This window comes from Anolis carolinensis, chromosome 1 (assembly GCF_035594765.1).
Source record: "Anolis carolinensis isolate JA03-04 chromosome 1, rAnoCar3.1.pri, whole genome shotgun sequence".
In the NCBI taxonomy this organism is placed as follows: Eukaryota; Metazoa; Chordata; class Lepidosauria; order Squamata; family Dactyloidae; genus Anolis; species Anolis carolinensis.
Window position 1 is genome coordinate 37,921,868 of NC_085841.1, and position 117,934 is coordinate 38,039,801.

Here is a 117,934-nt window from a genome sequence, read left to right on the forward strand (position 1 = left end):
GCAACATCCATTGTGGGTTAAAATTTTCAAAATAATGTACAGAAAAGCAATCTTTCTATAAGAAACAATTTGACTTGTATTTTTAAAAAAATCTCCTGATACATTGCAATTATTATTTCTATTAGCCAGTTTACACATCAAGTCAGTTTGCTTTTATTTATTATAATTCTCACATTTAGTCACTGCCACTCACACTTATTTGTAGTTCAGCTAGTACTTGTTCTTAAAGGACCATAACAGCAAACCACAACAGCAAAAATATTCGAATTTCCACAGTAATGGTACATCTCAGAGAATGCTAAAAAGGTTTTCCCCTGACATTAAATCTAGTCATGTCTGACTCTGGGGGTTGGTGTTCATCTCCATTTGTAAGCTGAAGAGCCGGCGTTGTCCGTAGAAGCCTCCAAGATTATGTGGCCGGCATGACTGCATGGAGTGCCATTACATTCCCGCCGGAGTGGTACCTATTGATCTACCCACATTTGCATGTTAACATCATAGCCTCTGATATACATTTCCGAAGTTGTGAACAAGATAGGATCTGTAGGTTTGTTCTTAAGGTGAATTTATATGTAAGTCCAGGTGCATTTTAAAATGTAACTCGGACCAAAAATATTTTCTTTAGCTTTGGATAGCATAGCAAAGGGTGTTTGTTTTGCTCTCTGTGCCCCTGTTCAGAAGATGACCCCTCATTTTCTGTCCCTGTGATAACTGGATTGTGAAAAAAAATGGCTTGTTGTGGAAACAAGGATTGGTGATAAAGCTTCAGTGGAGACACCTTTTTCCCATGAAAGCTCTTTTGGGAATGAATTCCCCTTCCGAGGGGTAGATTTCTCTCACTTACTGTTGTCTTACCCCTGTTCTTAACTGTGAGTAATTTGTAAGTTAGATGTTTGTAACTCAGGGACTGCCTGTACTCAAAACCCAGCATGATGGAAGAGATGAAAGAGTATTGTTTCCCTCTCATTTTTCCACTTTTCCTCTTTCCATTTTTTTTTTGTTCTCTTGTTCTAAGGTCGTAGGCCTAAGGAACTGAAAAGACTTTCAGTTATTTAGTCCTAAGCCTGTCCTCACTCATCCAGAAACTAACTATACCAGAGGTTCCCAAACCTATTTGGCCTGTGGGCCCTTTTTCTGTTATATCTTGCACTAGCTATGCCCGGCCACGCATTGTTGTGGCGAAGTATGGTGGTATGGGAAATAAAGTATTGAGGAATCGGTGGTAGTTAAGGTAAAGGTTTTCCCCTACATTAATTCAGTCGTGTCTGACTCTGGGGGTTGGTGTTCATCTCCATGTCTAAGCCGAATAGGTGGCATTGTCCATAGATTCCTCCAACCTCATGTGGCATGACTGCATGGAGCGCCGTTACCTTCCCGCCAGAGCAGTACCTATTCATCTACTCTCATTTGCATGTTTTTGAAGTTTAGGGTTGGCAGAAGCGGAGCCTAACAGTGGGGGCTCTCTCCGCTCCCCCTATTCAAACCTGTGACCTTTCGGTCTAGAATTTCAGCAGCTCAGTGCTTTAACACGCTGCGCTATCAGGGAATATTATTTCCTAAAGGTTGTGAATATACAATATTTTTGATATTTTTTTTGTCTGTTGGAGGCAAGTATGAATGCTGCAATTAGGGAAAATGATTAGCATGTAATGGCCTTGCAGCTTTAAAGCCTGGCTGTTTCCTCCCTGAGTGAATTTTTTGTTGGGAGGTGTTAGCTGGCCCTGATTGTTATAATTTTTATATATTCTGATTTTAGTGTTTTTGAATGCTTGGAGCCAGATTGTATTCATTTTCACGGTTCACAGTAACATAATAATAATAATAATAATAATAGTAATAATAGTAATGATAGTGATAATAATTACTTTGGTAATACACACTGCTTCACTCCCTCCTCAGCTTCCTTTCTGGAAGAATCCTTTTTGGGAGGTGTTAGCTGGCCCTGATTGTTGCCTTTGTGGAATTCCCAATTTCCCTACTTTCAGAGTGTTGCTCTTTATTTACTGTCCTGGTTTTAGAGATTATATTGTTCTGTATTATTCTACCACAGTAATTATTTCATATTACTGTAGAATCTCACTTATCCAACATTCGCTTATCCAATGTTCTGGATTATCCAATGCAGTCTGCCTTTTATTAGTCAATGTTTTTGTAGTCAGTGTTTTAAATTCATTGTGATAGTTTGGTGGTAAATTTTTAAATATGGTAATTACTAGATAGCATTACTGCACATGGAACTACTTTTTCTGTCAAATTTGTTGTATAACATGATGTTTTGGTGCTTAATTTGTATAATGATTACCTAATTTGATGTTTAATCAGCTTTTCCTGAATCCCTTCTTACTACCCAACATATTCACTTATCCAACGTTCTGCTGGCTTAGAACTGGATTATATGAGGTCCCTTCTACACAGCTGGATAAAATGCACACTGAAGTGGATTACATGGCAGTGTGGAGACAAGATAATGCAGTTCCAAGCAGATAATATAAGATTATAAATGGGTTATATAGCTGTATGGAAGGGCCTTGAGTCTACACTGCCATATAATCCAGTTCAAATCTGATAATCTGTATTTTATAGGCAGTGTGGAAGAGGCCTAAGTGAGGCCTAACTCTGCCTGTCCCCTGGGCTGAGTGGGTTGCTAGGAGACCGTGGGCGAAGCTTAGCCTTCTGGCAGCAATTGGATAAAAACAATTATTCCTCTCCCTAATATATAAAGAAAGATTTTGTGAGTTCATTTGGAAAATAAAGTAATCGCTATTACTTTAACTCATGTTACACAACAGACAAAACATGTACAAATTCATTTTCAATTTTTCTCTTCTTTATGTTCCATAGCCCCCATATTTTTTATTCAATGGCCCCCAATCGCACCCCAGGCTACTATTGCCCTCTGGGATCATCCTAGCAACTCCCCCCCCCCCCCCACACACACACTTTGGAAAGCACTGAACTATACACAATTCTCTCCCTCTCCATCGGTGCATCTATATGGTTGAATGAATGCATTTGGCCCCCTGTGGCACAGTGGGTTAAACCCTTGTGCCAGCAGGACTGATGACTTGAAGGTTAGGTTGCCGACCTGAAGGATGCTGGTTTGAATTCAACCCTTGGAGAGTGCGGATGAGCTCCCTCTATCAGCTCCAGCTCCATGTGGGGACATGAGAGAAGCCTTCCACAAGGATGGTTAAAATCATTAAAACATCTAGGGGTGCCCTGGGCAACGTCCTTGCAGATGGCAAATTCTCTCACACCAGAAGTGACTTGCAATTTCTCAAGTTGCTCCTGACATGAAAAAAAAATGAATGCAGTTTGACACCACTTTAGCTTCCATGGTTCCATGCTATAAAATCCTGGAATTTGTAGTTTAACACTCTGGCAGAGAAGGCTAAAGACCTTGTAAAACTACCACTCCCATGAGTCTGATGTAAACCAAAAATGGAGCACAGAAAAAGATACCAAGTCACATCAATTCCATAGCACTGAAACAGGACAGTCAAAGGAGTGTCAAATTGCATTTATTTTACAATGTAGATTTACCCAATGTTAAAGTTTGCTATTTTAGAATCTAAAAGAAAGTTGCTGTTTGTAATGCTGTTTAAATATTTAGTTTAACCTTTGCTTCTACAGAAGAGTCTCACTTATCCAACATAAACGGGCCGGCAGAATGTTGGATAATTGAATATGTTGGATAATAAGGAGGGATTAAGAAAAAGCCTATTAAACATCAAATTAGGTTATGATTTTACAAATTAAGCACTAAAACATCATGTTATACAACAAATTTGACAGAAAAAGTAGTTCAATACGCAGTAATGCTATGTAGTAATTACTGTATTTACAAATTTAGCACCAAAATATCACGATGAATTGAAAACATTGACTACAAAAATGCGTTGGATAATCCAAAATGTGTTGGATAATCCAGAATGTTGGATAAGCGAGACTCTACTGTATCTCTAAAGCATTTATTCAGATACAAGCTGCAACTTTAGCTTCTTTTTTCTCATCTTTTTGGATGAGATAGGTTTTTTAAAATCTTCAGGCTGTTTGGTTCAATTCAGATCAATGCTTAATTAAATACAAATATGCCAATACAGTCTTTTCCCCCCAATTTAACCATCTCACCCAGCAACAAAGAGTGGTAATACCATATATGCAACAAAGCTGCAACATGTGACTTTTCTGAATAAATGTATTTGTAATTGTGGTATATAAGTATTCCGATGCCTTTTGTTTGCTTATGAATGTTGATCAGCACAATAATGGCTTCCACTGGGATCCTTCCAGCAATACTTTTTGTTAAGGTACTTCTCATGTAATGTGAAGCGTAGACAGCTGTTTCCTACTTCATCTTACTTCTTTCCACAAAGGAGCCACTCGGAGTCTTCTTTGTGGAGAGAAAAAGCGGGGTATAAATAAATAAAACCAACATAATACACATCATCATGACCATCATGTTCATGTTCTTAGAATGGAAGCAAGTTAGTGCAATAACGGAGCGCCTGGTGGTGCAGTGGGTTAAACCTTTGTGCTGCAGGACTGCTGACCAATAGGTCAGTGGTTTGAATCTGGAGAGAGCAGGTGAGCTCCCTCCGTCAGCTCCAGCTCCCCATGAGGGGACATGAGAGAAGCCCCCCACAAGGAGGGTAAAACATCAACATCTGGGCATCCCTATGGCAACATCTGGGCGTCCCCCTTGCAGACAGCCAATTCTCTCACACCAGAAGTGACTTGCGGTTTCTCATGTCGCTCCTGACATGGAAAAAAGTGCATTTACTAGGCAGGGCTCTTTTAGCATGTATCCGTGAAAGGCATACAGGCCTTGCAAAAAGTATATTCTCCATTTATGTGGGGACCCATGAGATCTTTCTATTACACAGAACAAAGAGGCTACTCTAAAGAAAAGGCTATGGACAACGTCCAAGGGCAAGGAGTTGTTTATTTCCAGGGAGTAAGAGAAAACACTTTTTTCCCCTTTCTGTACCAAAATGACATGTCTGCCTTCGGCAACTATGTACCTTGCCAAGCAGTGAGGTGACATTTCATATTCTGCTCATAATAAATTTCCTTATCATTTCCTGTCTCAACTTGTAAGCGAGCTACTTCCTGGGTTTATTTGTAAATTCCAAACTCTTTTGTTTAGTTTGGCATTCATTTCTCAGATTTGATTTGATTTTTCTGTTTTTGTTCCTGTAATGTAGTTTTAGAAGGCTTGTTTTAAACTCCACGTGTCTGCAGGATGAATGGTGTTTTGAATGAACAAAGGAAACTCATTTGTGCTGTGCTGGGCATTTGCCCATTGCATTGCCATAGCATCTGTGCAACAGAATATTTCTGACGTTGTCTTGGAACAGCTGCTGTGAAACTGCTGCCTAGGAATCGTGTCCTGTAGCCAATAAACTGTAATGCTTAGGAACAAATAATAAAAACAAATGTATTTTAACAAATCAATTTGCTATACAATGTTGTAGACTATTCATCTGTGTTCTGTGTATTCATATTATCGCATCAGAACAGAATGTTTTTCATAGATTCTCCACAAATCATCTGCTGTTTTTCCCCCATCCATATTTATATGGATTATAAATATTCAGGTGTTGGAGGAAATGTAACACAATACTTTATAAATGATAACAACTTTTTTCTTCTTCAAAGGCTTATTGTTTTGCAATCTTTTAATAGTCTATCTAAAATGCTTCAATATTTTCAAGAGAAAAGGACACTCAAATATAAAATGACAAGCATGCCAAGTAATGCAAGTGTATTCAGCAATTGAAGCCAACTGTAATTTCCAATAGTTTTTCTCAACTTACTGAAACTTGGTTAATATGCTGTGCTTAATATCATTAACAGAATTGCTTCCAAGAAGTCTTTTCAGGCAAGTTCATTACTGTAATTTTTTTCAGCTTTGTGGCTCACTTGAAATATACAACATCCACATAAGGCAAAAAAAAGGTTTTCTGAAAATAAAATTTCCCAATGTGACATGAAAAATTTGATTATTTGAGTACATGCTATACGAGTGTTTTTAAAAAGTTTTAAGAGAAAGGGATTGGAATGGGATTGGATTAGTTGTGAGGTCTGTTGGAAACTAGGGAAGAGGGGTTTATATACCTGTGGAATGTTCAGGGTGGGAGAAAGAACTCTTGTCTGCCTGAGGCAGGTGTGAATGGTGCAATTGGCTACCTTGATTACCACTGAATAGCCTTTCAGCTTCAAGGTCTGGCTGCTTAATGCCTGGGGGAATCCTTTGTTGAGGTGTTAGATTGCCCTGATTGATTCCTGTCTGGAATTCCTTTGTTTTCTGAGTGTTTTTCTTTATTTACTCTTCTGATTTTAGAGATTTTTTTAAAATATTGGTAGCCAGATTTTGTTCATTTTTATGGTTTCCTCCTTTCTGTTGAAATTGTCCACATATTTGTGGATTTTTCTGTGTCATCTGACATGGTGGTTGTTAGAGTGGTCCAGCATTTTGGTATTCTCAAATAATATAGGTTGGGTCATCAAGTGCTCTGCTATGCTGGCTTCTCTGGTTGAGCTAGTCTGCAGTGCCTTTCTTGTTCCTTGGTTGTGTTTGGGCAATGCCGCTGTGTTTGGTGGTCCCTATGAAGACTTGTCCACAGCTGCATGGTATACGGCAGACTCCTGCAGACATAAGAGGATCCCTCTTGTCCTTTGCTGAGCGTGGCACTTGTTGGGTTTTCTTAATGGGTCTGTAGATATGTTGTCGAAGGCTTTCATGGCCGGGATCACAGGGTTGTTGTATGTTTTCCGGGCTGTATGGCCATGTTTCAGAAGTATTCTCTCCTGACATTTCACCCACATCTATGGCAGGCATTCTCTGAGGTTCTGTAGATAGTTTGTAGGTTGTATTCCTTCATCAGCTTCCCTATGCAGTCAGTTTGATGTCTGGTAAGAACACTTTTCCTCTAGATGGATCTTTGTCTTGTTCTTGGCCTTGTAGCTCTTCTGATGTCCGTGGTGGAGTATCTGGGGTTTCCTTTTGCCTGCTTTGGTAGGAGTTTGTCTGGTGGGTTTTTCCGGTGTGACTGCAGACTCAGAACTTGAGGTGCATCTATACCAGGCATGGGCCAACTTGGGCCCTCCAGGTGTTTTGGATTTCAACTCGGTTAGGAAGGCTGTTAAGAATGGTGGGATTTGAAGTCCAAAACACTTGGAGGGCCCATGTTGGCCCATGCCTGGTCTATACACTGACCAGTTTGAAATTGGATGGAGCTGTATGGGGTGGGGCATGGGAATGAGACATAGAGATAGATGGAGATGGAGACAGAGAGGGAGAGAGATGGAGAGAGGGAGGAAGGGAGAGAGAGATGGAGGTAGAGAAGTAGAGAGGGAGAGAGGGAGGGAGAGAGGTAAAGAGGGAGAGAGAGAGGGAGGTGGAGAGAGAGAAGGAGATAGAGAAGGAGGAAGAGAGAGAGAGTAAGAGAGGGAGGGAGAGAGGGAAATGGAGATAAAGAGGGAGCTAGAGAGGGAGGGAGATGGAGATGGAAATAGGGAGGGAGAGAGGGAGACTGAGAGGAAGTCTCCACTCGGGGATCCTGTCAGAGCTTTGTGTGTCTTCTTTTGCGGGTCCTGCCCAAGTCGCCCAAGTCGGAGGCGAAGCGTGAGGAAGGCGGGCGGCGCCAGTCCCCAACCTCTCCTCCTTCTCCTCTCCTTCCTCCTGCTTTCCCCTGCTCTTTGGTGAGTCTGGAAGAGTGAACTGCGAGCTGGGGAGACGCGCCTCGCTCCTCCCAGCCTTGGAAGCGGCAGCAGCAACAGGAGCCGCAAGTGGATGGCTGGGCTCCGCTTTCTCGCGGGCGGCGAAGGCGGCTCTCTGCTTCCCGCTCCCGGAGTCGAGGAGGGTCTCCTGCCTCTTCGCTTCCGAAGCGCTTAAGAGCCCAAGAGGCAGAAGCAGGCAAAGGCGAGGATGGAGAGAGGCGGGGGCGCGCCGCTTCCCGGCTGAGGAGGCGCTTGGTGTTGGTGTCCCCTTGGAGATGGGAGCGCGACTCCGGAGACGCCGCGTTTGAGGCTGGGCTCGGGCACTCCGGGGGCGCCTTGGACCAGCCTTTGCTCCTCGGAGCGCTTTGGCTTCCCCCCAAAGTTGGAGAGGCCCTTCCTTTCCCTTGGGCTCAGGTCTCCTGTCCCAGCACCAATGGCCCCTTGGAAGCGTTGAAAGCCAACGAGGAACCACCGCGCGGCTGGAGGGATGCTGCCGGACGCGTGGCGCGGGGTTCGGAGGTGACTTGGGGAGGGCGACGCGGGGGAACTTCGGGGGCGCCTTCGGGGCCCTTCTCCGGCCATGGCCTTCACCTTCGCCGCCTTCTGCTACATGCTCTCCCTGGTGCTCTGCGCCGCCCTCATCTTCTTCGCCATTTGGCACGTGAGTAGCTACAGAGGCTCTTCCTCGAGGCTTCCGCCAACTTTCCGCCGCCCTCCAGCCCTCTTCCTTGGCGGCCGGTTCTGGGCCCCACAACCCACGAAGGGTCTCGACATGGGAGAGGAGGGCCACCCCGTTTTGAGTGGAGATGTTGAGCACACATGGAGGCAAGAGTGGTCCCTGAAAACTAGTTTCAAAGCTATGGGGCTTTAGACATTTTGGACTTCAACTTGAATTTTAATGGTTTCGTGGCTTTTAACTATGGCCCCATCTGCACTGCCATACAATGCCCTTTTAGAATGCATTGAACTGTCAGTGTGGACCAGACATGAGTATGAAATTGGATCCATTTAGCTCTGAGAAGTGGAGTCTGAAATGGGAGCCAGGTTTAACAATTTAATAGATGTCGCATTGAGGAGGTGGCTGGGCTTGTTTTCAGCTGCTCTAGAGAGCAATGGGTTCAAACTGCAGGAAAAGAGATTCTTCCTAAACATTAGAAAGAACTTCTTGATGGTAAGAGCCATTTGGCAGTGGAATATTCTACTTCAGAGTTTTAAAGGAGAGGCTAGTTGGCCATCTGTTGGGAGTGCTTTGAATGTATTTTCCTGCATGGCAGAGGGTTAGACTGGATGGCCCTTGTGGTCTCTTCCAACTCTGGTTCTAGGATCCTGCTTGCCTGTCCCTTTTTCTAGAAATGATGGCTGAAGCATGTGGTGAAAATCAAAGACCACATCAATCCATCATCAGATACAGACTCCAGGTCCCATGTTCCCATTGCCTGGAAGGCTTCAGCAGGGCTGTTTGCACATTCACTTGCCAGCCATTGGGGGCCTGCAGGGCCAACCCCACCATTAAGCAAAGAATTGAGCATCTTTCAGTGACCTAACTGTGCAGCAAATTGTTCATTGGGTTGCTGTGAGTTTTCTGGGCTGTATGACCATGTTCCAGAAGCATTTTCTCCTGATGTTTTGCCCACATCTATGGCAGGCATCCTCAGAGGTTGTGAGGATGCCTGCAGTAGATGTGGGTGAAACATCAGGAGACAGTGCTTCTGGAACATGATCATACAGCCCAGAAAACTCACAGCAACCCAGTGATTCTGGCCATGAAAGCCTTCGACAACACAAGTTGTTTTGTTGTATTTTTATTGATAGATATGGGGAGAGATGGTAGTGAGAGTTTCAGTCTTAAAGAGTTGAAAATGACTGCATGGGTCATCTAGTTTATTGATGCCATGACTATAATTCTCAACTTTAATACTCCTGAACAATAGCATTCCAGTCACTGTTTAAAGATCTCCAAATGTGAGAACACCACCTGCTGATGCTTAATGTTTAGGTGGGATTTCTTGACATGTGCCCTGATAACTTGTTTTGTCTTGTGTTATCTCCCTCAGGCAGCAAAATGTCTTGGTCTGGTCCAGGACCACATCTCCAGGACCAGCTCAAACACATTTCTTGTGTTGAAGGAAAGTGTGGGAGCTGGGTAGTAGGGTCACCTATACATTTGGACAGCATAAGTCTGAAGGGGCCATGGGTATAGACTAGGCATGGGCAAACTTGGGCCCTCCAGGTGTTTTGGACTTCAACTCCCACAATTCCTAACAGCCTCAGGCCCTTTCCTCCCCCCCCCACACTTAGCGGCTGAGGGGGAAAAGGAAAGGGCCTGAGGTTGTAAGGAATTGTGGGAGTTGAAGTCCAAAACACCTGGAGGACTCAAGTTTGCCCATGCCTGATATAGACAAATGCCCAGACTGCTTCTCCCCATGGAAGTGAATCCTGGACAGTTATGGTTCATTAGGAAGATGTTTCCATTCCTATACAGGCAGTCCCCAAATTACAAACATCCAACTTACAAATGACTCATAGTTAAGAACAGGGGTGAGACGACAAGAAGTGAGAGAAATCTACCCCTCAGAAGGGAAATTCATTCTTGAAAGAGTTATAATGGGAAAAAGATATTTCAACTGAACCTTTCACAACAAGCCATTTGTAAATAAATAAATAAAATCAAATTATCACAGGGACAGAAAGTGAAGTAAAATCTTCAGAACAGGGGCACAGAGATCAACACAAACACCACAGCAGTGTTAACCCTCCCCTAGGCTATCCCCGAGTTGCTGAACTTGCTGACTGAAAGGTCGGCAGTTCGAATCCAGGGAGTAGGGTGAGCTCCCGCTGTTAGCCCCAGCTTCTGCCAACCTAGGAGTTCGAAAACATGCAAATGTGAGTAGATCAATAGGTGCCGCTCCAGTGGGAAGGTAATGGTGTTCCATGCAGTCATGCCGGTCACAAGACCTTGGAGATGTCTACAGACAATGCTGGTTCTTTGACTTAGAAATGGAGATGAGCACCAACCCCCAGAGTTGGACATGACTAGACTTAATGTCAGGGGAAAACCTTTAGCTTTACCATAGGCTATCCAAAACCTGGGGTATATATATTTGCTGGAGTTACACTTAAAAATGTATCTGCTCAGCCTTGCATATAAATTCAACTTAAGACCAAACCTACAGAATCTTGTTCATAACTTGGGGACTGCCTGCATCTGGTTGTAAGGCTTCTTCACACTGGCCCTAAAAGTGTGGTGGCCAGTGTGTATGTTGCCACAACAGAGGTATGATTATTGGGTGTAATTCTATGATCCCACCCCCAATATTAAAGGAGTATGTATGTTTGTGAGGAGGTAATTCTGAGCTCCCTTATCATGTACCAAAATCAAGTGTAGAGAAAGGAGTGCACTTATGGAACAGAATGTTTCTTCCAGTTGTTGCCTCACTAGTTTGTCTTTTTCCAATAGCTGGCTATATTATTAGGTGAGTTATTTCATTAAGTGGTAGCAAGGCATCATCTGTAAAATATGATGCATATTTGAAAAGGATGGGTGGGAAGATGCGGGCCACTTAAGCCATTGTCTGAATGGTGAGCTTTCAGGTGATGAAGTCTGGAATGTACTGAATCATAGAATCATAGAGTTGGAAGAGACCTCATGGGCCATCCAGTCCAACCCCCTGCCAAGAAGCAGGAAAATTACATTCAAAGCACCCCCAACAGCTGTCCATCCAGCCTCTGCTTAAAAGCTTCCAAGTAAGGAGCCTCCACCACTGTTTGTGGCAGATTTCCAGTGCCGAACAGCTCTCACAGTGAGGAACTTCTTCCTAATATTCAGGTGGAATCTCCTTTACTGTAGTTTGATGCCATTGTTCCATTGCGCCCTAGTCTCCAGGGCAGCAGAAAACAAGCTTGCTTCCTCCTCCCTATGACTTCTCTTCATATATTTATACATGGCTATTATGTCTCATCTCAGCCTTCTCTTCTGCAAGCTAAACATGCCCAGCTCTTTAAGTCACTCCTCATAGGGCTTGTTCTCCAGACCCTTAATAATTTTAGTTGCCCTCCTCTGGACACTTTCCAACTTGGCAACATCTCCCTTCAACTGTGGTGTCCAGAATTGGACACAGTATTCTAGGTGTGGTCTGGCCAAGGCAGAATAGAGGGGTAGTATGACCTCCTTTTGATGCAGGCCAAAATCCCATTGACTTTTTTTGCCACCGTATCACATTGTAGGCTCATGTTAAACTTGTTGTCCACCAAGACTCCAAGATCTTTTTCACATGTACTGCTGTCGAGTCAGGCGTGTATGTCTCAGGCATGTATGGGAGATGTGTATGTCTGGTTCAAATTGCTCTTGAGTTGAATTAGGCACTGCAGTTCAATGTACTGTAACCTACTTTTTGAGAGGGAAAAGATCATTTGGTGGGAGGAGAGAGAATCATTACACTGTCTGTCCTGTAATCCTTGGAGGAAGCGAAGACATAAATCTAGCAACTAAAAAAGCTGTGCTTGAAATTGGATAACAATTTCAGCTTTTTCCTCATATATCTGATTCAGACAAACTAGACATAATTTAGACAAAGATATTTAACAGGTAACAAGAAGAACAAAAATGCAAGGTGTGTTTTATATGGGCTGATTTTTTTTTACATATTAGCTTTTTAACGTGATAAATTCATGAGAACTTAAATTTGATGTTTTATTTAAAAATGTAATCTCTGCAAGTCAGATTTCCCTGAAAAGACATCTTCTAAAACACATGAATAGAAAAAGTATTTTTTTGTGAGCACAAGCATCCACATTTATTGTAGTGCTAGTTTCGAAAGGTGGCCAACAGGCTTTCCTGTCCTTGATGATGTCATATCAATATCTTGCTGTGGCGCAAGCTGGAGAGCAGCCAGCTGAGACCAATCACTCTGACCAAGAGGTCATGAGTTCGAGGCCAGCTCGGAGCCTGCATTTGTCTTGTCTTTGTTCTATGTCAAGGCATTGAATGTTTGCCTATATGTGTAATGTGATCCGCCCTGAGTCCCCTTCAGGGTGAGAAGGGTGGAATATAAATGCTGTAAATAAAATAATAAATAAAATAAATCTTGTTCATCTGATTCACTTTCCTGGAAATGTGGAAAGATAGGGGCCAATATTTGATGGCCAAGACACCAGAAGCTTCAGAAGGACATGCTAAATAAGTAATTGGAAATCCATAATTGGGTCTTCTGTCTCTTTTAAATTATTTTAGCATCAGCAGCATTGAATGAAATGGCTGTATGTGTGTGAGAGAAATTAGATCATTCAAATGATGGGTGGGTGGGCTTCTGCCCTGACTATTTTCAAAATAAATGAAAAAAACATGGGAGACCCAGCCACGGACTTCCACCCTCTTGCCTAGCATAGCTCTGAGTTTCTTATTACCTTGAAGACATTGCATCAGCATTTGATGGGGTGTTCTTTTGGGCAGCCCAATTAGCCTCCAGAAAGTCTTGCCTGTTGGACTCTCTTATAGAAATAGTAATCAAAATATGATGAAATGCTGTTTTTGACAGCCTGCCTCTCAAAATATTTTTCTATTACACTTTGAAAGTCAGCACACTGAAATGTAAATGCAAATGTAACATTTCAGTTGACCCAAGTTGCCTCTGAAATGCCTGAATTACCATGTCCAGCAAACCTGGTGACAGCCGCATTTGCCTTTGTCCACATATGTTGCCAAAACATGTGGCTGTCAGTATTCTGCTAGGAGCCTAGATGGTGGCCAGAAGCTTGTTGGTTTGGTTGCTGCATGCCTTGGTAGTGTTTCGCCAAACACATTTTTTTAGCCTCTTTGAACATCTTTTTTGAGGGAAAAAAGTTCATACTGTTCTATAAATGTCATTATAAACAAAGAGATAACATAATCTGCTCCTCCCAAGATAGAGGAAGGGAATAGGACTGCCATTGCTTCCAGAAGCAATTCATGTCTCCTCTCCATTCCCTTTGTTGGTGTGGAAAGAGGTTTGAACTCACCCTGCTTGCAAGTGGCTGCATTGTATGTGTGATGGCAAAGATGGCAAATGGAAATAGATGAAATCTTTCTTTCTGGGTACTCAACACACACATATCACTTGAAGTACTAAATGTGTCGCAGGAAAACCAACCATTATCCATCATGTCAGACTCCAAAACATAGAAAGGATTCCCTGAAATGCACAGGCAAGAGGCCACTACAGCTAGAAATGTAAACCAAAGATATGCACTATACAACAGTAATTAAACCAAAATATAATCCATTTGTTACCAACACATATACATTCATAGAAAGTAAAACTCTATATTCAGAGAAAGTAAAACTCTATATTCAGAGTTTGTGAGTCCAATGCCCACCAGAGTTCATATTCCACATGGAGGACTGTATAACATAGACATCTTCAGATCATATACTCTTTGGTCTAAATTGTGATACCATTGAGACCTTAATATTCTATCCATCAATAAACTTAAAACTAAACAGTTTTGTGTTCTCGCTATGCTATGTCATTTAGAAGCCCTTACGTTTCCTCATTGGGATGGGATCATCTAGGTCAGCCTTACCCAAATTAGTGTGTTGGAGTATTAATAGCAACATCCCCAGCCATCATGGCCAATGGCCATTTCGCTTGGGGATGTCAATTTAGCATATCAAATTGATGAAGATTGACACAACTCCTGACCTTAAACTTGGGAGGAGTTCCTTATTTTGACAGCAGATGAAGCTGGTGACTGTCATAGGAGAGGATGAACATGCATCTGTCTTTTCTCTGTTCTGATGTTCTTCTACATCATGGCAATTTTTGAAAGTATTTTTTTAACTTATTACAACACAAAATACTGCTTTACATGGTCTGATTTGACACTGCACTTCAGACTTATTTTGCTCACATTTATTAAGTGTATTGAGAGCAGATTTCAAAATTTGGAAATTTCAGCATTTTGAAAATAGCTAACAAAATGGTTAATAAAGTAGAAATATTCCTGGATTCCTCGTTTAACTGAAAATTTAGTAATAAAGCAAAAATGACACGAAAATAACTATAGATTTGTTCATTCACCACAAGAAAGTTGTCATTCATCATGTTTCAGCAGACTTTTGTTCAAAACTAACAATATGTATAATGTGAAATGAACTAACCAGTTCAAGTAAGTAAACTCCAAACGTTTTGAACTTTTTGGAGACAATTTGATGGCTTATTCCAAAAGGCATGAATGACCTTTTCTCATACTAACCATCAGTTTCTCTATTAGGGTTGTTGTATGTTTTTCGGGCTGTATGGCCATGTTCCAGAAGTATTCTCTCCTGACGTTTCGCCCACATCTATGGCAGGCATCCTCAGAGGCTGTATTCTCTGTTTCTCTATTACAGTAGAGTCTCACTTATCCAACATAAACTGGCTGGCAGAATGTTGGATAAGCGAATATGTTGGATAATAAGGAGAGATTAAGAAAAAGCCTATTAAACATCAAAATAGGTTATGATTTTACAAATTAAGCACCAAAACATCATGTTATACAACAAATTTGACAGAAAAAGTAGTTCATTACACATTAATGCTATGCAGTAATTACTGCATTTACAAATTTAGCACCAAAATATCACAATGCATTGAAAACATTGACTACAAAAATGTGTTGGATAATCCAGAACATTGGATAAGTGTAGACAGAGCTTTACTCAGAAGGGTTTTTTTGGGCATAATTTGTTCAGAGGAGGTTTGCCTTAGCTGCCCTCCGAGGCTGAGGGAGTGTGACTTCCCAGTGGGTTTCTGTGACTGAACAGGGGATTCAAACCATGGTCTCCCAGTAGCCCAGCATTCAAACCACCACACCATCTTGGCTCTCTGGCCAAACATGTAGATTCAAATTTTTTTAACATGATGTGGGAGCAGGTGGGGCAAACTTATCTACTTTGCCCCTTTTCTCCATTTTGCTGTTCATGTGTGCTCATGAAGGCAGTTGCTCCTTACTTTGCATGTATTTGCAGTTCAGCACGCTCAATTGGAATTGCTGTTATTTATTCATTTTTTTCAATCATTTTGCAGCTGTCCTTCATCCATAAAGATAACAAAGCAGTGTGCAACCTCTTTTGGTGCCTTTCAGTTGTATTTCATTTCAGCTCACATCACTCCTAGCCAGCATATCCAAGATTAAGGATGGTTAATAAAACCAAGGGGTATATTGACAAAAATCTTCCGCTGATGGTTGCTATACCATCCTTGCCATTAGGTAGAATGAAATAAATGCCCCAGACTGGATATGTGGGGCACTGTTAAAGAGCAACAACTTGCCATTTTAAAAGTGTGGTTTCTGTTAGCTTGTCTGACTGTCTGTTTGGGTGCAGTTTCAGGCTCTGAAATCTACTTGGCTTAGTGCCAAAGAAGCAAAGTTGTCACAAGAAGGGAAGTGAAATTTGTTGAAAAGTTACGAAGTGGGCAGGGGATTTAATAAAGGCTTTTAATGTAGGAAGGGGTTTTAAAAAGTCTTAAATCCCACAGTATCAAAGGAGTAAATGACATGTTTGGGCTCCACTCTTTGCCCTTTAGGTACTTTTCCTTTAGTGGATGTGGTATGAGGACACACATATACTCCCACTCCTTTTTTATTTTGGTGCCTGCCAAAGCAGCTCAGAGAATTTGAAGGGCAAGAGAGCTCCGACTTCCTCAGCCACTGAATTCTTGCAATTAAGTCAGTAACTATAACAACTAACTGCTTGAAAATGCCACCACAACAGTATCTGTGGTGATGAAAGTAGGAAGCAAAGGAAAGAAGAGGCACTCAGCACCACAGAGATAGACATTGTGGGTGGATAAGATGTAAAGAACGAAATGATAATGTTACTGCTGAAGGCTGTGTTCTTAGAGATAGGACACTCCACAGCCTGGAGAGATACTCACTTGATTTCTGCTTTGGTTCACTCTCACTATTGGGGAAAACACACAGAGAGACACACACAGATAGTGAAAAGCATATTAACTTCTTTAGAACACTAATTTGAATGACCTTTTTGAATCCTTTTTTTCTGTACAACTTTTCTCAGAGCCGATGCCTTTCAGATGTCTTAGACTACTACTCCCATCACTGTGCTAACTTACTTAATTACTTAGGCGATCCCTCGTAGTTCGAGGAGGATTGTCTTCCATCTCTGGTGTCTTGGGGGTGGGTTCTTAGGTGGCTGAAGAGACCTATTCTTGATCTGCATGTTCTCCCGCAGTGAGGACATCGGTTTCCAGGTGGAAGGCGGTCCCGGTCAGGGTTGGCTTGATGCTCCTTCCTCTTGGCACACTTCTCCCTTAAGCCCTCCATTTGTGCCTCTTCAAACTCCGCAGCACTGCTGGTCACAGTTGACCTCTAATTAGAGCATTCAAGGGCCAGGGCTTCCCAGTTCTCAGTGTCTATGCCACAGTTTTTAAGGTTGGCTTTAAGCCCATCTTTAAATCTCTTTTCCTGCCCACCAACATTACGTTTCCCGTTCTTGAGTTCGGAGTAGAGCAACTGCTTTGGGAGACGGTGATCGGGCATTCAGACAACGTGGCCAGTCCAGCGGAGTTGATGGCGTAGGAGCATCGCTTCAATGCTGGTGGTCTTTGCTTCTTCCAGCACGCTGACATTTGTCTGCCTGTCTTCCCAAGAGAGTTGCAGGATTTTTCTGAGGCAACGCTGATGGAAACGCTTCAGGAGTTTGGTGTGATGTCTGTAGACTGTCCACGTTTCGCAGGCGTAGAGCAGAGTTGGGAGGACAGTGGCTTTATAAACAAGCACCTTGGTATCTCTATGGATGTCCCGATCATCAAACACTCTCTGCTTCATTCTGAAAAATGCTGCGCTCGCAGAGCTCAGGCGGGGTTGTATTTCAGTGTCAATGTTGATTTTTGTGGAGAGGTGGCTGCCAAGGTAGTGGAAATGGTCAATGTTTTCTAATGTTACACCATTAAGCTGTATTCCTGGCATTGCAGAGGGTTTAGCTGGTGCCTGTTGGCATATTGGAGTTCTATAACAGATGTTGTGGTGACCTTGGTTTTGGCTCTCAGTCTGCTTGCCATCTGTCCAATAGATGATTTCCACCCCGGTGGGAAGCTTCCCATTAACAAGGTGAAGTATCATAGCGATGAAGATGGAAAATAAGGTAGGGGCAATAACACATCCCTGCTTGACACCTGATTCCACCTTAAATGGGTCACTTTGGGAGCCGTTGCTGTCCAAGACTGTTGCCATCATGTCATCATGGAGGAACCGCAGGATGTTCACAAATTTGTCAGGGCACCGGATTTTTTGGAGGATGGTCCAGAGAGTGCTGCGATTAACTGTGTCGAATGCCTTTGCAAGGTCAATGAATGCCATGTACAGAGGTTGGTTTTGTTCCCTGCATTTTTCTTGGAGCTGTCATGCAGTGAAGATCATGTGCACTGTTCCTCTGGAGGGACGGAAGCCATTCTGGGATTCTGGGGGGGGGGGGTGTCTTCTGAGACAGGGAGAAGGCGGTTTGCAAGGATTCTTGCAAGGATTTTCCCAGCGGAGGTTAGAAGGGAGATACCGCGATAGTTCCTGCAGTCTGTTCTATCTCCTTTCTTGAAAAGGGTGATGATGGTGGCATCCTTGAAGTCTGCTGGGATTTTCTTGGTCACCCACACCTTTTCAATGAGCTGGTGGAGTTGTTGTATCAGCCCAGGTCCACCCGCTTTGAAGATTTCAGCAGGGATCCCATCAGGTCTGTTGGCTTTGTTGTTTTTTTGTTGGCTGATGGCATTGCTAACTTTTTCCAAACTAGGCAGTGCTGCAAGCTCATCCCTGGTTTGTTGTTGCGGGATTTGTTGTTCGGCCACATTGGAGCTGCGATTCAGCAGGTTCTGGTAGTGCTCTTTCCAACGTAGTGCAATTAATGTTTTGTCCTTCAGAATTTTGGTTCCATCTGATGAGCGTAGCGGCTGTATGCCATGGTTTCTTGGTCCGTAAATGATCTTTGTGGCTTTGAAAAATCCCTGAGCATCATGGGAATCTGCAAAGTGTTGGATTTCTTCAGCCTTCTTTGTCCACCAGATGTTCTTGAGTTCTCTGGTCCTTCTTTGGACCTCAGCTTTTGCACTGGCATAGATCTTTTTCTTGGCAGCACAGTTGGTGTCTCTCTGCCATGTTTGGAAGGCTTTCCTTTTGTTATCAATTAGCTGTTAGATCTCTTTGTCATTATCATCAAACCAGTCTTGATGTTTCTTAGTTTGGTATCCAATGGTTTCTTTGCAGACTGTGATGATGGAGGTCTTCAGTTTGTTCCAATTTTCCTCAACATTTTTGGGGTGTTCTGTGGGTAGATGATCTTTAAGTGTTGTTTGTAGAAGGGCTCGTTTGGAGGGCTCCTGAAGGGCTTGGGTATTCATTTTGCACCTTATTTTTCTTCCTTGGAGTCTGCGTTTGGGGGTGATCTTGATAGCCATTGTGGATCGGATTAACCTGTGGTCTGTCCAGCAGTCATCAGCACCTGTCATGGCTCTTGTGAAAAGCATATCACGGCAGTCTCTGGCACGTGTAATTACATAGTCCAAGAGGTGCCAATGCTTTGACCGGGGATGCTTCCATGATGTCTTGAGCTTGTTTTTCTGGCGGAAGAGCATGTTGGTGATGACAAGGTTGTGCTCTCTGCATTTGGTGAGAAGCAAGATGCCATTCGAGTTGCTTTTTCCGACCCCGTCTTTTCCCATGATCCCTGGCCACAGGTCGGAGTCCCGTCCGACTCTGGCATTAAAGTCCCCCAGGAGGATGATTTTGTCCTTCTTAGGTATCTCCGATAGGATGGTGTCCAGCTGACAATAAATTTTTTCCTTGATGTCTTCATCAGCATCTAGAGTTGGTGCATAGGCACATATGATGGTTGCCTGTTGGTTTTTGGCAAGGTTAATTCAGAGGGTTGAGAGTCGTTCATTGATGCCAGTGGGTGCTTCAGTCAGGTGCTTCACCAGGTCATTTCTGATAGCAAAGCCAACTCTGTGTATTCTTCGCTCTTCTTCAGGCAGTCCCTTCCAGAAGAAGTGTCCAGAGGAGGGTGACTAAAATGATTAAGGGTCTGGAGAACAAGCCCTATGAGGAGCAGCTTAAGCAGGCCAAAATCCCATTGGTTTTTTTTGATGCCACATCGTATTCTTGGCTCATGTTCAACTTGTTCCCCACGAGGACTCCAAGATCTTTTTCACACGTACTGCTGTCGAGCCAGGTGTCCCCCATTCTGTATCTTTGCATTTCATTTTTCTGCTTAAGTGGAGTATCGTGCATTTGTCCTTGTTAAACTTCATTTTGTTAGTTTTGGCCCATCTCTCTAATCAGTTAAGATAGTTTTGAATTCTGCTCCTGTCTCCTGGAGTATTTGCTATCCCTCCTAATTTGGTGTTGTCTGCAAACTTGATGATCCCCATAGAGCCTCATATCCTCCAGATATCCTGGACCCAAACCATATAGGGCTTTATATGTCATAAGCAGCAATCTGAATTGTTCCCAGAATAAGATTGGAGGGCAGTGGAACTGTTGCAACAAGGGAGTTGTATGCTCCCCATTTGCCCCAGTTAGTAATCTAGTTGAAGTTCTTTGTGCCAGCTGAAGTGTCTGTGTACATTTCAAATGCCAACCCATACAGAAAATAGTAATGCAAACTGGAAGTGGGGAAGTCATGTGTCATTCTGATCAGATCAGAGATATGTAGAGAGTATATTCTTGTTGCAGAAAATAATTTAAGGTGAAATGATAGCTTTTGTTTTGTTCTGGTGTCAGCAGTGAATGTTCTGAAAATAAATTTAATTCCTTTTCCTGTGAGTGTATAATTATAGATATAACACTTGTATAAGTAAACAGTGTAACACAGCTCTTCAAAAAGGGTTGAGAGAGCCTGTTTTCCTAGAAAAAAGGCACCAACTAACATTTAACAAGGTTTCTCTTAATGTGTTCAGCATCTAGTGTTCTCATAAGACAATAATTTTGGCATTTTCTAGCTCTTGAAAATATGAATGTGCAAAGCAGTGACGTACAAATGTCATGTAGATGTTTATATATAATAGCTTTCTCTGTAAAAGTCTAAGCTTCAGAACTGAATAATTGCTGTTGCCAATATAGAATATGAGAAATATGTTACTTGGAATTAGGGAGCAGGGAGTCACACTGGTAGAGGGAAAGAGTTCGGTAGTTCAGGCATGAGCCAGAGCATGAGTAAAAGGAGCAGTGCTTCTAGGATAGTTTGTTGTTATGTTTGCCATCAAGTTGGCTTCGACTTACTGTGACCCTATGAATATGACGCCTCCATGAGCCCCAGTTATCAACTACCCTTCCCTGCCTTTCTTAATTGAATAAACCCACCCATAATGAGGTCTCCTTTTTCTATTGCCTTCTAGTTTGCCATTATTGTCATTTTCAGTGAGTCATATCATCTCATATATCCAAAACATGATAGTCATTTTGTTTTTTAGTAAGAGATGAAATCACTAACAAAGGCATTTTTCACCTTCTTTGAAGCAGAGATACTCCTCCTGCCCTGTCTCCTTGGCCCTAAAGAAAGCCCTCTCTATGAAACTAGTATTTGCTCTGGGAGAGAAAAACCCTACTTGTTGATGTTTACTTAAAAAAAGAAACAAGGAAATTATTTGTCTTGTTTTCAAAACAAGTTGTTTCAGGGTTGATCTTCTGAGTGGGACTTGTTAAAAGGTTGTTTAACCTTTAAATATTTTTTTTTCTGATTATTACCTGCACATGTTAGACTCCTGTGGAAATAAATGAACAGTCATCAATGCAAGGAAATGGGATCAACATGGCAATATTTATTTATTTTTAATAATAGTTTTTATTTTGCTTTTATCTATTATTACAGTGAAAGCGAGGAAAACAGTTGTGTGTAGACAGTGGGGTGAAAGTAGAGACCAGAGACCAAAAAAGCAAAAGAAGATAACACCAGCAAAGGAAAGATAAATAAATAATAAACTTAAAAAAATAGGTGTAAAAAAAAATTTAAAAAGAGAGAAAAAATAATAAAAACAAAAAAAAAAAACAAAAAATGTGGATGACTTCCCATTGACCTAAAGAATGCCACACTAAAGAATGTAAAACTACTGGAATTAGAGGGCCATGACCTGCGCTCAGGATGGCACAATTATTTATGGTACAACAAAAGGAAAACTGAGAAAAATTTCGGTAATCATTATATTCGAGCATCTCTAATAAGGGTGTGGGGAAAATATAAAGACAGACTGTACGCAAGAACTCCATGTTGGATATCCCCAATAGAAGCCAAACACAAAAGAGAATTAGCGACAGAAAATTGGCTAACATACAAACAAATTTTGAGAAAATCAAACAACCAAAACTTTAATATAAAGACACATGATGAACTTAAAAAAGAATTTCCAAAAATAACATGGTTTCAATACTATCAAATAAAACAGTGCTATAAAGAGGATACAGAAAAGGGATTTTCACAAAATCAAGGCCCTTGGGAAACTATAATGCAAAAAGGAAAAAAAATTATTAGGATATTATACCAGATGTTATTAGAATGGTCAACAGAGGAGGAACAAATTAAACACTGTCAGGTAAAGTGGGCCCAAGATATAGGCCACAGCATAAACATAAACCAGTGGGAGGAAATCTGGAATAAAAAAAATAAAATACACCATAGCCACAGAAATCCAAGAAAATTGGTATAAGATGTTTTTTAGATGGTACCTCACCCCTGTCAAACTAGCAAATTTTAACAAACACAATACGAATAAATGCTGGAAATGTAACAAAGAAGTAGGAACCTTCTTACACCAATGGTGGAAATGTAAGAAAATCAAAGAATACTGGAAAAAAGTCCACAAGGCATCACAATCAATACTAGGACTCAAGTTCCCTCTATCACCAGAGACTTATCTATTAGGAATATCAAATGTAAAAACAAGCAAGAATCAAGACAAATTACTATTTCTTATTGGAACCGCAGCAAGACTAGTTGTAGCCAGAATATGGAAGCAAAAGGAGGTACCGTCCATCAACGATTGGATTCTAAAATTGTTTGATATAATACAAATGGATATGTTAACTCAAAGACTAAGAGAAGTCAAAGAAAAAACAGACTGGCTGGGCTTCAGAGACTTCATTCAGAAAGAAGGATATAATTTAACAATAGACTTATTTGGTATGTGATATACACCAAAACTACAAGACTGTTAATACCTGAGATGAAAACAGACTACAAGATTTTGAAACCCTCAAGAGGTCTATTTATTTATTTATTTACAGCATTTATATTCCGCCCTTCTCACCCCAAAGGGGACTCAGGGCGGATCACATTACACATATAGGCAAACATTCAATGCCTTTTAACATAGAACAAAGACAAGACAAACATGGCTCCGAGCAGGCCTCGAACTCATGACCTCCTGGTCAGAGTGATTCATTGCAGTGATTCATTGCAGCTGCTCTCCAGCCTGCGTCACAGCCCGAGCCTAATAGAAAAATATGAAGCAACTTCTAAGACTTAAAAATATGACATTGGAAAATGTTTATTTATTTATTATTATTATTATTATTATTATTATTATTATTATTATTTTATTTACCACATTTGTACCCCATCCTTCTCAACCCTGAGTGTTCTTGCTGTTTCCAATTTTAATTTTTTATTTTAATTCTACAAGAACCAAACATCCTCTGTTTGTGCTTCACAATGTCTTTGCAATGGTATCTTCTGAACAATAATAAAAAAGCTCACTGTACCAAAATCATCTCATTTCATTTTGCTGTTCCTAAATGGCTCTGACTGTCTCTTTGGCAGACAAGCCTCTGGCTTTATATTCTCCCCTCCATTGACAGAGGTAAACTTGGTCAGATATGCTCTGGTTTGCCATACTCTTCTCCTTACAATTACTAGGCAATGTTCTAGACCAGGCGTGGGCAAACTTTCTAACTTGGGGGCCACACGGCAGGCCAGAGTGGGGTGGGTGGGCCGGGAGGGTGTTATCTCCCTCCTCTTTCTCCAACTCCTCTGCAGCCACTGCCTTCCTCAAGGGTATATTCTCCCTTGAAAAGAAGAAGAGCAGGAGCAGGAGGGAAGGGAAGGAGAGCCTGCAGGACATGTCAAATCCTCCTCTTGGCAAGCAACTGCCCAGGGCTCTCCTTTTTCCCTTCCCTCCTGCTCCTTCTTTGGCCAACAACATGGGCCGCCTCCTGAAGGCCCCCTCCTTGGGGCTAGTGCATCTTCCCAGAGCAACTTTCCAAGGGGGAACTTGTCCTTGAGGAAGGTGGCAGAGGAAGAAGAGGAGGCGGAGGAGGAGCCATCCTCCTCATCACCGGGGGCAGAGGCTGGGAAGAAGGGGAGCGTGTTAGCAAGGAGCAGCAGGCCAGGAAGGCCAGGAAGAGGTTCTGCTTGAGGCTGGTGCTGAGGCAACATGTGACTGCCCCGGTCCTCCTCTCAGCATGAGGATGCAGTGGGCCCCAGTGTTCTCATGCTGATGGGACAGTGAGAGAGGAGGGCCTGAGAAAAGAGCTCAAAGGGCTGCTTCCGGCCCCTGGGCCTGGGTTTGCTCATACCTGTTCCAGACTCTAGTAGTAGGACTGATTGTGCTTCTTCCTAGAGGCTCCATTTAGGCACATTGAAATTTTTTTTTGCACTCACTAGCTCTGTGGCTAAAAGAAATGTTTAAAAATTTATTTAAAATCTTGTTGATTTAAAATCTTGTTGATCCAGAAGATAGAACTGCTTGCCTGGAATAAGTTCACATTAGAGCCCAAGAACTACTCCTAGAAATGGTGTTTTAAGGGCAGAAGGGCAAAGCAAGTGATAGGTTAGATCAGGCATGGGCAAACTTCAGCCCTCCAGGTGTTTTGGACTTCAACTCCCACAATTCCTAACAGCTGGTAGGAACACCTGGAGGACCGAAGTTTGTCCATGCCTGGGTTAGAGGCTGTTCTGTTAGGTGCCCTTTCGACAGGAAAAACTGTTGACTGCAGTCAGTCAGATTAGTTGTCAACAACCAAGATGAGAATTCAGAATGGAAAATATATCATTGTATATATTGAGACCAGATTAATCCTTCATTTGATTGGATTTTGCTCATTCTCACTAATTCACAAAATTAATTTTCAAATTTGATTTTTAAAAATTCACATTAGTGTCAATGTCAGAATTCTTTAGTTAGTTCAATGAAACTCTTAAGAACTGCTTGGCTTTATGTCAGATGGTAGTTTGCAATCTCTCTTACTTTTCTTTGCTTGTTCCTTGGATATTATATGGCATGTGTTGCTATGCAACTGTTTTCACTAGTGCTTTTCAGAGGGAGTTCGAGTTACTCCTCATTGTAGAAATCATTTAGAATGTCTATGTTCTTTGAGTTTCATTGAGTTAGATTAGTTGTGCACTGAAGCTTTAAAAAGAAGGAGAAGGATCTCTTCAACCAGAAATCATGTATTTTAAGAAGATCTGGAGAAGAAGATGTGTCATGCAGAACATAAATGATATATCTGAAAGAAGGAAATTAAAGCTAAATTGCACATATTGTTAACTAATTGTGGAAGAGCCAGATGCATTCTTTCTCTGTTTTCTTAAGTGGTGAAGAAATGATGAAGCAGTATAATTAAGCCTCCGTTTTCTAGACAGCTTAACATTTTAAAAGCTGGTGAGCATTAGCAAAGATTAGATATATTAATATCAATACTAGTTTTTGATACTTCCGGAGTTGGTATAGTTAAGGAAGGAGATACAAAATACAAAGTTTCTAATTCAAACTTTGCCCCCCCCCCCCAAATGAACTTTCTAAGCAGTCTTACATAAGTAATCCCTCACAAGGTCCTCTCTGCAATATGGCTTTGTAAATATTGCAATGAGACAATATGTAAAAAGTACTGTGAACACTTGTAAATACTCTGCAGGTAGTCAATATTATGGCAGACTGGAAATGTTGTATGCTTGAATTACAACTCCCAGAGTTATTAGGGAATTGGCGTGGTGGTGGTTCTAGAATCTGCAACCCCCAAAAGTGATCTTTTCATGTTCTCAGTAATATGATTAAGCACACTTATTTTTAGGTGGACACACAAGAAGTTTTAAGCATATCTATACACATAGTAAAAGTGAAAATATGTATATATATGTGTGGCTGGGTTTTCCACTTACACAGCCAAGCTTCAATTTCCACAAAGAGCTATTACTCCCATGGCTCAGGAGACACCAATGGCCCTCCCTCCAATGACATTGCAGGTTATAGCGAGCACTGTAAACATGTCCAAGAGCGCTGTCAATGTCTTCCACGAACACCATACTGACCATTGCCAAAGTGAAGGCTTTCATACGGGGACAATTTCATCCTAGATTTTCTGTTTTTCCTCCACCACAGGCACCCCAGTGTTTCTTACTCTCTCTATTGGTGTGGAATTTGCATGCCCCCGCCCACTGCGTCTCCCATAACCCTTTCCTATTATTTTTTATGGCACACAGCAAACAGAGGAATTGATCAGCAACTGCGCATACTAGAGAGGTTTGGGGAGAATTCATTATTTATAGGAGTTGTAGGTACTGGGATTCATAGCTCATCTGCAATCTAAGAGCACTCTGAACTCCACCAATGATGGACCTGGAACTAACTTGGCACACAGAACCTCCATGACCAATAAAGAGATTTTTGGGGCAAATTAATCTTGATTTGAGGAAGTTGTAGTTCACCTACAACCAGAGAGCACTGCAAACCCAAACACCAATGGATCTGGACCAAACATGACACACATACCAGGCATACCAAAATTTGATTACTGGAGGGGTTTGGGGGGAACTGGCCTTCCTTTCTGGGAATTGTAGTTCACCCACAACTAGAGAAACTGTGACCCCCATCGATAATGGACGTAGTGTAAACTTGGCTCACAGAACCCCTCAATCTACTAAACTGACTAACTCAACCTACTGGAGTGGTTTGAGGGGACTGACTCACCATAGTGGGAGTTGTAGTTTACCCTACAGCCAGAGAGCACAATGAACCCTACCAATGATGCATCTAGAGCAAACTTGCCCAGCATAACAAACTTTAAGTACTGATGGGGTTTCTTCGGGTTAACCTGGCATGATATCAGTTGTGGTTAATCCACAACTTTATTCATTTTGTACAACTAAAACATGGACTTTTTTCAAATAACTCAGGCAACACCGGGTACCCAAGCTTGTATATATATAAATGGAAACCAGCAAATAAGGAGGTCCTCCTCCCAAGGAGGTGTACTGAGCTACAGTTCCTTGTACAGGATAACATGCAGTCAGTGGCACAATGATTTGGGACAAAGTCCCATTACGGTATTCGAGATTTGCTTCTAGGTTCTTCAGTATTGTGGTAATAAAGCTGATCACTTGCGATGACTCAGAATATTCACAAAGAGTTGAGCTTCTTTGGAAACTTTTCAGCAGTCCAGCTGCTGTGAAATAGTGAAACAATAGCTGGCATTAGAATCTTTGATCAATCCTAAGGAACATGCTGATGTAGAAGATATTAAGGAGACAAGAAAACTATGTTGTAGGCAGTCTAGAAGAGTGACGTAAAGATTCCTGGCAGATGGTGAACATTGCAGGAATAGCAGCCTGAAAGATGGATAACTACAGGAGGAAAATAAAACATAAGGGAAAAGGTTGGGACGAGAGTAAGAGGGTACTAACTGGAGAGGTAGCCCTGATGCTGAAGGACAGTAAGGGTGGTATGCTATAGGGCAGGGATGGGGAACCTCCAGTTTGGAGTCACTTGTGGATCACAGGTTGTTTCCCTCTGTTTTAGAAGTTCTTGACACTTTTTTTTTTGGTTGTCCACACTTTCTTTGGCAGATCAGACTTAAGTGAGGAAGGGGTCGACTTGTCAGTAACATATTATAAGCACGTTAAGTTAATTAAAAAACCTACTTTAAAAAACATAGAGCTTCAATCTTTATGCTATTACATTCAACACTGTTAGTCTTAAATACTATTAAAATGCACTTGTATTTGAATAAACATAAGACATTCATGTATTAAAAAGTGTGGCCAGGGCTGAGGATCTAGCACAGGTCCAATTAAAAGAAAAAGAAGTTCAGAACCATTCTTGTGTTGTGCTGCCTCAACAACCTAGAGGATTCACGGTCAGTTACTGGTATGTACATGAGTTAACATATATGTGCATGGCTTCTGATGTGTAGCATGTAACTAATACTTAGTACCTGTTCTATCATGTTATCTTCTTCAGTCCCCTGTTTTAATGATGTTATGGGACAAGTGCTTATTTAATGTTATGCTACCAGTGCTGACTAGCTGTCAGCAGTCTTTTCAGCATTTGAACAACAATTTCAATAAGCACGACTCTTTTCATAATATGGAATGAATGGAGGTCATATTGCAAGCCATTAATTGCTTGTCATTTTAGACCAGTTATTGCAGTTCAGCAGCTACAAAGAATCTGGTGAAGTAACCCCGGCTCTAAGTGAGCCTTCACTTTCCGGCAATAATGCAAGAGTATAGAGCTTATGAGAATAACAACCATTAAAATCGCTGGTGGTTAATTGTATTCTATTAAGTGGAAGAATACCAACGTATATCACTCCCACACACCTTTCCGCTGCCTTTAATAATTGCAAAGTGGGAGAGAAAAATGCTAGTCCTTAAAAACCTGTATTTTTACAACCAGAAAATAAATTCATAGTTAATCGGATTCATAATGTGCTCTCCCACCTGTTGTGCCTAGACAATGTGGGTGCATTGAGAAAAACAGTGATCACATCTGTATAACATATACTGCAGTATCTACTGGTATGAGAATCAGAGCAACTTTGAAGATTGTGCATTCTCCAGTCTGTTAAGGTCATGTTAAACCTTAATTCTATTTTTTGAGCTATTAGGTACCACTCCCCATTACGTGTCATTTACAAATTTGATAAGCATCACTTCTGTTTCTTCATCTAATTCATCTATAAAGATAAATATAATACTGGGCCAAGGACATTTCTCTCCAGGATGATGGGGACTCACCTATAAGCACTCTTTGAATTTGGTTTGTAAAACAGCTAAATATCACATAACAGTAGAATCATCTAGCTAAGTGCTATTGACAATAATGATCCATAGACTGATGCCTGTTCCTAAGCCATTGGTTGGGTACTGCTAGCAAGTTTCCAGGAAAGGAAGAAACAGTTGTAACCAATGGACAGAAATATGGTGCCAACCCCTAGTGCATTGCAGGAAAAGGGAATGCTGGTCCCCATTATCAAATAGCTTGAGATGTACTGATTTAGTCTACATTTTACTATCAAATCTGGAATGATTATATACAATGGCTTGCCTCATATTTGTACATTATATGTACAATATTCTTTGGTTGACCAAGTTCAAAACTCTTGTAAAGGGAATGTAAAGGGAGAGAGATTAGTGTGGAATGATTTGCGTTTGTGGTACTCATGCTGGCTCCTAGTAATCACAACATTCTTTTCTAAGTACTCTATAGACCTTATCCCACACTAAATTCCCCCCGTTTTCTGACTGTCTTCTCATGCTGGTGTAATAGAGTCCCTCAGAGGTCTTCCCATGATGCATAGCCACTTCTGGTGGCTGTGCGTTGAAATCCGTCTGCATGCGAAGATGATCTCTGGAGTCCATTTTCAGGACTTGGGTGTTCCCGCCGACTCCTGTGACCTTATCTTATGGGCAGGAAGGAAGGGGGGAAGCAGAGGAAAGTGGGGGGAAGTGTCCTTAATAGTGAGAACACGACCTACCCCAGCAAGATCTGTCTTCGGGGATGGTCAGCCATCCCATGACATTTCCCTGTTTTCCTCCTCCACTTCCACACATTGGCTTCTATCAGGAGTTAGGGAAACACCTGACTCCTGAAAATAGACTACAAAAACTGTCTTCGCACGCTGGCGAAGTGGCTGTGCGTTGTGGGAAGGCCTCCAAGGGACTCTGTTATGCCAGCGTGAGAAGATGGTCAGAAATGGAGGAAATTTAGTGTGGAATAAGGTCCCTGATAGAAGACAGTTTGCAGAAGTGGAGGAAAGTGGGGAAATATCATGGGATGGCTGTTAGGGTAGGTCGCATCCCCACTATTAAGGATCCTTCCCCCCTCCCTCCTGCCTGTGGAATAAGATCGATCGACTATTCAACAATCTGTTTAAAAACCTTTCCTGTTATTGTTGTGAAGCTGAAGGTTGATGATTGCCTAGATCTCTCTCTCCCTTGGCCCCATTTTGGATATGGGACCATATCTTCAATGTATGCCTTCATTTCACTTGCAAATAGTTAGGATTAGCTATAGCTGAGAATGAGGATTGAAGCCATAATCCTGTACTTGCCCAGGAGCTAGTCCCACTGAACTCAATGGGATTTATTTTTGAATATACATACACAAAAATGGGCTATAAGGAGTTACACTGCTAAATAGTTATTTCCATCATTGGTTGGCCACCAAGGTAATGGAAAAATGCTGGAATATTAAGATTTCACTTCTCCCTCTGCAGCCCTCCCTAAATCTACTTCAGAGAGTTAAGTGATCTTCCAGAACAGATTTGGGAGGCACATGGGGGAGGGAGTGGTAGAAGGGATGATAGCAAAGAGGAGTGATATTGTACTGAATAATTACAGGGAATAAAAGGAAAATAATGCTTAAATGTGAGGTGTCACTAGGTTCTGACCTTTATTATATTGCATTTTGTAGATACATGTGACCTGGGATTCCTTGTACCTTATAAAAACAGGAGAATAATTACAGTAGACTAACTCAAAAATCTCTGTGGGAAGGAAAGAAAGAAGAGAATATAGAAGGTATGAGCAGTTACCTCACTGGCAAGGCAAATCCACAAGTTATAGGAAATATATCCTATTATGGAAGCATTTACATAAGTTCATGCATTAATCTCACCAACTATTGACTCTTTCCCTCTGCCATAGACACTTGTTACACCCAACCTTATGCAGTCGCTGTTTTGTCATAATATCGGAATTTCAGTGTCAAATGGATTCAGTTCAGATTTCTTTGGCATCTCTAAGCTTTAACAAAAGAAAGTCATTATTATCAGCTTGCAAATAGTTCCAAATGTTCCAAATGTCATTGAATCTTCAACAGCATGAATTTTCCTTCAGAGTCTAATCTGTTCTTTTATTGAACAGAACTCTTATAATGTGATTTGAACATGAGCCAAGATGTTTTCCTGATTTTTTGTTGTTGTCTTGACAGCCACACTGTTAGAATATTTACACTTAAAAGTTTACTCTAAAAAAAGAGTAATGTATTTAAATTAATGGTAGATTTAACCCCAAATTCAAAACAATAATATCAATCTGGTGTTTCAACTAGTAGGCTTGCATATCTATTTGCAGATAATTCCCATTTCCAATGATTATGTCTCTCAGTTATTGTTGTATTTTTATTTTTGGTGTGCATTACAAAAGGCAGCACTGGGAGCAAAACAACCCCCAGAATTCAATACGCAAACATGTTAGAAGCAGGAGAGTAATGAATGAAATTGTTGCACTAGAGCCCTGAAACACCTTTTCACCACAAACCACACTCTGTCCAGATAATTCAGTAAATAAAAGTTAATTTAGAGAAGAGTATATAAAAATAAGTAAATCTAAAAAAGAGAATAAAAGTTCTAAAAATTATTTCCAAGATAGTCAAGAGTCCAAAATCTTTTCAAAGACAGTCTCAAGAGTCAATAAACAGATATATCCATAAACATGATAGCAGGAATCCAAAGCCGGCAATCTATGCCACACATGAACTAGAAATAGAAACAAACTAGAAATTTGAATATGTGAATTCCAAAAACATAGGACCAAGAGCTGAAAGCTCTTCACCTGAATACAATGTTACTCTCACAAAGGATTGTACCAGCAGAAACCACTTTAAAAAGCCTCAATCTTTCCCATGACATAATTCCTCATACACCTGCTTTTCCTCTCCTTATTTCTAAGGACGCTTCCAGACAGGCATTTATCCCAGAAACATTCGTGTTTAAAAAACGCAAATGTACCTGGCTGCCTGTCCATATGTGTCCAGATGTTCTCCTGAAACTTTCTGGGAGAACACCCGGACACTGTCACCTCTCCCCAAAAGCCCCCAAACCGCTTTTAAAAGTAAGAAAAAACTTACCTTGCCTCCATTAGTGTCCGACAGCTCTCCTGGTTCGTAGCAATGGAGAGTGGGGGGTGGGTGGGAGCGATTTTCCTCCTCTCTCTCTCTCTCCCCCCCCCCCCCCCGCCTCTCCTAGCGCATCATTGCTACATGCCAGGAGAGCTGTCGGACTACTAATGGAGACAAGGTAAGTTTTTCTTACTTTTCAAAGCGGTTTTGGGGGCTGTTGGGGAGGGGGTTGGTGTTCTCATAGTTTTTCTGGTTGGTGGCGAATTAATTCGTGGTTTCCAGAAACGTCATTTGGACAGCCCCTTTTTGATGCAGGAAGTCCCACATTAAAGGGGCTGTCTGGATGGGCCCTTAGCCTCTGGGAAAAGCAAGTCTGTCTTCATTGAACACTCTGCCTCCAAATTTCCAAGCACCTGGATCTGGGCAAACATTTGTCTTCCACATTTCTCTCAGCCTGCACTTCTGGCAGGTTCTCATGAGAACTGATGTTGCGTTCCCCAGTCTCATGGGGACTGCCAGGAGATTCCAAAACAACTCTTTCCAGGCCACTTCTATCCTCCTCTTGGCACTCCAGATCTATCCCAGCATTCCCTTTCTCAGAATCTGACCAAGCTACAACAGAAATGGTGGGTCCACTATTCAGTAAGAATAGTAAAATGCTAACAAATCATATGAAAAAGGCAGAAATGCTCAATACGTATTTCACTTCAGTTTTTCCTTAAAAAGAAAACTATGTGTTTCATGCATCAGCAGAGACCTTGATAGGGAATCCAGGTTGCAACTGGTGTCTGGCCGCTGTGTCGGACTGGATGAGGGCCAACAAATTGAAACTGAATCCAGACAAGACAGAGGTCCTCCTGGTCAGTCGTAAGGCTGAACAGGGAATAGGGTTACAGCCTGTGTTGGACGGGGTCGCACTCCCCTTGAAGACACAAGTTTGCAGTCTGGGTGTTCTCCTGGACTCATCGCTGAGCCTGGAGCCCCAGGTCTCGGCAGTGGCCAGGGGAGCCTTTGCACAACTCAGACTTGTGCGCCAGCTGCGCCCGTTCCTTGGGAGCTCTGACTTGGCCATAGTGGTCCAAGCTCTGGTTACATCCTGTTTGGATTACTGCAACGCGCTCTACATGGGGCTGCCTTTGAAGATGGCCCGGAAGCTCCAATTAGTACAATGGGCAGCAGGCAGATTAATAACTGGAGCGGCTTACAGGGAGCTCACAACCCCCCTGCTAAGCCAGCTCCACTGACTGCCGATATGCTACCGGGCCCAATTTAAAGTGCTGGTTTTGACCTACAAAGCCCTAAATGGTTCTGGTCCAACTTACCTGTCCGAACACATCTCCTCCTATGAGCCCATGAGAACATTAAGATCATCCGGGGAGGCCCTGCTCTTGATCCCACCTGCCTCACAAGCGCGGCTGGTGGGGACGAGAGACAGGGCCTTCTCGGTGGTGGCTCCTCGGCTATGGATCTCCTTCCCCAGTGACATCCAGCAGGCTCCATCCCTTCTGGGATTTAGAAAGAAGTTGAAGACCTGGCTATGCGCACAAGCATTTAATGAATGAACTCAGTTAGTATTGACATGGATTGGATTAAGGCTTTTGCACAAAGTCTGATGGATGATTGGCATATATATTCGGTGTTGCACTGTGTTAAATCTTTTATATATTGTATTTTACTATGTTATTTAACTATTTTAACTGTTTTATTCTTATTTTATGGTATTATGATGTACTGGTAGTGATCCTATCAGTTATGTAAGCCGCCCTGAGTCCCCTTGGGGAGAAGGGCGGGGTAGAAATATTGGAAATAAATAAATAAATAAATAAATCAAGATTGACGAGTTAGTCAAGAATCAACTAGTTAACTTAAATAAGTTCAGATCTGCAGGGCCAGATGGACAGCATCTTAGAGTATTAAGGGGTTTTGCTGAATACTTGGAGAACTATTTACTATCATTTTTTGAGAAATCTTAAAGAATGGGGGAGGCGCCAGAAAACTGGAGAAAGCGAATACTGCCCCTCAATTCAAAAAAGCCAAGAAAGATCCTGTTATTGTCTGCTCTTAGTATCAGGAAAAATATTAGATTAGATCATACAGGAATCATCTACAAATATCTTGATGAAAATGCAGTGATCAGTAGGAGTCAACATGGGTTTATCAAGAACCTTATATCTTTTTATGAGCAGGTTGCTAGTTTAGTAGACAGTGAGGATTTGTTGTGATTTTGCTAAGCAATTTGATTAGGCCCCTCTAGATATTTGATCATAAAACTGATGAAATATAAAGTACTGTAGATGAAAACATCATCAGATGGATCCATAATTAATTGGAAAACTGTTTGGAGAGTTGTCATCCGTGGCTGTGATTCAAATTGGAAGGAGGTCTTAAATGTAGTACTTCAGGATTCTCTCCTGAAGCTGATGCTCTTGTGTTTGTCAGTGATTTAGATAGTTGGGTGGAGAGAATCCTTGTCAAATTTATAGTTGATACAAAACAGAGTAGTAGCATACACATTGGAAGGTAAGAACATAATTTAAAATATGAAGTATTGTCTCTGCTTTTCTCTCTCCTTTGCTTCAGTTCCCTCTGTTTAGGTTTTCTCAATAGTGTATACCTCCATTTGTATTAGTTTTGGGGTGGAACATAAAATCCCCCTAGAGGCCAGCTTTAGTTGGTCTGTTTCATTTGCCTGTTCAGAGCTTTCTTGCTAGACTTCTTTTCTTTTTGCATCAGAGCTACAGTGATTAGAGACCTGGTCATTATCTGGTAATCTTAGGCTCAGCAATCCAACAGGCATCCTTGCATTTAGCACCTGCATTTAGCAGTATCCATATACCATCAGTTCCAGAGACAACAGAAGCTTGTGGTCAGCCCAAGTTTCACAAAGTAAAAGATCAAGAAAGCTTATAAGCACCGGCTTATAAGCCATCGCTTTACATCAGAGGCAAAAGACTTTTAAGGATTCCAGAGAGATGACTGCAACCAGCAAAATCTCCTGGTTATAATATAATATAACCATACCTGTGATGACTCATGGGCCATGTAGTCCCGTTCCTAGCACTGTTGTGACAGATGAAGAGGAAAACTTAGGTTTCCCACCGTTTCAGCCAGAATTGGAGCTTTTTCAGCCAGAATTGGAGCCCTTGCACCTGCAGGAGATTTGCCTTCCAGAAGTCTGCCAAACAAGCCTTGAGCCGAAATCTCCCCCATTTTCTCGCCGTGATTATTATAAACAACAGAAAGGCGCTCAGGAGGCGTCTCGCAGGAGCGCTAGGATTGCTGCCAGGCATTCAGCTGATTAAGCCTGCTTCCCATGGGAAACTTTAGGGAGTCATGCATCTGGACACAGAGAATGGCTTTCGGTTCTGGTTCCCCAGAGAATTGTTCTTTGGCGGGAAAACGAGACCCTATTTAGGTGTTTTGCCCACGTAGGAATCTTGCGGAGTCAATTCGTCAGCTTCGGAAGTAGGTTGTGTGTGGACTACGCTACTCCCGCGTCCAAGTCCTTTGCTCCCGTTTCCAGCCTTGCCTTGCTTCCCAGGACCTTGCCTTGCTCCACGGACCTTGCCTTGCTTTCCGGACCTCGCCACGAATTTACCACGGATCCTGTTCTTGCTCCTCGTTTCTTGTTGCCTTGAATTAAGCCTAGTGCTCCAAGAATCAAGTTTACTTCCTAGCCTTGCTTAAGTTTCATGGACCTTGTCATCTCCCCTCACTTTGCTTGGCAAAGTGAGTGTTTCGGTTACTGGATTACAACTTTGGACCTTAATATTTCATATTGGACATTGTTTCTTTGGACTAATTTTGACCTTTCCTGAAAGGTCTACTTCTGGACTATTTTCTACACTTGTTTTTATTAACTTTATATATTTCCACAATAAAGATATTAGATAGATTCTGGCCTCTGTATATGGTTATTGGTGCTCTGCAGCCTGGGTCCTGACAATACCATACATACTGTATTGACTTGACACGAATATTGGAATACAATAATTAAAATCAAATTAAAACTAACAATGACAAACTTAACTTAATGTACCGTAATATAGTTTTCCTTATCATACATACTTATTATTTTTTAAAAATATATTTCTTTATTTGTTCTCCGGTTACTTGAGAGTTATGGTTGCTTGAGGTCTGGTTAACGGAGAGTCTGCTGTACTATATATATATATATATATATATATATATATACCGTATATACTCGAGTATAAGCCTACCCGAATATAAGCCGAGGCACCTAATTTTACCACAAAAAACTGGGATAACTTATTGACTCGAGTATAAGCCGAGGGTGGGAAATGTAGCAGCTACGGGTAAATTTCAAAATAAAAATAGATACCAATAAAATTTCATTAATCGAGGCATCAGTAAGTTAAATGTTTTTGAATATTTACCGTATTTCAAAGAAAAACAAGAAACTAGCTCTATAAGTGGAAAAGTAGGGGCAACAAAAACAATATGGTATCAATAATAATCTAATAATAATGATAATAATAAAAAACTTCATTTGGATCCCACCCTTTCTCCCCTAGGAATCAGGCCGGCTTCCAACATAGTAACAGGCAAACATTCAAAGCCTACATAAACAATGCAGAGCTAGATATAGTAGATCTATAATTATATATACTAATTTCACATATGCATTTCCCCCTGAAACATTTGCAAATCCCCCCTCTCTCTATGTGTATGTGTGTGTGTGTGCATTTCCCCTACAATATTTGCAAGCCACACACACACACACACACACACACACACACACACATTCATATCTATCTAGACATGTCTATATATATTTGTGTGTTCATTTCTCTCCTGTAATATTTGCAAGCCCTATATATAGGTAGGTAAGAATATATTCATATCTATCCAGGCATCTCTCTTTATATAGATATTTGCAGAGACTTGCAAACATATGAGGGTAAATTCATATATAAAAATAATGTATATGTATGGCTACAGATACACAGGTACATGGATCTATATGTATAAAGGATTTGCAAAGACCTGCAAACATATGAGGGGAAAATTCATATATAAAATTAATGTAGATAGATAGATACATATATAAAGGTACATAGAGATGGCAAAAGCTTGCAAGGGGTTAATGCCTATATATCTGTAGGAGAGTTTAACAAATATTTTAGGGGAAAATGCTTTCATTAGATTAATGAATATATATTTTTCTTCTTCCTGACTTGCAAGGGTGTCTCTCTTTTCAAAACATTCCCTTGATTAAGAGTGAGGGAGGCTTTGGAAAAATAAACACACTGATAAGAGAGAAGAGAGAAATAGATCACATATTGCAAGCAATAGCCTGCAGGCTCCTTTGCTGCCTTCACCTTGACCAGAGTATAAGCCGGGAAAGGCTTTTTCAGCTCATAAATAAGGGCTGAAAAACTTGGAGTATATATGGTATATATGCGTACACACACTGAGAGAGAACTATTTCATAAACCATAACAAAGAATAATTAACAAGCATGCAATAAGATCTTAAATTATGTTTAATTATTTCGTAGTTCATGTCTAGTCTGGAGAGCAAAGAAATAGTTGTTGTGGGTTCAATGGTAGTGTTCTGTCAAAAAGAGTTGGCCCAATGTTTTCAGGTTGCTATGAGAACCATATTCAGAATATTTTTTGTTGCAAAAAATGCTTACTCCACCTGTTTCATGTCTCATTCTCAGATTTCAGGGCACTCTGAAACCACAAATGTGCTAGCAAGGAAGGAGACAGGAAATTGGTTTCCCCTCCATTCAGAGTCTGCATATGGAAATTTGATTGCACTTATTATTTAGTGACATAGATTTGTTGGAATGAATTGACAGTTATGTTTGCAGCAACTTTAATCAAAACAGATGTGCAAAAAAAATCTGAAAGGAAACAAGTATCTTCAGAGTTCTGAACACTTCTCATCATGTCTTTAAAAACAGCAAACAACAGAAATAAGGATGACAATGGATCTCTGCTGATGGTCTAGTCTAGTACATGCTCAGTTCCCTTTAATGACTAGAATTATGAACACTACCTTCTCCTTTTCTTTCTTTTCTTTTTTAAAAAAACTCTGTTAATTAACTATAAAGAAATTGTCAATAAATAATTGCCTGATGTCTCTGTCAGTCCCTTTTTCAAACCTATTCTCCAACAGCCCAGTGTATAATTCTATCAAATTAGCAGTGGCTTTAAAGGCACTGTGGTTTAAGTGCTGGCAGGGCAGGTCAAACATGGGATGCCAATTACGCCTCGGAGTTGGGTGCACGTCGACGGGGGGGGGGGGGGGGCGCTCTCGGGCAAAACATGTGCCTTGGCAGCTCTCCATGCGCCCCGTACCCTCCGTGCCTTTTTCCAGCTGATTTTGACATTTTTGTCCCTGAGCGGGATTTGAACTCACAGCCTTCTGGTTCTGAGTGTGGTGTGCTCTCTCTGGGAGCCACCGACTACTCTGTAACAATAGCAATTCGGAACTTATACTTATTCACTCTCTTGCAATCAGTTCATCTTTTCCCTCTATCTTCTAAGAATAATAATAATAAAGCTTTATTTAATTATTTATTATTACAATATAATACTGATAATACAATTTAATAATTTTAATTATATATTATATATTAAATGTAATATTACTAATAATATTACAATGTCATGATTTAGAACAATATAGTAATTTAATACTATTATTTTACTATGCTAATAATATAATGTATTGTATGTGAATGTAATTTGTAACCCTTTGGGGTGAGAAGGGCAGCATATAAATGTAGTAAATAAATAAATAAATAAATAAATAAATAAATCGAGCTGTCAAGCCTCATCGCCTTCTCTGGCAAAACATGTGCCTTGCTCCATACCCTCCCATGCCTTTTTCCAGCTTGACATTTTGACATTTTTGTCCCTGAGTGGGATTCGAACTCGCAGCCTCCTGCGAGTGTGGTGTGCTCTCTCTGGGATCCACCGACTGCTCTGTAACAATAGCAATTCGGAACTTATACTTATTCACTCTCTTGTAATCAGTTCATCTTTTCCCTCTATCGGGGCCATCCTGGCCCCGCGCCTTCCCAAACTTGGGGACATTCCTTCCTTTATCCCTCTCTTTAGAGTCCCCCAGGATTTATGTGCCAAGGAGTCTGGCTTGCTAGGGTACTTTGGGAAACTACATCTCTCATGTATATAAAATTGCCCTAAAAGCTCAGTGTTTCTGTCTATGTGTTCCTACTTGCCCATGTGTTATGTTGCCTCATTATGTTTCTGAGACCCCATCCCCTTCCCTTTGGCGGGAAACGGTGTTTCTGACCCCAAAGAAGTCCTGCATCCCACATAATCATATAGCCTGCGGGGACGAAATCAAGCTGCGAATTTCCTCATCATGTATAATTATGTGAGAGGAAGTCATAGGGAGGAGGGAGCAAGCTTGTTGTCTTCTGCCTTGGAGACTAGAACTTGGAAGAATGGCTTCAAACAAATAACCCACATTACCTGCTTTGAACTGGGATATATAGCAGTAAGGACTCAGACAATCCAGTTCAAAGCCGGTAATGTGGGTTATCCTGCCTTGATATCCTGGGTTATAGAGCTGTGTGGAAGGGCCCAAATTCTTTCTCCTTCTCTGCCAAATAATGCTGGAAAGTGTCCAGAGGAGGGCCACATCTATGGCAGGCATCCTCAGAGGTTGTGAGGTCTGTTGGAAACTAAGCAAGTGGGGTTTGTATATCTTTGTTGAGAGGTGTTAGCTGGCCCTGATTGTTTCATGTTTGGAATTCCCCTGTTTTTGAGTGTTCTTTTTTTTACTGTCCTGATTTTATTTATTTATTTATTTCCCATACTTCTGTCCCGCCCTTCTCACCCGGAGAGGACTCAGGGTGGCCTCACAACTGGCAACAATTCGATGGCCGACATACAAATTCCAATAATATAATGACAATTAAACTCAAACATTAAAACAAAAACTACTAAAAACAACAATTACAACCACATAAGTTCACAATCATAGTCCAGAATCAGTCCAGTGGTCAATACTTAAAAAGTCCTCAATTATTGCACTGCTAGGAATAATGCTCAATAACCATAACCATGTCTAGCAAGGCTATTCTATGCTAATCAAGGTGATCAACTGCAGTTATTCACACTTGCCCTTCATATTATCCAACATTTTTGCTTATCCAATGCTCTATGGCCCGTTCATGTGGTTTGGTGGGGGGGGGGGGGGGGACCAAAATTTCTGTTTGCTTACACTTGAAAATTATCTTGGGCCGGCTCTGAGTGCTGGACTATGACTCTGGAGACCAGGGTTTGAAACCTTGTTCAGTAATTAATTCTCCCAGGATACACTTGGGAAGGTGTCTGCTTCCGGGGAGGGCAAAGGCAAACTCTCCCCTCCAGTGAACAATCTTATCAAGAAACCTTTCTTTGCATTACAGTAGCCATAAGTTGGAAACAACTTGAAGGCACACAACAACAACAGTTAGTGATGCTTACTTATCATTTTTTATTTACATGGTGTCAACTGTGTACATAGGACTTTACATGATCAGCGGACACTTACCAAACAAGTTAATCTTCATTTTAGTTGACTTCAGGGACCCTATGTCTAAACAGATACAATACTATTAAAATGCATATTATAAAATACACACAAGACCAGCATCAATAAAAGGCAGGTTAAAATTTACAGTTTAAATTGACTAAGTAGGCATGTCGGAAGAGAAAGGTCTTCAGTTGTGTCTTGAATTCTGACAGGGAGCTCTTTCAGCAGGTCATTCTACAGTCTTGGGACAGCTGATGAAAAGGCCCCTTGGCTGATGGTCACCAGCTGGGTTCTGGCTGGCTGGAGTAGCCGCCCTGCAGAGGTGTCCTAAGGGGCAGATTGTATGGGAGAAGGTGATCCTGTAGGGTAACCTGGACCCAAACCATGTAGGGCTTTAAAGATAACATGTTATATCCATACTCCAAATGTCACTGACAAACTAAATTCCACAGAAAAGTAGAGAAAAGGGGGAGGTAAAGAAAGGGAGGGGGGCACTGTCTTTTTTTTTCCTCGCTGGTTTGCCTCCTATGCAGGGCAAGGTTGTATGCGTCCGCTAGTTTACTTGTAGCATTGGTTTGCTTGATGCGCCTTCCTCTTGGCACGTTTCACCCTTTTGCCCTCCGATCTTGCCTTTTCAAAGTCCACAGCACTGTTGGTAACATCTGACCTCCAGTTAGAATGGTCAAGTGTGAAGGCTTCTCAGTTCTCAGTGTATCAGGACTGAGAGTGTCCTCACTGTGAAAGACCATGTGAATCCAGAATAAGTCTCTACAGTCGCTTACAGACCCACTGCCTAAACTCTACCCTTGGAAGATAATCATACTTAGCCACGACTGATAGCCCATGATGACGATGACGATGATGATGATGATGATGATGATGACGACTACTTGTAGCATTGCTACTGTTTTGCTTTTGCAGCCTTCAGTCTTTTGGCTTTACAAGAAAGCAAAACAGTGGAGGCAGGGATTTGTAAGTGTCCCCCTTGTGCTTCCAGGGAAGGCAAAGCAGCCTGGTAAAAACAAGGCTGGGAGAGCAAAGCACTGGCAGCACCAGCAGTGATCAAATGGCTGCCCACCTCCTTGTGCCTGCTGGAAGGCTGAAGCAGCTGGGAAAATAAAGAAGGCAGGACAGTTCTTTTTCAATCTGCTTCCCTGCTGGTGGTAGGAAATGACACCTCTAGTTTCTTGGCTAGCTTGATTCTTGCTAGTCTAACAGGTCAGAGCTTTTTACTAAATTGAAGGCTTCATGAATTATGAAGGTGAAGCAGCTACAAAAACCCCCACCTGCTCATCATAGTGGCTTCTCTTCTCTGCTTTCCTACTTCCCAAGCAGTTCTCATGTGCACAACAGATGTTCTTGTTTCCCCTACTGGAACCTGGATTTGGGCAAAAACTACAAAATTGCTACAAATCTTTGTAGATATTCCACATGAGAGGTTGTGGGGCTGGAGCAAAGGTGCTGGGAGCTGCAGACAGCCCGCAAGCAGGTCTTTATCTCAGAATATCCTATGGAAATGCCACTCACTTTTTAGAAGAGCAAACATCTGGCAACACAGAACAGAGAATATAATAAAGATGATCTGCAACTAAGTGTGATAATGCATAACATTCCACTCAGCCAGTCATCTCTTCCTACATGGTATTCCATTCTTTCTTCCATCACAACCCGAACAACCAATCAGCATATGGATGGCATTAAGCATTCAGTCTTTTTGATTTTCTTCCCCTGCTCTGCATTTTCTAAATGTTTTGTTTCCTTCTGTGAATCTTACGGTTCTCATAAGATTGCTAATATTTTCCTCTTGTGTGTGTGGACGGGTCTGTTTCAGCATTCATGTCTGAACACCAGCAATAGAGTGGATCGGCTTTTTTTTGCATATTGGGCTCATCTGTAGAGCTTCTGATCTGGATTGTCCCATCATACAAATATGCACTTTGTGACACAAAAACCCTGGTGGCATTCTTAGTGGCAGCACCAGTGTTATGGAACTTGCTTGCGAGGGGAAATACAGTCAGTCCTCCAGATTCATTAGAGTTGGGGCACAAGACCTTCCTGAATGTGGAAAACATGTAAATAAGAAAAAATAATCAGAGAGAACACTTCTCTACAAATGTTTAAGTCCTCTTACATGACGCTGTGGTCAACTTCAGCTGGAGGATCTAGGGATTCCTAGAGAGGTGTTCTCTTTAAGAATCTCCAGTTCTTATAGTAGAAATTTACTATAGGTTTTACTGAAGTACCTAGAAATTCCCGGAGAGAAGATTTTAATAAAACCCATGGATAATATTCACAAAATGCAAACCAACAAATGTGGAGGGCTAAATGTATTTTTCAGATGGTAGAAGATGAATGGAAGACAGTTTTAATTCAGAGATATTTTTGAAATTTTTGGATTTCTGAATTTCTATAGATCTCCCAGTTGCTTCCAGTTGGGTGCCTCAGTTTTGTCTGGGTTTTGTTTGTCTGTTCAATATTTATTAATGCAATTGTTCATTTTAAAATGTTTTTAAAGTTGATTTACCAACGGTTTCTCAGTTTAAATATATCTCATATAATCTGTTTAAACTCTTCTGCATGCTGAAGGCTTTTGCCAAATAAGGAAAATTATGACTGGACTGACACCCTGACACCACATAGGTAAATGTACCTGTCGTATGATTTCACCACAGTTGAGGAATGGAGCCTGCTGGATCCCAAGAAACGACGTACATCTCCTTCCAGTGGAGCTCCATCCTTCAACGGTTGTGAAATCATCGTGAGAGGGAGCAACGAGAACGCGGGAGGCTTCCTGTGTTCTCATTGAGAAGAATGGGGTGAATGTGGGGGGAAGCCAGGCAGCAACGCTTCCTCCTGTGGGATGAGTAAGTGGTAATGTAGGGCGCGGGGCAATGGTTCCCCCCGCTATCACCTGTCGATTCGCCACACTGCATGGCAAATCCGCCCGCTGTAGCCCTCCGTGTGGATTTCAATGTGATGAAGTCCTGAGACTCATTCTGTAAGTTCTCACTTTTGATTCTATAGTTTGACTTGAACAATTTGTCCTTCAGGATTCTAGATGAAACATACAAGTGGGCGCTATGTGACTTTTATTTCCTATGGACAAAGCTGTTCAGCTCCTGTGAAGTTGAATTTCTTATCCATTTTAAATGTCAAACTTCTCTGTGTTGTGAGTCATCCAGTAAAGATTCAAATGTTAACATTCCAGTCATTGTTCTTGCTGTGCACTAATGCTATCTGGTTAAGAATACCGCTTAAGCAGTACAGGTCCACAGGAAATATCACAGCATGCTATCCCCCCCCCCCATTTAATAAAAACTTAAAGCCAATTTAGTACTTGCTGGAAGTGCCAGGATGTCTGCCATAGTGATTAAAATCTTTTCTGTGTTAATGAAATGGATAGAGATGGACAGCTGTGGAGCATAGTTATTTAGCTACATGTGCTTCCATCTTGACTTTTCATTAAAATGTCTTAAGAACTGAGGATGGTAGTATTATTGGGACAGCAATAGGTTATATTCAAAGCAAGCCTATCACCTTTGTTCACATTTCTGTTTCGGACTTAGTTGAGAGGAAGTGAAGGCTAAGCATCTGCCACCTGTTACAAGTCTCTTCAGTTATTGATATGGCTTTATTATCTTTCTTTCTTGCATAAGCTGTTAGTTGCTCTCAGTTTTAGCCTGATTTTTCTCAGAATTGGACATATTGGAATTTGGGCCTTGGCAATTTAGCTTGGTGACCAGGCTGTTTATAAGATTCTCAGAAATTAACTGTATTTCGAGATTCTGCAATCTTTTGTGATACTGTGTATGTTTTCTTCATTGCTATGACCCCTCCTAACAATGTTTGTACCTTGAAAATCTGTCTGGAGAGATGTCGCACCTCAGCACTGGTTCCTTCTGTTTATGTGATTGTTTTAGTCGATTGTTATGTTTTGTTTTTGTTTTTAATTCTTATAGCGTTTTATAGTGTTTTCAGTGTTTTATTGTACAATGTTTTATGCTGATTTTATATTGGAAACCGCCCTGAGTCCCTTTCGGGAGAGAGAGCGGTATATAAATAAACTTTTACTACTTACTACTACTACCTTGCTCCAACACACAAACTCAACCACAGCAGGCTTAAGTCTTTTCAGTTTATTGAAGAAAGATAGCAAAACTTATTAAAAAGCAGAAAAAAACAAATAAAAACCAATTGCAAGTGCAATCCTTAAACACAGTTCAATGATTTTGTAGATTTTAGTCCAAAATCCCAAAAATAGCACAGTAAATCCAAGGTAACATGAATACATGAGCTTCAAAGGTAATCCAAACATGGATTCTAGGCATGAGACGAGGCAAGAGTTGATTCTCCAAATGCGAGCTTGCTCTGACTGGAATCTTTCCGAAATTACATCTCTTTTAACCCTCTTTACAAAACATAAACACATTCTTGTGCACTCTTGTTTCTCCGTGTCTGCCTGCAATTCTCACACTACGAAGGAGGCCTGACCTCAACTTTAATCTGGAATTTCTGTCTAACAAGCATTCATCCCCCTCACTCCCATCCGAGCTCTGTTGACAAATTTCAGACTCCTGTAGAAGGTCATCCTTATCTTTGCTCGACTAAGAACTTTCCACATTCCCTTCCGTTTGTTTTTCCAAGCCATCCTCAGCTCCCAAATCCACCTGCCTTTTTGAGTCAACAACATTCCCTGGGACAAACTGCGGCTCCACATTTCCTGAAACAAACTGCTGTTCCCCAAATCCCCTTTCATAATCATCAGAATGAACCACAACAAGAGTTCCCTCTACTGTAAGAGTTCTAGTTCCTTCTACTGCAAGGCACTGGAAGATTCAAATCAAGGATTCAGGAAGTTTAATTTTTTGCTACTGAAGCTCAGTGAGATCAGTAAACAAAAACATGCCCAGATCTGTGTAGGATTTCAGCTTTAGCATAGAGCCCTTGACTAGAAAATGGCGCATCAAGCTATTACATTCTGTTCCATTTGACCCAGACTTACAAATAATATTCAAATGGGGATATATGAATCTTGCTTTATATTGGTTGCAATTGATTCTTGCTTCTTCTGCTCCTTTCTTGAGTAAAATCATACCTCACATTTGTAGCCTCATATCATCTTCCATAGGGCAGGTCCACTTTACTGGTTTAACACTAGTCTCTGTTGGCCTAAAGAGAGAGAGAGCCTAGAGAGTATTTTGAAGTGGTAGTATGCAGCAAGGACTGTAGCACACTATTGTTGTAGAATAAGGGTCGTGGCTAGCACAGCGGGTTAAACTGCTAGCTACTGAAGATACTGACCAGAAGGTTGGCAGTTCAAGCCATGAGCAGGGTGAGCTCCCACCATCAGACTAGCTTTTGCCTACGTAGCAGTTTGAAAACAGCATTGTGAGTAGATAAATAGGTACCGCTTTGGCAGGGAGGTAAAAGGCGCTCCTGAAAAACATGCCGACTGTTCGATCAGGAAGGCTTCAATGGATGACAAGCTCCTCGATGTGGAAGAATGGAACAATAGCATCTCCCCATGGCCGAGATGAGCACAGCCTCCAGATTCCAAAGATGAAAAAAGGGAGAAGCCTTGCCTCTGTTTATGTACTGTCTGTATTTGTCAATTGTATAACGGCATTGAATGTTTGCCATATATGTCCCTGTAATCTGCTTTGAGTCCCCTCAGAGAGATAGAGCGGAATATAAATAAAATGTATTATTATTATTATTATTATTATTATTATTATTATTATTATTATTATTATTAACGCAGCACCCCACCTTTATGATTTATAGTACTCCAAGGGCACCAAAATAAAAGATACGATTTTCTTCCCCTCCACCACCGAATCTCCATGACACCAGCAAAGGGCACGATTGGTAGACAAACCAGCAGCCACAACTCTCCTTTAAAAGCCCCTTTTCATTTTTATAACTTTTTATTAAAGGTCTGCTGATATAGGCTGATACGTATCAGTGCGCCTGTGGACCAGATCTACAGCAACAAATCTCTCACAGAGACTATCTTTTCTCAACCCTTTAATAAAATGTATCTGTCCTTGCAACTCTTTGCCTATCTTGTATCCTTTGCCGCCTTCTTTACCCTTATATGTATTAAATACATATACGAATAACATGCTATGCTTGTACATTTTGGCATCAGATGCACTTTTATCATTTCTGGCCAGATTGCCAATAAACCGTGGTGGTTATCTTCACCTGGTGAGTGTGCTCTTCAATTGGGAACTTTAGGTTTTAGCATAAATGCTTAACAGGCTAGGACCATCCGTACCTGCGGTCCCAGTCTAAATTTGACCTCACTATCTTTGTGATTTTATACAGCTCAGGTCTGAATAACAGACAATGGAATATCTTATTTTCCTTTTTAAAATTATTTTTTTTAAAAACTAACAAAACATTTGGTTAGATGTGTACTTTCATGGCAGACTATCCCAGCCTGGCGTCTCTTAGTCACCAACTTCTATTATCCTAAACCATTTTGATCAATAGCCGAGGAAGATTAATGCTGTCTAAACATCTGTGTGGCACCAGGTTGGAAAATATTGTTTTAGAAAAACAGAAGAGTTAGGTAGAGGAGAAAAGCAAAGTACTAGATAGAATTGAGTGACAGAGGAGAATAATGAACTCATGTTAAGCAAGCTAGCTGGTTCCACATTTTAGCAAGCTGGGCAACTTACCATTATACTTCATTACATTTTTGAAATACCATGTTAAATAATCTCTGAAGGCAAAAGCACTTTGACATTCATTGTGTGAAGCAATATGATGGGGAAGTAGGCAGTGAAATTGGCCCATAAGCTATAACTGTGGCTCTCTGGCTTATGTATTTCCTGAGATGTTTTGCTTTTTCCCATTGAATATTTTTCTCCTTCTTAGTCCCTCCTCCAATGCTTCTGTTATCCCATCTGTTACCCATTGCTTAAACTTGTTCTATGCATGTCCTCTATTTTGCCAGTTTTCCAACCTTCCATATAGCAGTTATTGCTAATATTTAGCTGATGAAGACAGTTCTTTATCATTTCCTATTAAGAAAAGAAGTAGTGGAGTACTTGCATATTATTTCTTCTTTCCATGCATGGGGAGTAACTAGTACTAATCAAGCAAGCATGTAACAAAAAATAAAGACATTGAGTAGGAACATACTGGTTGTAGGTCAGCATGCAAAGAGCCTCAAATATATAAATAAAAGATCAACTTTAGGAGCCTGCTAATTTCTTTGTTTTCCATGAAGGAAGATGAATGTAATTGTTCTAATTCAGCAAGACATATCTGGGTGCATATAAAAATAATATTTGAATATTCATACTTTTGCACTTCTCTGTCAGTGGATCATTGTACTGGTTTAATGAGGACAATGTGAATTGAAATGTGGATTTGAGCCTATGCCTGCTTGTGTGCTATGCTCCAATTGACAAGTGTTCCAGGAAAAAGATGGTTAGGATACAAGAGCTGTCACATACTTATTTCAGTTCAGGTTAGCTACAGGAAATGTGGATTTGAGTCTAGGCCTGCTAGTGTCCTATGTTCTAGTTGGCAAGCATTTCAGAAATCAGGTTGTTAGAGTACATGAGCCATCAAGTACTTAATTCAGTTCAGATCAGCCTCAGGTATCCACCAGGATGAAGGGAGGAGCAAGACGATAGTCTAGAGCAGTGTTTCTCAGACTGTGCTCCTCCAGGTGTTTTGGACTTCAGCTCCCAGAAATCCCAGCCAGCTTACTAGCTGTTAGGAATTGTGGGATTTGAAGTCCAAAACATGTGAAGGAACACAGTTTGATAAATTCTGGTCTAGAGAGGCTACATTTTGTCAGAAGTAGATAAATGGAATAGTGGGGAACATTTCTCTAACTCGACATAGAATTGGTGCTCCCACAGTCATTGGGCTGTACTTTGCTACCTCATATGGCAGCAGCTGCAAGCAGGGGGTCACAAGAGGGTTCTTCTGTTGTTTGGCTTTCAATCACTTTCGCCACTCCAGGCCAAAGAGCCCATTTAGGCTTGTGATGCCTCATATCCCAGAAGGATAGTCCCTGACAAACTGGCCAGAAGTCCTTCCTTCTTTCAGTGCTCTTTTTTCTCCAAGAAAAGTCAAGGTTGAGACCCACCCAGTTGTATGGGCTCCATTGCTGTGTCATACTCCAAGGGAGCCGGTTGTGCTGACGAGGAGGCAGGGACTTTGGAGTCCTAGGCATGGACCCATTGATCCACAAGCATTATTTGATTAATTTCTGCATAGAAGTGGGCAAGGTGGCATTTAATCCATGTCAGTTGTCCAAGATGTCAACAACCAAATCATCTTTATACTGTCCTATTCTCAGCTTCAGCTTTTTGGGCTCCTCCTCCTCTTTTTTCCTTCAGAAATCCATCCATGTTGGTCAGGAGGGGGCTTGATTGAAGGAGAAAAGGTGTGGCCCATTTTACAGCTGTATTAATAAGAAGGCTGATACTGAATGCCAGCTTTACTTGATCAATCTGGAAGTCTTCAAGATAGAAATGCACATATAGCTGACAATGCACCAAAAAGTGGTTTTTAAAACTTTTTCTATCATCCCAGTTTGAAAAGAGGTGACCAAATTATAACTATTTTTAGACAACTCTTGGAGGAAGAAAATCTGATTTTCATAAGCAATCTAACCCGAGGAATAATGTTGGTTGTGACATGTCAAATTGTTTAAAAATCTTCCTTTTTTTCGTTGCAGAAACTAGTGGTTGCACAAAATGAAGCAAATGTTTTTAAACATTCCACATACTGGGGAGCATGCTCAGTAAACTTGGCATGGCTTTAGGGGCAGAATACTCACTCAGCTATTTTTCAGCCCACAGCATCCAGTTTCCACCAGTAAGCATAGCTACTTTCCGAAACTCTGGCAGTGCAGCCCCAGAGATTAAGCAAGCTCTGAGCTTTTCAAACTAAGTTACTAAACAGTCTTCTATTATAGTCACTGCTAGTAAGTTCTCCTTACCTTTGCTGACATCAGTTTCCATCAGCTGGCTGTCATCCAAAAGGTCAAGATCTTGCACACATTGCTGGAGAGAGATATGTCAGTGTGATGTCATTGTATGTGGAGTAAATTCTGTTCTATTATGTGGAAATGTTTGAAATACAAGAAACAATACATAATTGAAGACTGTGATTATGGGGCTGTCAAAATCCCCTTTGTAGGACTATTGAACGTTGTTTGGTGTCAGGGGCGGTTCAACCATTAGTTGAAGTAAGCGGTTGCTGAAGGCGCCATCGTCTAGGGGGCACCGTGGAGGCACCTCCGCCCAGGCGTGGCCTTCCTGCCTCCGCGGCCGCAGCCTGGCCTGGCCTCTGTGGCAACCAGGCTACCATGGCAGTTAAAAGTGGCGCTGAGATGCCTTCACTTTAAAGCAGAGGTGCAGAGTCACTTCCTTCAAGTGCTTCCCGAGCTTTGGTGGTGACCCAGGTGTTTTGGACTCAAGTTTCCACCAGCCTCAAGCATCAGCCAAAGTAGTGAGGCTGTTTGGAGTTGAAGTCTCCTCTCTGGGGGCGTGGCCAGAGGAGGAGGCCACTCAAGTTCAGGCGTGGCGGCTGCAGCTTGCTCCCAGCACTGGCGAGTAATGGAGCGCAGGGGCGTGGAAAGTGGGGGCCAGGGCAACTGGGGCATCTATGGTTTTTATGCAGATACAAGATTACTACATGTCAGGAATCTTATAGTAGAAGATTCCCTTCACTAAAAGAGGGACTAGAATAACCTTCAAGCCCTTTTTCAGTTCTATGGATTATCTGCCTTGATATTCCGGGTTATATGGCTGTGTGGAAGGACCCTCAGGGCTCTTCCACACAGCCATATAATCTAAAATATCAAGGCAGAATAACCCACAATATCTGCTTTGAACTGGGTTATCTGAGTCCATACTGCCCTATATCCCAGTTCAATGTTTGGTGCTAAATTTGCAAATATAGTAATTCCCACATAACATTACCCTGTATTGAACTGCTTTTTCTGTTGATTTGTTGTAAAACATGATGTTTTGGTGCTTAATTTGTAAAATCATAATGTAATTTGATGTTTAATAGGCTTTTCCTTAATTCCTCCTTATTATCCAACATTTTTGCTTATCCAACGCTTTTATTTTTCAGTGATTGGTTTGGGGTGGGGGAGTGCCAAAATTCTGTTTGCTTACACTTGAAAATTACCTAGGACCGGCCCTGTTTGGTGTGCTCTTTATCTTGAAACATCCCCTTTCCAAATACTCAAGAACAACCAGAGAGCTGTTGCCAAAATGGAAATCATGGCTACATGGTTACAGCCCACCAAAAACTGGGAGGAGCTGAAAATCCAGTAATGCAGTCCCCTGTCTACAAAATATACTCCTGATCTAGTTGGAATCTGTGTACTTTTACAAGGGCTGCAACTTTCCTATGTTCTGCCAAATGTCTGTAACTAAAAAAAAGCAGAACAAGTACAAGTGAGTTCTGTACAGTTTCCAGTTAAAAACCTTGGCAACTGATTTCCTGATCTATTTACAAGATGCAAAGCTGAGTACAAATCTGTTGCAAACATTGTACTTCATCAGCCCTCCTTAAAATTGTTTACTTTGGTCCTGCTATGACCATTATATGGTCTGTAGTCTTGATGTACTACAGGTTCTTGCCTTAGGAAAAATTACTATATACAGTTTTCCCTAACTTATCACGGGGGTTAGGTTCCACCCGCAATAAGTGAAAATCCGCGAAGTAGGGACACTATATTTATTATTTATACATTATTTTAGTAGTTATACACTATTTTAAGTCTGTATCAACCAACTGTATATTGATAAATCGCCTCCTCCTCCTCCCGTTGCCACTTGTACTCCTTTTCTCTCCCTTTGCTTCTCCTTCGTCCCTTCTTTAGGCTGTAAATTGTAATTTTTTATGATTTATAATAACTTTTTAGAGTTTATTGAAAAACTGCGAAACAGCAAATCCATGAAAAGTGAACCGCGAAGTAGTGAGGGAACACTGTATATGTACTCTGATGCTTTGGAGTTTTGTTATCTTTTAGTGCTACTTTTTATTGTTGATTTTTGGATTAATTTTGTATAGCGGTAACTGCATTGACAATTTGGATATGTGGTAAATGTTTGTGCAAGTATATTTTCCAATGAGATAAAACTTTTCAATCCTAAGTGTATTTATTTACACAAAAATAAATCCCATTATTGAGAAATGTAAGCCTGTAAGCCTTTGGATAACAGGAGCTTTATAGCCCAATTCTACTGGTTTTACTCAGAGGTCTTAATTTGTGCTATGCAGCTTACATCTGGAAATTGAGCACAGGATTTCAGTCTTACAGAACAATTTTTCATAGGCATACTTCAGTTAACAAAGATTCTGACAAAGAAGTTTCTTTTTACTAAGTATTTTTACAAGAACCCCCCTAACAACCCCTTCTTGTCTTTTATGTAGCTGGAAATTGCCCCTCCACCCATTGGCATGGGGATGGTGATGAAGGAAGTCTGAAAAAAGGCAGATTGTGTCTAGTAAATAATGTGTTAAAGTTTGACCTGAGGAAAAAATGGGAATCTACTGTTGGTGACCCTTCTGAAGCTGTCTGTGTTTAGGTACAGCAAGCATGTTTAGGTACAACAGCTGCCTCCAGAATTACGCATGTGTTGAAAGAGCTGGAATTGCCCACCCCTGTCTCTTGTCAGCTAATTCTGGTCAACTTTATCAATTTCCAGTGACCCAATTTTCAACTTATGATAGTGGTTAAACCGGATAGGCCAGGTTAATATCAACATTTCAGTTGAAAAATTTCAGGAATTTCCAGAACATTTATATGGGAAGGTACAATAGTGGTATCAACAGTAGAGGCAGAGAAGGAAGGATCTTGGAACCTATCCCCCATAGACATTAAAGTTGTACTGTAGTACCAAAATAGTCTGGACTGCTATGTCTGTGATTTTCCATGAAGGGAATATATACACAAGTATATAACCATGAATTCTTATATAGCCTGAAATACAGTATAGTCAATTGTTTCGATATAATAGCAAACACTAGATTTATACTATATTTTGGCTGGAAACGTTTCATAGAATCGCACTGGAGGATTTGCAGAGAAGGGATGTCTTTTGGAACAAGGGTAAGTGAACCTGTGAATATTGAAACCATTGACCATACTGTATTTCAGGCTATATAAGTATTCATGGGTATATATGTGTGTATATATTCCCTCCATGGAAAATCACAGACATAGCATTGTCTGAGCACTCCACTTATATTCTATAACATTATATTAAGATGTTTTTCAGGATGTTTCATCCCACGATACAACATACAATAAGTCATACTTGGGAGTTGGATGATTCAAACAGAAAAGAGGAGGCAGAGTGCCAAGAAGCTATAGCTCCTGATAACAATGATCTCTTGGAGTCTGAAAAGTTGGAGCCTGAAGCAGTGGGAGGTCCTGCTCCCCAGCAGAGTTGGCAGATGTTGAAGACACAGAAGACAGACTCCTGTCCTTTGTGTAATGGTTAAGAAAGAAATGCTGATCCCAAAGACCATTAAGTAAGACATATCGGCCTACTTGAACATCTGCTTGCTGCCTCCAAATAATAATAATAATAATAATAATAATAATAATAATAATAATAATAATAATAATTCAATTTCTTACCCACCTCTCCTTGTGGCTCGAGGCAGGTTACAATATAGTTAAAACACATTTATAACCTCTAAGGTTATATCAGGAAGACGGGGAAGGGGCTAACACCTCCCAACAAAGGATTACCTGTGATGACTCATGGGCCTTGTAGTCCTGTTCCTAGTACTATTGTGGCAGACGAAGAGGAAAACATGGGATTTTCGCCGGTTCAGCCAGAGCCGGAGCCTCTCCACCTGGAGGATGTTTGCCCTCAAGAATTCAGCCAAACAGGCCTTGGGCAGAACTCCCCCCCCGTTTTCCCGGAGGGACAATTATACTAGAGATAGAGGAGTCAGAGAGGCTAATTGCCGGAGCCTGAGAATCGCTGCCAAACAACTAGCTGATTAGGTCTGCTTCCCTTGGGAAATTCTAAGGAGTCATGCATCTGGACAGAGTTGGGTTTTGCTTCTCGTTCTCTAGGGAAAGTGTTCTGTTGGCGGGAAAACGAGACCCAATATAGGTGGTTGTCGCAAGGGGAACTTTGCGGAGTCAATTGATCAGCTTGAGGAGAGAGATCGTGTGTGGACTTCGTAACCCCAGTTCCTTGCTTCCCGGATCAAGTTTCAAGCCTGCCTTGTTTCACGTTTTGCCACGGACTTTGTTTCATGCTTCATGTTTGCCTCGTTTCAAGTCTTTGATCTAGCCAAGAATCAAGTTTATTTTCCAGCCTTGTTGTCAAGCTACATTGGACTTTAAAGACTCTGTCATTTCCCCACACTATTGCTTGGCAAAGTGTGTGTTTCGGTCAAGTGGATTAAAACTTTGAACTCTAATATCTTATATTGGACAATACATTTCTGGACTATATTTGACCTCATCTGAAAGGTCTGCTTCTGAACTATATTCTTCACTTGTTTTTATTGTTTTTATATATTTCTTTAATAAAGATATTAGATAGAGTCTGGCCTCTGCGCATGGTTATTGGTGTTCTGCAGCCTGGGTCCTGACATTACCCCAGGCAGGAATCAGCCAGGCTTTGAACATACAAGGCAGGAAACAAACGGTGCAAGCTAATACTGCCCAACAAAGGATTCCACCAGGCAGGAATTAACCAGGGTTTGAAGCTACAAGGCAGGAAACAATCAGAGCCACCTAACACCTCCCAACACATGATTTCCCCAGGCAGGAAGCAGCCAGCCTTTCAGATTATAAGGCTATTAAATGCTAATCAAGGTGACTAACAACAGCATTCAAACGTGCCGCACTGAGACTATTCATTACATTCCAGCTCACCAAACAAGGATTCCCATAAGAAGAAAATGGCCAGGCTTTGAGGATGCAAGGCTATTCACTACTATTCCACCTGGCCAACAAATGATTCCCATGAGCCACAGGAACGCGTGGCCAGGCAAAGCTAGTAAACATATAAAATACTCATATTAAAACATATTTCTACAAATACATTTATTAAAACACACAGAACAAAGATCAAAATATAGTGAACACAAGATGCGAGTTTAAAATTCATGGTTAAAACTGACTGGTAGGCCTGCTGGAAGAGATAGGTCTTTTGATGTGCTTTAAATTCCAGCAGCTCATTTAGCTGTCAAAGTTCTTCCAGCTGGTTGTTTCACTGACATGGGACAGCCAATGGACTGAAACATTTACTCTCTTTGCCATGGTGCTGCTGGTTGGAGTTACTCCCTCCCCATTCAGAGTTCGTCAGTGTCCAAGGTAGATTTTATGGGAGAAGGCGATCCTGTAGCTAACTTAGACCCAAACCATGTAAGGCTTTACAGTCAAAACCAACACTTTGTACTTTGCTCAGAAACTAATTGGTGGTCAGTTGCAGTGACTCCCCGGTAGCCTTGTTGCTTACAACTTTCTTACTTGGTGACAAGCAGCACTTGTCCGCATTCGTGTTTTTTAATCGCTGGACTAGCATAACTTAGGGCTCTCATTTACTACTGTCTTTGCTTATCTAGAATCATACAATAATAAAGTTGAAAGAGGTCACATGGGCCATCTAGTACAACCCCCTGCCATGCAGGAAAAGTACAATCAAAGCACCCCTGACAGGTGGCCATCTAGCCTCTGTTTAAAAGCCTCCAAGGAAGGAGATCCGCCACACACTGAGGCAGACAGTTCCACTGCTTTGCTACTTTGTTGAATGACTTCCAAAGTGGTTGACGATTACCTTCTTGCATTTCCCTTCAATCTGCTGAATACGTTGATACTAAATTGGACTGAATCAACTACCCAGCCACTTGTGTATTCTAACTTCTTGTTTCCTGGGAAACTTGGAAACGAAAACATACGATAGAACCCATTATCTGTGACAAACATAATCATTATTAGATTTTCCATACTTTCATACTGTCTATTAGGACATTTACAGAATGAACAACACACATCTATCTTTAGCTTATCATTACCAGTATTAGCATTTGAGGACAGTTGTCACAGTCCTTTTGGGGGGAAGGCTACATGTAACTTTTTCCTCTGTTCAACACACACTGAATAGCAGACTCTAACTTGGCTCTTTTTATGTCCCCTCAGTGCCCTTCCACATAGCAATATAACCCAGAACATCAAGACAAGTAATCCACATTATCTGCTTTGAACTAGGTTATCTTAGTCCACACTGCTATGCAATCCTGTTCAATGTGGATTTTACATAGCTGTGTGGAAGGAGTCTCAGTGACTCAGTTATCCAATCAGAGGTTTTGAATAAAACCAAAACTCTGGAGTGGCTAGAAAATTCTCTAGCACTCAATAAAGTTTTTAGGTTCCATAAGTTTTCAGGTGTCTACTATAGGGAAGGCTGCTGTCATCAAATCAAACTTCAGGAACATCCAGGAAATGTTCTGACATGATAGTTATTGAGCCAGATCATCATCCATTCAACAAGATATATCCTGCCTCATGCACTGAACCAAGAGTGTATTCAGAGAATATTCTGGTTGTCGTGGTAGCCATGAAATCTTGACTTGATCCTGTCAGGATACTTTCAGATGTTGATGGTCCCCAAACCACAGACCTGGAATTCTTCAAACCACTTTTGTGATCAACTCCTTTGGTTCCTGCCTTCCAAGCTAGGTTGTTCTTATCAATATGTTTGAGATCAATAAAGTAACCCTATCCCACAAAGTTGATAACACTGTTCTGTAGGGAACACATTAATATAACTGCAAAGACTTTGTGATTATTCCATTTTAGATGAATATGGGATCTGTCAAAATAAGACAAAAGGTGCAGCCATTTTCTTCTCTATGTCTTTGTTTTGGAAGATATATTGTAAAATCCCATAGGTAGTCCATCTTTATCAAAGGGAAATTAGTAGATGAAATGTTCACTCAAGGCTCTTGTTATCCTCCAGTATTGAGCAGACAGAATTTATGTCCCAACTGCATCAGTCACTTAATAGATTTATAACTGGTGAAGATACAAATGTAATACTGCACTGTGTTGTTGTTAGACCCTAACAAAACCCTCAGTGAAATCTCCCTTTTGATTTCTTCATTGAAACAGTACAACCTTTTAGACAGGAAAGAGAAGAATCAGAGCTGAAAATACTGTATGTTTTATTCCTTCTCATGGATAGATCACTTCCTGATATTGATGTCCTTAAGTAATTAAATAAACATGAAAGTTGTAAACCAAATAATAATTTCTTACCATGCTCTGAGCTACCTAAAACCCATTCATTAGAATCTGGAGGCAGAGCTCTATTTTACAAACCTGAGAGTATTTTGTGGATGAAGTTTGCTTTAGTATTTTGGAATTTTATAAAATTCTAAACCAGAAGTTACACAGTTCTGCTATGAAACTTATTCATACAGGAAATCTCCTGGCATAGAAAAGAAGAAGAGGGAATCAAGGAACATTTTCAATATAAAAATAGCCTGTTCCATGTTGAATAGATGCTTAGATAACAAAAAAGTAGTGTCTGCAATGACTAAAGTTACATGGCGGTTGGAGACCTTAGATAGGGCCAAAGATCAAATCTAATTGAACCATCTAAACCAGTGGTTCTCTACCTGGGGTCCCCAGGTATTTTTGGTCTACAACTCCCAGAAGTCCCAGCCAGTTTACCAGCTGTTAGGATTTCTGGGAGTTGAAGGCCAAAAACATCTGGGGACCCCAGGTGAAGAACCATTGATCTAAACAGAACTTTCAAGGTAGCTAGAAGGAACTCTTGAAAATAAAACAGACCAGAAGGTTATCGTTGCAATTGGAACAGCAACAGCAAGTTGAAAGATCTTCTGAGTTATAAATGATATGTGAATTTAATACTTAGCTTCATCTAAAAATATGTAAGTGGTATTAACCTTAAGTAATTAAGTGAAGATCATAGGGAATTGCCGAACAGCCTGATTGTACTGGATAAAATAAAAACCTAAATCAACGGTGTCAAGCCAGGGGAGTAACTTGCAGTCAATTGCTTTATTAATGAATTTGGCAAGGCACATTTGATGAAAATGTACTGTTTTATTTCAAGAAACTATTCAGTGATACATTGTCAAATGTTAGTCTCCCAGACAAATGGTCAGTGGGAGAATGATGACAATGTCAACCAGTGGTTGATGTAAGTTACCTCAACACACATGTCTGTTGTATCATTATTACAATAAATTGAGGTGCTTGGGAATTGAGACATCTGTAGGGATACCAAGGTGCTTGTTTATAAAGCTATTGTCCTCCGAATGTTGTTATATGCCCACAAGACGTGGACCATCTACCGATGTCATACTCAACTCCTGGAAGAATTCCATCAACATTGCTTCTGAAAAATCCTGCAAATCTCTTGGGAAGACAGGTGGACAAATGTCACCATGCTGAGAGAAGCAAAGCCTACCAGCACTGAAACGATGCTCCTACGCCATCAACTCCGCTAGACTGGCCATGTTGTCCAAATGCCCTATCACCGTTTCCCAAAGCAGTTACTATACTCCCAACTCAAGAATGGAAAACAGAATGTTGGTGGACAAGAAAAGAGATTTAAAGATCGGTTTAAAGCTAACCTTAAAAACGGTGGCATAGACACTGAGAACTGGGAAGCCCTGGCCCTTGAGCACTCTAGCAGGAGGCCAGCTTTTACCAGCAGTGTTGTGGATTTTGAAGAGGCACAAATGGAAGGCAAAATGGAGAAACATGCCAAGAGGAAGGTGCATCAAGCCAACCCTGACTGGGACCACCTTCCACCTTCCACAGAAGTCCTCACTGTGGAAGAACATGTGGGTCAAGAATAGGGCTGTACAGTCACCTATGTATCCACTGCTAAGACACTACATTTGGAGGACCATCATACTCAGACAAAGAGGGATCGCCTGAGTAAGTACACTAAAATTGCTTTTTGCAATACCAGTGCAGCATATCAGAGGCTTTACACAGTCTGATATCTATAATAATCAATTGTTTTGCCTTAATGATAAATGACTGACATGTTTAAACAATTTTTAAATGTTACTCAAGTAGAAAGCCAACAAAAGGATAAAAAACCCTATCTTTATTGCTACTAATTATTCCAAAGGACTTTGATAATTTAGAATGTAACTCTTTATTTTAATTTATTATTAAACAAGGATATGGACATTGATTAATCTCTCATTGACATGAAAGTATGAGGACTCTAAAAAAGCTCTCCATGCTAAAAGGCTAGATTTAGAGCCTATTTATTTAAGAAGGCATTAAACAAGCATGTCTGCTTTCACCAATTCTGCTTGCTATTGCTGTAGATTTTTTGAAACATATCACCAGAGAAATGAAGAATTAGAAAGCATATAATAATTAAATTCATGTTTTCTAATTGCTTTATTGATAACATATATCTTATTGATTTACTGATATAAAACCAAACACAGCACTGTTGTTTAATTCTTATTCTGCCACTGAATAAAAGAGATGCACACAATGTGAAAACTGAAGGCTTTTTGGAGGGGGGGGGGGGGCTGAAAGTCTTCTGACATGGACATCTTGAAAATCTGGATATTGCCCTGCCATTGTCTTTGTCAGCCTTTTAAGTAACATTTAAGCAGGACAGAGTCTGTAGCAAAAGGTACTGTGCAGATTTATGATCTCTTCCGTAATGGACAACTGGTGAAACAAGATCTCCTTTTGGAGAAATTTCTCTCTCTTTGCTTGGATACAACTGCTGCACCTCACCATCCTATTTACAGTGCCAATGAGGCAAAAGCCTCCACCTAGAATTTATGAAATGTACAGAACTTTTGTTTCACTCCTTTTAATGTCATACTTGTGAAAATGTCTAAGAGACAGATAGAGCAAGTGAAAATCAGACTTTTGTGGAGGATGCTTTAGAGAACAGGTGCAGGTTCTGAAAAGACTTGCAAGGCAGACTTGGGGACTTCCAACTCAGACTCTAAGTGGAGTAATACATGGCTGTCCCATCTGTTCAGACCCACTTCAGCAGCGATTTATGAATATGCATTCAGAGTTGCATAGCACAACACGTCTATCCTGTGAAGTGGATAGAGGAAACGCTTCACCAAGACTTAACTGATTTCCTATTGACTATAGTAAAACTAGAGATAGCTGAAATATTGAAAAAATTTAGATGGTTCTAAGTACAGTAGAGTCTCACTTATCCAACATAAACGGGCCAGCAGAATGTTGGATAAGTGAATATGTTGGATAATAAGGAGGCATTAAGGAAAAGCCTATTAAACATCAAATTAGGTTATGATTTTACAAATTAAGCACCAAAACATCATGTTATACAACAAATTTGACAGAAAAAGTTGTTCCATACACAGTAATGCTATGTAGTAATTACTGTATTTATGAATTTAGCACCAAAATATCATGATGTATTGAAAACATTGACTACAAAAATGCATTGGATAATCCAGAACGTTGGATAAGCGAGTGTTGGATAAGTGAGACTCTACTGTATTATAACTTTTGAAAGAGAGTATGATCTTGAAAATGTGTATGATTAAAGTAATTAAGAAATGAGTCAAGTTTATAGATATATGATTTTCCTTTATTTTGTATGATAATTAATAGACTTCCATAAGCCGTAATACCTTTGCCTGATTTAGCTTAACTAGACACTGTGTCCTTCTATACTATAGGTGCAACAATGAAATGATACAAATGGAAAATAATGTAGTGTCACACTGTTTGTTGGAAGGATTTTAGTTGTGAAATTTAAATGCTGTCTTTATTTTTTATTGTGCTTCTCTTTGTCAGTTGCATAAACTGAAAGCAATGGAGATGTGTTCCCTCACTTATCGCGGGGGTTACATTCGAGGACCACCCACGAAAAGTGAAAATCCACAAAGTAGGGACACTATATTTATTTTAATATTTATACATTATTGTAATAGGTAGGTGGCCTTTCTCCCCCTTGCAAGCCCCAGGGAGGCTCGCGGGTCGTTTTGCACTGTTTGTTGTAAACCCACAACTCCCAGGATTGCCGAGCCTTGGGCTCTGGCATTATCTCGCCCGTCCTGGGGAGCCAGTGAGGCCTTCCCTACCAGCGCCGGCAGGCCCCTTGCTCCTGCCCCCTCTTCCAAGTCCTCCACGTTTCCCGGCATGGCCCAGCTGGAGCAACGTTCCTTCTTCCCTGGCTTCAGGAGCAGAGGCAGCCAGAGCAACATGGTGAGCAGAGAGCAAGGGGCCTGCCGGCACTGGTGGGGAAGGCTACATGGTGGGCACAGAGCAAGGGGGCAGCCCTGAGGAGGAGAAGCAGCAGCAACAACACCCGTAAGAAGATCCAACCAGTTTCCCGCAAAACAGTGAGTCCGCCAAAAGCGAACTGCAAAGTAGCGAGGGAACATTGTATGATTTGTGGCTAATCCATTTTCTGTAAATACATACCAAATTGCTATATAAATTACAATTGATGTGCACATCTTGGAATACATTTTGTACTTAGTTGAGTCAAATACTGAGTCTGACCCTGAAGATACCCATTATAAACATTCCTATGGCATTAAGGAACTTCATACTGTGTTAAGTGAGTTGCTTCTATAGCAAATAGGCATTGTGGCTTCATTGTATTGTAGGTGCCTCACTGTAACTGTAAAAAGGAAATACAGTTAATAAAATACTTTCTTTCTGGTATGATTGGGAGCATTTGATGCATTGGAATTTGATGACACTTTGGAAATTTGCTTTATGGACAGACATGATACAAGTGATGCAGCATGGAGGAATACAGTTAAAAAGTCTAATAATAAATTGATATATGGCACAAATTTGTCTTTTTGTTACAGCAGGAAATGTAATATGAAACTACAAGACAGTCAATCAAAGTACCTTGAATTATTTTTACTTTTTATTTTATCATGTTAGAAACGTAAGTGCTGTATAGGAAATTGTATTCCTCTGCTTCTCAGTCTTTAAAAAAAGATATTCATCTCCTCTTTTGCTTATTGTTTTCCTTTTCCTTTCCTTCCCCTTTCTAGTAGCCTTCCTTTGTTTTAGCACACTTTGATCTAAAAACATTTACATATACACATCATATATTATTAAAAGTGGTAAATATTCAGTCTTTCTTGAAGAAAAGAACTCATTGCAAGAAAAGAACCTTATCTGGCTGTTGATATAAAATGATAAATGAACATAAAGATATATGTAATTTTGATTTGATAACTGGGACATTATGGAGTGATTGCTCACTTCTGACTTTCTCAGAGGATTAAGCATCACACCTGCTATATGTAAATCCCAGCAGTGATGAGACTTTGATGCCTGGAAAGACATTACTGTGTATTAAACATCCCCTCAGCATGCAGCCTCAAGTGGAATGAATGTGGTAGCTTACTTCTGAGTAGCTGTTTTTTAATCTCTTGTGCTAGAGATTGGGCTGCTGGGCTGTTCCAGGCAGAATATGAAAATCTTGCTGCATTTTTCTACCAGGAATAATAATAATTGTGACCATGAGGCAGCAAAATATCTTGGGCTGGTCCTGCTGTAGTTCCATCTTCTTTATAATGATAAAGGTTAAGGCAAGTGTTCATCATTATATTTCATAGCCATTTCCCAAAAGAGAGTCTTAACAGGTTGCTGTGTTGACTTCTTTTTCTCTGTCTTACGTGTGTATGCTTATTGCAGGACTGGGAACAGGGCATGATTTCCAACCCCTCAGCTGAAGATATTATTTGCCTTTGAAACCTACTTTCTATCACACAGGCTACATTACTTTTATTATTTGTTAAACTAGATAACTTATATATACTTCTACTTAAGAGGGCCTTCTCAGTGGTGGCCCCTCGGCTCTGGAGTTCCCTCCCCAGGGAGATTAGACTGGCACCCACCCTCTCCATCTTTCGTAAGGACCTAAAAACGTGGATGTGCCGGTGTGCCTTTGAGTAAGTAGTTTCACAAGATACTCAGCCCAGTTGTTCTCACTGTCAGCTACTGCACTTTATCACAGACCTTGTCCTATAGACTTTAGTGTTTTTATTGATATGGCTCTCCACCATACTTATGCTGACACCATCAAACAAGCCCTCCCCAGAGTTCTATGCACAAATTCTAAACCTCTGAATTTCCAGTAATTATTATTACTTAGGTTTTAAACTGTTGTTGATGTTGTTTTATGTGGAGATTATGTTTTTAATTTGCTGATTGTGTTTTAACCCATGTTGATCGGGCTTGTCCCCATGTGAGCCGCCCCAAATCCCCAAAATAAAGTTGTTGTTGTTGTTGTTGTTGTTGTTGTTGTTGTTGTTGTTGTTATTTAACACTCACAGCCACATGAACAAAATGGAATGTCCGATTTATGTTGGCCACATATAAAATGTTGGGTTGGTTCTGATTCAAAATTGGCTGCTGCTTTTTACCTAGCCATTTCACTTTCCATGGACTTGGGTGGCATGGAGGTTGGATGGCACTTGCCCGCTCCCATCTCCAGCGACCTCATCAGATGGGGTGATTTCGAAGACATGCATAGGTTCACCTATCATTTTACAACAGAGGCTGCCGGCTCCCATCCTGTGACACACTGCAACTTCTGGTGAGTCTCCGTCATAAAAGGGAAGGCTGTTGGGTGAGTGGGCTTATTAACAAAAGACCCTCCCTGTAAATGTACAGCAGAGTAGCTTATTAGCAGCTGCATGACCCAGCACCAGTAGCCAAAAAGTTATAAAAAGAACAAAAACACACAGACCAATGTTATCTCTTCCTTAGGGGGATTTTCTTTATAGCAAAATAATATGTTTGCATTATTTACAAAAGCAGTTTCCATAACACAAATAAAGTTCACTTCAACCTGGGGCTTCTCTTACCAAAGCTTCTCACACTAGGCCTTCTTCATACTGAGGCGTTCTAACACTCCTCAGGATGGCCCACTAATTCCAATAAGCTTTGGCCTACTCACTCTCCTCAAGGAGATGCTAGCTTATTAAAACCTTTCAGTGCTTGACTCACATTTTTGTAATTAAAAGTACCTAGTTAATTTTTACTATTTCTGACAAAGGCCAACCAGCGCATGCCTCCCGGGTTGCCTTGGATCAATGGGGAAGCTGGGCAGCAGATGCTTTCCGTCGTGGGATGGGGACTTGAGTGAGTCGGATGATGCGGGATATGAGCCGACGGGTTCCCCATGCCTCAGAACAGGCACTGCCAGAATCACCACAATCCGGTGGCATGTTTGATGAAGTCACATCTCGCTGGTGCTTTAGCAAGCATTGGAGTTGGCAACAGACAATGACCAAGAGCAATTTCGTACTCCATATTGCTGCTATGATGGCATCGGGATGGCAATAATAAGGGTGGCTGTCCAGTGGTGCCAAATCAGGTTCGGTGCCATTGGATCATGTGGATTATCTCCTGCTGGCATAGTGTCTGGCCATGTGGACATCTTCTTGCCATTGCAGTGGTTGGGAGGTACCTCAATCTGGATTAGCCCTGGGATGTACAGCCTATGTAGAGGCACCCTTGTGCTACTGGAGGCTGCAGTCCAACAACATCTGGAGGGCTGGATTTATGTCCACCCTTGCTCAGGGATTTGTTGGGATTTTATCTGGGCTTTGCCACTTTACCATAGAACATCGACCTTTCCCTTGTGCTCATTCACTAATAACTATCTTTTATTTATCACAGCTAAATACATACAAGGTATTTTGAGGGCAAGTCATATTCTATCTATGAAAATGCTCTAAAAGTGCCAAATATAATAAATGAATACTATTCACATTTATTCAGTGCTAAACTCAACATCTTACCATAATTAGCTCTACTGTTGCATAGAGCCTTCACCCCCACCTTTGTCCTATAGACTAAAGTCTTTTATCATGGAACACCAGATGGATTACACTGCCATTAAATGACAAATTCACTCAGAATGAACAGATACTCACCATGCTGTTCAGCAGTAATTGGCACCCTTGTGGACAGTCTCTGCAGGACATGGAACTGGCATGGCTACATATGCTCTAATCTCTCCTAAAAGGGAATATATTTCATCCTTCCAGCTGTCCTTCTTTGTAGTAATTCTGATGGAGTCATGCTGAACATCTTCTGCCTCTTTACTGGATAAACATGGTTCTTTCACTCCAGTTTTGGTTTCATGCCTGAAGTACATGTTACAAAGATACTTTTATCCAAAAATATTTTATAAGGCAGTAAATTAGATGATCTCGAGTTGTCTCTCAATTTAGAGTGACCTCACAAATTTTATAGGATTTTCTTTGGCGAGCTTGTTTTCTGTTGCTCCAGAGGCTAGAACACAGAGCAGTGGATTCAAGCTTGTAGGAAAAAGATTCCACCTAAACTTCCCGATGATAAGAACTATTCAGTAATGGAAAATCCAGCCTGGATAGTGATTTAAAACTTTCCTTGGAGGCTGGATGGCCATATTTCTGGATTGTGTATTCCTGTATAGCAGGATGGCCCTTGTTGTCCCTTCCAGCTCTATTTTCCTGTGAGCCATATTCAGATATAGTTTGCCATAGAATCCCATAGTTAAATCATCCTCAGTTCTTCTTTTCAGTTGTAACATTCTTTGTTTTGCTTTGTTTTAAAAGGGTTAATGTGTTCATGTGAAATCATATTGATCAAACTGGACAAGAGTAGCAAAGCCAATTATATTGTATTCAGAAACTATGAACTGAATAATAACATCAGACATTTAATGCAATGGTATTTTCCTCACAAAACAGAAACCACAAATCCCTGTAACACAGATCCTCAGCTGATTCCACTTATTCAATTCGAGCAATTTTCAGTCCAATGTCTATTGAAAAGAATGCAATCTCTTGCTCATCCTAATACTTCTGTATTCAAGCTGTCACTGTCTGGAGGAATGGGTATATCTAAACATCTTAAGAATTGTAATTTTACTGAAAGAGGCACAAGGATGTATAATCTAATATCCTTTTTGCATGGGCAGACATTTGCTTTGAATAAACCTGAGCATATGGAAGTCCTTTTCAGAATACGGTCAATATGGTCACAACTGATGGTTAAAGTTTATATGAAAAGTTATTGCACATGAAGGGGAAATGTGAAATGCAAAAAAAAAAATGTACTAGATAAGTACCAGTTTTCCTTTGGTTAGAAATCCCATAGTCCTATCATCCCAATGCTCTTTTTATCAACTAAAAAAGGGTGTGGTGAAATTGGTGGGCCAGTACCTCCACCATCCAGACACTGTTTTCCATAAGCCAGAGCTTTACAGATCAGATGTGGTGCATCTATCAGGGAAGGGAATGACATATTCCTGGCGGATCTTAGAAAAGGCCTGTAAGTTGCATTGGAAGTGGTGATGGGAAAAAGACACTAGGCAGACACCTGAGCCTTTTTGTGGCAGGAAGTGGGAGGAAAGCTTGGATTGGCATACACCTTGGCACCCCCTCCTTTTGGGTGAAGAGGGACTTTGGGTCTAACTCTATAGGTTCTATGGCTTAGGAGGTTCGCCTAAATATCTCCTTTACAGCTTACCTTGGGGAGTTTGACTCTCTCCTATGGGACTTTATGGCCCAGAGGGGGGAAGTTCCCAGGGATGGCCTTCCAATAATGACCGGCCGGGATAGCAAACCATTAATGTGGAGTGCCCCCTGGATCAGGTGTTTCACCCAGTGGTTGGCTTGGCAGATAGTCTCGCCTCACACCATTACCTATGTCTCAGTGCCTCCCCCACAACTAGTTACAACTAGTTACTTAGCCAATTACCAGTTTTCTAAATAGGTCAGTAAATTGCCCATTTATTTCTCCACATCTTGTGTCTGGTCTGTTTATTTCGTGGTGGGGATTCAATGTTCTTTCTATTTCCATTTCCCTCTGCCCTTTCGTTTATCTCTGACTTTTATTCTGTAGTCTTTTCCTCCAGTAGAGGATGGAGCATTAGAGTCAGCTCCCCAAATTTGCTGGGATTAGGGGCACAGGACTGTTACTATAGAGAAGTACTGTTAGTTCTCGCAATCTGAACTGTATTCCTGTTGAGATAATGTTGCATTGACATTTTTGGCTACCATATTTATTATTATAACATTTCTACCCCACCCTTCTCACGCCCAAAGGGGGACTCAGGGCAGCTTACAAATATAAAACACATGTATAAAACAATTCCAGTTAAAATTAATTACAATTTAAATTAATTACATTAAAACATTCATATAAATATACATTCAGGCGCATTCCAAGTCCGATCCGGGTCTGTCACTATATCTTAGATCATTAAAGTTGTGGTTGATGCTGCTTCTATCATTCAAAAGCATGGTCCCACAACCAAGTTTTCACTCTTTTATGAAAAGATAGGAGAGAGGGAGCCTGTCTGATTTCATTTGGGAGGGTGTTTCATAGGCGGGGGGTCACCACTGAAAAAGCCCTGTCTCTCGTCCCTGCCAGCCATACCTGTGAGACTGGCGGGATCAAGAGCAGGGCCTCCCCCAAAGATCTTCAATTATGCGGTGGGTCATAGTGGGAGATACGTTCGGTCAGGTAAGTTGTTGACTCATTTTTAGCTTGCAGTCTACTAAAACCCTTAGATTTTTTCCCACAAAAGCTAGGTGTCACCCATCCTGGATATGTGGATTCCATTTCTCCTGCCTTGATGTTGTACTTTTCATTTATCCTTGTTGAAGCCAAAAAAGCCAAGACTAGATGTCAGTCTTGGTCAACTGAACTAATAATTTCCTTCTGCAGGATCATGCACATTGTTTTCCTAATGCAGCAAGTCTCTGGAGAAAGACTAATTAGTGTCCTATTTTCCAAGTTTGGTTAGAATATATTCAGCATACATTTAGCGTCGGGAATGTAGTCAGCCTGCATTTAGAATCTGTAGAGCAGGAATATTTCTAGGTCTGAATTCTGGTAAACTCTCCCGAGGGCAGTACAAAGACAGTAAGAATATTAATAAAGAGAAAGTAGCGTGAAAGCTGATTTCTGGTGTGTCTTTGTGTATTTGTTTCAAGCAACATATTGGTGAAGATGTCTTGACCATAGTGCTGGAATTAAAACAAATTAATATCACAAAATGTCTAAGCAGTGGTCATTTCTCACTGAAGTTCTTTAGGGCTGCTGATAATTGGCTTTTCATAATTATTGATAGAAGTGATTGCTAGCTTAGGGATTTGATGGCATTACTATGCTCTGATGGCTCTGAAACAATGTCGGCAATGATTCCCACAGCACAATTTCTTATTGAAGATCTGTTAATACATCCCAAATAATCTCTTTCATTAATTATATTGTCAAAGATATTATGAAATTGAGGTTGCTTTAGTTGAAATACTATTCACAGTTCAGCATATTAGAGCATTGCTAATGCATTTGCTTAACAAAATACATGAGAATTGGAATTGACAGTGGAGATTCTGCACAGCACTTAACACACATTAAATAAGACAGGATGTGTTCATTCAGGTCCTCCAAGGTCATTTTTTGTTTTAGAATTCATTGATAACTAGATATGTATAGGGACAGGAAAAGCCCCATGCTGTTTTCTGGCAAACCATAAAGTAGCAAACCTAGATGTAGCAAAATGTAAGATTCATGCTATGATTGTTAGTAGGTTGGTCCCATCCTGAGCAAATCCTAGCAAATTTGATAATTGTGTATTCGGTTCTTCCATCCCTGTCCACATTTGGTAAAATTTGGAATATGGGAATTTTAACAAGATCAAAAAGCAACCCTCAAGTCATTAACTGTAGGATTTTTAAAAATCTTGGACAGGCTTGGAAAGAAGCTTTCAAGTAATCTCTAGAAGATTCAAATGCAAGGCTTACCTGATGTGGCTTTCATATGTACATACTGTTACTTTTGAATAAAATTTGTTGATTGTTGTCTTTTTTTGTGGTGTAGAAATTTATCCATATTCTTTCCAAATTATTTATATATCTGGTATTAAGATTCTGTTAAAGAAGTAACACTCAGGAACACATTTGCTTCATTAGCTGAGGTATACCTGTATCCCAAGATAGCCAAACTGGATTTACATAGTATTATGGTTCTCATTTATGAAATAGTTTAATAACAAGGGATTTAGGGCTTCATAAAATGTGATGCCTCAAGTAAATCACTTTTTAATACCACCTTACAAGAGCAAGACGTCATTGTGTGTGGTCCCATAAAATGTTAGTCATAAAACAAATTCTAGTGATTCAGAATTTGTAATCTTTTACAAGTAATTCAACAGGCAATGTGTTGTTAAATGGAAGAGTTTTGCATCTTTGCAAACATTTTGAAGACTTTTTTTAGGTTTCATGAGTATGAGAAGAAAATGGGGGAAAGAATTTGTAGGAAACATAACAAAATCAATATAAGAAAGACATTGTTGTTGTTGTTGTTGTTGTTGTTGTTGTTATTATTATTATTATTATTATTATTATTATTATTATTATTATTATTATTATTATGTATACTTCGCTTTTTCTCTCCACAAAGGAGATTCAAACCAGCAATGGGATCTTCCAACAGTAAACTGTTGAAAAATCGCAGAGATTAGCATTTACAGCAAATTTGTAGCATTTATGGCAAATAGAATAGAAATCTGAGCCACAGAGCAAAATACCTGCTTGAACAAAAATTATGAGTAAAGGCCAAAGTGAATATGATGTTAAGCTCATATATGTATTCAGTGTTTGCATATGTATTCAGTTTTTGCAAAACATACCATAGGAAGGCAGTAGGCAGACCAAGACTAAGGTATACTAAATCTCCCAATTTTTTAGGGTTAAAATGATGATTTCACATTCTTAGTTGCTAGTAATCCTTGGAGGAAGATCTAGTGGTACCAATGGAGGCTGTCCTGTCCTACCCTCGCATAGTCTAAACATCCTAAAGGCATGTTTTATTTTTCAACTCTTCTGAAGACAGCTGCATTTCCCAGTCTGTAGGATACATATATTGGACTGGGAGCCGCAGTGGCACAATGGGATAAACTGCTGACCTGAAGATTGTGTTGCTGACTTGAAGTTTGTCGGTTCGAATCCGCCAGACATGGTGAGCTCCTGTCTGTCAGCTCTAACTTGCGGGGACATGAGAGAAGCCTCCCAGCAGGATGGTAACACATCCGGGCATCCCCTGTTTCTGTAGATGGCCAATTCTCTCACACCAGAAGTGACTTTCAGTATGTTCTCAAGTCACTTTGGATATGATAGAAAAAACATACTGGGTTCTGGAAAAAGGGACTACTGTACTCATAATTTCAATACAGAGTCTGGAGTAACTGCTCATCTTGAATTTTTTAGACTGAGTTTACACTATATGAATGGAATTCATCCAGACTACACCAATATAAAGTGCCGTGAAAGAAAACGATGCTAATAAAGCTGAAAGGATACATTATCTTATTACCAAGAAACTCTGCTACTTATTGTGAAAGAAAAAAGTTTATACTATTAATATGATTTCAACATTTCTCTTATAGATAATTGCCTTTGATGAGTTAAAGACGGATTTCAAGAGTCCCATAGACCAATGCAATCCTGCACATGCGGTAAGTTCCTGTATATCATAAAATAACCAAATTGTGATAGAAATTGTAATCTTTCAATGGAAAATAGGTATGTATGATTGCATATATCAAAGTAAACTAATGGCCCAAAGATAGTTTTAAAATGCCAGAAATCCTGATAAGTAAGCAAGTTCACAGAGCGAAGTCCACTACAGTAGCAAATCTGATGTATTTACTTCTGGTTTTAAACATATCAATGTATATGAAATACAAATGCATTTTATGTTTAGACTTTGGTACCAAATACACGTATTCTGCAATCAGAAAAAGAAATCTGAAATACAGAACACTTCATAAATTGTTCTCAACCTGTATGTTTGGCAGTGGCTGCCACATATGTCAGGTTGTGATATTTTAGATGCAAAGAGGCAAAGTGCACTGAGCTGCATGTACTTTCCTTCAGGAGAAGGGGGCTTGCAGAGAACTCTTGCCAGAAATAAATATGGAAGTTCCATTCAGAGTTATGGTCTTCATATGATTCTCTTTTATGTTATATCTGCTCCAAAGGTGTGCTGTAAAAACCCACAGCAAACTCTTTTAAGGCAATTTTCCCCGCATTTGCACTGCAGAAACCTGTGACGGCAGCAGTGATTGTAGACCTTGCTGTTTTTAATTTTGATAATCTGTGATAATTGCTGTACCATTTGCAAACAGCAATGCAAGATTCATATTCCCTTGGTGCCTGGCTTTAACCACCCACTTACCTTTTCCACTTTAAAGATTTCAAGCTTTGTAGAAAAGAGTGTACAGTAATTCTACTAGGCTGCTTGCTGACCACCAAGAATGATACTTTTGGTATTCTTGTACTGTCTTGTCTGGGTAAAGTAGATAGAAATGTTGCAGTGTGAGAGGAAGATTGCTGTAGAAAATAATATTACACTTGCTTACAAACTGGATGGTTGTTTCCAATGTAGTCTTTGATATATTCCATGAGTGAAAGGCTCAAAAATGTGTTTACCTAAATAGAACCTGAGGCTAAGACAGGCGTGTTGAGCCTCTAACCATAGTAGTGACTGAAATTAAGTCCGCAGAATTGGCTGCTGCACTTAGAATTTTGTTTTTTTTCCTTTTTGACAAGGAAGAAATGACATTGACTAAATGACATAACTAAAGGTGTGAAGGTCTAGAAGAAAAAGGTAGTGATTATTCAGGGCAAAGTTATTTTTTCCCTGTTCTTTTCTGAAACCTTTTTAAAGGATTGTAGATTCCCCCCCCCCCCCCCATGATTAATAAAATGTTTAAGATAAGGTGGTCATATATTTATTGTTCCAAAATCATTTCTAAAACTATGTAATGCATTTATGTAAAATTGTCAGGCCTAATACTGCCTGGCAACTCTCCTGGAAAAGAACCAGCAACTGAATACATTACTGGCCACAATTCCATCTACATGTAGGCTGTAGGCCAAACTTTGCCCATCTCTGATCTTGATCCATAGAGTCCCCTTCTTGAAGTCAGGAGACAATTTTTATAATTCGTATCACTTTACAGTTGGCCACAGAATTGCACGGTAAATAAAGTTGTTGAATCAACTACATTTGTGGGCGAATCTCCTTTGATTTTATTGAATTTCCCCATGCTATATATACCTGCCAACTTAGCAGTTGGAAAACATGCAAATGTGGGTAGATCAATAGGTACCACTCCATCGGGAAGGCAGCGGCATTCCACGCAGTCATGTTGGTCACATGACCTAGGAGGTGTCTACAGACAACACCAGCTCTTTGGCTTAGAAATGGAGATGAGCACTACACCCCCGAGTCAGACACAACTGGACTTGATGTTGGGGAAAACCTTTACCTTTACTATGTATAATGTGGCCATGGCTAATGCATTACTAAATCAGGAAGCAGTGATGACAGATGAGATGTTATTGCTATTGTTTCATTCGTAATGAAACTCTGATGAAGTTGGTTATAGCCATTAGAGTTCATTCTTTTCCAGAAATATAGATTGAGTATTTTGTATCCAAAATGCTTGAAGTCAGAAGTATTTCGGATTTTAGACTTTTTGTAGATTTTGGAACAATTGTTTATGCATAAAGCAGGCCTATACAACTTGTAGCTCTCCAGGTATTTTGGACCATTAGACAAGCTGGCTAAAGGCTTCTGGGAGCCTGAGTCCCATGTCTGATTGTGCATGCCTGGTATAAAGAAATATCTTGGTGACGGGACCCAAGTCTAAACAAAAATGCATTAATGTTTCATATGCATCTTATACATTTAGCCTTTTTTTTGCGTCAGGAGCAGTGTGAGAAACTGCAAATTGCTTCTGGTGTGAGAGAATTGGCCGTCTGCAAGGACGTTGCCCAGTGGATGCCTGGATGTTTTGATGTTTTTACCATCCTTGTGGGAGGCTTCTCTCATGTCTCCACATGGAGCTGGAGTTGATAGAGGGAGCTCATCCGCGCTCTTCCCGGGTTGGATTCGAGCCTTCAAGTCAGCAACCCAACCTTCAAGTCACAAGGCTTTAACCCACTACGCCATCAGGGCTCCTACATTTAGCCTGAAAACAATTTTATACAAATATTTTTAATAATTTTCTGAATGAAACAAAGTTTGCATCCATTGAAGCAAAAGTGTCACAAGCTCAACCACCCATGTAGAAAAGTTTGGATTTGGAACATTTCAGATTTCCCGTTAGAGGATACTCAACTTGTACTTTGCTTAATTTACAATTTCACAACTTGTACATTTTCTGTCCATTCTACTTCCCCTCCCTCCATGTTTACAGAGAGAACGGTTGAGGAACATTGAGAGAATTTGCTTTCTTCTCAGAAAGGTAAGGAATAATCCAGAGATTGTGTGGTGTTTGAGGTATGAAATTTGTGGTACTAGAAATAGCAGCAAACCTTTCTATGGTCTCTATTCTGTTGACTTTGATGAGAGGGTGATAATGTCACGGGAGAAATTGGAACTGAGATGACATTTGAAGGAAAGGGAAAACACTAATTATAAGGGGCTTACAACCTGTCAATAATATCCTGAAAAAAATGAACTATTGAGAACACCATCAATTTAATAGCCTTATTAAATTGAAGGCAATGGGTGATTTTGGAGACATATTTTATGTCTGATGTATGATCTTTTGCCTAAATCTCTTTTTACATTTACAGTAATCTTATTGTTTGACAAAGGGCAATTTTTACTCTGAAACGAATGCTAAACTATCATATATTTCACCAGCTTAATAGAAAAACAAAGAGTCCACATCATCTGCTGATAAATAAGCACGTGGTGCCTTTTTGGGTGAGAAACTACCTGAGCAAGAAACAATTCAGCTCCTAGATCTGTTAGACTAGGACTCTCATCGAACTACAACTAACATGGCTTTTTCTATTTGTTGAGTTTTTGAAGTCCAGGTTCAATACACGGGAAGGTATCAGGTTGGAAAAGACTGATTTGATGAATTTTTAATAGTTACATATAAGTGGTGTCTCTCAAAATGACTTCATAGTTTTGTGGATATTCTGAAAACATGTAACATAACGGGTTTCCAGAAATAAACCTGTTGCTCATGAATATCATGTATATATACGTTATTGGTTGTTCCTGGAAAAACTAGTATAACGTTCCAAATTACAGGAGAAATTCTGAAGTACAATTTACCAAAATATAAAACTATTGATGGCCCACAAATTTCAGTTAGACTGAAATTATATTGAAATGATTAGGAATTTCAAGTATCTGAATTTAGCTGAATCATGCCCTTGTTTGAAATTGTTGTCACAGCCAACAAAGATATGAATGAAAATTAGTTCTCTAGGTGATTCACCAATTGGAGGAGATGAAGCAGTAATGAGAGTATCCATCCTACCTACAGCCTACACTTTTGTCTAGGAGTGATGTAAATCCCCAGCTCAGGAGTAATGACTCCAATGCAGGTGGGCTCCATTTACAGAGGAGCTAAAAATAGAGACGGAACATGAGTATGTATAAAAGCTCCGTCTCCCAACATCCTTGGTGCCCTGTATTTAGCCAAAAGTCCTCTTGGGAATCTCTGCATGCATTTGTTTGAAGACTGTGTTCTTGCAGTAAGTGGTAATAATGACCATAAAAATTAAAGAATGAGGAATGGTTAACAAGTGAGGGAATTTGGGTGGTAATCTTATGTGAGGTCTCTCTTCAAGTATGTGTGTGTACCAGCTGTATCCGAATAATCATCCCTTTCTGATTGGGAAAGATTGGGGAGTGTGGATACAAAACAGAGTCTCATCATGAAAGCTATCTGTATATCCTGCTTCAGTGCAATTGAAGGGGCAGAACTATCACAGGCCATAGCTACAAGTCATGTTATCCACCTCTGCATATAAACAATGTCTTTGGTTGTCTCAATAACTGGATTTTATTAGCTTCATTGACTTAATTAGGATATAGCAATTTATTAGAATGTGTCCTTCCCCATTGGATCTCTGTGTGCATATATATTTAGCACTCTCACATTCTCTACTCCATTATTCTGTGAATCAGGGTCTTACCTATAAAAAGGTACTGTATTTCTGTAATTCTAAGACATATTTTTCTATATAAACATCTCTAAAATGGAGTACGTTTTAGAATCACAGGCATATCTTATGTATTTTTGTTGTTGTTGGTAGTGGTGGTAGTGAAATTACAATCAGTGGCATCTTACTATTGAAGAAATATGGTCCACTTGAAACTGTGTACCACAATACATAAGTCAATTTGCAGAACCCTTTATTTCTTTAATGGTTGCGTGCATGCTTTGCACATAGAAAATATTAGTTTCAAGTCCCAGCATCCCCAGGTAGGTCTAGGAAGGAGCTATTTCCAAAACCCTAAAATCTGAAACTGCCAGTCAGGTGGACAATACTGAGCCAGGTAGATGACAGGTCTGTCTCGGCTTGAAATGTTGTTTTTACTATAATGGACTAACAATGCTGCTCCTCTAAAATTAATTTGACTATGTTAATTGCCAACTCAGCAGCTTCCTACTTTCAAGTTGTGTCCCAGATTTTGTAATGCAAAGTAATAGACAGTAGTAATTTTATTAATTTATGTATGTTGCTCGCAGATGGCTTGCCCACACTGGTATTTAATTTTTATTGAGCCTAAGCATCCTTGCTATAACAGCAGAAATGGCAGCTTTGGGCTAATTACATACTCCATGTATAATAGTGTCAGCTCACCACAGCCGCTCCTGAATGAACACACAAGACTCTCTGTGATATCACCAGAAACTTTTACTGTAGGAAACATGAACATCAGAAAAGCCAAGAATGGGATACTACGGCCAACCCTCCTTTATATACCCTCCCCCTCATTTGAACAGTCTCTTCCCGCTCAGTAAAACCCCGCGCAAATTCCCCGCCAAGTCCAGCAGCCGTTTCTTCTCCAAGTCCTGAGCCGCAGGTGTCTTATCAATGTCAGTGACCCTGAAACTCAGAGCCACATCCAGGCTCTAGTAGCAGGGTTCTGACATGGCGTCCTCCTCCCCTTCATCCTGGAAGGAAAAGATTAAACACAACTATTGTTCTCCGCCGTCCAGAGTTCCTTTATACTTTTTTAACAGGCTGCAATGGAATACCGGGTGTATCTTTCCTAGGTCCTTGGGTAGCCTCAGCTCATAGGTCACTTCGTTTATTCTTTTTGCTACCCTGAATGGTCCTATATAGCGTGGAGCCAATTTCTTGGATGGGAATCCCAATTTTAGGTTTTTTGTGCTCAGCCAAACCAGATCTCCTTCGCCCAATTTGTCCCCCTCTCGGCGCCTACGATCCGCAAAGAGCTTGTACTTCTTTTGTGTTTCCCGCAATGCCTCTACCACGGTTTGCCACCCTTGCTTGATTTTGGCCGGCCATTCCTCGTCGGTCTGGCCCTCCCCTTCCTTCCACTCGGGTAGCCTGGGGAAAGGTGCCACCTCCTGTCCGTATACTATTTCGAATGGGGCACGACCTGTGGCCGAATGTACGGCCCCGTTAAAAGCCATCTCAGCAAACGGTAGAAGGTCCGCCCAATCATCCTGTCTATAATTGGTGTACATCCTTAAAAATTGGCACAGTGTCTGTTGGGTACGTTCGACCCCCCCGTTGGTCGCGGGATGAAAGGCCGAGCTCAGGTTCCTTTCTGCTCCTAACAGCTGTAAGAATTTTCCCCAAAATTTTGCAGTAAATTGGACTCCCCGGTCGCTAATTATTTTGTCGGGACACCCATGTAGGCGATATACATGCTTCACATACAAATCAGCAAGTTTTTCAGCTGAAGGGAGTTTTGGCAGGGCCACAAAGTGTGCCTGTTTTGAGAATAGGTCCAATATTGTCCAAATGTATCTGTGGCCTCTGCTGGGGGGTAGTTCGCCTACAAAATCCATGGCTACGCATTCCCATGGCCTCATGGGCTCCACCACCTTCTGCAATAGCCCCTGGGGCTTCCCCGGTGGTGTTTTTCCCTCTGCACATAATTCACACTGCGTGACGTACCCCCTGGCGTCTTTCCTCATTCCGGGCCACCAGCATTGTCTGGCCAACAGTTTAATAGTCCTGGTGGGGCCTAGATGACCCGCACCTTTGTTATCATGGTACTTCCTTAACATTTCTCGTCTTAAACATTCAGGGATATACAATTTCTTATTTACAAACACCAAATCCCCACACAATTCTCCCTTTTCTTTGTTAGTTTGTAACCATTTGTCCATTCCATACGCTCGCTTCAACTCTTCCTCCCATATTTCTCCTCCCCCCGTGGAAATGGCAGTACGTTTGTTTTCTTTGGCCGCTTGTGCTCGAGTTAGTACTGCCAGGCCCCATTGCTTATCTAGGAATAGGCTCCCTTCAGATTCCTGAATTCCTCCCCCGTGCTGAGGCATCCGAGAGAGAGCGTCAGCGAGTATGTTATGTTTCCCCTGGAAGAATCTGAGTCTGAAATCAAAACGGCTGAAATATTGGGCCCATCTAATTTGCTTCGCTGATAGTTTACGAGGGGATCTTAGATACTGTAAATTTCTATGATCAGTCCACACCTCAAACGGTGTTCCACTTCCTTCCAGAAAGTGTCTCCAGCACTCTAGTGCTTTTAGAATAGCTAAGGCTTCTCTCTCCCAAATTGGCCAGTTTTTTTCTGTATCGCTAAACTTTTTTGACAGATAGCCACATGGCTTCAGGTTCCCCCCCTCGTCTTTCTGTAGCAGAACTGCCCCATATGCCCGGTCTGATGCATCGCAATGTAATACAAAGGCTTTAGACATATCAGGGTGCTGTAGGACAGGCTCCTCAGTAAAACGCTTTTTAAGGGCTTCGAAAGCTTCCTGGCATTCTATTGTCCATGTCAGTTTGGCCCCTGGGGCCTTCACTTTGGCTGTTTCTCCCCTGCCTTTAGTCTTTAACAAATCCGTTAATGGCAAAGTGAGGCGCGCAAAGTCCTTCACTAAGGGTAGGGGGTATTTATTTACAGAACTGATTGCATTCAGGCCCCTGTAGTCAATGCAGAGCCTCAGCGTTTGGTCCTTTTTCCGCCTGAACAACACAGGCGCCCCTAGAGGGGAATTTGAAGGCTCTATGAAACCCCTCGCTAGGTTTTTATCAATGTATTTTCTCAGTTCCTCCTTTTCCCTAGCCGACATTGGGTATATTTTTGCCTTGGGAAGCTCTGCTCCTGGGACTAGCTCTATCTTCACTTCAACTCTCCGCTTCGGTGGGAAACTGTCTGCTTCCTTCTCATCAAATACGTCCACAAAATCCCGATACTCTGGGGGTAATTTATCTGCCAGTTCTGCTATCCTGATAGAGTCTTCCTCCCCCCTTTTCCCCGGCTCTCTCTCCACTTCCTGGCTCCCTTCTTCCAACTTCATCCTGAAGATCATGCTCTTATCCTCCCAGTTGATTTGCGGGTTGGCCTGCCCCAGCCATGGCATGCCTAGTATAACATTATAGCTGGCTATTTGTGATATCACAAATGACACCTTTCCTTCCCAACTCCCTATCTTACACTTTACATCTTCGGCACTGTACTTAGCTAATGATCCCGATGCTGTGGATCCGTCCAACTGCGAGAAAGCTATTGGGGATTCTAGGTTCGTTCTTTCGCATCCCAATCCCTCGGCTAATTCAGGGGAGATGATGTTCCTGGAACATCCACAATCCACAAATGCTTTGCAGGTTGCTTGTTTGCTGCCACTTTCAAGCTGAATGGGGACCACTATCATGGCTTTGTCCTGACTTACCAACCCCCCCGAGTGGTGCCTCATCGGTGGTTCTTCCTCGGCGCGTTTCCCTGCCACGGCTCTTGGTTTGGGCGGGCCTCCGCCTTCCCCTTTTCTCTGCCAGCACTCGGCAGCCCTGTGGCCCAAACGGCCGCACACGAAGCAGCCCCTCCTGCTGGTGCTCACGTTCCCTGTCGGCTCCGTTCTCCTCCCGGCTGGGGTTGATCCCTCCTTCCGGCTCCCCTCTTTCATCTGCGGCCGCTGCTGTAGCCCTCCTCGGTGCCTCCTCGCCTGGGCCAGCGATGTCTCGATGCGCCCCGCCAGCTGAATCCATCCGCGCAGTGTGTCAGGCTCATCACGATGCACCGCCCAGGAGAGGATCTCCCGCCTGAGACCCTCTTTGAAGAGTTCTATCTTTGTTACTGCAGACCATTCCGGCACCTTTTCAGCGAGGCATTGGAACTCCTCCGCATACTCAGATACTGACCTCTGCCCCTGGGAGACGGTCTTCAACTTCTCCCTCGCCCGGATCTGCTCCAGTGGATCTCGGAAACGGGTCTCCAGGGCCCCCATAAAGCGTCGGAGTGACCCCAGACATGGGTCGCGCCGCGCGTGCAGTTGAACGTACCAGCTGGCCGCTCCCCTCTTCAACACTGCACCAATGGCCCGTACCCGGCTGGATTCCGTTCTAAAAGTGTGAGCATTGTCCTCCATATAGCCCCTCACCGTGGTCAGGAAAAAATCCAGTTCAGAGGACTCTCCCCCAAACTCGATCCTTAGTTCCTCTCGTCTCGGTAGGGGTCCCTGTGGTGGCAATCCCCAATTCTCCGCCCGTCGCAAGCCCCCTTGCGGACCAGTGGGCCCCGCTGCTGCTTCTCTTGGCCCTGTGCCACGCCCGGCATTCGCCAGGGGCACCAGGGTCTCAGTTGGGAGCGTAGCCGGGATTCTCGGAGGCTTTTCCCCTTCGTCGTCACTCTCCTCCACCCGCGTCAGGCTTGTTTGGATCTTGGGCCGGGCACCGGGCTCCTTTCGCATTTCCCTTCCCTTCGGTGCTGGGAGGTCTGCAAAGCCCTGGCTGCTTCCCACGCTCACGTCCCACATTGAGCTAGCCCGAAGTTCCCTTCCTCTCTCCGGCTCCGCCAAAACCGCCAGGCGCTCCATCGCCCTCGACATCACTGCCAGGGTGGTCTCCATCGCCGACATCCTCTCCTCCAGAAACACCATCCTTTGTGGGCCTGGGGAAGGTGAACCTTCCTCTCCTCCGGTGCTGTCTCCCCGCACCACTCCACGCCTCTGGGTTACCCCATTTGGCTGGGCATAAGCGGTGGATGACGCCAGGGCCGCCAGCTGGTGGAACTCAGCGTCCGGCTCGGGAGTGGCCCTTTCCGACCTTCCTCCTCCTGCGCCCAAGAGCTCTTCATCCTCCACTTGCATGTTACACCTCACCGCTACAGCGGGATGGTGTCCGTATTCTTGGCTTAGTGTCAGCTCACCACAGCCGCTCCTGAATGAACACACAAGACTCTCTGTGATATCACCAGAAACTTTTACTGTAGGAAACATGAACATCAGAAAAGCCAAGAATGGGATACTACGGCCAACCCTCCTTTATATACCCTCCCCCTCATTTGAACAGTCTCTTCCCGCTCAGTAAAACCCCGCGCAAATTCCCCGCCAAGTCCAGCAGCCGTTTCTTCTCCAAGTCCTGAGCCGCAGGTGTCTTATCAATGTCAGTGACCCTGAAACTCAGAGCCACATCCAGGCTCTAGTAGCAGGGTTCTGACATAATAGACTCTAGGGAGCAGCTTACTTCTCATATACTTAAATTGTTTGTTAATACCACTTTTGTACCAGAGCTCTTCTGGGATACACTGTTTTTAATTGGGATTTGTGCTTTAGGGGTGAAGAAAGGCTAGGATAATTCAAGAGAAAGGCAGTATGTATTCATTACAAACCAATTCATGCAGTCACTTTTGTTTATATGGCAATTCTGAAGTATTCGTGGTTAGTGGCCAAGCTTTGGGGACCAATTAGAACACAAAAGTAGAGTATGAGTTAAGGAAAATTTGGGAACAAGTGCAATTTTCAATAAACCTTGAAATAAAAGTATCAAAACTCATTATAACAGTGTTCTCTATGCAGACTTGACGAGTCAAGGATTTTGTGTATTTTTCTTTTCTAGAGGATTCTGGTCGTAAGATATTTCAAGCCTAGCAACAAGAATTAGTTTGATAATAGATTTCACCTTAGCATTATGAAGTTCAACCTGTTGGTTCAATCTTTTAAAAACAGATGAGAATGTTGCCATTGACTTCAGTGGGTTGCTTTGTTAGGGGTGGGAATGTGATCCAGTTGTAGGCTGTGATTTCTGTTGAAGACTACTCTTCTGTGCTACAACTACTTTAGAAGCTTTAAAAATCTGTTAGCAAAACTTTGTTCAATATTAAATCTAACAATGTTAATCAATCAATCACTTTGTTTATCCGAAAGGTGATTTTTCAAAGTTCCTAAAAGGATCTCTCTCTCCCCTTCTCTCTCTACCCCCCCCCCTTCTTCCTGACATATTAATTTAAGACATAGTTTGGATTGTGAGGAGCTCCTGGTGGTACAGCGGATTAAACTGCTGAACTGCTGAACTTGCTGGCCAAAAGAAGCGGCAGTTTAAGTCCGGGGAACAGGGTGAGCTCCAACCCTCAGAGTCAGACATGATTAGACTTAATGTCAAGCAAAAACCAACCTTGAGATAATTTCTTTATCCCTATGTCATATTTTGGGGTACAATATATTATTATTAATAATAATAATAATTTGGAAAAGGCCACCCTACTGGGATCTGCACGCATCATCTGAAAATACATTACACAGTCCTAGACACTTGGGAAGTGTTAGACTTGTGATTTTGTGATACGGAATCCAGCATATCTATCTTGTTTGCTGTGTCATACAACAACAACAACAACAACAATAACAACAATAATAATAACAATAATTTTATTTATACCCCGCCACCATCTCCCCAAGGGGACTCAGGGTGGCTTACATGGGGCGGAGCCCAGACAGCATAATCAGATAAAAACAACATACATACAATATGTAGTGGCAAAGCAGAAGAACAGAACTTTCTAACTATATAAAGTAAAAGAAACACAGCATTAAGAATGAGTGTGGCGACTACAAAAAAACCTATAGTAAAGAGCAAAAAGTGGATGACTACTAACCTCAGTATTTTTCATGTGGATGCATTGTTTAGTGAAATCATTGTTAGGCCCCTTCTATACTGCCATATAAGATCCAAGTTATCTGCTTTGAACTGGATTATATGGCAGTGTAGAGGGGCCTTAGCTTGAGCCTGATAGGTAAAGGTAGGTAAAGGTTTTCCCCTGATATTAAGTCTAATCGTGTCCGACTCTGGGGGTGGTGCTCATCTCCATTTGTAAGCCGAAGAGCCAATGTTGTTCATAGATGCCTCCAAAGTCACGTGGCCGACATGACTGTATGAAGCACTGTTACCTTCCCCTCGGAGCAGTACCTATGGATCTACTCACATTTGCATGTTTTCAAACTGCTAGGTTGGCAGAAGTTGGGGCTAACAGCGGAAGTTCACCTAGTTACCCGGATTCGAACCACTGACCTTTCGGTCAGCAAGTTCAGCAGCTGAGCCTGATACACTTGCAATATTCCATCTTCATGTAATAGATAGAGAAGGACACTCTGGGCGCTTCCAGGCAGGCATTTGTCCTGGGAACATTCGCGTTTAAAAAATTTGAATGTTCCTGGGTGCCTGCCCACACACATCCCAGAAAGCTGGTGCTTTCTGGGGTGGGTATCCAGATGTTCTCCTGGAACTTTCCAGGAGAAGACCCGGACACTGTAACCCCCTCCCCAAAAGCCCCCCAAACCCCTTTAAAAAGTAAACTAACTTACCATGCCTCCATTACAGTGGCCCTGCAGCTCTCCTGGCACATAGGATTGCCACGCCAGGAGAGTGGGGGGGGGGGGGGGAGATTTTCCTCCCCCCCCCCCCCCCGCTCTCCTGGTGTGTCATTCCTATGCACCAGGAGAGCTGCAGGGTCACTGTAATGAAGGCACTGTAAGTTAGTTTACTTTTTAAAGGGGTTGGGGGGCTTTTGGGGTGGGGGTAGGTATCCTCACGGATTTCTGGGTTAATTTAGCCCAGAAAACTACGGCACTGCTGTCTGGACTACAGTCCAGACATCCGAAGTAGCGGGTTTATCCCGTGCCTTCCTGGAAGGCGCAGAATAAACCCACTATCAAATTAATTCGCCACAAACCAGGGTTTTCCTGGTTTGTGGTGAATTAATTTGTGTTTTTCACTTAGGTCATCTAGACAGGCCCCTTTTTGTTGTGGGAAATCCCTCATTAAATGGGCTGTCTGGATGGGCCCTCTGAAGGTTCACAAAATAAGCAGGCATTGTGGTAGAGAAGAGAAAGGTAGCTTTGCTGATGCTTATTCTAATATTAAAATAATATATAAAAAGCAAGCAAGTCCCAACTGATTTTTAAAAGTAACACTAATGTGTTAGTTTTCTTTAAAATAAGGCTAAAAATTGAAGGGAAAATATTGTGACTATCACCATACTTCAATTTCTGAATATAAAAATGGAGTTAAAATGGGTGTGTGTGTGTGTGCACGCACATTGTGCACATAGCTGAAGAAGGTCCCTATGGTTTTCAAGGCCATGTCACCCAAACCCCAGTCCTCCCCAATTCCTTTGGTCAATAATCACTCTAGGAGCCAGGGCCGTAGCCAGAAAAAAAAATTGGGAGGGGTTTTGAAAATTTGGGGGGGGGGTTGAACCCCTAGCAACCCCCCCCCCCCTATAAACCTGTCAATATCTGCTTGAGATAGTGCCTGGAGGGACTCTTAATGTTTTGCGTCTCATAGACTTAGCATGAGGATTTGGTTAACCAGTTAAAATTCATGAGTAAACCAGGTTTTTTTAATAACCTGAAAAATTCCAGGGGGGGCGGGTTTGAACCCCTAACACCCCCCCCCCCCCCCGCTACAGGCCTGCTAAGAGCTATAGTGTTATAATACTGTTTCAAGGTTTCTCGCCAAGAAATGGCTGAAAATGGCTCTCTTCATAATTGACCAGAAATAAGTTGAATGGTATATCAGTAATATATTATACATGGTACAGTTTCTCCACATCTTGGTCTGGATCCCATGTTTGGTTAACAGAAACACATGTGATAGATGAAATCTGTGGGAACTCCTCATGCAAGCTGCAGTGACTTATGGGATTCTTCTGTTTAATTCTTACTAATGAGATATAGTATCTGTGACACAAACACCATGCATTCATAATCAGCCAGTATTTTAATTTTTTATTCAGAGTATAGATTCTCAATAAAAAAGGATAGTTATCTCAGGTTTTTTTTTTAAAAAAACCCTCTTATAATTATATACAATTCTTTTCTTTTTTTTATTTGAAATTTTCCAAATACAGTGCGAGCATATAAAAACGGGGGTATAGTGAGGAAACAACGGGATGGGAAGGGGGGAGAAGGGTGGGGTGAAAAAGAAAAAGAGAGAAATAAGTATAATAATTATATACAATTCAAGCAGCTTGATTCATGTGGAGAAAGTAAATCTATATGAAATGAACTCAGTCCTCTGTCAAGAACATTGTAAATTGTCCAGATGCAGTTTTTGGATCCATCCTTGTTTTCTTTGCATTCTAGTGGTTTAATATTGCTTCAGAATTTATATATGGTATGTATGTGAGAAATCCATGTGTAACATCACATATGAAATGTAATATAGGAGCTGACTTTTCGGCAAGTATGTTTTATTGTTATATTTATTATAACAACTGCTGTAAAATCAGTTAAGATTGAATTACTCCTCCAATTACAGAAAACATAACAAATTAATCATTTTAAGAACATGTTTGTATACTTTGCCTTCCCTCCAGTTGAATTCAAGGTGGTCTCTTCATTTTATTTTTATAATGCCCCTTTGGGACATATCAAGCTGCAAGAAAGTCACCCAGTACGTTTTGCATGTCACTGGGGAATTGACTCTGGATTGTCAAAGTTGCAATACAACCCTGTAACTAAAACAAAAAAAATATCTGTTCTGCTTTAAATTAACTTAGCAAAAGTTTGAGTTTCTGACTGGAGATTGGTGCTGCATGGCTGTCCCTGAGAGGGGAAACCCTTGATGTGGCCAATGTATTCATGGCATTAACAATCCAGCCCTGAGGACTGCTTGCTCTTGCTCCAGCATACTTCCAAACTAACGTCTTGCTGAATATTACCACTGGCTTCAAGTGGAAGGAAAGAACAAAGACCTTCCTCCAGAAATCTCTGACAGCCAACCAGCCTAGCTTTGCAATAGCTAGTTTGATGGCTGAAGCACGTCCAATTAAAAGGGGTGGCTGTTTGTGTGTATGCTTAGTTTTTATTTGTTTGTTGCTTCAGGAGAGGCCAGAGTTTCCTGTCCTCAACTGCAGCCTGGAGACAGGACATAATTCACTTCACTTCACTTCACTTCACTTTATTTCTTAATTAGTCGCTCTCCACCAGAGTGCTCCCAGCGACTTACAATTTAAAATATCATTCCACAATATAAAAACATTCAACATAAAAAACATTCAACAGTGACTAATCGATTTACTTAAATGCACAACCAAACAGCCAAGTCTTGAGCGCTTTTCCAAAAGGTCACAACTCCAACATTGCTCTAACATATGGAGGCAATGAGTTCCACAGAATTGGAGCATAGGCCGAAAAGGCTCTACAGCTAGTAGCTTCCAGACGTACCTCCCTAGGGCCCAGTACGTATAGGAGATTTTCCTGGGAGGATCGAGGTGACCACTGATGGAAAAAAGGAATGAGGCGGTCCCTAAGATATAATGGTTCTTGGCCATTTCGATCTCTAAATGTCAGGATCAGTATTCCACCTGAACATCAGGAAGAACTTCCTTACTACGAGGGCTGTTCGGCAGTGGAACTCTCTCCCCCAGACTGTGGTGGAGGCTCCTTCTTTGGAGGCTTTTAAGCAGAGGCTGGATGGCCATCTGTCGGGGGTGCTTTGAATGCAATTTCCTGCTTCTTAACAGGGGTGTTGGCCCATGAGGTCTCTTCCAACTCTACTATTCTATGATTCTATGATTTGTAAGAGATCCGATGTTCTATTGGTAGCCAATGCAGTTGTTTCAGAATCGGTGTAATATGGGATCTTATAGATGATCCTGCTAGCAGCCTGGCCGCCGCATTTTGGACCATTTGGATCTTCTGGGTTTTTATCTTCTGAAGGCCGGCGTATAAAGTGTTACAATAATCCAAGCTAGTGATGACTGTTGCATGGATTACCGTTGCCAGTGCTTCTGTTGAAAGGTAGGATGCCAATTTCCTTGCCTGGTGAAGATGAAAAAAGGCCTGCTTACTTATGGCAGTGATCTGGGCCTCCATTGTCAGCGATGAGTCCAACAGTAACAGACGGAACCAGAACTTCCCCATCGAAATCAGGTAGTGACTGGATTAACTCTGGTGGCTGGCCGGGCCAGAGTATCTCAGTTTTTGCGGGATTCACTTTTAGTCTACTCGCTCGCAGCCAACTCATCACTGCTTAAAGTTCTCAGAAATTGTGGTTGTCCCAGGTTCGAGACACAAGAGTAGCTGGGTATCATCTGCATACTGGTAGCACTCTAGGCCAAAGCTTCGCACTAGTCCAGCAAGTGGTCGAACGTAGATGTTAAATAACAGGGGCGAAAGGATAGCACCCTGGGGAACTCCACAGCAAACGCAGGAGCTCTCAGAGCTTTGGCCTGACCACTCCACCCTCTGTCTCTGGTCCCGAAGAAACGAATTGAACCATTTAAGAGCTAAGCCTCGTACACCAGACATAGCCAATCGATGGATCAGCAAGTCATGGTCCACAGTGTCGAATGCAGCTGTAAGGTCCAAGAGTACCAATAGTGCTGATCCGCCTCGGTCTAACTGACGATGAATTTCATCAGTAATAGCTACCAAGACAGTCTCTGTCCCATGACCTGAACGAAAGCCTGATTGAAAGGGGTCTAAGCCCGCAGTCTCATCTAAGAATTGCTGTAGCTGTCCCACCACTGTCCATTCAATCACCTTGCTCAAAAATGGAAGGTTTGAAACTGGGCGATAGTTACTAGGTATGGCGGCGTCTAGGTTTGGTTTTTTCAGAAGAGGGTGAACCACTGCTTCTTTAAGACACTCTGGGAAAATTCCTTGTTCCAAGGAGCTGTTAATGATGTTCCTTAAGGGATCTCGTAGTCCCTCCCAGCACTCCTTAACCAATCGGGAGGGGCAAGGGTCGAGGGAGCAGGTAGTTGGTCTTGCTGCAGCTAGAGTCTCTAAATTCACAGAGATTTGGGGAGATGTCCAGAGATCTGGCAACTCTATAAACATAATTTCTCTTTTAAAATACGCATTCAAATTAAATGAAAACCTACTTTGTGTTGTTGAAGGCTTACATGGCCGGAATCACAAGGTTGTTGTGTGTTTTCCGGGCTGTGTGGCCATGTTCCAGAAGTATTCTCTCCTGACGTTCCGCCCTCATCTATGGCAGGAGGATGCCTGCCATAGATGTGGGCGAAATTTCAAGAGAGAATACTTCTGGAACATGGCCATACAGCCAGAAAACACACAACAAAACCTACTTTAATTCCACCTATCTGTAAAATAATATTCTCCAACTTGTGACCCGTTTGCATCCCAGGATGAGAGCAGTTTCTTGCCTCTATCTTGACTCATGCAGTTGCCTTTACCAGCTAAAACTTCAAAAACAAACTTAACTGTGAGATTGTTTATTTTTCTTTGCATATATGTCAATGTGATTAGAATGTGATCTAATGCCATTCTTATTACAGCAAATCCGAGGAGGGGATGGGAGCCCCACTGTTTCTATTACAGCACTGCAAGGACTTGTCAATGAATTTTTGCTCTTTGCTTTTAGATCTTTAACTAATTACCTATCCTTGTGCAGACTACCTTTTCTATATCTTTACTGAGCTTGCACAGGAGTCTCTTGTTTGAACCCTTTTGAAATTCCAATTAAGCAGTGTCTATCAAGCCATACTTTTTCTGGCCCTGGCACCTTTGCAAATGCCCTTTTTTGATTGAGAAACGGATTGTTTCCTCTGCATTTTTCCTCTCCCACAGTTTTCTTCTATAACCAGGAATATGAAACAGATAGGAATGAAGTCCAATTTAAATATGATGAAAAACATACAAAAATATAATATTTGAAAAGTTCACATATCTATATTTTTGCCCCCAAAGGTCTCTTTAACTGCCTTTGCAGCTTGAGAAGATCTGTGTGTTCATATTGCTCACATACTGGCTTTGGGCCTGAGTTTAAAGCAGAGCTTTGAAAACTTAATTATTTGAAACTATGCATTTGTGTGAATGTGCCTTCAAGTTGCCCATTTACCTTTGGAAACCCCATGGATTTCATAGTGTTAAGCAAGGAGTACTCCAAGGTAGTCTGTCTGCTCCTTCCTCTGAAATACAGCCTACAGCTCCTGGTATTCATTGGTGGTCTACCAATGACCCCCCTTGGGGTAAAGAAAAGTGGGATATAAACATTGTAAATAAATAAACGACAAGTGATAGAATCCTCCAGTCATCATGGCCATTGGCTAGACTACTAGAAGATGCTGGATGATATAGTCAAACACGTAACTTTTCCAAGCTGTGTTTTTAATATGAAGTTAGATATGGGGGATTCTGTGTGTAAAACACATTCTTGTACTTTTTGTATACGTTTTCTATCAGGTCTGGAATGGTCAAACATCAGAAAGAAGGATATTTGAAGTTCTGGCAGTAGGAAGATGAATCTCATCAATTTTGTTGAACAGAGAACAGAAGATATTCTTAGTTTGATGAATTATCCTTCTGATAAAAAACATAATGAAAACAGAAAATCGCTCTCCATGGATCCCCTTCATTGACAGTGATTGTAACAGAGATGGAGTGAGGGCACTTTGCCTGCTCTCATTAGAGTCCAAAAATGGCTGCCTTGTTAGTAGCATTTCATTGCATGTAATCTTTCTTACAACGTATAGAGCTTTTCCTGTTTAACCCTCCACTTTTCCACTGTGTCTGATTCTGTTGATAGGATGCAGGAAATCCATATAAGGCTTCTCCAATAGTATGATTAGTAGCAAAGACATGCCTCAAGAGAAAACAAGAAATGAATTATGAAGACCTACTAGTGCTTGTAAAAACTATGCCACCGCTCTTTAGGCAATCACTCAATGCATATTTTAATAGCTTACATGTCCTGTGGGACAATGCACAGATAGTGAAGGCTGTCAAACATTAATGAAGACAATGTTAAGAACTATATTTAGGGTTTCTATTTAAGCTACTTGCAGTTAACTATACAACATCTGTAAATAGCTCTCATTTTTAATGTTCATATATTTGTTAAAAACACTTGAAATCTTAGATTGGCTATGTTATTATGCCTGCATAACTAAATTAAGTAATGTTGTCCGGTCTGACTCTTTTCCTCCCAGACCACTGAATTTGCCAAGGTGGTCTGCTGAGTGGGCCAGTAGGAAGGGGGTGGAAATGTCGGCATTCTTGCATCCCAGTTGGAAACTGAGCAGAATGTCTTTGTCAATCCAGTGTCTGGCTCTTAGGGTGGGCTGAGATGGCACTTATGTAGGTTAACAGTGAGACTACAAAGTCTCTTTGAATACAGACCATTTACAGATCTGTAACTCTTGTTTACAAATCTGTAAATGTAATATTGAATATCAGCTATTGTTTTAAAATGTCCTGTAGCAGCAAGATGACAGAGTGAACACAATAACTCTCTGAATGCTGGAAATCCAGGTGTTATACCTGAATCCTTACCAAAGACCTTTCAGTGATGATCCAAAAAATTCCTCTTGTTTTCTTCCTCTTCATTTCTCCTATCTGTTAGGGTTTGCATTGATTTTCTTTAGAGATGCCTTGAGAACATTCACTTTACTTGTACTAAGAGACTAACACATAGCTTATAAAATGTGAGTTTGAAAGGCAGCTTTATGAAGACATTCCATGTGTTTATGTCCAGTTTCAGAAAAGAGTAACTTTCTTCAGCTGTGTTCTTGGGCAAGGTGGACTTGGGTTTTGATTAGTTTAAATGAACTTTCAGAGTCCTGAATGCACAGTGGTTCTGCATGCAAAGTAACTGAGAATCTATTCCAACTCTTCTTTCTAAGATTTCGGTCAAAAGTCAATATAAATACCTGGAGGCAATATCTTTCAAAGATAATATTCTGTTTATGTGTTTCATGTGAGTTAAGTTAGTCCCAGAAACTGCCGTTAAAGGGTGGAAATAACTCATTTTTTCTCTTCCTTAAGAAATTTGCCGTTTGAGTCCAGGATGAGACCAATAGTAACAAGTCTGTAGTGTATAGTAATCTGCTAGAATTGAATCTTGCATTCTGCAGGAAATCTGGTGGGACTGTGGGCATCAGATGGAGAACAGAGATCTTGTGAATTTGTAGTTCTATGAACTCTCATCTTATATCCAGCATATATATGTGTAAATAAACTAGGTGTCACAGGGACACCATAAATCCCTAGTGACTTGCTTGTAAGAAATCTTGCGTAAGTGTTTGGAGCCCTTAAAACCTGATGCCACTTGGAAATGGGAAGTGATACATATATTTATTTATTTTTATTTATTTCAATTATTTATACCCCGCCCTTCTCACCCGAGGGGACTCAGGGCGGCTTACAAGTGGCAATTGATGCCGTTACACTGATATACAATAAACTAAAATGATTAAAACAGTTAAAACAATCATATATGAATAAAAAATCATATATTTAGCAGCATGTGAAATGTGTTAATGTATAAATGCCACATAATATATGATAGTTTTCTTAAACATTTAATAAGGAAAAGTAATCACAGTGGGTATGTATATGGCGCTGAAAAGGTGCTGCCTATCAAAGGAATAACACAGAACAGCCACAAAAAGGGAAGAATGCATAATTGTACATTTCTTTAAGAGTTTTTTGCCTGCTTAGGCATTCTCAGCTGTAACATGGTGGCAAAAAGAGAGTGGCCCATGTAACAGAATGTCCCTGGCGTCTATCCATCATTAACACAGTTGATGGTGACTTTAATATCCCACTTTTAATATCCTGTTTTTCTCCCATAGGGGACATAAAGTGGTTTAGTGTATTAAAACAATACAACTAAAACATTTTGTTTTGTAATATAAAAATTAAAAACCATTTAAAAACCAACTACTGTACTCAAATAATTAATTTAAAACAATTAAAGCATGTTAAAATCTATCCACTGCACTATCCCAACCAGTTAAAAACTGAAGGCCTGTTTAAATAGAAAGGTCCTGGTCTGCCAATTAAAGCAAAGCAGAAAGGAGGCCAAATGAGCCTCTTTTTGCAGAGAGATCTATAGCTTGGGAGGAACTGCTGAGAAGTCTCTCTCCTGGGTCCTTACCAGCATTATGGCAGAATGATAATAATGACATCTTGGAGAGCTTGGAAAAAAGACTTTTTGTTTGGTTTATTTAGAGAGGGAAAGGTGTTTCTAGATGTTCTGTGTTCACACACTGAGGTCTGCCATACAACTCTGTTGTAGAGTTTCTATTTAGGTTTTAGGCATGCCAGCCAGTGACAATTTGGATCATAATTTGACCTGTATTCCAAGCAAGTCTGTATACCTTGTTACAATGATTATGGGGCAAAATGTGCAGTAATTCTCCTATACAGTTGTTTAGGTAGAAACCATTCTACCTCTGCCTTTGGTTGTGTTTTGCCAATGAGTGAAGCCCACATTCTGACTGACATCTGTACCTGTCCTCTCTATTTCAACTTCCACTCCCTTGGATCAATGTTACAGCTTTGGAGGAAAGTATCTTTCAGATGAAAGTTTAGCTGAAAATTTGCAGAGCTCCTTGCAAAAACTCAGCAGAAAGCAATGAGTCACTGGAATAAAGGGGCAAAAATGCAATAAACAAAGAAAAACCTGAAAGATTAATAAGGTTCTATGGAGTGTTGTTTTGATATAGCAATATTATGCATTTTTATGAGGAGCATAGGAAAAAAAACTAGTTCTACTTTGAGGCAGTTAGAGTTCCACTGCCTGTTGTGAAAAGAGTTATCCCTATTATTACCACCTCTTCTCCATTATGTTTGCTTTTGGCTATCAGTATTTAAAAATTGATAGCAAAAATACTATAATAATATGATGAATATAACATTTGAAGTGTCTGTGTATGATAAAATGTTGTTGTTACCATGCCAGGAATGTTCATGGATGCTTCAGTATAAACCCTACTGTGTGTTTGAAATCCTTCCCTGTACGTATTTTGTGTGTGTTTGTGCCAAGTGTTGTGAGTCTTTAGAATACAAGAGAGGTGTTTGAATGAATGTTGTGTTTGTGTGAATCAATTGTGTGAGTGGGGGAAAGAGGAAGAGTGTAGATGGTGATGATTATCACCACCCCACACTCTTTGTCTCTTATGATTATCACCAACCCACACTGTCTCTCTCTCTCTAATGGTTCCCAGGAGAAAATGTTTAAAAGGAGAAAGAACTATGTAGGATGAGTAGCATAGGAAATCGAAGGACCTCGATGCACAGGTTGTGATTAAGGCTTTCCTCCGAGGGCCCTTCCAGACAGGCCATTTATCCCAGAATCTGATCCCAGGGTTTCTGCTTTAAATTGGATTATAGGAGTCCGCACTGCCAGATAATCTGGGTTAAACAGAAAACCTGGAATCAGATCCTGGGATAAAGGACCTGTCTGGAAGGGTCCCCAAGATGGGAGAGAAGAATAGTGAAGGTGAACAACTAGCTCCACAAACAGATTGGGCTCTTAGACCATGGTCTGCAATTTCATGAAGATGGACTTTGGGCAAGTGATGGGTTGCACCTTACAACAGTTGGCAGAAATGTCTCACAAATCCAGTCAGAACGTCCTTAAACAGAGTTATGTGTTAGAGGGAGAAAGTATTATTGAGAGCAGGAATTCATCCAGTACCAGAGATAATAGCCTAAATATTATTGAGATAACTGGGCAAATAGTACAAGAACCCAACAGTGAGAGGGAGGAAAGAACTTAAAGAATCAGCTAAGGGAAATAGCCTGAGACACAGAACATGAGAAATGCACAAAATGGATGTGAATTCTCAACACAGCAAAGCAAATATGATATAATAGACTTCACTACAACCTGGTGAGATGAGTCTCATGATTGCAATGTAGTAATAGAGGAATACAGTGTTCCCTCACTACTTCACGGTTCACTTTTCGCGGATTCGCTGTTTTGCAGTTTTTCAATAAACTCTAAAAGACGATTATAAATAATTAAAAAATTACGATTTACAGCCTGAGGAAGGGAGGAAGGAGAAGCCGAAGGGAGAGAAAAGGAGCCCAAACGGCAACAGGAGAAGGAGGTGATTTATCAACACACGATTGGTTGAAAAAGACTTAAAATAGTGCATAACTGCTAAAATAATGTATAAATATTAAAATAAATATAGTGTCCCTACTTCGTGGATTTTCAGTTATTGTGGGTGGTCCTGGAACCTAACCCCAGCGATAAGTGAGGGAACACTGTATAACATATTTCAGGCAAATAGACTAAACTGAAACAGAGGAATAGCAGCATTGTCTATCAAGGGATGTATCTGTGAAGAGATCTGTCAAGGTAGAGATACCACAAAGTCAGTCCCAAGTACAAAGTAACAATAGTTTAATGAAGAAACAGCTCAAAAGAATCAAAAATGCTTAACAGCAGCAAAATAGTATTCAAAAACAAACACAGACCAACCGGTCAAAAAGGAGGTAAAACAGAGAGTCCCAAAGTCCTAAAAAATCCGACCCCACTAACCAAAATACCCGGCAGAGGTATTTGCTATCGTTTCAGCAAGCACGTTCCAAGATGAAGTAAAGTCGTAGTCAAGTTGGTCCAGGGGTCATCCACAGCAAACAGGATACAGCAGCAAGTCAAGCCAGTCCAGAGGTCATCCACAGCAAACAGGATACAGCAGCAGCATCAACGTCCAATCCAAAGTCAGGGCACAAGAGCGAACACGATATCCAGAAGCGATCCAAGGTCCAAACCAAGAACAGTAGCAAATCCCAAGGAATCCACAAAGTTCAGGAATCACGACCCAGCATAACATGCAACCCAGCATACACTTTGCCAGTCGCAAGGTCCCTATTGCAACCAGTCCTCCTTTTATTACAAACCTTCTTCTGAATTGCAATCAGCCAACGCCCCACCCTTCTGCATTCTCCTCCAAACTAGAATCAGACAACACCCCATGCTCAGCTGCCAGTTGTGCTTATTACTGTATATGCATGTATGTGACTAAGTTTCTGTGGGATCACTACTTGTGTATGTGTGTGTTAAGAGAAAAACACCTGGTCAATTACAACTCATGGTTGAGTAATTGGAACAATCAGGGCTAACAGACTTGAGCCACTCCCTGAATGGGGTATATCTGGGAATGTTTGTAATGTCTTTTGGGGACTTACTGGGGGACTTACTGAATGCTTGCTGAGAGCCTACTATGAAGATGCATGAATTTAATGCAAGAGACTTTATGTGAGTTTTTGTTGCTGGAAGTTTTATTATGATTTTTGACTCTGCTACTTAAGAGTAAATTTTTGATTTTCTCTTCCATTTTCGTGGCTTGTTTTTCTTTTGCTCATTGTGGATACAACAACAGACTGGATAAGTCTGGACAGGACTGCACGCAGTTTGTTTTTCAACAAACCCGTAACAGGTTATGGGCCCAGTCTCAGGTCCAGTTTCAGACCAGTTCCAGAAGTAATCCACAAAAGACTGTAGCAAGAAGAAATTGTTTTGTTTTGCATTTTGAATTTACTTGCAAACAAGGAAGATGGATCCTGGGGTGAATCTTGCAGCTTTCCCAATGGCCAGGCTTAATGGCAATAACTATTCCATTTGGAAAGTAAGAATGGAAAGTTATTTAAGGAGGGAATCCTTATGGGAATGTACAGAGAACCCAGTCCAACAACCAGCTACAGCAGAGCAACAAAGGGCACAGGAAAGGGCCAAAGCAACGCTTATCCTGGGTGTTGACGATGACCAGCTCATCCATATATGCAGCCTGCCTACTGCCAACGCGATTTGGGTAAGACTGAGAGAGGTGCATGCTTCAGACTCAGCAGCAACAGTGGCTGTACTAGCGAGACGACTATATAGAAAGAGACTGAAGAGAAATGAAAGTCTCAAGGACCATTTGCAGACATTGCAGAGTTTGTTTTTGCAGCTAGAGGAGAGAGACTTTAAACTTACAGAGGCAAACAAATGTTTTATTGTGTTGTCCTCAATGGATGATTCTTTTGACGGAATAGTGAATTCCCTAGAGTCGCTCCCACAATCACAATTAAACCTGCAATACATTTGTGCAAGACTTTTGGCAGATTGGGAGAGAAGGAGAGATCGTGGCCTGGAGTCTGCAAACACAGCAGGACGTTCCCAGGAGAAGCAGTCATCTGGAGTTGCACACGAGGAAGAGACAGAGAGAGTCTGTGTGGTGAAAAAGTGTTTCAACTGTGGGTCTCCAAACCACTTAAAGAGAAGCTGTCCAAAGCAACAAAGGAAGCAAGGGAAGAAGGTGAACCAAAGGAGGGGTTCATCGCATGTAAGAATTGTAAAGTCCCAAAGAAGTCCAGCAGATGAGGACATATTTTATGTGGACTCTGGGTGTTCCCAGCACATAGTGAACAACAAAAATTTAATTCAGAATCCTGTAGATCCTGAATGCTCAAATGTTACCCTTGCAGATGGAAAGCTTTATCCAGTTCAAGGTCAAGGGGAAGTTTTTGTTAAACATTTGGGGAGAACATTAAGAAATGTATTTTTAGTTCCAGAAATTGACTATAATCTTTTATCTGTTGGGAAACTAGATAAAGAAGGGTATGCAGTGAACTTTTTTGGAGTCAAGGTCAGGATTCTGAAAGGGAATAAGTTATGTGGAATTGGGGTATTACAGGAAGATTTGTATGTCTTAACCCCAAGAGGTAATACAAATGAGGTAAATGTAATTAGTAAGAATGCTCCATTACATCAAGGTTGCATTCATGATTTACATAGAGCACTAGGTCACCCAAGTTTCAAAGTATTATATAAAATGCAAGATTTCAGTGAAGGCATTACTTTGAAAGATTGCAAGAAGTTTCTGGATTGCAATGTATGTAAGAAAACAAAAGCACAGTCAGCTCCAATTAGTAAGAAAAGCTTAAGGAACTCAGAAGAAGCTTTTCAATTAGTACATGCTGATTTAATTGGTCCTTTTCAGCCAAGTAAAGGTGGAGCAATTTATGTTTTGTGTATTTTAGATGATTATTCAAATTTTGCATGGAGTTTTCTGTTAAAACAAAAGAGTGAGGTTTTTGAAATTTTTTAAAATTGGGTGGCATATGTTAAGAGGCAGTTTGGAGCTGGAGTAAAAGCTCTACAAACAGATAGAGGAGGAGAATTTACCTCACACAATTTGGAACATTTTCTAAAGCAGGAGGGGATAAAGCACCGACTTACATGTGCTTATCAGAGTGCAGAAAATGGAAAAATAGAAAGATTTGTGAGGAAAATACAAACAGTGAAAGATTCATTATTAGAAGATTCAGGGTTACCACAAAATCTTTGGGGAGAAGCAATGTTAAGTGCATGTTATCTTATAAACAGACTCTGGTGTGAGCCTATTCAGAACACACCTTATTTTTTGTTATATGGTAAGAAACCTCCATTAGGGCATTTACGAACTTTTGGAACACAGGCATGGGTTTTTGTACCCAAAGCAATAAGAAAGAAAGGACAAGACAAAGCCAGGAGGTTAACCATGGTTGGGTATGCTCAAGGAGCCAAAGCTTGGCGGTTTTTAGACAAAGATGGTACAATTGTAATATCTAGATCTGCAAATTTTGCTCATAGCCAAAACTGGGATAAAATACATGCTAATCATGAAGTTTTCCTTCCTATTTCAAATGAGAAAACTCGTGAGCAAGGTAAACAATCAGAGCAGGGTAGTATTGCAAAGCCAACATCTGCTAGTCACCAACTCTCAAGTAGTCAAGTTACTCAGCCTGAGCTAGTCAGAACTAGGCATCCCAAGATAGAAGTAAGTGAACCTGAAGAAGTAGATATAAGACCAGAAGTAAATGAGCAACAAGATGCCATGCCAAGTACTAGCCAGGACATAGGTCTCAGAAGGAGTGAAAGAACCAGGAAGAAACCTGATAGATTTAAAATTCAAAATGTAAGAATATGTTTGGTCAACCATGAACTTCAGACTTTTGAGGAAATAGAGTTTGCCACAAGGGGAGAAAGAAAAATGGTTAGAGGCTATAAATGAAGAATTAAAAAGCATGGAAAGGTTAAATGTATATGAACCTGCAACTTTACCAGAAGGAAGTAATCCTATTGATACAAGATGGGTTTTCAAGCAGAAAATTGATTCTGATGGTAAGGTACGCTACAAAGCGCATCTTGTAGCTAGAGGGTTTACACAGATCAGGGACATAGATTATACAGAGGTGTACTCACCCACTGTGAGCCCCAGTTCTGTAAGATTAATTTTAAGTCTTGCAGCGTGTCTAAATTTAAAAACATATCATTTTGATATAAGCACAGCATATCTGAATGCTAATTTAAAGGAAAACTTATATATAATACCTCCACCAGGTTCTAAGTGCAGAAATACCAACACAGTTTTCAAATTAAACCGGGCACTCTATGGTCTCAAACAGGCGGGGCTTGCCTGGAATGATTGTTTGAATGATGCTTTGACCGAAATGGGTTTTCAGAGAAGCCGACCCGACCCATGTGTGTATATAAGAAATATACAGCACGATTATCAAATACTTTTTGTATATGTAGATGACTTATGTTTTGCAGCTGAGAGTCAATCAGAAATTGATCAGTTTGCAGAAGAACTAGGCAAACATTTCAAACTGAGAAACCTAGGTTCAATACAGTATTTTCTTGGAGTACAAATTATGAGAACTGAACAAGGTTTTATGTTGAGTCAAAAAGGAAAAATATTGCAAATTTTGGAAAAGCTAAACATGAAAGATTGTAAAGGGGTTCAGTTACCCATGATTTTAGGTTTTACAAATGAAGTAGAAAATTCTGAACCATTTGAAGAAAAGATTTTGTATAAAAGCATTATTGGGCAGTTGTTATACATAAGCAATTACACAAGAGCAGACATAGCATTTGCTGTAAATTTCTTAAGTAGATATGCAAGCAATCCATTCATTTCAGCATGGAATGGACTTAAGAGAGTAGCAAGATATTTAAAACAAACTCAAGATTTTTGTTTAGTTTTAAGTCCGGATGACTCACTGTCTTTAGAAGTATATGCAGACAGTGATTTTGGAAACAGTGCAGATAGGAAATCAACAACTGGAGTTTTAGTTAAATTTTCTAATACAGTCATAGATTGGAAATCCAAAAAGCAGGGGTTTGTTGCTTTAAGTTCCAGTGAAGCTGAATTTGGTGCTCTCAGCTTAGCATATACAGAAATCTGTGTGATAAAACAATTATTGAAAGATTTGCAAATACCTGTTGAAGATCCTACAAAAATATATGAAGATAACCAAACATGCATTTTGATGGCAACACAAGCCAGAGTAAAACAAAGAAGCAAGCATGTAGATATAAAATACAGTTGTGTAAGAGATGCAGTAAAGAATGGTGAGATTGACATCTCTAAATCTGGCTGTTATATTGACAAAGCCACTAAGTGTTCAGAAACATGAACAGGTCTTAAACGATTTAGGAATTTTTGAATGTACTATGTAAAATGTACTATGTTTTTCCTCCTAACACAAGGAGGGGTATTACTGTATATGCATGTATGTGACTAAGTTTCTGTGGGATCACTACTTGTGTGTGTGTGTGTTAAGAGAAAAACACCTGGTCAATTACAACTCATGGTTGAGTAATTGGAACAATCAGGGCTAACAGGCTTGAGCCACTCCCTGAATGGGGTATATCTGGGAATGTTTGTAATGTCTTTTGGGGACTTACTGGGGGACTTACTGAATGCTTGCTGAGAGCCTACTATGAAGATGCATGAATTTAATGCAAGAGACTTTATGTGAGTTTTTGTTGCTGGAAGTTTTATTATGATTTTTGACTCTGCTACTTAAGAGTAAATTTTTGATTTTCTCTTCCATTTTCGTGGCTTGTTTTTCTTTTGCTCATTGTGGATACAACAACAAACTGGATAAGTCTGGACAGGACTGCACGCAGTTTGTTTTTCAACAAACCCGTAACAGTGCTGCCTGAGCTGCTCTTTGCCTTGCCTGCCAAGCGGCCCTTCTCTTGCTTCTACTTACATCCTCCCAAACAGCAGACAAATCATCTTCCCTCCAAGTTTCATTCCCAATAGATCTTCTGAATGTGCCACTACTTGTAGGCTCCTCACCCACTTCTGCTACTTTTGTCCAATCCATCTCATCCACAACCTCATCAGTGTCACTCCCAGCACTTCTCATAGAAACTGCTTCATTGTCAAACCCATCACCCCCATCAAACCCTTCAAAAGACTCTTCATCAGTGGGTTCAGTAAGTATTTGCCGAATCCTCTTCTGCTGTTGCTCTTCTATAGGATCTTGTTCCTGAGTAGACCTTTCTGCCTGCCTACTCTCCAACTCCCTGTTGTTACTACTACTCAGGGACTCATCCACAACAAGATCCTTGATGTTAATTCTGGAAAACCAAGTTGAATAAAAATTTATAGGGGGAGAAACAATAGTGTCATTGTGGGGGGTCTACTACAGACCCTTAAACCAGACTAGAGTTCTTGGATGCTATCCTCTTAGAACAGGTGACCAAACAATTAGAAAGGAATGATGTAGCATTAATGGGACATTTCAGCTATCCTGATATTTGTTGGAAATCAAACTCTGCCAAGAATATAGATTCCAACAAATTCCCCACTTGCTTTGCAAACAGTTTCATTGACTAGAAGGTGGAAGAGGCAACAAGGGGACCAGCTATTTTAAGCCTGATCTTATCCAATCACGATGACCTCATTGATGGTGTGGAAATGTTGAAACCTTTGGTGGGAATGTCCATGTTCTCTTGGAGTTTGTTATACAGCAGAAAGGGGAAGACACTGGGTATAATCCCATGGTCAGAAATGCTAAAAAAGAAGAAAGATCATGATAAAAGAAAGTTTCTTAAAAGTGGGATATTAAAGGCATAATCACAAACACTTCCAGTGAGGAAAAATAATAATAAAGAAACCAAAATGGACAATTGAAGAAATTTCAACTGAACTAAGATCTAAAATGGGCATGGAGGAAAAAAAAAACAGAAGAAGGAGGCAGCCAGTAAACTAAAGTCAACCTAATAGCAAACATTGTGTAGGGAGAAAGTCAGCAAAGGTAAAGCACAGAATGAGTTCAGGTATGCTAAACAGGTTTTAAAAATGGGCTTTTTTGTTATGTCCATTACAAAAGTAAGAACACATAAAAGGTAGGGCTCCTTTATAGAAAAGATGGTGAAAAGCTAACAGGGGAGAGAGAAAAGGTAGAAATATTCAACACTTTCTTTACTTTGATCTTTTCCCAAAAGGTAAATAGTGCTTAAATTGGGGGAAATGGAGCAGATAATGCAGTAGGGAAAGTGCAGTGCAGAATAGATAAAAAGTACAGGAATATCTGGCTACTCTAAACGAATTAATGCCTCCAGGGCCAGGGGAACTTCATCCAGCCAAGGATATCAAAAGAATTGGCGGAAGTGATCTCAGAAGCCCTGACAATAGTCTTTGATAATTCCTGGAGTAAAGGAGAAGTCCCAGTAGACCCAAGGAGGACAAATAATAGCCTCATCTTCAGAACGGGGAAAAAGAGCCCCCCAAAATTACCACCCAGTCAATCTGACATTAGTACCAGGAAAGATTGAGTGACAGTCAAAGCACTTACAAAGGAACATCTTGATCACGAAAAGTCAAGATGGGTTTTTCAAAAACAAGTCGTGCTAGACTAATATTTCCTCCTTTTTTTGATAAAATTACAAGCTTGGTAAGTGAAAGGAATCCTGTGGATCTAGCATATTTTGATTTGACAAGGTCCCTCATGATATTATCGTGAACAAGTTAGATGACTAGACAATGTTAATGTTAGGCTGCAATCCTGTAAGCACTTAACCACGAGTAAACTCCATTGGATTTCACGGGAATTACTTTTGAGAAAACATGTAGGACTGATTGTAAATCTATCTGAAAAATATCTAGACTGCTCCAAACCCATGAGAGCTAGCAACTGCCTTCTGTTAAAACTTTAAACAAACAGTCTTAGAAGCAGTTCTGTGAACAATATCTGGTTTTGTTCTTGTCCCGTGCTTATACATGTTGCCAGCTCTTCTGACTGCAAGTAAAACATAGAATGATAAGCTAAAATAATTATAGCAGGCCTCTTGCAAGTCATGCATAGATTGGCTTGTATGGTAATGAAGAAGATATATTCTGCTTCCTTTTTGTCATGGATGGTCTGAACTCTAAATGTCCCTTGAGATACCTGCAGATTATTGGCAACTCTGCGTGATCTTTGCACGTTATCCCTAAAGACAAGTCATGAAGAAAATGTGATTCTTTTTTGTTAGCTGGCCTTTTGTTAGCACAGAAAAAACAATTTTGAGTAGGCTAAAAATACATTAAGTACAAAACGTCATGCTGGTTCGTGGAAATCCTCTTTTGTTCCATGAATAATTTATTTTCAGACTATTTCAGTAAAGTGTCCCTTGTTTGTTAAGAGAAGAAGTGGAGCGTTTTTTCTGTTTAGGTAAACGACAGGGCTGTTGCAGTTGCATGAGTCTTCAGAATAAGTTGCCTGTCTCCTTGCCTCCCACGTTCAGTGGATGGCAGCAGGGAGGCAGGCATGAAGAGAGGAAAGGGAAATGAAGAAGAATATTATGAATAGCTTTGAATGGAAATAATTTGCTTTCTGGAGTGTCATCCATCGCACTTGTCTTGTGAACTGCTGTGTGCTGTTTTTATGTTGCTCCATTGTCCAGTACATAAGCGAAATCTCAATGCCAGGGGATGAGGGTTACGCATGTACTTCATAAAGTATGAGTGGCAGACGGTGCAAGTTTATTATGCCTTTAGTGCATTCCTGATAAAGCTGCAACAGATATCAGAATCATGCTATTAAAATGAAAGAGAGATGGATAAGATATTGCTATAACTGTGTGCAGTAATGGACTCAAAGAAAAGCAGTAAGGACTAGATTTAGAAAAGATGGTGTTGTTGACCAATTCTGTATTCAGCAAAGATCTTGCCTACTCCTTATTTACAGCATTTATATATTCCGCCCTTCTCACCCCGAAGGGGACTCAGGGCGGATCACATTACACATATAGGCAAACATTCAATGCCTTTTAACATAGAACAAAGACAAACAAACATAGGCTCCGAGCCGGGCCTCGAACTCATGACCTCCTGGTCAGTGATTCATTGCAGTGATTGATTGCAGCTGCTCTCCAGCCTGCGCCACAGCCTGAGCCCAGTCCTTGAAAGACTAAACTCATACTTTGAGGAAGCTTTTGGATTTGGCATTATCATTGGAAGCCCAAGCGGCTCATAGCAATGTTAATTTGAACAAGATAGTTGCTGTAGGTTTGTTCTTAAGTTAAATTTGTACGTTAGTTGGAACAGGTACATTTTAAAGTGTAATTTCAGCCATTATATACATAAGCTTCGGGTAGCATAAGGAAGGGTTGGCACCCCTATAGTATTTGTTTTGCTGTCTGTGTCCCTGTTCAGAATATTTCATCTCACTTTCTGTCGCGGTGATAATTTGATTTTGAAGAAATTGGCTTGTTGTGGAAACAAGGATTGATGATAAAGCTTCAGTGGAGACAACTTTTCCCCATGATAATTCTTCCAGGAATGAATTTCCCTTCATAGGAGTAGATTTCCTCTGACTTCCTGTTGTGTTCTTAACTATGAATTGTTTGTTGAGTCGGATGTTTGTTACTCGGGGACTGCCTGTACTAACTTCAAATCTATACTTATTTAAATTTATCCATATTATTCATTAAACTGTACAGCTACAAGATCTCCTTGAAATGACTTAGTGACTAACTCATACTATATGGCTGAATATGCACAATAAGGTTTCCTTATTCAATTGTGCAAGGCTTTATATTGTTTTACATTTCCCAAATATCTGTGTCACTCACCTTGCTTACACCCATACAAGCTTCCTTTCCATGCACAGACACACATCCTGCTGAGTTAGTTGGGTGGAAACTTATCTGTTACTCTATTTTCAGCAACTGAAGTAAGATAAGGACAAAAGGGAAAGTAAGAGGAAGAGAGCGAAACTGGGAAATTTTAAAAGCAGATGAAAAAATGGGATGGCAGAGGAAGAATTGAGCTTGTCCTTGCTAAAAAGGTCCCTAATTGGAGGATGCGTAGCACTATTGTTGGGACTGCTTATGTACATCATGTGCCATACTGCCAAGTTTCCCCATGTCAATTCATGTTTACATAGTGTTTGCTAATCCCTTACGTTGCTTCTGTAAAAGAGGTGTCCTCCAGTGCTCACCACATTTCTGTTGACGGTTATGTCCAGCAGTATCAAATGAGGGAGGGGGGAATTTTTGGTATCAAACAAAATGAAATAGATCAACAATAACAAAGAGTGACATCAAACCTTGAAAGATGTAGCATTTGCAAAAGACCCATGTAATTACATAGTTGGATTACTGTAATGCAGTAACCTAGGCTGGTTCCTATTTATGATCTCTATGTGTTCACTAGTTTAGGGAATGTGTAAGGACTATGAAAGTCCCCTCCTATGGGGCAGCAGCCACTGCAAGTGATTGCAGTGTATCACCCTGTCCATTGGTTCACATATGCCTTTTATAAAGAGGTGCTTTTATTGACTTGGAAAGTTCTGGTGGAATATTGTGAAGAAGACTTTTCTTATGTGAAGCACTTGATGATTTTATGGTTAAAAATTAGGTTCAGTGCCTTAAATTCCGCCTAGAAGAACCACAAAGTCAGTCCTGATACTGAAGAACTATGGTAATAAGTTTAAAGCAAATTGTACTTCCCCCACAAAGCATTTATTATACATATATACCATGCATACGTATTTGCCTAGAGCACTTTATTGTGACTAATCCTGTGGGATTGGAATTGATGTGATTGTCAAAGTGCTCATAGTAAAATATACAAAAAATATGTTTAGTTCTTGGTGTACCTTAGTAAATGAGTGCCCTTCCTTCATTAGAAATCCCAGAGTAAAGTCTGCAGGACAGGGAGAGAGCTGGTACCATGTGTTTATCCCAGCTGGGTGCTTATTCCAATTTAATACACCCGTTTTGGAAGTGCTCCTACTTGCATGTATCATCCTGTTCTCTTGCTTCCCCTTGTTTCTTCTAAACCCATCCTGCTTGGGTCTGTAGCTTGCAATTAGCACTATTTAATAGTTGTTAAATAGGGTAATTGGCTGTTATCCTCACAGAGGTGTTCCTTCAGCAGCTGATATTTTTCAGTGAACCCAGGCTAACAGTCCTTGAGCTCTCAGAGAGAAGCTAAATTGAAATTCAGTTATTTCCTTGCTCTAAAAATCATGAATTCCTTCCTGACCTGAAACTTCTCTAGTGGGTGAGAGGATCAATCTTCACATCTGTTTTTAGTAAGCAATAATGTATAACAAATTGCAGCAGATCACATTTCCACAGGGATATGCTCTAGACATTTTCAGCTTTCCTGAGATGCACAATGAAGACTTAAATGCTAGTCACTAATTGGCTTGTTCTCCTGCAGCGATCCCATATGTGAGTGGAAAATGTTGAAATGTTAACTGAAAAAAATCACCAAGAAAATTGAACCATTATCCATAAAAGGTCTAAAAAAGATTCTTACTTATATATGATGAGTTTAAGCTGTTTTGTCAGACATGCCACAAAAAGTATCTGACCAATACATTGTGTTTCACTCTCCAATGATGTCTGCCTGCTCAGGATGTAGGTGTTGCTCCAAATGTGATGATGCAATAATGGCACGTCTTGACAAGGCTGTTCTCCCCCCCCCCCCCCCCCGGCCCAGTTTTAGGCATTGGGTTTATTTAATGCACTTTTAATTTGGTATATGAAAGGATTGTGAATGATTCAAGTAGATATGACCTTTTGGTTTGATTTCTACAGAGCATTTCTGAAATGTGATTGTTATTTGAATTAGAAAGGATCCCATTTCTGTTAGCCAGGAGACCAGGAATTGTGTGTGTTTGTGGGGGGGGGGGGGGGGCACATGGAGAAAACCTCCGGTCAACTAGATTCTGTGAACTCCCCACATGGCGCTGCATATCTAACTTTCAAAACTTTGATCCAGTTGAGTTGTCCACATTTTTGGTTACTCCTTGCACTGATTTATGACTTAGTAGGACACTTTCCCTTTTACCTGCACCTGCAGATTACAGTGCTTCCATTCATTCTGTACATACTCACTTAGGCTTGGTTCTGATTCTTCTCCTAACATTTAGACGAAACCGTTGCTTGTCTCGTGAAAGACTTGACCCTATTGTCCACTTACAGGCATAAAATGACTTGTGTTGAGCTATATGTGGTAGCAGTGGGTGGCCAAGGACCAGTTGTTGTTGCTGATGTCATTAATTAGTTTCAATTGCATGGGGAAGTATTTTTTTTGATATCTCCTTGCACAGTAAACAAAAAAGTAAAACAACTTGCAGAATTCTCCATTCTATGAGTTTTTGCATTTTCAGATTCTGGCCATGCTAAACACACACATGGAACTTCAGCTGTTCCCATCTTGAACAGCATTGTGATATGTGATTGCGTGCATGTTTAATCTGCTGTCCATACTTTATGGTGGGCACCATAGAGAGACAGTGGCCACCACATCTTTGACAAAGAACATATTGGGGTTGTTGTGTGTTTTCCTGGCTGTATGGCCATGTTCCAGAAGTATTCTCTCCTGATGTTTCACCCACATCTATGGCAGGCATCCTCAGAGGTTGTGAGGTATAAGGTTATGAAGTTGTATACCTCACAACCTCTGAGGATGCCTGCCATAGATGTGGGTGAAACGTCAGGAGAGAATACTTCTGGAACATAGCCATACAGCCTGGAAAATACACAACAACCCTGTGATTCCGAACATGAAAGCCTTCGACAACACAAAGAACATATTTCTTACAATACTATAGATTTTTAGCTCGCTCTTTATATAATACTTGCTTATAACAGTCAGATAGTCTCAAATATCAAATCAATAATAAGTATCCTCTCCTAGTGATCTAGTCCGCTTTTCTCTAAACACAAAGACTTTCAATACTTTAGGGTTGGGCTGTAGAGGAACTGGTTTAAGAAATGTAGAAATTCAGATAGGTGGCAAATGCAAGTCCATCTGTTGCCAAATTAGTGCATTGACACAATAGTTGCATTATAATGAGATCCAGCCAGTTTTTGCTTGCTATTTATATGCTTCAAATAATTTCCTTTGTAAGTGTGGTTAAGGCCTTGGGGCTTGCCACCTTAATTAATGCCTCCTGCCTCCTGTTTGTTGGGTTTTTCCCTTTCAGTGAGAGCATCTCCACTGTGTTTTATCTTTTACTGATGATAAATCATGATAAAATTCACACTATGAGGTCCATGCACTGCTGATCATTTATCACCACTGGACTTTTCTTTTCACCACTGATTTATAGCATAGTTACAATTGTTACAGCAAGGAAGATTAATTATGATCACACATAAAAGGTGCTTTAAATGGTGGGCATCTATCAAACAAAATAACCCAATATTTAAAGCTATTTAAGTTGGGAATGTGTCAGCAATGGATGCAATTCTTTGAAAAAATGTTGCATAGAAACATCTTGTGTGTGTGCCATCATCTTGTGTGAGCCCATTAATTTAACAGGATTGTCTTAGGCAAGGAATATTCAGAGATGGTCTTGCAAATTCCTCCTTCTGAAGTAGAGGATGCATCTACACCGCAATATAGTTTGACATCACTTTCACTGTCATGGCTCAGTGGTATGGAATTATAGGAGTTGTAGTTTGGTGAGGCACCTACACTCTTTGGCAGAGAAGTCTCATGATCCTGGGGCAAGAAATGGGTCGAAAGAAATGGAAGTACCAAGTGACCCTTTGGCCTTTGCCATTGGCTTGAAGAATGTACAATTTCTGCTTCATTTCTGCAAAGATCAAAACTAACATATAAACTTGTGTATACATTGAAGGCAGGCTTGATATGACTTGTGGATATCAAGCGGGGGAAACCCCAGTGCCACCTAAAGTGGAAACTACTCCTGCCTACTGTTGCTATTTTCTCACCCAGGCATTCAAAAGGCCAAAAGCAACACCAGACAGAATAGAGGAGGTTGGTACTTCTTTTAGGTTCTCCTGGTGTGGACTAAGTTTTTAGCCACTCTGCTTAGAGAAGGGAATTGTTCTTTTTTTATAAGAGTTAAGGCACAACACATTGACCCATGCATAAGTCATCCAAGCCTTTTTGAGTATACGTTTGACTAGAATTTCAAGACTTATGCATGAGTACAGCTTATGTCCTCACAATTTATGTCTAATGCATGTAATGGAAGGCAACCTGTGAAGCATTATAGAACTTTCTATGTTCAATACTACTTTGGGGGGCTAAGCCAGGTTATAAAAGTGTTTATCTAGACATTAATGGCTGGTGTTGGGAAAGCCAACAACCTAGATTACTTCACACTAAGTGCTTATGTCTCAAACATAAGCTGATGCTGTGAAATACATTTTGACATAACTGGGTAGGGGACCAAATCATGTCAGGGTTGAGCATAGGCAATACTTTGAAGTAATAGGGGAGCCAAGAATTGTGCCAGGAGATCAGAGCTGAGAACAAACCCAAAACCAGTGGATGTCAGAACTATAGGACAAACCAGGAGACAGGATTACAGCTCAAGCCAGAGATACAGAAAGCTGCCAAAGCATTATCAAGGGAGGCATGTGTGAGAGAGTTAATTAACACAGATGAGTAGGTGAAAGAAAAATGTTAGTGGCTCTGTATGGCCTTGCCCAACACTGATAGCCTGTGTTTTCTGGCAGGTTAGCTACAGCTGTCTAAGTTAAATAAGGTTCATCTGAACTATAGAATGAATGCAGTTTGACAGTACTTTAACCGCAATGGCTCAATGCTATGGGATCATAGGGTTAGGATTGAGACCTGGCAGTTAAAGTGGTGTCCAGCTGCATTAGTCTACAATGTAAATGCACCCAAGGTCTTCCACTTAAAGTAGAAGTTGCAACCTACAGTTCAGTGGCTGACCATATGGAGTAGCTGAATGCAGATACAGACAGGCAGACAGTCCTTTAAGAAAATGAAAATTGTATCAAAGCTGAAGTTTAATCCTTCACTTCCATAATGGCTTCGGTGTAAACCACTGTAGATGAACATGCTCCTTGTCTGTTTTCTAGACCACAGTTCATACCAGCTGTCAATTTAGTTGCAGACCTACACTGAAGTACTCCTAGGTTTACATGGAAATGTCTTCCAACTTCAGTTAGTGACTTTCAGAAGTTTATGGTTTCCCCACTTTACATGACAAGTTATTTTCAGTTAGTCTTGGAAAAGACATTCCCCCACTTTGCAATAAAAATTGTGGCCCATTCCACTCTGGAATTATACTTGGATGACAATGCTATCACATTGTGAATTGGATAAAATGCATTGTGGGTTAAAATGTATTTTGCATACATTTGTACAAGCCACTGCTACAACGAATAGCATGGCCATTAGCTAATTAAAAAAACTCTGGCAAGTGCACTTAAAACAGCATTTTTGTCTTTCACATGTGCTCACCATCAGTAGATGAAAAGGTCAAAAACAGTAAAGTAGTCTCTGTTAAATTAGTTTTACATTCATTGAATGTAAACCCTTGGCCTTAAGAATGGACTGTATGGAATATCACTTGTTAAAAAGACTGTGTGTGCTGCATTCCTCAGTCTTGGTGTGTGCTAATTGTTTATGTCAGAACAAGGCTATATATAAAGTATTCATTAAGACAGAAAGACATGTACTAATTTCTTTCAAAGACAACATGAGGAAGAATATATTTTGCTGTGGATTTTCAGAATTCTTCCAGCTTTAGGGTATTTCCAGATGGACAGCATTTGGTGCCCTAATGTGCTGGACACTATTTCATCCTTTCTACATTAAGAGATTAATTGTGTGAAGAAAAACAAATGGAAAAAGCAACGAGTATGGAAAGGATGTTACAAACATTGCATAATTCCACAACTGAAGTTGAATTTTGCACAATAAATGTATAACTGCAAGCACACACAGACTCTCTAAGCCATACCAGGGCCTGCCTATGCCAAAACTGCTGTATCTAACAAATTCCTTTGAGTCTTTTTTTTTGCACTGTGCTAGGATTTAACATCTCTAAGCATGATAGCCCTTAGCCACTGTTTTTATACTTTAAGCTTTCAGCAACTATTCATTTCTGTTGAAAAAGAAGTAGTGCTTAATTTGGACCTATTCCAGATAGTCATCTCATTCTTTTGCAGGAAACAGTAATTCTTGAAAACTTCCTAATTATTCTCCCACACAAAATACAGAAAATAATTTCATTATCATTTTAATCCCCTTTTGAAATGACAGTGTGATTCCTTAGTATGGGGAATGAAGGCATATGTATGGGTCGGAACCAGGAACGTTTATGCTCACGATCTTAGCAATTCTGTGACTGAGACGATCTAAATATAACCAGACTGACTCTGCTCCATTATGAAATTTTCCACATGTGTATAGGGCTAATTTTCTAACAATTTTTTTAAACCAAGGAGTAATTGGGTTGTTGTATGTTTTCCGGGGTGTATGGCCATGAGGCTGTATGGCCTCTGAGGATGCCTGCCATAGATGTGAGTGAAACGTCAGGAGAGAATACTTCTGGAACATGGCCATACAGCCCGGAAAACATACAACAACCCTGTGATCCCAGCCATGAAAGCCTTCGACAACACAAGAAGTAATTTCTTTTAATAATGGTATCTTGTAACCCTTTCTGTTTTCTTTCTTCTTCTTCCCAGCTAGTATTGCCAGAGTATTCAATCCACTGCCTTTTCTGTATAATGTTTCTGTGTGCACAAGAATGGCTCACCCTTGGCTTAAATATTCCTCTGCTTTTCTATCACTTCTGGAGGTAAGTCAGAATCCTGCTTGGAGATCAGTTTGCTTCTGGGATAGTCACATCTAGTCTCTCCTTCCCTGATAGTATGTATTGCTGCACTGTTTGTATAGCAGAAAGAGCCTAAATTTAATACTTGCAATTTTAACTTGTGTAGAGATGCTGAGAGTGACACGGGGACCAGCCTAGACCATTCATTCAAGCAAGCGCTGCATGTATACAGATATTACTTTCTTCATTTGACACACACTGCTGCAATTTGATGCTGCTTTAATACAACTTAATATGCATTCTTATTTACTTACATCTGCTTTAATCATATTGTGTGTTGCCTTAAATCTGGTGGGGACAAATACCAAATAAATTATTAAATGTAAACAAATAAATATAGAGAGTTTTTTATAGGAAGAGCAAGCAACACCATAGTTTTCTATGAATAAATCTGTCCTTCTTGCAGGTTATTATTTTTGTCTCTCTTTGGTATAAGATTTTTCTTCACTTATAGAAGAATATGTGTGGAAAATATTATCTTGGAATGAAAAAAATCTAACTATTTTGCAAGTGTGAGGTTTTATTTCAGGTGTAATGTTTCTCTGTATTGATTCCTCTGTGGAAGAGATACATTCATGCTTTGAATTAGAGGTCTTTAGGAAAACACAAAGAAAATCTAGTTATGATTCAAGATAATGTGGCGTTCATGAGGACTTGTGGCTTGGTGCAATGTATGCCAGAAAATTGCTGATTCTCTCCAGGTGTTTCCTTCTCTTTTTCAGGTATTTCCATTGTCCAGCAGACAGCACAGAGTTAGCATATGATCCGCCAGCAGTAATGAATGCAGATACCTTGCGCTACTGCCAAAGAGAGGCTTGGTGTAAACTAGCTTTTTATCTCCTCTCATTCTTCTACTACCTTTACTGGTAAGATTGGTCTCACTTCTCTTAAGTAAAGATTGTCTCCAATCTGCTGCCCTCCAGATGTGTTTGGAGGACAACTCCTATTTATTCTTCTGACTCAATTGGAGAATGAAGTCCAACAAGTCTGGAAAGCACCAAATTGGGGAATACTGCCTCATAAGCTGAAGAAAAGCTGAAGAAAAAAATATGTATACAAAAACTGTGAAGCATGTACAGTAACTGTAGCTGAAAATGATTATAAAGAGAAGTTGAAATATGCCTCTCTTTGCCGGGTCTTTCAGATTAATTGTTGATCATCTCCCCTGTCATCTTCACCAGAAAACAATTATGATGTTCTATATATTTTAGTATTTTTCAAAGCTTGGCGTTAATGGCAACTCCTAGAACCCCTCACTAGTTGAGTAACATTTCTAAGCACTGGTATTTTCTTACTTGACATACCAGTGTTATTAAATTAAATCGCTGTTTTGATTTAGAAGAGTCACTACCATATGACTTTCCCCCTCAGGTCCCTTGGGATCAAATCATTAATCACATACAGATGACTATTTATTAGAAGAGCCTGAATCATATATTTGGTGTGGGGAAACTGGGCATCAGTATGACAAGTGTTTTATTTCCTCAGCTGTATATCCAAGAACACAATGAGCACCATGCATTTGCATTTGCTAATGTAATCATTTATTAATTTATGCATGCAATGTTAAAACCTTTTATTTGAGCTGAAAGAGATTATTTCGTCCAAATGTAATTTGGTTATGATAGGGACACATTTCTGCAGCATCTCCTTAGTGGTGTGCCATCAGTCATAACATAGTATTATGTGAGCTGTTAATGTAAGAGCAAGTTCAGGACATGCATTTATGTTCCATTAGATGAACAATGCTATTCCAGAGGGTGGATAAAATCAATAAAGCACACAGATAGCTTGTATCTCAAGTAATTTTGAAAAGAAGGAAGTAAACTGTCAACTGAATTAGAAATTTATCAGGACATTTGGCAATGACATTAGGTCAGAATTTAAATATGAGTAGGTGGTATGGTGTAACATGATTTTGAATAGGTGGTGAGAAATACCAGAAGAGTAAACTAAAGGTGATGGTAATTAATCCATGGACTAATAGCAGCAACTGGATAGTTGGATAGTTCCATTGAATGAATGTGACTTTTTCGGTTGACTAGATATATGTATTGCCCATCAATTTACTGGGTTTACTTTGGATGGGATTAACAACTGAAGTTAGTCTCACATAAACATTGTGCCTAGAAAAATCATTTTAGACTACAGCTATTCTGGACCATTGGCTGGAAGACTGTAGACTCTTTAGTGGAAAAAAATTCTTACAAATCCTGAGATTTCCTAAAATAGCTAGAGCAACCGGGATAGCTTCTTTAAAAATTGAACTAAAATCTGGAGCAGATTCAGCACTCTATTGCCATGGATTCACCACCATACCAAAGAGCCATCAGTATTATGCACTCTTATTCTGTTTTTGCTGTTAAATGTGACACACATATCTTCTACCTCTTTGTGTGAGGAGAAGCTTCATGTATAAACAACTCTGAAAACAAAGGATGCAGTAACTTTCCAGAAGCTAAGCAAGCCTGAGTTTGGTCCCAGGAGATGGCCATCAGAACTTCCATGATGCCCTGAAATCAATGGACGAAATATAAAATATGTCTATGTAAAGCAACAAAATATAGAAACACTCAGTGAAATATAAAACATGCAAATATGTGATCATATCTAGCTTGGCTACTGCTGCAGTATTTCAATGTATTCCCTTAGAAATGTTTTATATAACATTTTAAAAATTACATATGCATTCTAATGGATTCCACTGTATAGATATATTCCAGAACTACAGTGGATATAGATGTTTCTTCCATCACCATCTCATTAATTTTCACATTTCTTCTATCCTGTGTTGGGAATGAGATCATAGAAACAAGTAAAAAATAAAGTCACATTTAATTAAAGAAAACCCTGACTGTACTTCAGGGGATTGCCAGCAAAAGCTTCAGAAAGCAAACATACTTTTAAAAAGGATATTATTTGTTAGTGTCACATTTGGAACGATTTAAGTGTGAAAATGAGTAGGAAACAGAAAAATGAAGTATTATGTAATGCAGCTTTAAATATTTAATTTTTGGTAATTATTTTTAAATCCATCAGAATTTAATTTCAAACTATAGATACAGTGAAAAAGCATGAATAGCAAGGGAAGAACCAAGACTTCAGAGTCAGCATAAATTGTAGAGTATGAAAGGAGTAGGACAATAAAGGTGGCTTTATATATTTCAAAGAAATCCTTTCAACCTGTACCTTTTTCTTTTATATTCAGCATGATCTACGCTTTAGTGACTTCCTAATTCAAAGATGCTACTAAAAACGGGAAGCAACAAAGGATGCAGACTAAAGACAAGGCAGCCTACAGTGATGCTCGATGCATAAAGCACTGCAGAGAGATGGAAGCTTTGAATCCCACCTCCATGCAGGATGTCAAAGAAAAGAAAAAGCCTCCTTAGGGGAAACAGTTGACTACAGAAATGAAAAAACTTGAAGTGATAAGAAGCTGCTCAAACTGCTTTTCTTTCTTACCTCTCAGTGTTTTGTGGTTTTGGATTTGTGATTTTCTAATGTAAACAAAACAAATATGTATTTATAAGATAAACGTACCTACTTTTGAAGAGAGCTCCATCTGCACGCGGTGGAAGAGGAATTCTGTCACATCCATTTTATCATGCAAGAATTACAAGAAGAAGAAGAAGGATTGTATAGCAAGAATGGTTCCCTACAGTAATTACAGATAAGAAGGCGACTGTGGCTAAAATGCTGTTGTCAGAACTGAATTGCTGGTTGGAGGAAAGAAATGAAAACATGCGACTAGTTGCTCTTGTAATTCACATAATGAAGATGGAAGATGTCTTGTCAGGACACATGGCAGAAATACATTCAGAATATGTACCTTGTCATTCCAAACTGCAGATCTTTTATATGGTTCTCTGTTAGAATATTTCAGAAATGCTGAACCACTTCACACATGGTGCAGCAAAGTAGTACCAGTGCATTATGTAGGCTGAGACAATTTTGTCAAGAATTCAATAGTCGAATATTTCTCTTACTGGAGAAAATATATGCTAGTTGCACATATGAAGATGTGACAGAGCACTTCGCGCAATTCAGAATATGAGTTATAAATGACCACATTGCTTTAGTCAGCATTCTTGTCCCGTGACTTGGGTTGTATGGTCCCATTGCATCTAACGTTACTGGGGCTGTTCAGTTTTTTCCTTGTGCCAAATGAATATTGTAGAAAATAGAAATAAACTGTCATTCTCTTTTTTGTATACAAGATTCCTAATTTCATTTGAGATCTGGCAGTCACCAAGAATACAGTTGGTGCTGAGTGTGTATGATGTATATTATATGCACACATTTTCTCATGCAAATATACGTACATATTTCCTAGTGTATCAGCCGGTATGAACTTTACATTTTTTTTAAATGCGGCAATCCTGAATGCACTTGCTAGTGAATAAATTCCACTCAACGTTTGAGGTAATATACTTCTAAGTTACTGTGCTTAAGGGTGTCCTGGTCATGATAGATTTTGAAAACATGTTACACATTATATTTAAAAAAATATTTAGTTAGTATAGAGTTAAATAATGTGTTGCCCCATGGATGCTGTGAGCTGCAATTCCCATAAACCACAGTAGTTAACTAGTGCTGTAGGATAATGGGAATTACAATCCAACAATTTTCTCCCTTTCATTGTAAATCATCAGAAAGGTGGGTAATATAAATAAATATTGAGTTCATTGCCATAGGGGAATGGCTACCATTTTTGAAAGGTGCTCAAAATGACTATTCCATGGCTAACAACTACAAGTACTACAGTTATGCATTCCATGCTTTCAGGTCTTATATTGAATGGGGTCAACTGAAAATATCAAAGCATTCAAGTGAAGTTGCTTTCCCCAGCCTCACCAGGAAAGATGAACAGATCATGCTGGTTAATCAAGAATCCAGCATTTGTTTGTTTTTTACAGAAAGGAATGCATTTCTTACTGAATACATTTAATAGTATAGAAAAGCTTTCTATAGCAGGTAAGTGTGAAACACATGTCAGAGTGCCCCTGACCCAATGGGTAGTATGGTATGTAAATATTTGTTGTAATCGAGCAACGTTGTACTATGAACAGTATAAATGAAGGGCTGTCTCCAGATTTTCTCTTTTTTAAAGATATGCATTCTTGTTGAACTTTTAAAAACTTGATTATACATTATGGCTGTATGGAATGGAATTCAGCACCTCCACCTGTCAGGAGCTCTTCCCCATGTCTGGGTGCCTCTTATGGTCATTCAGTGGACAGTGTTGTCTGCGGAAAGCAACAGGATTTGTTTGTTTATTTGGGACATTTCTATATTGCCTTTCTCCAAGGACTCAAGGTGGTTTACAACCATAGTTAAAATATAACAATATAAAACAATCCATTAAAATAATCCCAAGTTCGTCCATATCGGACGTAATATTATCAAAATTAATTAAGCAGTCTAAAATACCCAGGAAAGTAAAATGTGATTATAAAGTGCAGGTCCTAGGATCCTGTCACCATTAGTTAAAATGAACTTTCAGAAGATCTCCTGCTGATCCCTGAAAGACCAGGGGGATTATGTTGTCTTCCTAAAATTGGATGCAGGAATGCAACCAGTTGCTGCCTGATCTCCACTAGGCTGGCTTCCCTTGATCTCTCCTGACTGCTAAACATCTCCACCAATACGGATGAAGATGTGGACTTACATTTTTCTTATCCCACTGGTAAACTTCATGTAAGAAGAAGCATGACTGCTGCCCCTTCAAGATGATCATGCATGAGTGCTTTTTGCCCTCAAAATTATTGTTTGCTGTATATCTTATTTTGAAAACATTTCCTTGGTTATGAGGTTATGAGCAACAGATAGCCTATTACTGTAAAAGTTGTTGTTGTTGTTGTTGTTGTTGTTGTTGTTGTTGCAATAGACAGTTGCTACAAGCCCAGTTTCTGTTGAGTTTCTATTCTCATAAATTACTGTTAGGAAAGAAAACAACAATGTATTGAATTTATAAAATAAATAAATAAAGTTACTTGCCCTTTAGTGTACTGTAGATCAGAAACCAAAAAATCCTAGCAGAAGTCTGCTGACATTGATTGACATTTTGAACTTTTCACCATGTTCCATTTTGTACATAAATGGCTATATCCAGTTGGCCTTTCTCTACTGATGGAAAGATTTGATTGTGGAAAGGTTTATTTCAATGGAATGGGGGTGGGGAGAAGCAATTTCCAATTATTCTCCCACCTACTGTGGTCTCTCTCATTTTATTAATAAGGTTCTTCCCAACTTTCGGTGCAGATTGGAAGGGAAGGGCTGCAGGCAGAGGAGGAATTGCTGAAAATAACTCTGTATTTGACTGGTTGAATTTTCACTGGGTCAGAACCCTTTCCATCAGTGGAGGGCTATCAGTTGGATACAACCCAATGAATATAACTCTGGAGCTTTGAGTAGATTTATATTGAGTTGCTTGATGATACTTCTTGACATTTCTTGATGTGTCTTATTTCCATACAAGCACTCTCCTGAGTTTAAAATAGAAAGGTGGCACATTTATTTAATTTGTGGATGTTGTGATTGTGACATGGATTGTAACATTAGATATAGGCATATTCAGTCTCTCCAGATTCTTAGATGTTTTTTTGAATGGTTGTAATCCCCACATAGACTCCTAGTCCTACTTTATTTTTATTTTTTTTGTTTTACAATTTTCTATAGAAATATAGTAGTAAATTATGAAGTTGTTTATTACTGCATTTGTTTGCTTGACCAAATATCTCCCCTGTCCCCTCATAGATATGCACTTTCTCTGTAGATACCACTTTCCAAATCCCGAGTTCACAGATGAGTGCACTCAGGAAGACAACAGTAGTGTGTGTGAGCTCTTGGTATCTACTGCTGGCACAACAGCAGTAATTAAGTTGCTGTGGATCAAAAGAGCAACCTTACACACATACTCATACATATACTGTACATACTGAATCTGAGATCTTAAATGGAGGAAAGGTTCCCACCACCACCACCTTTAATTTCAACACTATAACAAATTTGAAATGTATCCTTCCCACCTTACTTACTTAGGCGATCCCTCCTAGTTCGAGGATGATGGTCCTCCATTTCTTGGAAGATGCCTGTGCATGACTTTCTTTAATGTGTGGAGGTCGGTGCACGGCCGGTCTTCACAGATTGAGGTCCCAGCAGTGGTGTGATTAACACAAGGAGAGTGGCTTCTCAATCTGTTGCAGCCTTCTTCTGCCTTCACAGCCGTTGTAATATGTACCATGTTATCCTCTGCCTGCTCCGCCGTTGAGGTCTTTGGGTCTTCGGATTGTGCTTGGTCTAGAACCTCCCCTGTGGCCACTCCTGGAAGTGTGTGACTCCCGTGGTTGTGCCCACAGGTTCATTGGAACACGCAAGCCCCCTCACCACGTCAAGGTGACAATCCATCGAGGGATTGTCACCAGAGATGCTTATTGCTAAGGCTCTAGAGAGAGGTGTTGTTTTTTAAAGAAGTTAAATAATATTTAGAGATAGTGAAAACAGCCAGAAATAGAATAGAGTGAGGGATTTGAATATACCTCCTTTGATTGTCACAATTCATGTGATAACACAATGTACTAGTTTTAACAAAACTCTTTCCTTTTGGGAAGGAACAAAGACTTCAGAATAAAATGCAGAAGTAATGGAAATGGTTCAAAACATTATGTAACTGGGAAAATGTCATTTGGATTTATTTTTTTTAAGTGAGAAAGCAAATACTGCCACTTTTTAATACACTTGTCTAATCTGGATGAATTCTCAGAGGAGCAAATATTTTTCAATTCCTGCTCTTAACTAACTGCTAGCTATTTCTACTAAGACATCTATAGGTCACTGCATGATAAGAAGAGTGGAGATGCTTCATGACAAACAGGAAAAATGTCCCTAAATCTGAAGATGGAAATAGAATTCTGAAATAGACAAGTCATTTACATCTAGGGAAGAACAAATGGAAGAGTTCCATCTGTGCATCATTGAACTTTACATCATTGATCTCGGATACATTACTATTCTAGTAAGCTATTCCGTTCTGCTTTATGGGGGTGTCCTGTTTATTTTCACATCCTTTTCTATGCACAGTAATAAAATGTCCATGAGCCCAGCGTATCCTTTTATGCAGTGATTCATTCCATATTTTCCATGCTGATGAATGCTGCTTGTGTTTAACAGTGCATTATGATAAACCATCTAAAACCATGCTGCAATTGTTCACTGTGGCACATGCATCAATGACATTTAGAAGGACTAATTCTAGGGGTAAGAATTTTTCTGCAAGATATTTTAATGGCCCCTTGGTTTAACTCCCTTCTGTCTCTGTTAAAAACAAGTCCTAAGGGTACAATATGGGGCAGTCCAGTAGAGTCTTAGAGCTGGAAGGAAAACCCAAGGGACATCTACCTCACTCTACCAATGCAGGAATTTGCTGAACACCCTTGAGAGATAGATATATCTAACCTCTGTTTAAAAACCTCCAGTTAAAGATAGTCCACCACCATCTGAGGTAGTCTATTGTTAAAGAGCTTTCACTGTCAGGAAGTTCTTAATGATTACATAAGCTAGAATTGTCAACACTTTTCAGAAGCAGGGCTTCAGAAGTCCTTCAAACTGTTAATAGAAATAGCATTTTTATGAAATGTGGGTGCTGTCCTGATATTGAACAACATGTGACCACACAGCATAACACGCAGTATAGTT

At 40.6% G+C, this 117,934-nt stretch overlaps 1 protein-coding gene across 2 annotated transcripts; it reads left to right on the forward strand.

Annotated features, from left to right (window-relative positions):
• Nucleotides 1-7,434: 7,434 nt before the first annotated feature.
• On the forward strand, nucleotides 7,435-113,456 carry cnih3 (cornichon family AMPA receptor auxiliary protein 3). 2 transcript variants are annotated; one of them, XM_003216071.4, is made up of 6 exons: nucleotides 7,435-8,386; nucleotides 69,773-69,841; nucleotides 72,593-72,640; nucleotides 109,089-109,201; nucleotides 109,960-110,103; nucleotides 112,446-113,456. In XM_003216071.4, exons 1-6 carry the CDS (start codon nucleotides 8,306-8,308, stop codon nucleotides 112,471-112,473), a joined length of 483 nt encoding a protein of 160 aa, XP_003216119.1. In that variant the 5' UTR covers nucleotides 7,435-8,305; the 3' UTR covers nucleotides 112,474-113,456. The 2 variants fall into 2 exon arrangements, with proteins under 2 accessions (XP_003216119.1, XP_062828642.1); XM_062972572.1 differs by lacking the exon at nucleotides 7,435-8,386 and adding an exon at nucleotides 8,442-8,550.
• The last annotated feature ends 4,478 nt before the right edge of the window (nucleotides 113,457-117,934 follow it).

Excerpts from the sequence above, each read along its gene's own strand:
- cnih3 (XM_003216071.4), top strand. The coding sequence starts at position 8,306 with ATGGCCTTCACCTTCGCCGCCTTCTGCTACATGCTCTCCCTGGTGCTC. Across the intron at positions 8,387-69,772 it reads TCTTCTTCGCCATTTGGCAC|ATAATTGCCTTTGATGAGTT; the intron begins GTGAGTAGCTAC and ends TTTCTCTTATAG. Across the intron at positions 109,202-109,959 it reads CTTTTCTATCACTTCTGGAG|GTATTTCCATTGTCCAGCAG; the intron begins GTAAGTCAGAAT and ends TCTCTTTTTCAG.